Below are 144,179 nucleotides of genomic sequence, written 5' to 3'. Positions count from 1 at the left end.
AACGATACTGACCGAGTGGTAGAAAAGCGGTCCTGCCATAGCCAAGGGGAGCAACTTAACCCAAGTCAACCAAGCATTAGACCTTGCGAAAATGATCGGGCCATAGACAAGAGGGCGGACCCCTCTCAGCAACCAAGCCGTCACGGATCGTAAAGGAAAATGGTGCGCGCGTACACCGAGCATCAACGTCGAGCGACGCGAGCTATAGGAAAGGCGGGGGTCCGGCTGCATGAACCCTTTTCCTGACATACTCGATAACAAGATCTTGTGCAGGTTCAGAAGCGAGCAACGCGTAGCGTGCGCATACCGAACGGACTCGATGAGACTAGGCAGGGGTTGATTGCTAACTCTTTCCGCGTGCCTTCCATGAGGACTTAACGGAGTGCCATATAGGACTTATTACACCGTGACTCCCTGTCGCAAAGCACAAATATAAACACACCAACAAAAATAGAGCCTCTTTCGAGGGCTTGGCCAGATGAATGTCTAGGTCCTACTTCTCATGTTAAAGGATGATGCGAGAAAGCGATAAAGTGCAATAGAAATAAAATGAAACGGGATCAATACCAAACGGATGATGATCCGTAAACTAAAGCGAAGCAGAGTGAAGAAACTAAGAATCCCGCGAGCGAGCTAGCAAAGCAAAAGCAAATGGTCAGCACACCGATTAGCCATGAAATTACACAAAGGTCGACATGCACGCCGGGTACAATCACAATACACCTGCAAGAGGAACAAGCAAACCAAACAAGCAAGTATAAAGTAATAGGAACGTGTCTCCCGGATGAGAACACGATACAAGTGAATAGGGATCGTGTTCCGCGAGTAAAGCGGAACACTCAAGCAATAAGCGTCGGTCGGTGACTATCCAAGAGCCTTGCACACTAGCACACAAGTTAGAGATAACAAACACCGCAATCGGAATTGCGTTATTACTATAAAGCGAAAGGAAACGGACAAGTAATATAAACATGGAATGGATAATGAAACATCAAAGAGAAATCAAACATGGATGATCTACAAATTAATGAAAACAAAGCATCTAGCAAGATAGTACGTCTCATAAGCTTTCCGACGATATAAAGAACGTGCAAATCGTAGTTACGAGCAAAAAGTTGTGCAAGATTGAAGTTAAGGAAAGAAAACACAAAAATAACACACAGGAACCAGTTCCTGCACAGGACAACCCGGTTCCTAGTACTAAAAACCAGCGACAGAAAACTGGGAACCGGTTCCCACCTAGGGACAACCCGGTTCCTGGTACTAAATCACAGAAGCAAGCATATTTCAGATTACTAGGAACCGGTTCCCACCTAGGGACAACCCGGTTCTTGGTACTAAATCACAGAAGCACACACATTTCAGATTACTGGGAACCGGTTCCCACCTAGGGACAACCCGGTTCCTGGCACACAAATCAGAGGACAAAAACAACGCAGGAACCGGTTCCCGCCTGGGACAACCCGGTTCCTGGCATAGCAAAACCAATTTTTAAGCATTTTTAGGACCTCGGAGCCGTTCGCACTCAATCCAAAACCATTCCATTGGCAATCATCACAAGCAAACATCAAATCATGAATTAAGCACGAGTCTACAAGCCAAATGATCCTAATTATGGAAAGTGCGACGAGTCGAGCCAAGCAAATATCAAGCAAAAGTGCACCATGTGCATTTATACAAACACTTTGAGTGCGTCACAAGCAACATACATGCACATCAACAACTATGCATACGAAATCAAAATTGAATCATAGATCCGAACACGAATATCACAATTTATCATCAACACACATCAATTATATGCAATAAACATCACATCTAACCACAATTCACATGAACATTATCGATTCGAGCAAAAACAAAGCAAATTCACCGATCAATCATCATCAACCATCCATAAATCAAGAACGAGACATAGATCTAGATCCTAATTCACATAATGATCAACAATTAAACACTTAATTCAAGATCCGATAGCTTACCGGATGAAGATCTCAACCGAAGCACGAACACGAACACGATACGAACGCGAACACGACACGAACGCGACACGAACGCGAAAGCGAAATCCGAGGTGGGAGAGAGGTAGAGGCGCGCGAGATTTGAGGAGAGAGAGAAGAAAATCGAACTTCGAATCTTAATTCTTCAATCCATGTTCTTGATCTTGATGAAGATTGATGAGTTTTTGATGAAAGTTTTATGTAATTTGTGATTTTGATTCAAGAGAATTGAGAGAGAATTGAGAGAAAGTGTTTTTGATATTTTTTGGTGAATTGAAATTATGAGAGTACTCTCTTGATTTGTGAAGAGCAAAATGTTTATATATTGTCAACGCGAAATGTCCAAATTGCCCTCGGTGCGTCTTATTTTGGCTCGTTTTTAAGGAAACTCGGTTCGGCTCTGAATCCCGGAACGAAACCAATGCCACTGCGAAGATGACCAAATTTGTGACTCGTCGCCGTGAGAATCGTCTACATCCGATAAGCGATGAAGAAATTACACGCATTTGAATGACGAGAAACGTCGATTCATCTGGCGCGACTGTGCAGAATTTTGTGAGTACCGCTCAAAGAACTCGATAAAACCCTATCTTCGGCTTAGAATCTGAACAGGCGTGTGTGAAGAAGAATCGAAGCTAACGAAATTTCCAAGAAAATGCCGCCGGAATGGACTTCATATGATAAAAATCGAAGGAGTTATGAATTTTTAAACTTGGCGCGACATACTCGAAAACACACTTTTTACCGAAACAACACGACGATCCTTAAAATTTTGGGAATTTTCCGTGCATAATTGGCCTTCGATCCGAACATATGAAATCTTGGTAATGATGGTACGGAGCTCCAGTTAAATTTTCAAGCGAATCCGACGAGCGGATTAGGAGATACGAATTTTCAGCACTGTTTTTCACTACGACACCTCAAGTAAATTGCAAATCTTGCGACCTTCCTCAAAGAATTGGCTTCTGAGCCGAACACGAAAGTTGTAGATATCGTCGAAAAAGTCAGGACTACGCGAGAACTTAGCTCATATCACCTTCCAAATATGACTTGCGAATTTTCTCGTATTTCCACTGTTTAAACCACTTTTCACGCCTTTCTTCTTAAACCCATGAAAACTCTTTATTATTTTTCTTCAATTTTTGAATGACGAAATAAACGTCATTAATAACTTATAGCTCAAATAAAGAGGGCAAATTTTGGGGTGCAACAGCTGCCTCTATTCAAACTTCTTGAACCTGACGAGTGAGAAACGAAAGTTTCGAACTGTTGAGGTGGAAGGAGGTTGAATACCAGAATGAACTCGAAAATTTGCGCTCTTGATCAATAGAAGATTCCATCTTGTAAAAAGAAAGAATGTACCACCCCGTAAGTGAGGAGAAAAAACTTCAATTGATCTGGATAATAAATATGCTCCAACTTGCGATAAGAAGGAACGGGCACCCACAGGCGGGGGAAACACTTCAAATGATCTGGGCATCAAGAGAAGGAACATCTTGACTGATTTGAGTATCAGACGTAGCAGATGTCTCCGAACTTGCATCGGGATAGATGTCTTAATTCGACCTGGGAATCGAAGGAGATACATCGGTTGAATCGGACATCAACGAGTAATAGGTATCTCTGATCTGGGAATCATGATCTGGGAATCTGGGCAGACATCTCTTATGATGCAATTAAATCATCAGGTAGATATTCCTACTAATCTGGGAATTAGCGGCTAGCTCCTTCGTAAGACCACGGGGATCCGGAGGCGGCTCCTTCAACTGAACTGGGAATCAGGATAGGAACAATATCTCTTCCGAACTGTGTACACCGGGGAAAGAATGCCTTTAAACTGATCTGGACATGATGCCAGAAAATAAGTAGGACAATCTTCATCTGAAAGACAAAGTCGATCAGGCAGACATCTCCATCTGATCTGATGATATCAGTGGCTTGCTCCTTCGTAAGATCTTGGGAGATCCGGAGGCGGTTCCTTCAACTAATCTGAATCTGAATATTAGGATAGGAACAGATATCTCTTCCGAACTGTGTACGCCGGGTAAAGAAAGCGTCTTCAACTGATGGTTGGGCATCAGGACTGGGCAGACGAGTTTCTTCTTCTGAACGAACTAAATCGTCAGGGAGTAGATATTTCCAACTGATCTGATGTATCAGAGGGCTTGCTCCTTCGGAAGATCTATAGAGATCCGGAGGCGGTTCCTTCAACTGAAAGTCTAATTTATCAGGAATAGGAACAAATATCTTCCACCGATATGGGGGCATCGGGAATAGGAATGTCTTTGAACTGATCTGAGCTGCGCCAGAAAATAAGTAGAACAATCCTCTTCTAATTCAAAACATCAAGATAAGCGCCCGTAATGACTAGGCGAACATTTCTCTCTGGGGAGCATTTAAATCTGGATAACTTTCCTGCAGAAAGAAACAGATATGATATGATTAATGCATGATGCATGTATGAATGTGTATGGAATAACGCTCCCGAGAAGGAAGGCGCTACACGCTTAGAGAATGTAATGAGAATGATGCATGATTCGGGCGTTGCTTAGTGAGGCAACGGAGGAGCACTGAATTGCTGAAGCAGTCCTGGAGAAAATACGGAACTCTGCGGGGAGGACAAGATGAGTGACCAAGGGTCACCAACTACGAGCTGGCAAAGATGGATCAGATATCTGCTGGAGATGATCAAATTTGGATGCGAGCTCTGTTTGGGGACTAAATCCTGCTTGGGGAATATGAACATCCCAATTAACTGCTTGGGGAAGCAAATTCTTGACACCCTGGGGATGTGAAGATAAAGACAAGTTATGGAGACAACTCCGATGGGGAGTGACCTACTTGCTTGTATAGGACGCATTCTGCTGGGGAAATCCTTGACGGACATAGATTCTGCTGAGGATGCAAGTGAATCTCTGCTGAGGAAAGAAACTCAGTGAGGAAGATGAATACTACCGCACAACGATCTGCTAGGGATATGAGAAATCCGCTGGGGATAAGGAACTTAGCATAAGAACCTTTTGTTAAGGCAACTCCACCGGGGAATAAGATGACTCTCCTGGGGAAAACAGGTCAATCTGTTGGGGAGAGAAACGCTCTACTGGGGAGAACAAGGAGTTTCGGGCAAGGAACCACATTAAGAGCTTGCCTGGGGATTAGATACCATCCAACCATGACTCAACTGGGGAGAAGACATTCCGCCGAGGAATAAGGCTTCTGGAGCATAGAGAATGCATCAAGATGTGCTTTGATGAGGATATGAGAATCTTGGAACAAAGAAAGTCTCATCCAGATATACTCAGCTGGGGAATGAGAATCTCTCATTAGGATGCACTCAGCTGGGGAGTGAGAATCTCTCATAGCTATGTCTGCCAATATGATGATGCGAAGCGCTTGCAAGGACGTACCTGCGAGACAAACAAATGAAAAAAATGCCTCCAGGATATAGCATGGCATCTTGACCTGCCATCCTGGTTACACAAGACTTCGAAGTAGATTCAAAGGTTTCATCATTTCTAATAATGTATTGTAAAAGCAATGCAGTTTTCATATGCAAAGTTTAACATAAACTTAGGACGTTTTATGCAGACAAAACAGTAAAAGAAAACAGTTGTTTAAGATAAAGAGATTTTCATTAATTGCGAACAGAATGCTCGTAAAAGAGCGAACACATTTCAGAAGTAGTTCCTAGTAAGAGGTAACCACGCATTTATTGAGTACAAGAGAAATGGCATTGTGAAACGGAAATCCATTGGTTTCGATCCCGCTATCACTTTTGTAACCTTGACGTTCTCATCTCCTTGCTTTGGAAGACCGTACTCATTAGGATTGATCACTGCCCGATCTAACAACGGGTTGGTGTGACATCACCGAACTTGTGGACCCGACGGGGTTTGTGAGAGCCTTTAGGGATTTGAGTTTCCCGGTGCAAACTCAAGAACACGGAGTCTTGCTTATCCCTCGGTCGGGAGCCCTAAACAAAATGATTGGAATTTGTGAATGCTTTAGGGATTTGAGCTGCCAGGTACAAACTCAAGAACACGGAGTCTTGCTTATCCCTCGGTCGGGAGGCCTAAGCATGTATGAAGGGTGATTGCCAAGGTGGCATGCGAGATGTAGTCATTCGCTTTTGTCCCTTTTTTGCCTAAGCCGCCCTTTCGGGTTTTCAACTTAGCGGGTATATTCGTTTCTTTTTCATTCTTTTGCCTGATTCATTTTCTTTTCTTTTTTCTTTTTCTTCTTTTTTTTCTTTATTTTTTTTTATCAGGTCTATGCGAAGTATTTTTTGACTACATCTGTGTTCACAGAGTGCGGAAAGTTCTCGCCATCCATCGTTGCAAGCATCATGGCACCTCCAGAGAACACTTTCTGCACAACAAAGGGACCTTCATACGTCGGAGTCCACTTGCCTCGAGGATCACCTTGAGGAAGAATGATTCTTTTGAGTACCAGATCACCTGGTTTATAGCATTGGGGTCGCACCCGCTTGTCGAAAGCTTTTCTCATCTTCTTTTGGTATACCTGACCATGTCCAATAGCCGCTAAGCGTTTCTCGTCAATGAGGTTCAACTGATCCATCTGATTTTGTACCCATTCTGACTCGTCAAGCTCGACGTCTTTCATAATCCTCAGGGAAGGAATCTCAACTTCAACTGGCAGTACTGCTTCCATGCCATAAACAAGTGAGAAAGGAGTTGCCCCAGTCGATGTACGCACAGAGGTGCGATAACCATGCAAGGCAAAAGGGAGCATCTCGTGCCAGTCTCGGTAGGTCACTACCATCTTCTGTACAATCTTCTTAATGTTCTTGTTGGCCGCTTCAACAACGCCATTCATCTTTGGACGATACGGAGAAGAATTGTGATGCTTGATCTTGAAGGACTCAGAAAGCTCCTTCATCAACTTGTTATTAAGATTCGATCCATTATCAGTAATGATCTTCTCAGGAATCCCATAACGACAGATTATGTCATGCTTAATAAAACGGGTAATCACTTGCTTGGTTACATTCACATAAGATGCGGCTTCAACCCACTTGGTGAAGTAATCGATGGCAACCAAAATGAAACGATGTCCATTAGAAGCAGTAGGCTTAATCTCTCCAATCATGTCAATGCCCCACATTGCAAAAGGCCACGGAGAAGTCAAGACATTCAAAGGCATAGGTGGCACGTGCACTTTGTCAGCATAGATCTGGCATTTGTGACAAATTCTGACATGGTTATGACAATCAGTTTCCATAGTGGACCAATAGTAACCAGCCCTCAAGATCTTCTTAGCCATTGTATGCCCACTAGAATGGGTACCAAACTCACCTTCGTGCATTTCCTCTATAATTTTCGAAGCTTCTTCCTTCACGACACATCGGAGTAACACACCGTCATGATGTCTCTTGTACAAAACCCCACCGTTGAGGTAAAACTTAGTTGCGAACCTTCTCAGAAACTTCTTATCAGTCACCGACGCTTCGGGAGGATACTCTTGAGTTTCGAGGAACTTTTTGACATCATGATACCATGGATTTCCGTCTAATTCAACATCAGCCTCAAAGCAAAATGCTGGCTCATCCAACCTGTTGATGGTAATGTTAGGCGCTTCATTGGCCCATTTCACTTTGAACATGGAAGCCAAAGTAGCGAGAGCATCAGCATGATTGTTCTCTTCTCTAGAAATATGCTCGAATGTGATCTCATCAAAGTACGGAATGAGTCTCATCACATGCTCCCTATATGGAATCAGATTCTGATGGCGAGTTTCCCAATCTCCATTAATCTGACTAATAACAAGATTGGAATCCCCATAAACTTTCAAGTACTTGATTCGCAAATCGATCGCAGCTTCGATACCATAGATGCAAGCTTCATACTCAGCCATGTTATTAGTGCAATCAAAACAGATTCTGGCTGTAAACGGAATATGAAAACCTGATGGAGAAGTAATCACAGCTCCAACACCATTCCCGAGTGCATTAGAGGCACCATCGAACACGAGCGTCCATCGCGATCCTGGTTCGGGTCCTTCCTCTGGTCCGGGAATGTTACAATCTCTGATGTACAGGACATCTTCATCGGGGAATTCAAACTTCATCGGTTCTTAATCTTCGACAGGCTGATGCGCAAGATAATCTGCCAACACACTACCTTTGATGGCTTTCTGGGTAGTATATTGGATATCATATTCGGTCAAAATCATTTGCCACCTGGCTACTCTTCCGGAAAGAGCGGGCTTCTCAAAAACATACTTGATAGGATCCATCTTGGAAATCAATAAGGTGGTGTGAACCAACATATACTGCCTCAGCCGGCGAGCAGCCCACACCAAAGCACAACAGGTTTTCTCGAGCAGTGAGTATCGGGATTCACAGTCGGTAAACTTTTTGCTAAGGTAGTATATTGCATGCTCTTTTCGGCCAGACTCGTCATGTTGACCCAGCACACATCCCATTGAATTTTCAAGAACTGTGAGGTACATAATCAAAGGCCTTCCTGGAACTGGAGGCATTAGTATCGGAGGTTCCTGCAGATACTCTTTCACTTTTTCGTACGCTTTTTGACAATCATTATTCCACCTGGCCGTCTGATCTTTTCTTAGTAATTTGAATATTGGTTCACAAGTGGCCGTAAGATGAGAGATGAATCTAGCAATGTAGTTCAACCTCCCTAAGAAACCACGAACCTCTTTTTCTGTTCTCGGCTCAGGCATCTCTTGTATAGCTTTTATTTTTGCAGGATCGACCTCAATACCTTTCCCGCTAACAACAAAGCCCAACAACTTTCCGGATCGCACTCCGAAAGTGCATTTGTTTGGATTCAACCTCAATCTGAATTCCCGAAGCCTTTCAAACAACTTCTGCAAATGAACCAAGTGCTCTTCTTCAGTGTGAGATTTTGCAATCATGTCATCAACATATACCTCAATCTCTTTGTGAATCATGTCGTGAAAAAGAGTCACCATGGCGCGCTGATACGTTGCCCCTGCATTTTTCAACCAAAAAGGCATGACTTTATAGCAGAAAGTTCCCCACAGTGTGATAAACGTTGTTTTCTCCATGTCTTCTAGTGCCATCTTGATCTGATTGTACCCAGAGAAGCCATCCATGAAGGAAAACACTTTGAAAAGAGCAGTATTACCCACCAACACATCAATATGGGGAAGAGGAAAATCATCCTTCGGACTCGCCCTGCTCAAATCTCTGTAATCAACACACATCCTGACCTTTCCGTCCTTCTTAGGTACAGGGACAATATTCGCAACCCACAGAGGGTAATTCACAACTTGCAGAAAACCAGCATCAAATTGTTTCTCAACCTCTTTCTTAATCTTCTCAGACATGTCTGGGCGAGTCCTTCGAAGCTTCTGCTTGACAGGAGGACTATCTTCCTTGAGAGGTAGACGGTGTACCACAATATCTGTATCAAGACCTGGCATATCCTCATAGGACCAAGCAAAGATATCTGCATACTCTTTCAACATATCAATAAGCCTCTGCTTCACACTACTCTCGAGCGCAGCCCCTATCTTGACTTCTCGGACCTGCTCTTAAGTACCAACATTTACCATCTCGATTTCCTCCTGATGCGGCTGAATCGCTTTCTTTTCCTGTTTCAACAATCTGGCCAACTCGTCGGGAAGATCACAATCTTCATAAGCTTCCTCCTCGGCTTGGTAGATCGGATTGTCAAAATCATAATGAGCAACAGCGGAACTGTTACCAATGGAATCCGTGGTAGTGGAACATCTGCATGATTGATGTTTTTATTTTAGTTTTGATTGTTAAGCTATGTGCAAGTGTGTGCAAAAACATTTCCATTTAAAGGAAAAAGTTAAAAAGAAAGACAAAGAGCAAAACATTTGTATGCAAAAACGTCCTTTTATTTCATGATTAATTTTGAAAATGCAAACTGCATGGCCCTACAAATGATTCACTACGCCTTGGGCAAAGCGTAGGAATTATGTCATGATAAGAAAAGTAAAAACAAGGAATTTACTCCTGAGCTTGTGTAACTTGGATGACATCTTCGATTGTCCAGTTGCTAGGCACCTCTCCAGGAATACTTGGACGAATCCAGCTATCAAAGTCACAATCACTATCCACCTCTTCACCATTGACAATGGCATTCACGCTGGACCCCCATGGGTAGGCATTGGATTATTGACAATATTGGGTGTAGGAGTAAACTGAATTATCTTTTGATCCAACAAGTCCTGGACCTTATTCTTCAACGCAATGCACCTCTCTGTATCATGCCCAGCGGCACCTGAATGGAAAGCACATCGTGCGTTTGCATTGTAGTTCGGAGATTGTGTGTCCGGAGCATTCGGAGCATCTCTCAAAGTAATCTTCTCAATCTTGAGCAAATGTTGCAACACCTGAGCATAGGTCATGGGAATCGGATCAATCTTTCTGTGAGGCTTAGTCCTGGGAGGATAACGATCATTATTGGAACGTTGTCCCTGTTGTTGTTGTTGTTGTGGCACTGGGATCATAACAGCATTAACCGGTGAATTGCTTCTCCCTGAACCCCTTCTTCCATATATGGCATCCGCATTTCCTTCCTTCCTTCTGGCATAACCTTCAGCTTGTTTCTTACCACCAGCAGAATTAGAAGAAGCTCCTAACTGAATTTTCCCCATCTTTAGACCCATCTCGACACGTTCGCCATTTCTCACCATTTCAGAAAAGTTAGCTGAAGCACTGCAAGCCAAATAATAGTGTCCAGACAAGGTACTGGTGAACATGTCAATCATCTCACGTTCAGTCATCGGTGGCTGAACTCTTGCGGCTAACTCACGCCATTTCTGAGCGTACTCTTTGAAAGATTCTTTAGACCCCTGAACCAAACTCTGCAACTGGGTCCTGTTGGGAGCCATATCAACACTGTACTGATAGTGCTTAATAAAAGCCTCCACAAGATCTCTCCAAGAATGGATATGAGTGCGCTCGAGTTGAACATACCACTCCAAGGAAGCTCCAGCCAAGCTATCCTGGAAGAAATCCATTAGAAAACCCTCATCTTCTGAATAAACTGACATCTTGCGATGGTATGCTTTGACATGAGTCATAGGGCAAGTCGCCCCATTGTATTTGTCAAAAGATGGAACTTTGAATTTTGGTGGAATCCTCACACCGGGAACCAACCCCAAGTCATTGATATCCATGCCTAACACCCATTTGCCTTCAACAGCTCTGAGACGTTCTTCAATCAGACGATACCTCTCAACTTCATCATGTGCACCCTCAGCACTATGCCTTGATACCTGGTCAAAGTTCTCAACATTGAAATCCAAATTACCACGGTTCTGACTATCTCTCCTTCCCAATAGACGAGACGGAGGTGGAGGTGGAAACCCGTGATGCTGATTGAAAGGATTATAGTGCCCTCCCACGTGATCAAACTCATTCGGTTCATGGTGATCGTCAATCCTACCAGACACATCGTCAAACAGCCCTGGATGTCCTCCATTCTCAACCCTTCTAGAGTTCTCGACGAGAACACGCAAGTCATCCTGCCCCTTGGTCACATTAGTCAACGCTTCCATAAACTGCGCCATCTGCGTATTCATCTGCTCTGTCAGTTGAGCTCTCATATCTGCCATCTGTTCTTGAATCTGTTCCATCTGCCTTCTCTGATTGCTCCTAGTCGGATACGGGTGATTAGCCGTCTTAGAACTCCTTCTGATAACAAAACAGCGAGACATAAGATATAAGCCCTGTAAAACCTGCAAGTATATGACATGTATGATATATGAATGATATGCATGAAATTTTTGTCAATTTTCAGGTATCCAAGAGTTTATCCCACTTTCAGATAGGACATAGAAACCCTGATACAGAATATATTCGAACAATAATCCACGCACGAGAATAATTCATCAAACTGAGCATATTTCATTCAAACATAACTGGGAATTTGAGTTCATACAAACAAAACACATAACCGTGTCACAAAGTGCTCATAAGGCATACAAAAGAAACCCAGAACATCAAAATGCGACCCCATCCAACAATCCTGGACATGGGCGACAAACATCAAGAATACACAGCAAATCGACCATGGGCCAACCAAATATACTCTACAGCAGCACTAGGACCGTCTGATAAAAGAATGAGCCTCCCCATCTCCTCTTTGTTGGGCTCGGAGGCTTGCGAGCTCTTCTTCAAGTCGAGCCGACTTGGCCTTCTCTTCGATCAATTGCTTTTCCGAATCTGGCACCTTTCTCTTGCTATTGTTTTTGGACCTTCGCAACTTCGCACATTCCTGCTGTTTTCGGTACAAGCTTTCTTCCATCAAGTCATGAGATCGCCTTTGGGCACGTGTCATGTTTGAACCTTCACCTTGCGCATGCTTGACCTTACGAGCTAATTCCGCCTTTTCGTGATCTTGAAAATACCTCTCCAAGCCAACCTCATTGTCCTTTGCTTTTAGTTTGATGTTGTCCGCTTCGGCTTGAATATAGAGTTCAGCCGCAACTGTATCAGATAAAACCACGGGAGGTTGCTCATACAATGGACATGACTTCGCAAATGGCAGCAACAGATTTGCCACTCTTGCCTCAACCCATTTCCTGTAAGGACCCATAACAATAGGAACCTTCTTGCTCAAAGTAGTCTGATCCCTTCTATGGACTTTAGTCCAAGCATACGATATCTTCTCTAGCTCCAGAGGATCTTTACCATCAGCAAAGTACACTAATTCAAACGCTTCTACATCATTCTGAGCCCTTTCCATTGCATATCCCAATTGACGATAGGCGAGCGTGGGATTATAACTAATACAACCTCTGGTTCCCATGAGAGGAACGTTGGGATATTGACCGCAACTAGTGATGATGTTCCAAATCTTCCCCACACAATAGTTCCACCTGATGTCATAAGATGTGAGGTTAACAATCCTATCTGACCACTTAAGAGAACTCTTCTTGAGCACAAAAGGTCCTCTCACCGGCAAATGCAACATGAACCACTGATACAACAATGGAAGACAAGAATCAACAACATATCCTCCCTTCTTACTTCTCGAATGGATCGAAAAATAAGCATCTGCAAGCAACGTTGGCACGGGGTTTTTGTTCATAAAGACACAAATCGCCGCCAAACTCACAAAGTTCTCTCTTGAGGGGAATAAGACAATACCATAGATCATGATAGCAAGCAAACGACTAAAATCAACCTAATGCTCTTTCTTAGCCGCATCCTCAGCCCTACTAATCAGAAAGCAAAGATAGAAACCAGAAACACCGCCCGATGACTTCCAATTTCTTTCCACCTCCTTTATACCCATGTGAAGAGCTTCAACTATTTTTTCAAATCTCACAACCTTGGGAACCCAAACAAAAGGTACATCATTAGTGATTCGGATGTTGAGTATGTAAGAAAACTCCTCGAGTGTTGGCACCAATTGATAGTCCTGAAATGTAAAACACCTCAACTGTGGATCATAGAACTGAAACAGGATGATCAAAGCCATTGGATCGAAAGATGTATTGAGGATGGAGAGCAAATTTCCATAATCATGATTGAAGTCACAGAGAACCTCCCCTTCTAACCGAGAACTCAAACCAATCAACCCCGAAACATCAATATCCGTAATCTTATAAGCTCTGGTATGCCTCGTACGTTCTTTGACAGTATCAGTGGGAATGTCCATCTTCAACTTGGGTGAACTCCTGAATGTCCCTGAAAATATGACATGCAAATGCTTATTATACATATCCTTTTTTTTTTTGCGTTTCTTTTGGAAATAAATATGCTATGATGCAAAGTGGTGGGACTTGTTGCCGCCCACCAGGCATTCTGGACTACCGGTAACACACTGTACATAGCCAAAGATTCGGCCCCAAATAGTATATCACACGGAACGTAGAATGTCAAACCACGGAACCACCACCCATAGTCAACAACACACTGGAATAGAACACAAATCACCAATCGAACAAGAGCCATAGTACCCCACGAACAGGAACCAATAGTACACTCGAACGAGAACAGCGGTAACCCTCGAACAAGAACAGCGGTAACCCACGAACAAGATCCAAAGTCACCATCAATGTACCTGTTAATCAATGATTGTTTCCCGCCCCACTCACGGGTAAATCTAGGCCAAGGTAGGTCAAAAAGCCAACAGAGGATCGAATGTAGGCGTTATCATACGATATTGCCTCATTCCACCAAGCTCTGCCCGTGGATACGTGATCAGATCAATCAGGCATACGCCTTCTGTCCGTCACGGCCACTCTATTCCTAGTTCCTATGGTATCACTCATAGCCTGGGTATTGGGCCTTTTACCTCTTGAAACACCCACCCACAAATAGAAATCCAGACAGTCTAGAATATGATGCAGAAAAGTAAAAGCGCACATAGAATGCAATGCAAACAGGTAAATATGCAAAGCAGTAAAACACCCAAAGATAAACACACAAGCGCTAGGATCGACTCGCCGAGTCCGGACCAGCAACAGGTCGAGACTTCCCCAGCAGAGTCGCCAGCTGTCGCTACCCGCGAAAATTAACAGAGTCGCCACTAACATATTTATCCTGAAAAGGAAGGGAATGCCAGCAAACCACAAAACAAAACAACGGTCTCACGACCAAAGAAAAAGGGTAAGGGAGTCGATTACGCGAGGGGAAGGTGCTAGCACCCCTCGCGCCCATCGTACTTGATGGTATCCACGCCTGTGTCTAAAACTATGGGTGTGTAACAAATCTACGCTAATCTGGACTAAAATGAATGCAGAATGTAGGGAAAATAAAGGATTGTGCTCGCACGGGCCCTACCCCGCTGCCTACGTACCTGTTTTGCAGAATCAGAGCTACCGTAGCTCGGCTAACTAGTTTCTATTTGTTTTGTGTTTTTTAGGTGAACGAGTTACATTCATACTCCGCTGCTCGACCTTTGGAGACTTACGCTTGGGAATGGAGCGGAAATAACAAGTTCTTAAGAAAAGAAAATCAAAGAGTGTGGTTTGTGTTTTAAAGAATGCATGAGGAAAACCTAAGCTAAGGGGGAAAGCTTGCTACCTAATATTATCATACAAAGGGTACAAGTCTAAACTAAACTAGCAACCTACGAAGAAAAGGGGAAGCAAACAAGAGTATCACACAAACGAGCTCCGCTCGTAAAGCAAACAAAACCAACGGTACTGACCGAGTGGTAGAAAAGCGGTCCCGCCATAGCCAAGGGGAGCAACTCAACCCAAGTCAACCAAGCATTAGACCTTGCAAAAATGATCGGGCCACAGACAAGAGGGCGGACCCCTCTCAGCAACCAAGCCGTCACGGATCGTAAAGGAAAATGGTGCGCGCGTACACCGAGCACCAACGTCGAGCGACGCGAGCTATAGGAAAGGCGGGGGTCCGGCTGCATGAACCCTTTTCCTGACATACTCGATAACAAGATCTTGTGTAGGTTCAGAAGCGAGCAACGCGTAGCGTGCGCATACCGAACGGACTCGATGAGACTAGGCGGGGGTTGATTGTTAACCCTTTCCGCGTGCCTTCCATGAGGACTTAACGGAGTGCCATATAGGACTTATTACACCGTGACTCCCTGCCGCAAAGCACAAATATAAACACACCAACAAAAACAGAGCCTCTTTCGAGGGCTTGGCCAGATGAATGTCTAGGTCCTACTTCTCATGTTAAAGGATGATGCGAGAAAGCGATAAAATGCAATAGAAATAAAATGAAACGGGATCAATACCAAACGGATGATGATCCGTAAACTAAAGCGAAGCAACGTGAAGAAACTAAGAATCCCGCGAGCGAGCTAGCAAAGCAAAAGCAAATGGTCAGCACACCGATTAGCCATGAAATTACACAAAGGTCGACATGCACGCCGAGTACAATCACAATACACCTGCAAGAGGAACAAGCAAACCAAACAAGCAAGTATAAAGTAATAGGAACGTGTCTCCCAGATGAGAACACGATACAAGTGAATAGGGATCGTGTTCCGCGAATAAAGCGGAACACTCAAGCAATAAGCGCCGATCGGTGACTATCCAAGAGCCTTGCACACTAGCACACAAGTTAGAGATAACAAACAACGCAATCGGAATTGCGTTATTACTATAAAGCGAAAGGAAACGGACAAGTAATGTAAACATGGAATGGATAATGAAACATCAAAGAGAAATCAAACATGGATGATCTACAAATTAATGAAAACAAAGCATCTAGCAAGATAGTACGTCTCATAAGCTTTCCGACGATATAAAGAACGTGCAAATCGGAGTTACGAGCAAAAAGTTATGCAAGATTGAAGTTAAGGAAAGAAAACACAAAAATAACACACAGGAACCGGTTCCTGCACAGGACAACCCGGTTCCTAGTACTAAAAACCAAAGACAGAAAACTGGGAACCGGTTCCCACCTAGGGACAACCCGGTTCCTGGTACTAAATCACAGAAGCAAGCATATTTCAGATTACTGGGAACCGGTTCCCACCTAAGGACAACCCGGTTCTTGGTACTAAATCATAGAAGCACACACATTTCAGATTACTGGGAACCGGTTCCCACCTAGGGACAACCCGGTTCTTGGCACACAAATTAGAGGACAAAAACAACGCAGGAACCGGTTCCCGCCTGGGACAACCCGGTTCCTGGCGTAGCAAAACCAATTTTTAAGCATTTTTAGGACCTCAGAGCCGTTCGCACTCAATCCAAAACCATTCCATTGGCAATCATCACAAGCAAACATCAAATCATGAATTAAGCACGAGTCTACAAGCCAAATGATCCTAATTATGGAAAGTGCGACGCGTCGAGCCAAGCAAATATCAAGCAAAAGTGCACCATGTGCATTTATACAAACACTTTGAGTGCGTCACAAGCAACATACATGCACATCAACAACTATGCATACGAAATCAAAATCGAATCATAGATCCGAACACGAATATCACAATTTATCATCAATACACATCAATTATATGCAATAAACATCAATCCTAACCACAATTCACATGAACATTATCGATTCGAGCAAAAACAAAGCAAATTCACCGATCAATCATCATCAACCATCCATAAATCAAGAACGAGACATAGATCTAGATCCTAATTCACATAATGATCAACAATTAAGCACTTAATTCAAGATCCGATAGCTTACCGGATGAAGATATCAACCGAAGCACGAACACGAACACGATACGAACGCGAACACGACACGAACGCGACACGAATGCGAAAGCAAAATCCGAGGTGGGAGAGAGGTAGAGGTGCGCGAGATTTGAGGAGAGAGAGAAGAAAATCGAACTTCGAATCTTAATTCTTCAATCCATGTTCTTGATCTTGATGAAGATTGATGAGTTTTTGATGAAAGTTTTATGTAATTTGTGGTTTTGATTCAAGAGAATTGAGAGAGAATTGAGAGAAAGTGTTTTTGATCTTTTTTGGTGAATTGAAATTATGAGAGTCCTCTCTTGATTTGTGAAGAGCAAAATGTTTATATATTGTCAACGCGAAATGTCCAAATTGCCCTCGGTGCGTCTTATTTTGGCTCGTTTTTAAGGAAACTCGGTTCGGCTCTGAATCCCGGAACGAAACCAATGCCACTGCGAAGATGACCAAATTTGTGACTCGTCGCCGCGAGAATCGTCTACATCCGATAAGTGATGAAGAAATTACACGCATTTGAATGACGAGAAACGTCGATTCATCTGGCGCGACTGTGCAGAATTTTGTGAGTACCGCTCAAAGAACTCGATAAAACCCTATCTTCGGCTCAGAATCTGAACAGGCGTGTGTGACGAAGAATCGAAGCTAACGAAATTTCCAAGAAAATGCCGCCGGAATGGACTTCATACGATAAAAATCGAAGGAGTTATGAATTTTCGAACTCGGCGCGACGTACTCGAAAACACACTTTTTACCGAAACAACACGACGATCCTTAAAATTCTTGGAATTTTCCGTGCATAATTGGCCTTCGGTCCGAACATATGAAATCTTGGTAATGATGGTACGGAGCTCCAGTTAAATTTTCAAGCGAATCCGACGAGCGGATTAGGAGATACGAATTTTCCGAGGTCCAAAACCCTACATTCAGCACTGTTTTTCACTGCGACACCTCAAGTAAATTGCAAATCTGGCGACCTTCCTCAAAGAATTGGCTTCCGAGCCGAACACGAAAGTTGTAGATATCGTCGAAACGGTCAGGACTACGCGGGAACTTAGCTCATATCACCTTCCAAATATGACTTGCGAATTTTCTCGTATTTCCACTGTTTAAACCACTTTTCACGCCTTTCTTCTTAAACCCATGAAAACTCTTTATTATTTTTCTTCAATTTTTGAATGACGAAATAAACGTCATTAATAACTTATAGCTCAAATAAAGAGGGCAAATTTTGGGGTGCAACATAAGGGGTCAAAATTTTTACATTACAAGAGGAAATAAAAAAAAATATTTTAGGGGGTAAAGGAAATCTCACTCAGATTACAAGGGAAAATATATTTAACCGATTTTAAATTTATTTCACGTTTAAATAAAATTATATAACTAAGGGTTAAATATACAAAGCATCCCTGTAATATTAGGGAGATTTGTTTTTAGCCTCTTGTAAAGTTTTTTTTTAAAACCCCCTCGCAAATTTTAGATTCCCTCAGATACACCCTTGATTGACACATTACGGTAAAGATTCCCTCTGACTGCCAACGTGGCCGTCCCGTGGTAATTTTTAAAGTTAAGTTAAGAAATTATTTAATCAAAAACTTATGACCTATTTATTCTAGGCCTGCTATCAATTTAGTTAACTGAGTGATTGGTTGTTTTATATAGACTAATTTTATTCTTGTAAAAATCGATGTGCGACTATTTTGCATATAAACAACACAAAACCAGTACTTAACTCACCCACCACTGCTTCTACTACCCCAAAATTAACATTCAATGAACCATCTCTTCATCACTCTGAACCATGGACCAAACAAAAACGTTCAAAGCGTTCACGTGCATGCTTGACAGTGCATACATTTTCATTTCAACGTTAGCTTTAATGTCATCAATCACGTTGAATCTTCTTCTCATTCTGCAGAAGAAAAAGTTGGTGTGTTGCTTCTCAACCTAGGTGGACTGAGACGCTGGGGGGTTTGCTTGTTTGTGTATATGTGGTGAATTATTTGATTTCAAAGTGGTGTAGAACCCACTAGGATGTCATGGAATCTTCGTTGAAAATTGTTAAAAAAATCTGGAAATCTAGAGATTTGTCTTAGCCAAATTTTGTGTGATGTAATACATGGTTGTACAGTTGTACTAGGACACTAACTTTTCATAGTGTGAAAAATATAAGGTTTTATATATATGATAGTAAGCCGCCTTGTTAGAAGAAGTGATGGATTGCATATTTCAATTATCACCAAGGGTAGTAATTCCTTAAAAACAAGTGCCTAGTACACATTTACAATTTCTTCATACAAGTAAATAATGTTATATACAGTTCAATTACTTGAGCATAAATACCATACTGTTTCGTAACAAGAATAAATAATGCATATTGTGTGTACAAAATAGCAGGACAAATGGGCTATATCTAAAACATTTTCAAAGTTGGTGTAGCATATTCAAAACATTTTAGAAATTCTAAACTACATGCAAAATATAATATATAATTAAAAAAGAAAAAAAGATTAAAAATTTAAAAATAATTTAAAAATTTCACATGGATTAAAAAATAATTGAAAATTAAAAAAATACCACGTGGCAAATACCAAAATAATTTGAAAAAGAAAAAAAATTCCAACAAGACTGGCAGCTCCATTAAAAATGGAATCTAAGTTCAACAGGGAACATATTGAGGGAATCTGTACATTGCGAGTGGGGATCTAAAAATATTTTTTTACAGGAGCTAAAACAAAAACTCGCTACCATTACAGAGGGAGTTGTATATTTAACCATATAATTAATTATTAATATATTACGAAATAATTAACTATTACATTAATGAAATTTATTTTTATAATAAACTATAAAACAAATTTATTCATAGCAAAGTTTACTCCTTAAATCAATAGATTTTATCGTGAATGTTTAGGTTTATGATGGAAGCTCTGTAAGTTTAAGTTTATGGTTAAAAATGGATTATCTTGGATTCTTAGTTGAACCTCTGTATATAAAGAAGTAGAACACCATGTTTATCCCCATTATGGATTTGTTGATAGTCCATGATGTCTGATAATTGTTATCGCGACCTTTTACGTTACGTTTTTAATTGTATTTTATAGTTATACTTGATCGAGTGAAATCAAACATATGTTGTTGTATGGACGTGTTTATGTTGGGTTATTAGGCTCTTCACTTGGTGATGAGCCTAGAGATCTTGTAAGGCATGGCTCTGACAGTCTACAATCTCAAAGTAACATGCTTAGGTGCATGTGTTGAGAGCCGTCTCAAATTTTTGGAGATCATGTGTAGGTTAGTCACAATTTAACCATGACAAAAAAGTAGAGGCGTTATTTAATAATGATTTAATATGATACATTTATTTTATGAGATTCTATTTAACTAAATTTTAACTCTGACAAATTTAAGTCTCTGCACGGTAGCCCACCTTACACGGCCTAAAAGATGGTTCTTCATATGCTTAAGTACTTACTTAAAGACCTTTGAGACTTGTGCTATATGACATCCTCCCCAGCATGAGAGCAATATGATCCAAAATATAATAATCTTACATTTTAGAAATACCTCTATTGCCTCGTTTGAGCATCGATTCATACACAAGTTCTCATTGATATCTCATTATAAAATGAAGCGTTTAATGTTGCTTGTCTTTGGAGTGTCTTTCTACCAACACTCTTGCTAATAAGATTCACTTACGCGATTTCTTTAACAATGGTTCACTTTTATTCAAAGTGTTTGAAACCTCTCGCACGTCATTTACTTACTCAAAGGCTAATATATTGTATCGTCTTAGTGATTTTAATGTTGTTCCCTTGCCAAATCTAATATATAACGGTGTTATTTTTCTTGTGGTTCTATGTGTTATGAATTTTATTGTTGTTTGATACGAGACTTTGCTCAACCATTAGGACTGATAAATCCATTATTTATCATATTAACCTTTAATAGGCTCCATTGCCGCATCCGTTGAATGACACAACCAAAGTCAACACCTTGATCACATCCGTTGAGGGATATTATTAACAAAAAGACTATCTAGACAAGCGTCATTAGGTAACCACTTCAAGAAGCTATCCTATATTTTGATATTAGATACATCCATACTAAAGGAGTGTTGAGATGTATTTTCTTTAGAAATATCTCCATTAACATTTTGGGTGAGATAGTCCTTCATTCTATAGTTAGACATCGATTCTCTTAAGTTGACTTCTTGAGTTTCTTCATTTGGACTTTTGACATTTTTCTTTTTCTTGATTGTCCTCTTCCAATGATGTTTTCTACGGGATACCTACAAAAGCAACAACTTCTACTTCTACCTACTAGGGTTTTGTTCACAAAGGTAATATGTATGAAGGAGGATTTTCTTCTTTGCTCTCGTGACTCTTTTTGATAGAATAAGACATGACAATATGGCCATCTTTATTACAATAATTGCATTTTAGGGTTTTGTATTTAGATGTTTGTTTGGCATTTCAAATATTGCTAAAGCTTTTACTATTTTTCTTAGGTTCATAACCGAGACCATCCTTATTATAAGACTCCCTTTGGTTTCCTAACAAAAGTTTCAAGTTGTTTGTTCCTTTAGTGAATTTATCAAGTGTGTTTTAAAGATCATCAATTTTATTTTTCAAAATGTCACATTGCTCACACTTTATAGATTCGTCTAAAGTCTTATGAGATGAGGAAGATTTTTAAATTAGATCATATTGTCTCTCTCTAAGACTTTCTTTTTCTTCCGAAGAGTTTTTATTTTTCAATTCAAGGGAAGAGATAGTTTCTTTGGAGGTAAAGATAATTCTTCTAATTTAGTCATTTCTTTTGTTAGCTTATTACAAAGAAGAAATAAATCTTGATAAGAAAATGAGCGGTTACCTCATCATCTTGATAATTTGCCATAAAACCGAGGTTTGTTTCAAGACCTTGCCCTTTTCACGTCAGTAGTAACTTCATGGAGATTTGAGGGATGTCCCACATTTATTTTGCAGTTTCGTAGTGAAAAATTCGTAGGAATTCATCAAGACCAAGTGTGGAGATGAGGATGTTCTTAGCTTTGAAACCACGTTACACATTCTCTTTATCTTCTTTGGACCAATCCTTTTCAGGTTTGTCTACTACAACACCATAAACTTTGTGTGAAGAAACAAATGGCCCTTCTTTCACAACTTTCCAAATACCATGATGCATTTTCTTTATGAAAAACTTTATTTTCTCTTTCCACAACTCATACTCATCTTTATTGAAGTATGTGGATTTGTTTAATGAATAGATTGAAGTCATCTTTCCTGGGAGGATTTGTCATTAACAAGAGTTAGGCTCTGATGCCACTTGTTGGACAAGTGATCTCAAGCATAAGAGGGGGGTGAATTATGGTATTCAAAATTCATGATTAATTTTAATGTTTTTCGATTAAGATTGTATTAGTAAATTTTAAGTGTGTAATCACAGCGGAAATAAAATATAGAATAGTAAATTGCAGAAAGAAAAAAGATAAAGTTATAGTAATTGAACCAAACATTTATACATGTTTGGCTGAATGTTGGCCTAGTCTTGTCTCCAAGAGGTCTTCTTGAAATTCTCACTATATATTTTGAGCTTTTAACAAATTATGGTCATGAACCTTATTAAAATCTGATATTGAAAAACCTTCTAATCGATTAGAAAACACATTTTTTAAATATTTGCAGGACAAAAAGGAAATATATGATATATAGATGTTTTAGGTTATTTAGATGCTATCCCCATCGCTTGGTTAATCGATAAGAAATTTTCTAATGAGTTAGCATAAAGTTCTAATCCATTAGATAACAGAAAAAGTGTTGTCATTCGATTGGCTTAACTATCCAATTGGTTGGTTAGTTCAAAAAGACTTTGAAAGGAGATTAGACAGCTTCTTAATCACTTGGCTTGACTTAGAAAATAATTTGTATGATAAAAAAAATTGAAAAGGATTTTTAAGTGAGTGTATGAGTTGCCTTAGTACTCTTAAGCTACTATCTTACTTTTACAATACTCTGTTAACTCTGATAGATCGGACAAAAATGAGCTGGCGACATTTCATATCTTTCCCCATATAAGCTTCAAGATTATTGCTAGCCCTACTACAAAATATATTTTCGCAACACAATATTACAACGGCCTTCTACTACCAATCATTAATGGATCCATGCAAATATCATATTTTAAGGATCTTAATTGAGCAACATAAGTGGGATGTAATCATTTGGTACATTCTTGGCTCATCAAATTTGTTTCTGACTATATACTTCAAAACATAAATTTTATGAAAATTAAATAGATGTGTGGAATGATCTTAAAAGAAAGATTTTGCAAAATTTATTGTGTTCATGTTTTTACAGTTATATTCTAATTTAATACCCCTCAAATAGGTATTATTTATGGAATCACTTTCGTCCATAAATAATGTCTATTATTTATTTGCACAAGAAGAAATCAATACTACTACAACACATGTTTTTAATGAATTCTATATCCTAGAAAATGTTTATGATGAAAAGAGGAGTTAAAGTCGAGGCAGAGGTTTCAACAATGAAGGTAACAGCAAGAATACTTCAAGATATTACACTCATTGTAATAGGTATGGCCACACCATTGAGTTTTGTTATTAGAAACATGGTTATCCTTAAGTAAACAAACTTTCATAATCTAAGCATCTAGTAGTACTATACAAGATTCTCAAAATTCAAATACCAAGCCTGAAACAAATCATTAAGATCCAATTATTTTTGTTCTAAATATGAAGAAATATGACCAGGTTGTATGCTTGCCTTAACAAACAGCTTTGGTACCTTCAGCTAATCATAAATGGCTCAAGCTCCAATCGACTCACAACATATACTCCTCATCATTATAGATAGGGGTGGACAAAAGAAAGCCATCCGAGTATAACCGACCAGTCCAAATTAAAATAAATAATTTGGGTCGAATAAAATCAGGTCACGGGTTAAATGGGTGATTCATTTGGTTTATAGTGGTCTATTTCGGTTCAATTCGATTAAAATATTGGATCCCTCGGTGACCGAATCCGACCGATCTCATTTATTACTTTTTATTATTTATTAACATTACTAGGGTTTCAGAAGATAACCCAATTTTCTCACTTCATTTTTCTTTGTTCTTCCAACTAGTGCCCCCCCTCTCTCCTCTCATATGTTCTTCATCTTCAACCTTTTAACCTTATCTCTAGATCTTAGAAAAACCACCACCTTCGATGTTTTCATCACCACCACCTTCAATGTTTTCATTACCTTACTCACATATCAGTTGTGAAACCAAACCATAACGCCAAATCCAGAAAAAGATCATAACAACTTATTATTAGAGAATCCTTTAAAAAAAACTACACTTTATATTTGTTTGTAGTTCCCGATTTGTTTGGATTACACACTCATTCGGAAATAATTCTCATTTTCATCTTTCTTTCATAAGTATTTTATTTTTTCTGGTGCTTGACTAACTTAAAGCTATCAGATGTGGTACTCTGATGAAGTTAATCTTACAAAAGGTAAGTTGTTGTTGATTTTTCTCTATAAGTAATCTAGATATATGGTTAGCATTTGAGTTTTTGGGAACTTTTAAGATTAAGTCAATTTGTTTTGATCTTACTCGTGCTTTAATTTTTAGGTTCAACAAAGTGATGTAATGAAGGTGATTCTTTTTTTAAGGTAATAGTTCTTATGATTTTGACATCAGCCTGTGATTCTTATCATTGATAATATTTTGATCATTCTGATTTTTTCTAATTTGTTTAATCTTGTTGCAGCTTGAAAGATCTAAAGCTTCCTAAAATTATGGATCTTGAAAAGGGAACTCCCTAAACAACAAAGATCTTGGTAAACACCTAAGGCCAAGGAGTATTCTAATTACCTAGTTATTGAAGATTTTTCCTATTTTTCTATCTAATTTATGTTAGGTTCAACAAAGTAATGTAATGATGGTGATTCTTCTTTTAAGGCTATAGTTCTTATGATTTTGACATCAGCTTGTGATTCTTATCATTGATAAGGTTTTGATTATTCTGATTATTTTCTAATTTGTTTAATCTTGTTGCAGCTTGAAAGATCTAAAGCTTCATAAAATTATGGATCTTGAAAAGGGAACTCCCTAAACAACAAAGATCTTGGTAAACACTTAAGGCCAAGGAGTATTCTATTTACCTAGTTGTTGAAGATTTTTCCTATTTGTCAATCTAATTTTAGTTAGGTTCAACAAAGTGATGTAATGAAGGTGATTCTTCTTTTAAGGTAATAGTTCTTAAGATTTTGACATTAGCCTGTGATTCTTATCTTTGATAACGTTTTGCCTATTCTGATTTTTTTTTCTAATTGTTTAATCTTGTTGCAGCTTGAAAGATCTAAAGTTTCCTGGAATTATAGATCTTGAAAAGGGGACTCTCTAAACAACAAAGATCTTGGTAAACACTTAAGGCCAAGGAGTATTCTAATTACCTAGTTGTTGAAGATTTTTCCTATTTTTCTATCTAATTTTTGTTAGGTTCAACAAAGTGATGTAATGAAGGTGATTCTTCTTTTAAGGTAATCGTTCTTATGATTTTGACATCAGCCAGTGATTCTTATCATTGATAAGGTTTTGATCATTCTGATTTTTTCTAATTCGTTTAATCTTGTTGCAGCTTGAAAGATCTAAAGCTTCCTAAAATTATGGATCTTTAAAAGGGAACTCCCTAAACAACAAAGACCGTGGTAAACACTTAAGGCCAAGGAGTATTTTATTTACCTAGTTTTTGAAGATTTTTCCTATTTTTCTATCAAGTTTTTGTTAGGTTCAACAAAGTGATGTAATGAAGGTGATTCTTCTTTTAAGGTAATAGTTTTTGTGATTTTGACATCAGCCTTTGATTCTTATCATTGATAAGGTTTTGGTCATTCTGATTTTTTCTAACTTGTTTAATCTTGTTGCAGCTTGAAAGATCTAAAGCTTCATAAAATTATGGATCTTGAAAAGGGAACTCCCTAAACAACAAAGATATTGGTAAACACTTAAGGCCAAGGAGTATTCTATTTACCTAGTTGTTGGAGATTTTTCCTATTTTTCTATCTAATTTTAGTTAGGTTCAACAAAGTGATGTAATGAAGGTGATTCTTCTTTTAAGGTAATAGTTCTTAAGATTTTGACATCAGCCTGTGATTCTTATCTTTAATAAGGTTTTGATTATTCTGATTTTTTTTCTAATTGTTTAATCTTGTTGCAGCTTGAAAGATCTAAAGCTTCCTAAAATTATAGATCTTGAAAAGGGAACTCTCTAAACAACAAAGATCTTGGTAAACACTTAAGGCCAAGGAGTATTCTAATTACCTTGTTGAAGATTTTTCCTATTTTTCTATCTAATTCTAGTTAGGTTCAACAAAGTGATGTAATGAAGGTGATTCTTCTTTTAAGGTACTAGTTCTTAAGATTTTGACATCAGCCTGTGATTCTTATCTTTGATAAGGTTTTGCTTATTCTGATTTTTTTTCTAATTGTTTAATCTTCTTGCAGCTTGAAAGATCTAAAGTTTCCTGAAATTATAGATCTTGAAAAGGGGACTCTCTAAACAACAAAAATCTTCGTAAACACTTAAGGCTAATGAGTATTCTAATTACCTAGTTGTTGAAGAATTTTCCTTTTTTTCTATCTAATTTTAGTTAGATTCAACAAAGTGATGTAATGAAGGTGATTCTTCTTTTAAGGTAATAGTTCTTAAGAATTTGTCATCAGCCCCTGATTCTTATCTTTGATAAGGTTTTGATTATTCTGATTTTTTTTCTAATTGTTTAATCTTGTTGCAACTTGAAAGATATAAAGTTTCCTGAAATTATAGATCTTAAAAAAGGGTCTCTCTAAACAATAGGGTCTAACATTATTCCACTGTAAGTGTTTTTGTTTCATTATTTAATATGATGTTTATTATCATGTTCATATGATGTATCAATGGTTCCTTATGCTTGTTAGTTCTTATGGTCTTTCTAATACCTTTCCTGCCATTTCAATTGCAGAAAAATATAATAACTTTAAGCATGTCCTCACATTGAACTGAAGAAATCCACTGAAACATTTTCTATGAAGAAATCAATAAAAATGTGTTTTTTCCTGATATTATGAAAATTTATTGAACTTTCATTTTATTGAGTCAAATCAAATATTATCATTTATTCAATACTAAATAATTTTTTTGAATGTTATTGAGTATTAATTAGTTTTAATGTTTGAACATTGATGAGTATTATTACTCTGTTTAAATGTTTGACAAGTACTACATGAATATGAAGGTATCTCAAGGATGATATGGTGGAAGTATGGACATATCACATTTTATGTCACAGAAGGATTGATATTCAATTTAAATTGTAATAATAATATATTTGAAACACTTTATATTTTGTTTTTACTATGTTTTTTAATTTTTAATTAAAATAATTTTTGTTAAGGTAATTTTATTTTTTATGTAAAAATAAAATATAATAATATAATTTTTTTAATATGGTAGTTAAGTGAAGATAATTAATTACAAATTTTAAAATGGAAAAAATGAATTTAGTTGGGCTAGAAATATTAATTGGCCAACAATTGAGTTAAGTTAAACTTAAAAAACTAGAATTTATTGACTTCATTTTGGGTTTAAAAATCAAATTGACCCAATAAAATTAACCGAAAAAAAATCGATGTTGCTAACCGAACTGTTTTAAACCGAACCCAAAAAAAACGAAGGGTTAAACGGTCGAAAGTTGGGCCTGACCATCTCACACGTGGATTGGTTCGGTTCAATGGCTTGGCCCCGAATCCAAACCGAAGTGTTGTCCACCCCTAATTATAGACTTATCATGCTAAATAAAAAATTTAACGGTTACATTTTGATATATGGAATCCAAACCTACTTGATGATTATAGTATATTTTATTTGGATAATTTTATTATTTTGTTATGGTTCTTTATGTATTAAAATTTTAAAAAATTACTTAAATTTAAATATCTTTTGAAGTTTTTTCATAAAAATAGTTTTTAAAATATGTTTATTTTAAAAATTATGTATTATTTTATTATGTTAAAATATTTAATGATAAATATTCAAATTACTAAAATTCAAAATTACTCTTTTAACTTATAAATAAATAAGTTTAAATAATTTTTTACCATTTTTGAAAAATTTGCAAAAAAATTAATTTTAAAAAAATGTATATTTTTAAATTTATAAGACTGCTGCACCATATACCAGAAAAGCAAAACTTGAATATATGCAAGTTCATATTGTTAAAGTCTTTCACAATTAAACAATGAAGTAGAGGTGAATGCTTTGTTTTCATTAGGAAGGTAATTTGAAATCTAAATATAATAGAAGTGCTCAATAAAATAAGAGATTCAGAAAAGAAAAAAAATAGCTAATGTTTCCCAATAACTAAGAGTGTGTTTAAGGAAGAGTGTCTCCATGCTCTTGAGCAACTTTTCAATCCGCCACCGTAAAAACGACCACGAGAAAACGGTTTTGACAAATAACAATATTGATATTGTTACTATTATTATTTTTATTAAAGAATAAATTAAGACTAATTAAAATTGCGACGACCGCAATCAATATCGCGACATACGTACCAGCAACCAAATTTGTAAAAGCCTATATGCGACCGTGACGCGGCAGCGACCGTTTTTTAAACCTTTGCTCTTCATTGGGTTTCTTGGAGGACAAGATACTAAATTTGGGGATAGTATAGGATCCATTAATGATACCATCAGCCATCAATCTATATGCAGCCTCCGTCAAATGAAGACCATCCCACGAAATATATTTAGAAGGATCATCACATGCATTCACACTTGGCATGCCACAAGTTTGATTCACACTTAAATTATATCGACCTCCCTTCCCACAACAGGTTTTGAGACCTATAAAACCTGCATTAATATCAAGTTAAAATTTTGTGAAATTAAGTCCTAGACTGAATCCTTCCCCATAACAATCATCATTTATATAATTGTAAATAGTATTAAACAACATTAGTTAATAACTATAAAAATATAAAAGAAAATGTGTGTTCTAATAAATATTATTAAAGTATAACTTCAAACTAGAAAAATTTATGATGAGTATATGAGACTAAGATGTTAATCTGTGTTATTATATTAACAATTTTTTATAAACTAGAAAAAATTATCATATTAAAAAAAGAAGTTAACAATAAAAATTAAATGATTAAAAAAGGAGAAAAAAATAATAAATTAAACAAGTGGTATATTTATAACTTTAAAAATAATAAATTAAAGAAGTGGTATATTTATAAATTAAAGAAGTTAAAATATTTGTTTTGGTCCTATATATCCTTAAGTCCATATTGGTCCTTTAATTATTTTTCGTGTCATCTTAGTCCCTTAACTTCTAAAACATTTCATTTTAGTCATTTTTATCTAATTAGAGACGGATTTGACGAACGATTTCAAAGTTTTTTTCATCGCTAATTAGATAAAAATGATTAAAATAAAACATTTTGAAAGTTAAGAGATCAAGGTGACATAAAAAGAAATTAAAAAATCAATCTGAACTCAAAAATATAATTAAGAGACCAAAATAAATATTTTATCTAAAATTTACTTTAGAAGAAGAGAGGATTTGCTTACCAAATTTTGATTGATTTTGATATAATGATAATGCTGCTTTGTAATAATCAGCATATATGAGTTTAGCATGAGGATGAATTTTGCCAAGGTTGAATATCTCATATTGGAGCTTCTGGTTATAAGACTCACAAAATTCGTTTAACCATTTCAAGCAACCAAATGAGTCATATTGGTTCATATCTTTGGTTTCATAAATGGATAAATAGACTGAATTGCATCCCTTTGGAAACATCCCAGGGATTAAGAGTGTGCTTGCCCCTAGATCAATCAACTCCTGTAAAAACATAAAATATAAATTTTGTATGTAGAAAAATGATTTAGTATTCTACATTCATCCAAGCAATGGTCCAAATGGTGTAACTATCACACAAACTCTCAATAGAAACAATTATGTAACTTGGAGTAGGTTCATGTGCAGAGCTCTAGGATCCAAGATCAAGTAACCAATCATTGATGGATCCATGCAAATATCATATTTTGAAGATCTTAATTGAGCAGCATGGGAGAGATGTAATTATTTGGTACATTCTTACCTCATAAGTTTTGTTTTTGGCTCTATAGCTCAAACAATAATTTTCATGAAAATTCAATAGACATGTGAAATGATCTTAAAGAAAGATTTTCCAACGTTGATTGTGTTCATGTATCAACACTTAAATTCTAATTTAATACTCTCAAATAAGGATAAAAAATTTATCTTGAGTACTTCATTGAAATGAATACTATTTGGATGAGATAAATGCTTACCGACCAACTCCATCGTGTACTTGCTCTTTGTTGGAACAAGTTTGAATCTACAACTATCTTTGAGTTTTGATGACAACAAAGCATGATATGTATAGAAAACAACTTTGTACTCTAACTAAATTGTTAAGTGCGCAGGTCAACGAAAACAGATTTTGACTCTAAAGAAGTCAAGTATAGACGCATCAGGCTCTGTACAAAGAATATTGGAAGTCTGACCTAAGCAAAATTTGAAGATAGAAGACTATGAACTACAGACGCATTTTGAACCAAAGGAAGAAACAAAGGCACGTTTAAATGAAGTCAAGCATATGGATTATCAAGTCTATACCTCTGCAAGAATCTATTCAGATTGTCTCTGAGAAAGAATTTGGTATTTCAAGCTTGTTAAACCCCTTTGAAGCCTCAAGACTCTGAACTCTTTAGACTTTGAAGTCTCAGTCTCTCCAAGTTTTAAAGACATGCTCTGAACTCTGATTAAGCTTCAAATCTCCTTTTATATGAAGCCAATGATTAGACGAATGACTGAAAGAATATTTCTGAAAATAGTACAACTTTAAAAGTGGCAAAATCAAATGTTCCCTAAAAGGACAAATATGTTTTCAAGGTTTCAAACTCTAGTATGTGGTTTCAAACTCTAGTATCTGGAAGAGGGTGAGCCTCAGAAGAAAGGAAATTCAGTGGCTTTGAAGTCCAAAGGAAAGTCTGAAAAGACTAGAGCTCTTCAAGCTGAAGAAGAAGTAGAATCTAAAGAAGATTATGACAGAGAGGACGAGGTGTCTCTACTGTCCAGAAGAGTTAACCAAATCTAGAAGCAAAGACAAAATAAGTTCTAAGCAGAAGAAATCTGGAGCTGACAAATAAGTTATTTGTTATAAATGCAAAAAGTCTGGCCATTACAAGAATTAGTGTCCTAAACTCGCCAAAGAAGGTTTTGATGACAATGTGGGACGAATCTGACTCTTCAAAAGATGACTCTGAAGAAGAGAAAGCAAATATGGTTCTGATGGCAAGTACAGAAGCATGTAAATCTAAATCAGAATCAGATTTAGACATTGAAGAGGTATTCTCTCATTTAACTCGCTCTGAAATTGAATCATCTTTAATTGAAATTATTGGAAAGAGTCAAAGACTTCAAAAAAGATACAAGAATATAAAAACAAATTCATGTAGCCGACTCTGAAGTCCATAGTGAGAAACTGAAAGAAATATATGATCTGAAATAAAAGGTTTTCATTCTTGAAAAAGAAAACTCTGCCTTAAAAAGAAAGAGTATAGAACTTAAAAAAGAAATTCTTTCAGAAGTTCCTATAAACTTTGAACCTGTCATTTCCAAATATGACTTGTCTTTTCAAAAATTTCTTGCACGAAACATAGATAGAAGCATGATGGATTCCATAATCTACGGAGTAAATAGAAATTGGAGTAAAGGTATTTGTTATATTACACCAAGAAACAAAATGCTTGATCCTAAACCAAACAAAATTTTGATAAAAGCAAAATCTATATACGCTCATTTCACTTATGGGCACACACATAATGATTATGCTGCACAAAAACCATGGATTGAAAAAACCTCTACGAAAACTAACAAAAAATAACCCTACAAGATATGGGTACCTAAAGACAAAATAGTCTAGATTACATACATCCTTAGCAGCCAAGTTAAGATGCTAATCATGGTACCTGGACTCTGGGTGCTCACGTCACATGATGGGAAGAAAGCATTTGTTCCGAGATCTGAAACTTAAACTTGAAGGCTTTGTAGGTTTCAGAGGCAATCAGAAGGGTAAGATAATTGGCTCTGGAAATATTGTTAATGGCTCTATCCCTTCTATTAAAATTGCTCTATTAGTTTAAGGATTAATGCATAATCTTTTGTCAATAAGTCAATTAAGTGATAATGGTTATGATATCATCTTTAATCAAATTTCTTGCAAGGCTGTTAGTGAAAAGGATAACTTTGTACTCTTTAATGGCAAGAGGAAATACAACATTTACAAAATTATACTTTCAGATTTAGAAAATCAAAATGTTAAATGTCTCGTGTCTATAAACAAAGAGCAATGGACTTGGCATAAACGGTTAGGCTATGTTAGCGTGAGAAAAATCTCAAAGCTAAACAAGATGAACATAGTTAGAGGCCTTCCAAATATGAAGTGTGCTTCAAATGCTCTAGGTGAGGCATACTAGAAAGGCAAGTTTTCAAAAACTTCTTTTAGAGCTAAAAATGTTGTTTCAACCTCCAGGCCTCTGGAGCTTTTTCATACTAATTTATTTGGGCCTCTAAAAAAAGCCTATATTCTGAAGTATGGACTAGTTATCATTGATGACTACAGCAGATGGACATGGGCATATTTCTTAAAACACAAGGACGGGTTCATTTTGTGTTTTCTCCCTTCTGCTCCCAAGTGCAAAATGAAAAAGATTTTAAAATTATTAAAATCAGAAGTGATCATGGTGGGGAATTTCAAAACAAGAATTTTGAAAAAAGTTTTAATGAAAATGGCATTTTTATGATTTCTCTTGCCCTATAATTCCTCAACATAATGGAGTTATAGAAGGGAAAAGTCGTACTCTAAAAGAAATAGCCAAAACCATGATCAATGACACTAATATTACAAAGCACTTCTAGGTAGAGGCACTAAATATTGCGCGTTATATTCAGAACATGATCTCCATAAGAACCATTCTGAACAAGACTCTCTATAAATTGTGAAAGAACATAATGCCTAACATTTCATACTTTCATACTTTTTGTTGTGTCTGTTTTATGCTTAATATAAAAGATACCCTTAACAAGTTTGATTCTAAGGCACAAAAGTGTATCATGTTAGGATACTCAAAACGCTAAAAAGAATATAGAGAGTACAACATTGAAGCACAAATTATTAAGGAACCAATTCATGTTAAGTTTCATGATAAGCTTGACCCTGAAAAGTCAAAGCTAGTTCAAAATTTTTTATAGATCTAGCGATTACATACTCAGACTCTAAAGACAAGAATCCTAAAGTTATTGATTATGGACATGATCAACCAAAAGTTGTTGACACCCCAACACCTCTGAAGAAGCATAGGCAAAGATCCTCACATTTAAAGGAATTGATTATGGGTGACAAAGTTGAACCTATCAGAACCATATCATCATTCACACAACATAAAGTAACACTTATGGGTCTAATGTCTATTGTAGAACCATCTTTCACCAATGAAGCGCTTCTAGACTCTGAATGGATATTGACCATGCAAGAAGAATTGAATCAATTTTCCAAAAATGACGTATGGGATCTGGTACCAAGACCAAAAGGAAAACATGTCATTGGAACCAAGTGGGTGTTCAGAAACAAGTTGAATGAGTATAGAGAAGTGGTAAGGAACAAAGCCAAACTGGTTGCTCAGGACTATAGTCAACAAGAAGGAATTGACTATATAGATACCTTTGCACAAGTGGTCAGGTTATAATCTATTCGTTTTTTAATCTCTTTTGTTGTAAATCATAACATCATTTTATAACAAATTGATGTTAAGAGTGCATTTTTGAATGGTTACATTACAGAGGAAGTTTATGTTCATCAACCTCCTGGTTTTAAAAATCACAAAAATCAAGATTTTGTTTATAAATAAAAAAGATCTTTGTATGGTCTGGAAAAAGCTCCTAGAGCATGGTATGAAAGACTAAGAATTTTGTTTTTGAAAATATTTTTATTAGAGGGAAAGTTTACACAAATTTTTTTGTAAGTCATACAAAAAATGATTTTTTTAATTGTCCAGATTTACGTTGATGACATCATTTTTGGTTTTACTAGTGCCATTGTTTACAAGGAATTTTCTAAGTCTATGCAAGAAGAATTTGAAATAAGTCTGATGGGAGAACTGAAGTTCTTTCAGAGGATTCAAATCAACCAAAGTTCAGAAGGAACATACATTCATCAGAGCAAGTATGCTAAAGAACTTCTGAAAAAGTTTGACATGGCAGAATGCAAACTTGCTAAGACTCCCATGCATCCAACATGCATTCTGGAAAAGGATGACGGAGGTAAAAAGGTATAACAAAAATTATATAGAGGTATGGTTGATTTTATCCTATAACTGACTACTTCTAGGCCTGACATTTTGTTTAGTGTATGCTTATGTGCTATATTCCAATCAGATCCCAGAGAATCTCACTTAACAGTTGTTAAGCGAATTTTTAGATATCTAAAATGTACTACTAAGCTTGGCTTGATGTATATAAAATATAAAGAATACAAGTTAATAGAATATTATGACTCTGACTATGCTGGAGATAGACTGTAGTGGAAGAGCACCAGTGGAAGCTGTCAGTTTCTTGGTATATATCAGCATCTGGATGCAACATTTATATCCTCTAGATGAAAATTCTAGAAGAATGTCAAATTAATGAGGGTGACATTCTTATTCTTTGTGATAATACTTCTACTAGTTTCTTAGCCAAGAATCTTATTTTACACTCAAGGGCAAAACATATTGAAATCAAACACCATTTTATAAAGGAACTATGTTGAGAAGGGAATTTTAAATCTAAATTTTATTGGTACATACCATAAATGACCTGGTATCTTCACAAAACCCCTTGCTAAAGATAGATTTGTATTTATTCTAGAAATTTTGAAAATGGAAATGTCCAGAATAAATAATTATTTTGAATATATTTTGCCTGTGAACTATAAAGTGAGACTCTGAGATGTTTAACTTTAGAACAATTAATCCTCTGAAGTTAGAAGGTTCTCCGTTTTAGATTGTCCTAAGTCAGAATCCCTCTAGAACTTTCTTCCTTCTAGACTCTAAGACAAATCAAAGGTCATGCAAAAGTTTTGTTACTCTTAAGTAAGACATATGTCCTACGTGTAATAGTCAAAATGTTAGAGCGATCTCTTAGGATTTCACATTTTCCTGGATAAAGATTCACAATCATTCTTTTCACCCCCAATTTCATTAATGATTGCGTATTTTCATATACTAAAATGATTTTCTCTTAAACCCTTCACATTTCATTTTTTTTATTTGTTATGTTTTAATATTTCATTTGTCAATTCTCTCTCTCTCTCTCTCTCTCTCTCTCTCTCTCTCGCCTAAAACCCTTTGAACTTCCTCTTTTCTCTGTTCAAACCTCGTGTTCTCTCTTTTATGTCCACAACATCATTTAAGTCTTTAACACTTCTCTGAAAGAAAAACTCCATCTTTATTTCTTTTACTTCTTCTCAAATGGCTTTTTCTTCTCCTCTCAAAACCTCTAAAAGCGATGATAGCAAACTGTTCAACATCAATGATGAAAAGGTTGTTAACTTTGAAGAGTTAATAGAACTAAGCAATGATTTCTAGAGAACTCTTACCGGTCAAAAAATGGGAAAACTATTTTGACATACTTTATGGACCAGTATTCCATAATCTGGTTAAAGATTTCTAGCTAATGCTTTTGTTCACTTCTTGGACGATGATAATCATGAGATAAGATATGTTGTCATGGGAACTCTTATTATCATCACTCCTTCACTTGTTGCTCAAGCTATTAATTATGAAGAAGATAGTGCTAATATTAAGATATACAAGATCGAAAATCCTTTTTTCACCCTTTTTCTTGGACAAATATTTGGAATCAGCGGAAATATTTCTAGTGCATCAAGTCTCAAACCTCTGCCCAAGCTATGTCACCAGCTGGTTGTCACGAACTTTCTACCAATGGAACTAGACTCTGACTAGCTGTCTTTGGATGACAAACAATTTTTGTACCTATGTGTATCAAAGGTGAAAGTTAATCTTCCTCTTACTATTTTTAACTATATGTATTCTTAAATCATGACCTCTTGCAAGGGCAAGTTTTTCTTCATTCCTTTTGGAAAAGTTCTCTCTGAATTGTCTCAACAAGAAGAGATAGTTAAAAAGGTTCAGAAGGCGGGTCTAACTATAGCTCTTGAAACTTTATAGGGCATGAAGTTTGTAGGTCTTGAGAGCATGGAGCGGAAAAGGAAGAGGAAGTTTGCTTTTGAAGTAGGACCTCTGGGATCTAGTTTTTCCCTTCTTGTCTCTAGTGTCTCCTCTCTAGGATTTGTTTTTTTTTTACATCTCTTGTACTACTTTTTCTTAATCAATGAAATTTTACTAGTTTTTCTACTTTAACTTTACTCTTTTTGATGGATGACAAATGGGGAGAAACAAATACAAGTTCTGAAGTTCTGAACTCCATAGACTTTGAAGTCTCACTCTCTTCAAATTTTGAAGATAAACTCCGAACTTTGATTTAGCTTCAAATATCCTTTTATATGAAGCCAGTGACTAGAAGAATGATTGCAAAAATATTCCTGAAAATTGAACAACTTTAAAAGCGGAAAAATCAAATGTTCCATAAAAGGACATATATGCTGATATCTTTTCCATCACCCTGAAATTCAAGAAATGATTTGTACTATCATACCGACGATATTTCCACTCATCCCATCCTCACACCTTGTTGCAAACGTGTTCATAACAGCTATGATTATTGAGGACATTCCTATTCCACCCTCCAACAGATCTATTCACCATCTATATAAAGAGGTCTTGGAAATTTGTAAATAAGAATGTGAAGTTTGAAAAGAAAGAAAATCATAAGCGTGAAAACAAGAGAAAATTAAAGAGGAAAAGCAAGAAATATCTTTGAGAGAGAAAACCTTCTTCACTAAACTTTGAACTTTTCATTGTATATTTTACAAAGTGTAAAGGTTTGTGTTTCATTATGTGTATAAGCTTTTTAAGAAGCAAATTTGTAAACACAAATCCTTGTTGTAATTCTGATTTAATTCCTTGAGAAACTAGGGTATAATCAGGATTCTCAAGAAGTCTTTGACAGGTTGTCATTGAGGTTTTAATCAAGTTTTTATTATTGGATTAAGTCCTTATCAAGAAGGAAAAATTACCTTGGCGGGTGGAATGGAGGTAACTTCGTTTACATCGAACCAGGATAAAATTTCTTGTGTCTTTATTCTTATCATAAGTTTTGTTGTTTATGATCTTAGGTGGAAAATAGTTTTAATCTTGAAACCCAATTCAAACCCTCCCCCTCCTTTATTGTGTTTCTTTGAACCTTCACTCTCAACTTTCCACGTGTTAAGCAATGATATCTATAAAAAACTAAATTTTTTAGGACCAAGTAATTCAGTTTCTAACTAGTATGAATGAGCAATTTTCGGTTGTAAAGAGTTGGATATTTTTTATGGAATCATTATCGTTCATAAATAAAGTTTATTATTTAGTTGCACAAGAAGAAAGCAATACTTCTCCTACACATGTACTTTATGGATTCAATATTCTAGAAATTTATTATGATGAAAATATGAGTTATGGTCTAGGTAGCGCTTTCAATAAAAAAAGGTGATGGCAAGAATAATTCAAGATATTGCACTCATTGTAATAGATATAGCCACACGATTGAGTTTTATATTAAAAACATGGTCATCCTTAAGTAAACAAATCTAAATAATATTCTAATGCATCTAGTAGTACTATACAAGATTCTCAAGTTAACTACAATGCTTGAAACAAGTAATCAAGATCCTATTGTTCTTGTTCTAACTCGGGATAAATGTGACTATTTTGTATGCATGTTTTAACAAGTATATTTGGTACCTTAAGCTAATCATAAATTAGTTCAAGCTCTAATCAACTCACCACACATACCTCTCATCATTTTGGTCTTTCAAAAATGGGAAAACTTCATGAGATATTCATTCTATCATTTTTAGCTTTGTAAGTGTTATGGATTTGTCAAAGGCCTAATCGACCAAAGCCCAATCTATCAAAAGTCCAATCTACTGAACCTAACATATAAAAACAATTTACACAATGAGAAGGTATAAAATCTTTGATCGCCAACTTCACTATACTCTTCTTGAATCTCGATTTGACTTGGGCATTGGATTTTTAACCATGTAGGTCCATTCTGCGTCGTTGTAAAGGAGATTAGAGCCACCATTTAAGACCAACATCATCATCATCTCTTCATTTCTACTTCCTTCGTGAAGTTGAAACAATAATTGATAATTCCTGAACGGAACAATGACACCGTCTGTGGGAAACAACTTTTGATTCCTACAATTTCCACGATTTCATATCTAGTTTCTAATTTTCCAGTTTGCGACCACCATAGATCATCGATTCAAAAGACAATCGGATCATAATTCCTCCATTTTCAACAAATCGATTATCATCTTTCAGTTAACTTTCGTCTTCACCATTCATAGCCTCTATAGATCTCAGAATAAAGGAACACTTAAAAGTGGACACTGAGATCCACCTTGGTCGATTTAGTTAATCACCATTTTCTATTATGGTTTATCGAATCTCAGATATCCGTTCTAACAAGAACTCCACCAAGGAGCAGAAGAAAGGATATTGGATCCAGGTTTGGGTTTGAGTTAACACATTTATGCGCTTCCGCTATGACTTAAACACACTTCGGGTCGAACTACGTATCTAATATAGACTTAACACATTTCTACAATTCTGATATGACTCAAATCATACCTCGTATTTGAGGCCTATTAAACGCACTTTTGCATAAATGACTCACCCCCTATAAACCTATCCAGTTCAAGGGCGTAGACAGTGGAGCCTGGAGACGCCCACCTCAACCCGAGCCAAGCCTCAAGGACGGGGATCCTACCCTTGGCTAGGGAATAGTCCATTGTGGCCTAGAGCTCAATTCAAAATACGATTACATGATCTCAACTTCAATTATCACAAGCATCGCCCAGAAAGCGCAAAAAAAAATCGCCAAGTGCGATATATATATATATACTCAAAGCAATACACTGTTACGAGTAAAACTAGATAAAGCGGGAAAATATAACAACTAAAAATGGTAGCCGACATCATTCAATGAATTGAGTTGCAAAAGAATAAATAAATTCCCAAGGGAATATATGTCGCTTCATCCATATCAAATGCAATGTTTTCTTTATAAAGCAAAGTTGTAAAGGCGTTCACGCCTATTACAAATATTCCACCACCGAGGATGAACACTAGTTGTCTGGCCTAAATTTTAAAGTGAATAAAGATTTTAAAGGATAAGCCTCGTAGTTACAATAATTCCTAAACGGCGGTAATATTGATAAAGAAAAGGTCAGCACAAGGCCTAAAAATCAAACCATGCTCATGACATTAAGGTTAATTATTCCATTAAATATTAAAATTATTATGCTCAAGGCACAAAAACTAGGAAAAAATTGCAAGAAATAAACAATACAAAGAAAAGGGAAAATCAAGCCAAAGCATTTGAAGTTGAGGCATCGGGACCACCTCCCTGATTCACCCCAGAAGCGGACTTGAATGGATCCAACACCTCAGTAGAAGTTATTGCATCTGGAAAAACTTTCTTGCATGCTCAAGAACTCGCACTCGGACCCTAAGAACGGCCAGCATAGTCTTCTGAAGGGAATCATGGAGCGCTTGCCTCATACCACTCACTTTCTTTAGGAGTAATTACACTCAAGATAGAGAGAGTATCGATTCGCCTCTTCTTCGCCTCAGTAGGGGACACCTCATCAGGGCTGAAACCTTCCTCATAGTCAAGCCCCTAAAACCATATTGCATTTCCTCCTTCGAGAAAGAGAACCCGGTAGGGTACAATAGGAGTAAGTAGACCTGCTAAAGTGAAATTTGGACTAATATTTAAATTTTAAAACCGGAAGAAGTGAGGAGACTCAATGAGGAGATAGAATAAAATTGAGTGAGCCATAGAGGAGATGGATTTCACCAATAAAAACCATCCCATTAAATCACCCCGATTGAGAGTGAATGGGTCAAACCACTAGTAACTGAAACTTGAAAGCTAAAATATTGTGAAAAACTTCCAAATATATAACTCATTATATTTATAAGCAGCATGAGCTAAAAGATCGAGACCAACCATAAACAGAGACTACAAGATCAACAACTATGTTTCCACTCATGGAAATGCGCTAAACTCAATGCGCTCAAGCACCCTATGAGTTCCACCACACCCTAGCTGGTCACGTCACCACATGTTCTAGGAATGGATGACGAACCGTTTAATCGATGGGACCGCATTAAATGTGCTTGTTCCTTATTAATTTTCAAAACTGATCCCAATTGTTTCAGTTCTATTTCACACCAGAGTACCACACAAAGGCCAATCAATGATACTTAACGCTTACCCCGACTCTTTCAGTGCCCCACTAAGCCTTGGGGGAAATTATCTTGGACCGACCAAAGGCCTAATCGACCAAAACCCAAACCATCAAACTCCTACTCTACTTGATCCAACATATAAAAGTAGTGCACACACTATGAGAACGTACAAAATCTCTTATATCCAATTTCACTATACTCATCTTAAATCTTGAACTAAGTTGGACGTAGGAGTGCTAACCATACAAGTACACCTCACTCCACCGTAAAGGGGATCGGAGCCACCTTTCAAGATCACCACTATCATCATCTCATTATTTGTGGTTCCTTCATGAAACTGAAAGCATCGTTTCTAACTCTCAATCCTTGGGGGAAATTAAAAAAAAATGATAGGTTGGCTAGGAATTATCTACACATCTTAAATATATGTATGGACCTCTTATATCAGTATAAACTACTAAAACATTATTGTCGTATGCTCTAAATCATGTTGTTTTTCTAATAAATAGAATTACATCACAAATACTTCAAAAAAATCTCCTTATACCCTCTTAATTAAAAAATAACCTAACCTAAATGATTTAAGAATTGTGGATCCTTGGTTTATGCATCTACCCTTCAATCACACCAAACAAAATTAGAAGGCGGAGCTAGAAAAGTTGTTTTCTTGAGCTACAAGGTAGTTTTCAAAGGATGTTTCCTATTTTACCTTCACTCTAAGGAGGTTTTCATATCTAGACGCGCATATATTCATAAGCATATAACCACATACTTAGGACATATTCAACCAGAAATTAAAACATATACCTAACACATAACTCATCTTATCCAATCACACATAACTCATATCAACCAATTACACAAATTCCTGGACATATACCACAAAATATCATACATGAACAACACTTTAATACTTATCAATCCTTATAAACACAAAATTCCAACATTTATCCTGAACCTACCATTATTGAACATGGTGATCATACACTTATCATTATTGATCTACCTGCTACAATTAAATAGTCCAACCATGACACAACTGGAAAATTAAATCCAATCCCTACCATTAAAAAATCAACAAGTAACAAACATCTTCCACCATATCTCAAAGACCACATCTCCAATTCATTTACGGATATACTATATCTACCATCCTCGAGTACTAATTATTCTCTTTCAAATTATACGTCTTATTCAAATTTGTCTCCTTCATACAATCAATTTGTCATGTCCATCAACCCACTTCATGAACCAATGAAATATGTTAAGGCAAACAAGTTTAAGTGTTGTAACCAAGCAATGTAAGCTAAGTTATCGGCTCTTAAAAGAACATGTACATGGGGATTTTTTGACTCACCACCCAACATTAAACCAATTGGTTGCACATTGATATACAAATCAAAGTTTATGTTGATGACTCAATAGAAATATTTGAATCATAATTAGTGGAAAAGAGCTAAAACCCTATTTAGGAGCTAGACTACTTTTACACATACTCACCAGTGGAAAAAATGACCAAAGTCAGACTTGTCATTGCTCTAACAGCCATCGATCATTTGTTCATCCATCTATTGGGTGTAAAAAAGTGTCTTTTTACATAGAGGATATGCAAGAAGATTTTTGCATGACCGTTCAACCAAGCATTGTTCCCTTTAAACTTAATAAAGAGTGTAATATCAACAAATCATTATATGGCCTTTAGCATGCTAGAAAAAATGTTATTAAAAGCTCACATCACTATTCCTTGTACTTAAATTTTGTCAAGCTAACTCTGACAATTCCTTGTCTTTTTACATAGAGGATTTTTGCATGACCATTCAACTAAGCATTGTTCCCTTTCATTTTTATTTTAGTTTATATTATAATATTATATTTGCATGAAATTCCTTGGGTGAGTTTGAAAACATCAAACTAGTTCTCCATCACATTTTCCAAATCAAGAATCTAGGCCAGTTGAAATATTTCTTAGGTCTCGAAGTGGCTCATTCTAAACAGGGAATCACTCCATGTTAAAGAAAACATTACCTATATTTGATATCAGGTGCAATATTACTTGGATCAAAACCAATAAAAACTCTTTCATAACCAACCAAAAAATTACTGAATAAAACAAGCCATGCATTTACATACATTTTTGCATATAGGTGCCTCATTGAAAGACTACTCTGACTAACAACCACAAGACCCAAACTCACATTCATAACACAATAGTTATGCTAATTACTTACAAATACCACCATAAAACATTACAAAGTTGACACTAGAACACTAAGATACCTATGATGATGTCCTTCTCGAGGCTTCTTTTTTCCAAGAGATTCACCACTACAAATGATTGGATTCCTAGGTTGTGCAGAAACAAGAAGGTCCATATTAGGACAATGTTTCTTCCTTTGCAAAGTCACTAATTTCATGGAACACAAATAAATAAATAATTGTTTCTAGATCATCATTTGAGGCTAATTATTGAGCTATTTCTGCATCAACTTGTGAAATACAATGGCTACTTTATCTCTTTTAAAATATCCAACTTTCTTGCTCCAAACCATAAATCCTTTATTGTTACAAACTCAACATCATTTGCATTACATCCAATCCCGTTTTAATGAAACAACAAAATTTTAGAGGTTGATTGCCATATTGTCTGAGAGAAATTGAAGGTTGGTGTGTTTAAACTTTTTATGTCCCTTCAAACGACCATCTAGCATATTTCTTCACAAAACCACTTCTAGTGCAACCATTCCATATTCTATTATCTAAGTTGGAGATGATCAACACTCATCCTCCAACTTGTGGGGGATATTTCATAATTTCAATAATAATTTGTACTTAGCCTCTGTTCATGTATTCATGAGTTATTTATAAGTATAATCACTAACTTGTTAGTTAAGTAGTTTGGAAGTTAAAGTTAGTTATGGTTATTGAGAGGCTATTCTTGTTTACTTAGGTTGCAACATAGTTAACATAAACACTATAACTTGTTACATAAGCTGCAATGTACATTCGTTTTAAATTAATGAAGAACTTAACTTTTCTCATATCCTTAATCATACAAGACAATAATAGCATTTGAAAAAGAAATATCTTACTTTGATTGATGAAACTATTGATTTTATTATATGTGGTATGTATTCTTTAACCTCTTCTATGCTCCTTCGTTTAAATAAGGGATAATTGAAGTCGTTGCCTCCAATCTCTCCCACAAGAAATAACGAGTTTTTAAGAACTTCATGGCAACCTACAAAATTGGAGTTCAATACAACAATTTAACTAAAGTAACTTAATTATTGAGTTGATTCATATTTTTCTGTTGATTGTTAAGATGATTTTGAACGCGTAAGCTAGCATAATTTTATTTTGATTCAAATAAATTTAGGCTTAGGTTTGTATATAATATCAAAGTTAAGAAGTTTAATAACATGGATGTAAAGTTTGACATTACCATAAGACAAAAATGTGTTTGGTTGTTTACTAGCAGCACATGCTCAAGATTTTCTCCTTGTTATTCCTATTGATGTACTAGGACAATATATTCCTCAATAGAGTATTGTAATATCATAGCCTTATGGTTCCCTTACTTCCTATTGATGAGGTTTTCCATGGTTTTTGCTAGGCTTGCTTAGATACATATGGGGAACACATGGTTTATTGTAGGGAGCTTCCAAGCTTCAAATACTAACATGACTTTGTTAGGGGTGTATTTTTTTATATATTTCAGCGGGTTGGAGTATCTCTGAAGAAAGAGGTGCATATGAATTTTTTGACTAACCAATAATAGTTGAGATCACCACTTGAGCCAACATGAGAAAGTATGTTTCAACAATAAACATGCTTTCATATCATTTTCCTTTGACACTTTTGATTTTCTAAAACTAAAGGAAATGGATATTTTATAGAGAGTTTGAAATCTCACGCATAACAATGTTGGGTCTCCTAGGCCAATGAATGTAGTTTTAAGAGTGTACTTGTTAAAAACTACAATTATAAACAATCCCTTATTGTGTAGGGTTATTTGAGGGTTTAGAATATATGGTTGTGTTTAAGGGTAGCTCTTGTACACTTGTGAGAAGCTTTGTATCTAGTTTTATCGTAAAAGATTAGAGTCCACTTTTCCTTCCCCCTATGGGGTATATATAGGGGATTCCTTCGGAGGGGATCAAAGGCTTAGAGGAGCAGTTCCTCTTCTTTTGGATGAAGGAAGTGGAATGGGAAGATTGAACTCTTGTTTTCCAATTAAGGAGAGGTAGTTATTACCCATCCATTGATGAATCTATGCACTCCACATATCCCTTTAGTTGAATTAGTACGGAGAGCGACTAGATTGGGGAGATTAAGCCTAAGCCCAATACGATGACTAGGTGTGGGTGCCTAGAGTAAGTATTTGTTTAGGAAGCCTACATCATACTCGTATGCTGATTCCCCAATATTGATGTAATTGCCTTGCCTTGTGTCCCTTGAAATAGTCCTCCTATAGGCTAATAAAATTACCATAGTCTACAATCCTTTAAGAACAAGGTCTTGAAAAGGGCAAAGTGATTAAAGAATACGGCTACAACCTCTACCATGGGGCCTTAAAAAGTTCTTCCACTAGGCGTCTGGTATGATTTTCTCAAATAGAATTTGGGTGACTCCCTCAAGCTAATCTTGGGGTGAGTCCCTCAATATTGAGGGGTCCCTTAAGCTAAGTTTGGATGAGTTCTTGAAGCCAATATTGGAGTGAGTCTTTCAAGCTAAGCTTAGAGCAAGTCTTTCAAGCATCACCGATAGTGGCAAGTGCATCATTAAATGATCTCAGTTATGGGGTTGGCTTTGGAAGGCAAAACAACTTAGGACCCTGCACACTTCAGAGACTTAGTGAGACTCAAGCAACTGTTGGTGTGCCTAAGGGAATTCATCATTACCTATTTGACCTAGCCTTTTGGATCTATAAAAGGACAATTTCTGTCATTTTCAAAACATATTATCACTCATTCTCTTCTTAGAGAAGAGCGACCATCTTCTCCAAACTTAAATTCTCATATCTGCTCGTCAAAATTTGGTGGATCAACTTCTTTACAAGGTCTATATAGATAGTGATTGATAATCGTGGAAGATTCATATACCACCTCATTGCAGTGTCCTTGAATGTGTTGAAGAATAGTTTTCACTCTAAAGAGTTTGAGGCTCTGATTATCCGTATCTGCATGTTAATGGATGAGGCATGCTCCTAGGGATCGCTTTTAACGTCGAATTTTACGAGTGAAGGCGGCTTGAAGCTTTCTACAGGGGGGCGAGAATCTCGTCAGAAAGAGGTTAGGGATCTAAAAAAATTATCTCCTCAGTGGGATTTGTCTCTTGTTGGTGCTGGTGGAAATTAAGGAAATTATCCTCCGAAGTCTAGTTGTGGGGATGTAAGTGGTCCATAGTGGCACAAATCTTTTCTATGGCCTCATGGTCACTGTTGGAGCTTTTGTTGGCTAACATCGTTGCTTGCCTATTCACCATATTGGAGTGGATTGAGGAGGCAGGCAATGAGTTGATCATCGATTACAAAGGTGGGCCATATCATTTTTACAAAGGACCCACAGTGGATGCAAATTGTATTTGCTAAAATGTACAATGATGGACAACCCCTTGTTGTATAAGGATGTCTGAAGGTTTAAGGTATTTGCCTATGTTTAGGAATAAATCATGTAGGGTTGTAAGATACTCTGTATTTGGTTTTGTAATGAGAGATTGGAGACCCTTTTTCACTTCCCTCTCTTGGGGTATATTTAGGGGATACCTTAGATCTGGATTAGAGGCCAAGAGAATTGATCCCTCTTTTTTCGGATGAAGGCATGTGGTATGAAGACATAACTCTTTCCTATTATCGTTAAGCGGCAGTTATTATCCCTTCCTTGACTGAATCTATGCACGCCATGCAGCCCCTCAATTGAATTTATAGGTAATGCGACTAGGATGAAGCACATGCCCAATACGACGACGAAGTTACACCTAGGGTAAGTATTTGCTTTGACAGCCTGCAACACACTCATTGGGCACTCGTCCAATTTTGATGTAATTATCTTGGGTTGGATTATGTCCATAGAAATATTCCTCTCAAAACCTAGTAGAATATTCAAAGAGGATTGGTTTTGCTATCAAAAAGAAATAATGATTCAACTTGTTATGTGTTTGCCTTTCATATAATAATCTTTATATCAGGTGGGAAATAAATCTTTAGATCGATTTAAGGAGCATTTCAAATACACTTATTTTAAATTAATTTTATCTTGTTTTAGAAATATCCCTAAGATGAATTAGAAAACAACTTTGTATAGCTCATATCCATAGGATCATATGTGTATTGAGAAATGATGAAAAATACAATGGAAAACTTACTTTCTGAAGAATTGCAAAGAGTAGAGAGAAGTTCCTTGAACCAATTCAACTGAATCGATAATGAATAACTGTGAGGATGATCATAAGCACCTCTCTCTTTAAAGAAACTATCGTCTAACGCTGTCGCTCCCACAACCGCAAAATTCGCTCCTTCCTTTGCTGAATTATTTTTCAATACACCATTCTTAATTTCCAAATACGGTTTCACCATTGGAATCCCCAATGACTCCGCTGCAAATGGAAACAATGGTTAACTATGCAACAGAAAGTGACACACACGTAAACAAGCATGCATGCATGCATGGATGCATACCTATGAAATCAATGATGAGGCGTCCATCGGAACAACGACCAGTTGGATGATGAAAGTAGGTTTGGCCGTAGGGAGGTGGGGAGCATATATTGGTAGAGGAGATCAGTTTCCTGTTGCCGGTGTCGGTGACGGAATCACCGAAGCTGAAGATGGAAGAATAAGAGGGACATGTCGCCATGACTAACGCTGTTGAAGCCATGATCATAAGAAATAGAAATAATAACTTCATTGTGCTTCTTCGTTGTTTAGAACCAGTTCCTATGAGAAATGTGAAAGAACGTTACCGTATACTTCATCTCTTCATTTCATTTGTATTATAATAAGCAAATGATTCATGGACATCCCTATTTTGTGCATAAACTAAACTCTCTATTAATACCCACTCATTCTCTCTCCTAAAGTAAAAACACACAGAATTAAAATAAAACAATGGCTCTCTCATTTTAAGGCTTGTAGGATGTTAAAGAGTATACTATTAAAAAAAGAGGTATGCTATGTCTACACTAGTTTCTTACACCACAACACTTTACACCGTATACACATGCACTTGTTCATGTGCTGCACACATATCAAAGTGGGAAAAAATGATTAAAAAAATGTTGAACATATATTTACCGTATAAATTACGGTGTAAGTGTACAAATAAGTGTACAAGTAGCATTTTTCTTAAAAAAAGGATGTTAAAGAGTATGGAAATAAAGAGTGTCTATGCATAAGAGTAATGTTATTCTTACACCATATTTATACACCAATACTTACACAAAACACTGTTCACCGTATATATACGGTGAACAGTGTTTTTTAAAATAAAATAATAATATTTATAAATTTTTTTAAAATTACGAGCAACATTGTTCATGTACGGACGTGCATTAACCAACTTCATTACAACATTAACCAAGTTTTTACACTACATTAACCAAGTTTAATGACTGCTAAAAAGTATTTTTAATACTTGAATGTTGGATTAGCCAACTTCATTACTGCATTACCCAAGTTTTTACACTGCATTAACCAAGTTTGTTGACTGTTAAAAATTATTTTTAATACCTGGATGTTGCATTAGCCAACTTCATTACTGCATTAACCAAGTTTTTACATTGCATTAACCAAATTTGAGTAATGCTATTCTTACACCCATGAACAGTACTTTACAGTAGTCACCAAATTAGGTTAATGCAGTGTAAAAACCTGATCAATGCAGTAATGAAGTTGGTTAATGCAATATCCAGGTATTAAAAATAAGGCTTAAACGCACTTTTGGTCCTTGTAAGTTAGCGAGTTTTTTATTTTCGTCCCTGTAAATTATTATTTTTTGTTAAAGTCCCTATATTTCACTTTCGCGTCTTTTGTATTTAATTCGGGTCTTTTGTATTTAATTATCTTTCGCCATTGATACCACGGAGACTGAAGTCTCTCAGGCTATCTGGCTTGAGATAATTAAATAGGGGCATCTGTCGCACCCTAATTGTTGCCACATATTTCGTCTGTATATAAGTCAGGTTCGACTTTATAACTCAAGCATGGCTCATTTTCATTATCTTTTATGTTAGTTTGTTTTTAATTATTAACCTTTTTCCTTCTATTTATTGTTACTATTTTTTTAAGAATATAAAAATTGTGTCTTTTTTCTCAATTTAATTTATATTTTATTTTGTTCATTTTTGTTTAGTGTTATTTTATTTCTTAGTATTATTCTAACCATTTTTATTATTTCTTCAAAAAAAAATTGTTTAATAATATAGAAATAGAGCTTAGATTTTTTTTGTTTGATACAAGGCCTAAATTACATGGTTGAATTGGGCCCAGTTTACATTTTTCTTTACAATAGAACAAAAAAAATTAAAAAAAAAATTGTCTTTCCTCTTTCTTTTCACGTTTTCTTTTTAAAAGCTTCATGCACCATCACCATCAACCTGCACAAATACAGCCACAATGGTCCAAGAATTTCACCTAGGTTCACACAAATACCTGCACCAAGAAGGTATAAAAAATAGTTCATGTTCAAATTTGATTCCATTTTTCCCCCAAACTCTTTCAATTCCTCTATAAAAGAAGAACAAAAACACAGCAAGGAAAAACGGAAAGAAAATCTCACAAAAAAAAAACAATACTCAAACTTTCTGCAGTGAGTTTTCTTTCAACTCATTCACTGCTGACACTCCCTCCTTCATACCCACAACCGTTGAACCCTCAAACATAACAACCTGCAAATTAACAACCGAAACACAGCATCCGAAACACAGCATCCGAAACTCATTATTTCCTTTCAACCTTATTCTGTCCTTCAACTAACACCCTCAAAACACTCAACTACAACAATAAACTCAGAACATCAACGACACACTTCCTACACAAACTAAAAATTCTTCATTCAACTCAGGAACTCATCTTCATCAAGACCTACAAAAATAAAACAAGTTCAGAGCACAATACTTCAACAAAATAGTAGCAACGCTCCAACAAAATCTCTGACGCAATACGCACAATAATGATTCCTCCATCAGCCTCGGCGGCGTTACAATCGCTTCCGACGAGAAAGAGCAAAAGCAATTTGTACTAGTGTGGACCTTCACCTCGTTAACGTACGAGTAGGTAATTCCTTATGATTTTTGTGATTCGTTTGCTATTGTGATTCTTCCTCGTGCTTGTTATACTCGAATCGATTTTCTATGCTTGAGCTTTAGATTGGTGTTGTTGTTGTTATGTTGTATGTTCAAGACTGAGTTTATTGGTTTGTGTTGAAAGAAGCAGAGGGTTAGAACCAAGAGATAAGAGCTTTGTCGTTGGAATACAAAGAAAGAAACCGAGAAATCGCGAGAGATGTAGAGGAGAGATTTGAGAAATCGTGAAAATTGTTTTGTTGTTGTTAATTGCGTGAGCAAGAAAAGCAGAGAGAGTGAGGTACGTTGAGAGATAAAGATTAGATGAGCGGCCATCTCATAGTTTTAGGCTATGTTTGGGAGTTTGGAGGGGAAGGGAGGGGAGGGTTTTGAAAAATAAGAAGAATTGGGTGAAAAGGATAAAAAGATTTTGGGTAGGAGGGTTTTGGAGGGTTTGAGTTTATTCATAACACCAAAAATCCCATAAAATGGGGGAACTCAAAAATTGTATTGAAGGAGGGTTTTGGAGGGTTTTGAAGGGCTTACATAAATTTTCCAAATATCTTTTAGGTTGTTATAGTATCCTAAAAATTGAAAATTTAGTAATGATAATGACTCTTTTATCATTCTAAACAAAATTATTTTTTTAAAAAATGTCATATATTTTTCTATATTTTTTTAAAATTTCATTTTTGGAAGCCTTCCCCTCCCCTCCCCTCCAAACTCCCAAACATAGCCTTAGGGTTTGTTGTTTTACATTAGTTCATTTTGGGCCTAACCAATCCTAGCCTACCCGTATTCCTCTTGTGCACCCTAATTCAATCCGCTGCACACCCCCCACCTGTGTTGTTTTAATTCTGTTTTGGGCCTGCTTATTTTGGCCCACCGTTTTTGTTTGGTACACCCTTTTAATGTTTTTTATCCCATTTATTTCTTTATTATCTCTTTTTTTTATGGTGTTTACTACTAGTTTAGGTTCTCTTTATTAATTCATTTAAAAATACAAAAATATTTTGCTCATATTAATAATTATATTTTAATTAGATCTTTATTTTCTCTTTAAATATTAAAGGGTTAAATGGCTTTCACCCCCCTACAATAGTAGCGAGATTCGGTTTACCCCCCTTTTAAAAAAAAATTGGATTACCCCCTGTAATATTTGGGCATCCCCCTAAACGTGTAAAAACCAGGGGGGAAAATAAAAAAAAAAAATATTTTACAGGGGGGTAATTTTCCCTCTTAGGGGGCAAAAGACTTACAATTTTAATATTATAGGGGGTAATATAATTTTTTTTAAAAGGGGGGTAAACCGAATCTCGCTACTATTGCAGAGGGTGAAAGCCATTTAACCCAATATTAAATAATACCAACAAAATTTATATTAGTCTTTCAATCTGAAATCAATAAATCTTGATTCAACGCCAAGTCGTCTCAATAAATTCCTCGATCCAACGTCGAGTTTCTACTTTCACAAAAATCTTTTTTTAACCATGCCGAAAGATCAAATTACAAGAGGTGAACACCTCTTGAATACCTCGATTCTTTTGGATCAAAACATTAAATCAACTTCTTTCTTAATCAAATCAAAGAGACTAAGTGACAAGAGGTGCACACTTCTTAAATATCTTTGGTCCTTTGAATCAAAACAAGAGGTCAAGTGACAAGAGGTGAACACCTCTTGAATACCTTGATCTTTTGAATTAAAACACATTAATCAAATCAAGAGATCTAGTGACAAGAGGTGAACACCTCTTGAATACCTTGATCTTTTGAATTAAAACATATTAATCAAATTAAGAGATCTAGTGACAAGAGGTGAACACCTCTTGAATACCTTGATCTTTTGAATTAAAACACATTAATCACATCAAGAGATCTAGTGACAATTGGTGAACACCTTTTGAATACCTTGATCTTTTGAATCAAAACACGTTAATTTAACAAGGACAACAAGTGACAATGGAACTCGCTCCTGTTGAATACTTTGCGTAAAGACGCGCTAGGTGAACACCTATGCTCAATCCTTTGCTAAACGTCCGCAAATATCATTTTCGTCGATTAGGACAACAAGTGACAATGAGACTCGCTCCTGTTGAATACCTTGGGTAAAGACGCGCTAGGTGCACACCTATGCTTAATCCTTTACTAAACGTCCTCAAATATCATTTTCGTCGATTAGGACAACAAGTGACAATGGGACTCGCTCCTGTTGAATACCTTGGGTAAAGACGCGCTATTTGAACACCTATGCTCAATCCTTTACTAAAAGTCCGTCCATATCCTCATTTACCAACTTGGATAACAAGTGACGATTGGACTCGCATCCTTTTGAATATCTTGGGTGAACAACGCGCTAGGTGTACACCTATGCTCATGTTCACTAAACATCCCTTTAAAAAACAATCTCAATTTCATTCAACCCTTTTTGCCTTATGGCCCTTTTCATATCAAAACCTCTTTTCATAAATGAGACACTTAGTCAATTTCATATGCGAACATACTTTCACATGTGAAGATCTAATATCTTCCACTCGAATGCGATGATGGCCAAAATCTCGTCTTACTCTTGATTTAGTCATCCATTCCTGTAGTGATCTCTTATCCATGTGCGCGTAGTATTGACTCTATTTGAAAGCGATCGAGTACCTCTCGCTAAAATCAACCAACAAACTTTTCGTGGTTCTTCGTCCGAACTACGATTGCTCTGACTTTCCCATTGCATGAGGGAATACGTAGGCACAAGATACAAACGTCTTGGCGAGTATAATAATAAAAAAAATCTTTTCTTTTCCTTCACAATAATAAAAAACCTAAAAATCCTTTCTTTTATCTTTTATCGATTACTAAGCTAAAGAACGCAGACATCACGCTAACACTCAAACACGAAATTAACTAAATGGGTCCCATCGAGTACGATGGAGGTGAGGGGTGCTAATACCTTCCCCTTGCTTAACCGACTCCCGAACCCTAGTTTGGTTACGATGACCATCTTATCCATTCCTTTTTCATTTGTGGGTTTTATCGATATTTTCCCTTTCCTTCTTGGAATAAATAAAGTTCGGTGGCGACTCTGTTTGTATTTCGAGCGCGCGATTACGTTCGAGTATTTTTTACCGTTACAATAGGGACTCAAACCAAAAAAAATAACTTACAAGGACGAAAATCAAAAACTCGCTAACTTACAGGGACCAAACGTGCATTTAAGCCTAAAAGTAATTTTTAGCAATCATCAAACTTGGTTAATGTTGTGTAAAAACTTGGTTAATGCATTAATGAAGTTGGTTAATGCACGTCCGTACATGAACAGTGTTTTTCCGTAATTTTAAAAATAAAAAATATTTTTTATAAATATTATTATTTTATTTTAAAAAACATTGTTTGCCGTATAAATACGGTGAACAGTGTTTGGTGTAAGTATTGGTGTATAAATATAGTGTAAGAATAGCATTACTCCATAAATAAAGAGTGACATTACAGAGCATTGGCAAACATATAATTATCATAAAGCGAAAATAACATTGAAATTTTTTACAACAAAATTAATAATAATAAATATATTTTATAACTAAATAAAATAATGATAAAAAGGTATCAAAATAAAAAGTATATTGTAATTACTAGGAGGAGTACAATAGTGTAGACCGTGCCGACGATGTATCTTACGAGAATTTTTTTGTTTATTGATAGGTGAAAATCGTGATCCTTTTTCTCCATTGTTGAATTGTGTACAAGTTTGACCACGTGTAACTTGATTTGATCCCAAAGAGAAAGTAGTGGGTGAGTCATCCCTTCAATGTAATATATGTGGTTATTCATTCAACTTTGACTAAGAAAGTTCTCTTAATTGTTGGAGCATGTCTAGTGAGTCATGTTTAACATGTCAATGGTCATGCCCCACCTTTGACATGTTACCAACCCCATCTTTTTTTTGTACTTTTAGTCTCACTTACGATATATTGGAATAATGGACCGAATTCGTTGATAATTGTTAAGTTTGGGTTATAACATAACGGTCCACAATCTCTCAAACATGAGGTTTGTATAAGGGGGAATATTTTAAGTAAGAATATAACGGTCTAAAGTCCCTCAAATACAACACCTCCAAAGGCAAAATGGTAAAGCAAGAGACAAGACGCTTCATAGTCTCTTAGGCGTAAGGCTTGATTGTGGGCGAAGTGTGTATGGGGGCGGGGATGATAGTCTAGAGTCCCTCAAGCGGAAGACCTGCAAGGAATGAAGTGTTTGAGGGAAGGAATAAGATAGTCTAGAATCCTCAAACAAGAGGCCTACAAATGGCGAAGTGTCTTAGAGCAGGGATATGATACTCCATAAACACAAGGCCTGCAAAGGGAGAATTGGTAGAAATATAGAGAAAAATGCTTAATAATTCGTCTCTAACCTAGTCTTTAAGTCATGTATATATATATATAGTCCATTAACCTAGTTAATTGCTCGTGATATCAGGGTTATAATCTCTGAGTGGTGTGTATGACCACTTTTGATTTTCGCATGATGTAGTTTAAAGAAACGCATCATTCTTTGAGGTAAACATCTCAACCACTCTCACCTGACCTCGTTCAACTAAGCAATATGGTGGACAACTTACCACCAAAGATGTAGCATGGAGAATTTTCCTTTAGGACTCGACGCCTATGTTCCACGTTTATATCTACCAGACTATGTTAATGAATTTTGGTTAGTTCTAATTTCTTTCCTTTATCAAACTTTATCAAAATATTTTTTTTGGAAAGCCAAAAGATAATATATTGCTGCTAGGCATAAGAGATGCCAGAAATTACAAGAACCTTATTACAGCAAATTGGGAACAAATCCGTACAAGAACATTCAGTACAACACCAACTATGTAGACAATCCCACACTCCTATTCACCATTCAAACTATGAGAAAAAGAAAATAACTTATATCTCATACAAAAAGAATGAGAACTCCTTAACTATATTATACCTACCCCATTACAAATAAAAACCAGTATTAGGCCCAGCAAAACTGAATTCTACCCGCGAGAGAATGATACGGCTATGCTGGCAACAAGCTGCAACTCAAATTCTACGCACTCCTCCAGCCCAAACATTCTTTCGGATTCGAAATCCATTGATTTACCGCGTAGCTAAAACCTCTGACCTTCAACTTTATCCAGCTCCAAGACAGTATCTGAATTGCTTCCACACCATTTCTGTTGCTTTGCTCCGAGGTTTTGAAAACCTTATCATTCCTCTGTTTCCAAATTGTCCATATGCATGCAAACCAAATGACCATTAATCTTTCTTTATTGACTCTCCCTCCACAACTCATTCCTGCAAACTGCATAAAATTCTGCACAGCGGAATTGTGAGAAACATACCAAAATCCTAGCCATCGGTACACCTCATTCCATACAACTATCGCTGCCGGACACTCGAAAAAAATGTGCGCAATGTTTTCCTCGCACGAGCAGCCATACGGACATAATACTTGAGATTGTGGTAAGATTCCCCTTTTAACTAAATTCTCTCTACTTGGAATTTTGTTTTGCCATATTCTCCAAATCAGCACCGACACTTTATGCGGAACAAGTTTGTTCCAAACATCCATCAGTTCCTTGTTTACTACCATTTGAATCACTCTCCTTTCCATGATCAGAGAATAAGCTTTTTTAACCGAGTCTTCATTCTTGTACCACCTCCACTTATCTTTAATACCATCCCTCAAAGAAATGCTATAAACCTTATTTCGAATTTCTTCCTCTTACCTAATGTTTTCACCTTCTAACAAACTCTCCCAACTCCCATTCCAAACCGATCCACCGCTTTCGCTCTTAATCGCCTCACTAATCGAAATCTCCTTCTCCGTAGATAACCTATATAAATCATGATATTCATCCTTAAGACTCTTCCCTTCCATCCACGGATCCTTCCAAAATGCAATTTTCGTTCCGTCCCCAATTTCTATAGACAAATTATTATCAAACCAATGTTTCCTAAAGCTACCAGCCTCCTTATCTAGCATCTGCAGGTCTCTCCACCATAATGAGATGAATTTATCCACCTTTGTCACCCCAAACTCACTCTCACCGTACTTACTCTTCAAGATTCTAGCCCACAACATGTCTTTCTCCGTATGTAACCTCCACTTCCACTTTCCTAATAGCGCTAAATTAAATGCCTTTATATTTTTAATCCCCAAACCTCCTTCCTCCTTCTCCCGACAAATTTTATCCCACTGAACCCAATTCACTTTCCTTCGCACCAATCCCCCACCCCAAAGGAATTTTTTAAACATAGATTCTAGCTTTGAAATAATACCTGTTGGAGCCTTAAAGAATGAGAGAAAATAGACGGGAAGCGCGCACAGAACAGACTTTAGAAGGATAATACGACCTCCAATTGAAAGGTGTTTGGTATTCCACGACGCCAATCTACCTCTAACTATGTCAATCACTGATTTCCAGGCACCCATCCTCCGATGATTTCCCCCAATGGGAATTCCTAAATATTTGAATGGAATTCCTCCAACCTGACAATTAAGAACCTCTGCCGCCTCTTCCAGCCACTCTGTTGATGTGTAGATGCCTATTAGAGAACTCTTAAGAAAATTTACTTTTAGGCCTAATACCAATTCGAACAGTTGCAGTGTCGCTTTAATTGCCCATACATTCTTCCAACTTCTTTTACCCATCACGATAGCATCGTCAGCATACTGAACATGAGATACCTTCACCCCACCATTTTCGAACTCATAACCATCAAAGAGGTTCCTTTGGACACTTTTCTCCATCATAATATTAAACCCTTCTGCTACAATGAGGAATAAAAAAGGGGATAAAGGATCCTCTTGTCTTAATCCTCTCCGCATCGGAACTTCTTCTGTTGGGCTTCCATTGAGCAGAACCGAGACAGACGCTGTACGAAGACATTCATAAATCCAGCTTCTCCATTTCACATTAAACCCCACTTTTTCCATCATAAACTCAAGAAATTTCCAATCCACCAAATCATTGGCCTTTTCGAAATCTGCCTTGAACATTATAGCTTCACGTTTTCTCCTCTTGGCGTCGTCAACAAGCTCATTTGCTATAAGAATACAATCACCAATTTGTTTCCCTTCCAAAAACGCAAACTGAGTTTCTGCTATCACTTTGTACACTACTTTCTTCAATCTATTCGCGAGAATTTTGGATAAAATCTTGTACATACATCCAATAAACAAAATAGGCCGAAACTCTGACACTCTTACCGGATTCGCCACCTTCGGTATTAAAGAAATGAATGAACTATTAACCCCCTTAACCAATATCCCATTTCAGAGAAATATTCGTAAAATTCTTGTTTAATCTCATGTACTCCATACAACTTCGAACTTGTTGTCTCTAAATACGAAATCTCATTGTGTTTTCTTCTGTTCGTCACACATCGATGGAAGAACTTAGAGTTTGCGTCACCCTCTCGTAGCCACCTCAATCGTGATTTCTGCCACAATATACTTGCCTTCATTCTTGGCATCGAGAACAATTTTGCATAAGCCTCCCTCTTATACTTGATTTCATCCGTGGATAACACTGTGACTTCTTCTTTTTGCCCCATCTCGTTCATAACTTTTTTTGCTTCTTTTATTTTATCATCTAAATTCTCAGTATGTTTCTTGCTCCATTCTTTAAGTTGATTCTTAATCTGCTTCAATTTTTCTTTCAAAACAAACCCTCCCCATCCTTGAACCTCCAACGAATTCCACGACTCTTCTACAAACTTATGATACCCTTCTAATTCTCTCCAGCACTCGAACATTCGAACCGGTTTTAGACCCCAATTCATCTCTTTATCACAGATCATGATCGGGCAATGATCCGATAAACCTTTATCCAAGCACCATTGATTACAGTCTGGCCAATGATATATACAACCCTCTGAGAACAAGAACTTGTCGATACGACTCATAGATGACCCATCCAAATTCGACCATGTGAATTGTCTCCCTTTTAATGGTAGATCCACCAAATCTGAATCTGAAATGAATTCCTCAAATTCCTCCATCTCTTCTCTACGAAGAAATGGTCCTACACCCTTCCGTTCCGCTTCTGACCTAATTGAATTGAAATCCCCCATTAAACACCAATTTGTGCCTAGGTTTGATTTCATAATCTCTGCAAGGTCAAACCACAGCCTTCTCTTTCCACCAGCATCACAAGGAGCATATACGTTTACGATTGTCACCTGAATCTTCTTTATCCCCCATAAACCTTGCACACCGATGAAATGTTCACCCTTAATTTCCGTTTGCTTTTTGAAAGTTTTAGGGTTCCACAACATGAGCAATCCCCCTGACCTCCCATTAGAAGCTTTAAAATTTACACCACAATTTTTGTCGCCCCACACTAGTTGGATCGTCTTCTCTTCAACCTCCTTTAGTTTAGTTTCTTGAATGCCAATTAAATCAGGACTATTTTTTCGAATAACCTGAAAAACCTATTTATTTTTTACTACCCCACCCAAACCTCTGATATTATAACTCAAGATCATCATCACTTCACTAGAGCTCCTACCTCCACTTCAAACCAGAACATCACCCTCTACTTCTACCCTCCCTTCTTAGCTTCTTAGAGGCCTTCTTGTCTCTGACTTCGTTAATGACTAATTTTTCCACCACGGCTTCAACCTCCCCACTGTACTGAACCCCGATTTCCGACCCATATTCCCAAACTCCTTTTAAAATATCCTTCACCTCTCCATGTGCCGCGATCCAAACCTTCAATTCTGGCCCCCTAAGGATAGGACGGGAGCCTACAAAATTTACCTTATTTATCAAAATATTATTTTGGATGTTGATTAAAAAGTACTTTGCAACCTAATATTAGCTTAGTGAGCCTTAAATATAAATCTCATCTCGATGGTTACTCCAATAACCATATGTTAACAAAATTCCCCTTTTCTAGCATTTGGTAAGTACATCACAACTCGGCGAGTCGATGTAGATGGTCTCACATATGAGTCTAAATGAACAAATATCTCATTATTCTCGATGTTTTCATCTAAAACTAAGTGAGTTTTATGTCTTCATTTGTATTAAAGTTTGGGCGACTTTATCATGCCTTTCATATTGGAGTCGGAAAGGATATTTATAATGAAAGGCCATGATAGACTTAGTTAGGACTTTTCTTGTCAATTATGGTCTGGAACTTATTAAGGTTAGCTTCAATTCCTCTTATTTTGAGCATGAAACCTAGAATTTTTCTGGCCTAAACTCCAAAAAACATTTGGTTGAGTTCAGGCGCATATTATATCTTCTCACTGATGCTAGTATATTATCAAGGTATTTATAATGGTTCTTCTCTTCAAGGGTGTTGGCCACCATATCATCTATATATGTTAAACTCAGAAACTGTTATAGCAATTGGAAAGGAGATATATTAAATGATAGCAAACTGAGGCTATATATGTATCCAATACAACGTGACCGAGAGTAAATAGCAACTGCATCTAACAACCCTAATATGCAGTGGAAAGAATCAAAACACTAACTAAACTCCTAAAGAATAGGTCCTCCTAAATACTAGGACTTTATTAAACAAACTGACAACAATTAACTACTAACTCTATCATTCCCTCCCTTAAACTAATGCATCTAAGCTGCAGACATTATAACTTCAGTCACTCCAAGCATGCCGCGAAGCTTTTCAAACTGCTCTAATTTCAGTGGCTTTGTCATAATGTCGGCATTTTGTTCTTGAGTGTTGCACTAGCTCAGCTTAATGACTCCATCATTCACCAAGTCTCTAAAGAAGTGAAATCTTACATCAATGTGCTTACTCTTGCCATGAAACACTGGATTCTTCGATAACTGTATGGTAGAGTTGTTATCACACATGATCACCGTACTAGTCTTCTCTTCAATTCCAAGTTTTTCCAATATCCTCCTGAGCCAAACACACTAACAGCCGAACATCGTGGCAGCTATATATTCTGCCTCCGTAGTAGACAGAGCAACCACCGGTTGTTTCTTTGATAACCAGGAAACAGCTCCAGCTCCCAACATAAATACGAATCCAGATGTACTTTTTCGATCATCCAAGTCACTGGCATAATCACTATCCGTAAATGCCAAAAGTTTCAAGCTGTTATCCCCCTTTTGTAGAAAATTCCATGATCTGCTGTACCTTTTAAGTACCGCAGAATTCTCTTTGTCGCGAGCCAATGTGACATAGTAGGACTGGTCATGAACCTGCTTATTAAGCTAACACCATACATTAAGTCAGGCCTAGTCGCAGTCAAATACATGAGACTTCCAACCAACTGCTTGTATAGAGTTTCATCAACTCCAACTCCATCCTCATCTTTGTACAGCTTTGTACCTGGAACTATTGGGTTCTTGACTGCATTGCTATTTTCCATGCCAAACCTTGCTAATACTTTCCATGCATACCTTCTCTGACATATGAATATTCCATTCGAACACTGTTTGACTTCTATCCCCAAAAAATATTTCATTTTTCCAAAATCAGACATATCAAATTCTGACATCATTGAAGCTTTAAACTCGTCACACATACTTCTATCATTCCCGGTAAAAATCAAATCATCAACGTAAAGGCTAACTATCAAAATTTTACCTCCTTTTGTCTTGGTGAACAAGGTGTGCTCATTGGGACATCTTTCAAAACCTTCATGCACAAAGTAGACTTCAATTCTGCTATACCACGCTCGCGGTGCCTGTTTTAGTCCGTAAAGTGCTCTCTTCAACTTGTAGACTTTCTCTACTTCTCCCTTTTTAATGAATCCCTCTGACTGCTGCACAAACACTTCTTCCTTAAGTTCACCATTAAGAAAAGCACTCTTTACATCGAGTTGAAAGACCTCCCAACTGAACTGAGCAGCCATGGAAAGTATCACACGAATGGTGTCAAGCCTCGCCACCGGAGCAAATACTTCAGTGTAATCTATTCCATGACGATGTGCATACCCTTTTGCAACCAATCTTGCTTTGAATTTCTCTATTTCTCCAACTTCGTTCCGCTTAGTCTTGAACACCCACTTAACTCCGATAGGCTTTACTCCTTTAGGCAATATTGTAAGCTCCCAGGTATGATTCTTTTCTATGGCCTCAATTTCTGCTGACATTGCTTCCCTCCACTTCTTGCTTTTATTTGCTTCTCCAAATGTAACAGGGTCAGTGACTGCCAACATTACATTGAGATTCTCTTCCTCTGAAAGTCCTTCCCCTGTTTCATAAGCTTCCATCCAACCTGGTGCTCTTCTTTCTCGTGCTCCCCTCCCTTCAACTAATTCTCCAATTGTGTCAAGCACTTTAGGTGCCCTTGGATTTTCCTCATTTGAGTTGCTGTTTGAATTTCTTATTTCACCACTTTCTTCTTCAATATGATCATCACTTTCATCTTCAATGATACCATCACCATATTCTAATATATCCCCCTTGATCTCCTTGTGTGTTCTGCCCCAATCCCAACTTTCTTCTTCTTCAAAAATTACATCTCTACTGATGATAATTTTCTTCGAAACCGGATCACATAATCTCTAAGCTTTCGATTCTTCACTGACTCCTAAAAAAAATACATTTTTTACTCTTATCATCCAACTTGCTCCTTTTTTGATCCAGCACATGGACATGTGCTACACAACCGAAGATTTGAAAATACTCCACCACTGGTTTCTTACCACTCCATGCCTCTTCCGGTGTTGTATTTTGAACTGCTGCTGTTGGACATCGATTTTGAATATGTACACACCATCGCACAGCATCCGGCCAGAAAGTTTTGGTAACTTGTTTCTCACTTAGCATGGATCGCACAGCATTCATAATTGTCATGTTCTTCCTCTCGGCAACACCGTTCTGCTGGGGGTATAGGCTGCTGTCAATTGCCTACTGATGCCTTGTGATCGACAAAATTCTTTGAACTCATTTGAGTTGAACTCACCACCCCTGTCTGTCCTCAAACATGTTATGTATGCCCCTATCTCCTTTTCAACACCAGCCTTGAAGTTTTTGAATGTGACAAAAGCTTCTGATTTTTCATGCAAGAAATAGACCCAAGTTTTACGAGTAAAGTCATCGATAAAACTTAAAATGTACCTCTTGTTGCTGCTGGAAGTTGGCGTGATAGGACCACATATGTCTGAATGGATTAGCTGAAGCGGTTTCGATGCCCTCCATAAGCTTTTCTTGGGTATGGGTTCTCTATGTTGCTTGCCAGACAAACACGTGGTGCATATCTTCTCTGAATTTTTCAGCAAAGGTAAACCAATTACCATCTTGTTGTTAGACAACATTCTCAATCCCTTGTTAATCAAGTGCCCGAACCGGCAGTGCCACATGTGAGCTTCTTTTTCAGCCACTCCTTCAATCTTTAAGCACATAGAGCTCTTTGTTTCCATGGAGGCTAACACAAAGAACATTCTGTTCCCACTCATATCACTTTGCATAATCAAACCTCTCTTAGGATGAAACACTTTGCAAGTCCCATTTTGAATCAAGATTGATAATCCCTTCTCTTGAAGTTGTCCCAAGCTTAATAAATTGTTTTTAAGCTCAGGAATATAGTAAACATCAGAAATCACCTGGGTTATGCCACTCACTTCCACTCTTATGCTTCCTTTTGCAACCACGACCGTTGTTGTGTCATTCCCGAGTTTTACTGTTCGGCTAAACTCTTCTTCCAGATCAAGGAACCATTCTTTATTCCCGGTCATGTGATTACTGCATCCTGAGTCGAGGAACCACACCTTGTCCCTCTTTATTTCATGATGCTCTACATATGACATCAACAAAAGCTCCTCCTCTTCTTCTAACTCAGCATAATTTGCTTTCTTTTCCCAGTCGGGACATTCATATTGAAAGTGTCCCAACTTATGACATTTGAAACACTCAATGGTTGCTTTGCTTAGAGGTTGTCTTCCTCTACCTCGACCACGTCCTCCTCTGAATGCACCTCGACCTCTTCCCCTTCATGCTCTGTCTTCATGAGCCACTTTCAACAAATGTTCCTCCTCATGGTAGCCCTGCATCCTCTGTTCTTGAACCAACAAACTCCTATGCAATTCATCGATACTTAGCGCACTTAAATCATTTGACTCCTCTATTGAACAAACAACATAATTGAATTTGGGAGTCAAAGATCTAAGTACCTTACTGACCATTGTACTCTGCTCTATTGTCTCGCCATTCGACTTCATTTTGTTTACTATACACAAGGTTCGACCCCGGTAACTGTCTACCTTTTCTCCTTCTTTCATGCCGAGAAGTTCAAACTCTCTTCTCAGTGCCTGAAGTTGAGCCCTTTTCACCTTAGTGGATCCTTGATACTTCTGCTTCATTGAATTCCAGATTGCATTCGACGTCCCTTTGCCGAGAATTGTCTCTAGAATTTGTCTATCTATTGCCTGGAATAGATAGTTGTTGACCTTCGAATCTTTGAGTTTGGCTTCCTCCACCATCTTCCTCTGTGCCTCATTTGCTGATGACGTCCCAATTGCCGGTGTCGGTATTCCTTCATCCACCAGACTCCACATCTCCTTACTTCTCAGAAAGTTCTCCATCGTCATCGCCCAAAAATCGTAATGGCCGTCGAATTTTGGGATGGAGGGTTGCAAAAATCTATCTGATGTTGACATTCCGCTCTCTCTCTCTCTCTCTCTCTCTCTCTCTCTCTCTCTTTCTGTTTCACTCACACTCTTTCACACAGCCAGGCCCTTTACAGAGCTCTGATGCCAATTGTTAAACTCATAAACTGTTATAGCAATTGGAAAGGAGATATATTAAATGATAGCAAATTGAGGCTATATATGTATCCAATACAATGTGACTGAGAGTAAATAGCAACGACATCTAACAGCCCTATTATGCAGTGGAAAGAATCAAAACACTAACTAAACTCCTAAAGAATAGGTCCTCCTAAATACTAGGACTTTATTAAACAAACTGACAACAATTAACTACTAATTCTATCAATATACACCTCTAAATTGTGTCTGATCTAATTTTCAAACACGGTATCCATCAGCATAAACATAAGTCCTCTCCCCTATGTTTTTGAAGCCAAAAGACATTACTTCATAATAATAATTTCAGTTATTGGCCATGAACATTATCTTAAGGGCTTCATATAGGCTCATTTTAAACTGATTATAACTTGAGTATGCATTCATAAATTTGAGCACTTTGTAGCCTAAAGATCCATAGATCATCCTATCAATGTTAGGCAATGAATATGGATCTTTTGGACTGGCTTGGTTGAGATCGGTGAATTCCACATACGTTCACCATTTTCCTTGTGGATTTATTTTACTTTAACCCAAACCACGTTTCAACCTTTAAGACCTAAAAAATGTTTGCAATTAATTTTAATTTGATAGACTATTTAGAAAATACTCAAACTTATAATAAAATGAAATTTTCATTTTCTTATCAATTGAGTGAAGCGGTGAGGCAGAGAGAAAAGTTAAGTGGACATGAGCAGGATTTATATATCTTTTAATCTTTCTTAAGGATGATCATGATAATAGAAGTATTCTGGTAAGCAGCGTTGAACTTATATATTATTATCAAGGAAAAATTACCCCAGTGGTCCTTTAAGTTATTTAATTGTAACACCTTGGTCCCTTATGTTGGTTTCATTTTGGATTTTGTTAGACTTTTCTCGGATGACAGACAATAAATTTGATAGCAACAATTTTAGCTTTTTTTTTACAATAGCCATATGGATAAATAAATTTTTCAATTTAGATGCACATGCATATACTACGATTCATTTGTATATCTTCATAATAATTCAAAGTGTTACATACAACAAAATGTCATCAATGCTATGAGTAAAGCTACACCAGTTCATAATTTCAACAAAGCTCAACAAACGAGCTTTTATTCCAACTTATTTTCACTTTTGTCGCATTTATCCTCAACAGCAAATCTAGTACACCAAAGTACACAGATTATAATCTTTGTTTACAACAATACAATATTATGAATTGATTTTCTACTGAGGATTAGGAGGACGACCGTTGGCAGCAGCAACGCGAGAACCCCATTCTAGCAACTCTTTGCTGGTATCATCCTTATGTGCAAAAACTTCTATAAAACATAGTGAATCTTTCTCTGCTCCAGTAGCTGTTGCAATTGCTTCTGTCAAATCTTCCTCGGTGCGTACCTTCGCAGTCCAGCATTTCCCTTGTCCGTTATGGATGGCATTCACAAAGGCGGTATAGTCCCAATTCTTGATCACGTTATACGGGCCATCGTGAATCTCAACTTCAATTGTATAACCTCCGTTGTTTATCAGGAAGACGATGCTACGTTGACCACAACGGATCATTGTTGAAATATCTTGCGCTGTCACCTAAATTAGGCCGAAACAAATTAATGAACAGGTTTACTTGCTGTTGAAACCTAACATTAATGTTATGAATAGGAAGTTTTATTTTCTTATAATGTTTCTAACCTGAAAACTTCCATCACCGATGCAAGCGATGACACGCTTATCTTTTGCAGCCTGTGCATATCCAAGAGTAGCACCAACTGACCAACCGATTGATCCATACTGCATCTGGAATTCATAACTGAAAGATGGAATCCAAACTCGACAATGTTAGTTTAAAATTGTGATTATCATATTACTCATGTGGAAATTGGGAAAGACTTACCCGCAATTCTCTGGAAGGCGAAGCTTCTGACAGTTAAACCATGAATCTCCGGTTTCAGCTATTACGGCGGTATCTCCACTAATTAGCGCCTGTTTGACAAATTTAATTGCTGAGCAAAATGGAAATATTATCCGAAGAATAAATCGATCTAGAAATAGAAATTACCTGAATGTGCTTGAATAGAACATTAACTCGAAGAGGTTCGTCCTTCTCTCGCTTAAGAGGAATGCCTGACGGAACATAGATACGGCGGTAATTCTCCATAGCTGTGGTGTTATTCTTCACCTTTTTTGCCAATGCAGTTAAGAAATCAGCCATGAAAACCCATCCCAACGAAAGACCATTGCCAATGGTCACGCGATTAGGCTGTACTATTAAGGATTTCTCCTTCTTGATCAACAATGAGTATCCAACGGAGCTATAGTCGTTGAAGATGGGACCGACGAAAACGTATGCATCAGCAGACTCGACTATCTCCCCGCAATAGCTAGTACTGACAGCACCCCAGTATGTTCCGATGAAATGCGGATGATTTTCAGGTACGAGTCCTTTACCAGAGGGCATAACAGCTATTGGATATCCACTTGCTTCTGCAAACTCCATGAAAGCCTTTTGTGCTTTTGCAACCCTTAGTTTTGGTCCACCTACAATAACTGGCTTCACAGCTTTGTTCAGAAAAGCAGCGGCTTCTTCCACGGCCGCTTCTAACCCTGCTTGATTGCTTACCCTGCACAGAATTTTAAAAATTTGTAAATATCTTTATCTTAATACTAATGCCAAATATGAATACAAGAACAAACATGTTCCACAAATACTATAGGAGAAAATTATCATCAATTAAAGTTGCACTAATTGCGTTTAACAAATCTAACATGTATCTTCGAGGGAATTTGAATTCTGTCCCTTGATGCTATAAGAACAAGCTCATACCACTGAGTTGACACCTTATGGACAAATACTAAAATAAGTAACTCAACTTGACCACACAAATAAAAAATGAGCTTAACTATAATTAAAAAGCTTCATTGGATTTTTCCTATCACTAGCAATAATCATGCTTTCTAAAAGGATCATACTCATTAGCAAAACAAATAACAGAAACTTCGAAAATATAAAAAGGAGTGATTGATTAGTAATCAAAATCTCCGTAGACACCTCTAAAAAAAGTGTTTATGTCAAGGTCGGACACTGAAGCAACACCAACCCTTATGATTACATTCAATTTATTAAGTTTTCTCAAATTACAATCGGTGTCGACATGTTAGTGTCAGTGTTGTGTCCGGTGTCCGTGACTATGCTTGGTAGATCAAAATACATACCTTGGTGCAAGGAAAAATGGAACAGGGTCCCTAGCAAAAGTTGGATGAGGAATTCCAGGAAGATTACAACCTATACTTATATAAACAGGCTTGCTTTCTTTCAAAGCAGTAGAAATTGCAGTATCAATAAGTTCATGCGCATCATCCAAATTATTCACCACAGCCTGAAAAATTCAAATCACAACATCATCATCATCATCAACAAAACCACTCTCAAAAATCAAAAACAAAAATAACCTATAAAGCACATACACCGACACTACCACTATCAAGTGTCCGTGTCAGTGTCTGTGTCGTGTTTCTCATATCAGTGCGCTACATTGATCACTCACCTGAAAACATGTGATCGTCTGAAAGCACCGAAGCTCCTGAGAGAAATCCGGCAATCCAATAGTATGATGAAGAATTCGGTTAGTACCATAGTCATTAGAATTAGGTCCTCCAACAATACAAATCACCGGAAGATTCTCACTGTAAGCTCCGGCAATGGCGTTGAGGATACTAAGTCCACCAACCGTAAAAGTAACAACACACGCGCCAACTCCTTTAGCACGCGCGTAACCGTCAGCAGCATAACCAGCGTTAAGCTCGTTACAGCAGCCAACTAGATTAAGCTCCGGCTCGGCGATCAGGTGATCGAGTAGAGTTAAATTGAAGTCCCCGGGAACAGAGAAGACGTCGCGGACGCCGATCTCAACTAGCCGCCGAGCTAAGTGGCGGCCCATCGTGCCGTCGCATGAGGAAGGACGGAGAGGGATAGCCGGAGCCGAGGTTGGACAAGGCGCTGAGCCGTTTTGAGTTTCAGTTTCCATTGAGTTTGATAGTTTTTGTGATTATGAGTTTGTGTAATTTTGTTGATTGAATTAATAGCAATTGTGAGTGTGTGAAGAGAAGAGGTTTATGAAGGGGTTTAAATATGGTTACTTTGGATGGTTTTGGAAAGTGGAAAAAACTATGTGCTGTGGCTTGGTGTTAAAGAAAACAATTATGCAGCAACATGTGTTTTGTTTTTATGTTAACAAAAAAATTTAATACAGTGGCAACAATAGTGTAGTTTAATATATTATTCCATTCGGTGTCCTTGAATTGAATATTATTGGAACTTTGGAACAGTGGTGGTTTTGCTTTTCTTTGATGGTTTAGTTAGTTTTTCTAATAGTAGTAACAGTAGTTGGTTTTTTTATTAGTATATTTTGGGATGGCCCGGTTTTTGACGATTTGATTGAAAAATTGTGTTATGTAGGAATGATTTTTTGAATTTTCAATTTTTTTTTTGTGTGTGGAGAAAACAGAGGTTTTTTATAGCTGGTTTTGAAATCTAGACACGGCTAGTGATTAGTTGCCACCGCCTTAAGTTGTGCTGATTTTAATATAGGCTATTTTTGATCTAGGATGTGTTGATGTCCATAAGGTATATCCTTATGCATGCACGGTGCATAACTACTCAAATATTGTTTATATTACTCAAAGTATTATATTTATTACTCAAAATAATATACAGATTACTCAAAATAGTATAAATATTACTCAGAATAATGAATATATTGCTCAAAATAGTTAAAATTCAATATTACTCAGAATGGTGTGAATATTATTCAGAATAATGTATTCATTACTCATAATTAATAATTACTCATAATAAATAGATGTGTACAAATAATGCATATATTATTCATGGATTATGATATTATTACTCGTTCCTAACTAAAATATTACTCGGAACAATTTAAATATTACTCGTACGAGACTTATGCACCGTGTATAAGGATATACCTTATGCACATCAACCTGACCCTTTTGATTTGTTGTTCTACTAATTTCTAGATTTTGGTTTTTTTTAATTTATAATTTTGATTGCCAATTGTGTTATTAATTTCTGGATTTTGGACCCTACTTTTTATTCATTTTTAGATTTTGGGTCATCTATTTAAATCCACAATTTTGATCAGTTTATTTTATAAATTTTAAAATTAATTTAATAAATTATTTTTTATATTAGATTATATGTAATATGTATAATAATTTAATAAAAATAAGTAATATTATAATTGTTTGCAAAACAAAAAATATATAAAAAAAATTAAGCAATTGGGCTCGAGTGGTAAACGAGCTCCTGCAAAGGACGAAGTTTGGGAAATATCGAGTTCGATTTCTGGTGGGAACAATACTTGGTCAGTGTCATGACCTCTCGACACGAACTCTGAATTACTAGAGTCCTTTCTCCTAGGAACCAGAGTGCATAAAGCAAAAAAATATAAAAAAAAATATCATTTTTATTTATAAAAAAAAGATAAATGTAATAAACATCAAAAAAAAGTCAAGGAAACAACATAAGATCCACATTCTTAGATTTTGACCAATAAAACAAAATCATATAAATAGTGTAGGTTTTAATGTTGGAAATTGGTTAAATATTATTGTATTGATATGTGTATATTAACTTTAATATGTCCGATCTGTTTGAGTTAAATATTATTGTAAGTATATTGATTTTAATATTTTTGGGTTTTCTTTTGGCTAAAGCAGTTCATTCTTACAGGCTTTATGCTTAGGGTGTTGTGTATTGGTATGCTTATACCAACTTCTATTAAATCATTTGTGATGGCCGAGCTCTGAAATACATACACAAAGGTCGAAAAAGGGATGGCAGAGAAAAGAACTAGAGGGATAGGAAGTTGGAGTTGTGTGAGTTTGAGCGATCTCATGATCGGTACGAGGACATGTCGGGGTATAAGCCTGGTATCGATAGCTTATCCATAGCCACGGTTAGCACTTACAATAAGTATAGGAAGAGTTTATTAGTTAAATAACCTTGATGAAGCACATGTAAGGAAGAACAATGAATAGTCATCAGAATTGTAATAGGGGTTATGATCATATGAAAAGCAATGAAATTGATTAACATCGAGGCAATATAAATGGTAGTTATTTCTATGGAGCTATAAAAGGGGGAGGACGCGAGGAAGAAAGGGACAAACAATTTTAGACAGTTACATAAACTAATGCTTGGTTGGTATTACTATCAAATAAGTTACAAAGTGTACTTTTTATCAATATATTTAGCATCCATCGTGTGGCCCCGGTAAAACTGACTTGGTCCACAATGTCCATCTCATAACAAGAGCTTTGTAATCCAACGATGAGAAACACCAAAAATAGTAACAACGATGATTAACGTATCATAACAAAAAATGTGGTCGTTATGGAGGAATTGAGGCAACATAATGAAGCTTTGTAGAGAGACATACAACAAAGGCATCAATAGCCCATTGTGGGGGAGGAGGAAAAGAATTTCTTAATCTTCAACCTCTATATTTTAATATCTAGGTGACGTCTATCCTTGAAGGATTCAAACCACCTTCACTAATACCCTTTGAAGGAAAAATTGATCCTCAAGAATAGGTCACAACCCTAAATACCCAAATGACCATAGTCAGAACAACGTATTCTCTAAAATTCAAACTCTTGGCGCGCACACTCAAAGAGGCTACCCTGAGGTGGTACATGAACTTGTCTAGATTATCTGTAATCAGCTACTAGGATCTCACAAGGAGGTTAATTCATTAATTCTCAATGAGCAAGCATAAAAGAGTATGGACCACTAGTTTACTTAATGTTCGTCTGGGAAATGGTGAATCATTGAGAGAATATTTTTCTAGTTTTAATGAAACAACTATTAACGTGATTCACCCTAGTCAAGACATGTTTCTGTGGGGCTTTCCAAAATGGCCTCAAGAAGGGATAATTCAATGAGTCACTCACATACCAACAGACTCAATGGATGAGAACATGACAAAGGCAAAAGTCTACGTGAAAGGAAAGGAGAGTAATATTGAAAAAGAGCGAGAGATGCAAAATAATAGAATATCAGGAAACCTGAATCATCGAATGCTCGGAGGAATCCATACATTTCAGCCCATCTGAGATAGGAACACATTCAAACTAACAAGGAGACCAGTGGATAGATTCACACCTTTAAATACTCGGAAAAGGTCAAATACTAGAATAAGTATATCACACCATAGCCATTCTTCTCTCATGTACCAATAAAGGAAGTGATTGGTGTTGGACTTAATGTTAGAACAAGATTTGTTCTGATCAATATTCTTAGTTTTGATGATAACAATGTATATGAATTTTGTATGAGATAATGTGGTACTCTAATACTATGCAATTTCCATTTCACGAATTATATAAAGAGTATGCACAAAATCAGCGCAAGAAGCACTGACTCAGAAGGTTCAGCATGCAACATCAGAACATGGTCTGGCAAGACATCAGAAGATGGTCAAGCAGAATCAGAACATGGTCTATGGAAGCATCAGAAGGACTTGAGATCAGAAGCAGAAGCACTGAAGTTCTCATGGTATCACGCTCAGAAGCACTTCAAGGTCAGAAGACAAGAAGATGCTCTGCACCAAGCTGTTTGACTCTGATGATATTCAAACGTTGTTCACACAAACATCAGATCAGAAACAAGTACTAGCTGGCAGGCTACGCTGACTGACAAAAGGAACATTGAAAGCTATTAAAGGCAACGTCAGTAGACACAACGAAAGCAAGGCTCGAGGTAGTTGACAAAAGAGTGAAACATTAAATGCAATGTTGTACGGAATACGCAAAGCATTAAATGCTCCCAACGGTCATCTTCTCAAACGCCTATAAATATGAAGTTCTGATGAGAAGCTACGTTACGAATTCATAATACAACACTTGCGCAAATATACAGAAACGCTGTCAAATTCAAAAAGCTCTCAAACTTCACCATCAACCTTACTACATTGCTGTTGTAATACTTTAGTGAGATTAAGCTTAAACTTAAGAGAAAATCACAGTTGTGATAATAGCTTTATAAGAAGCATTGTAACTCTTAAAAGAATTTGTTTACATTAAGTTGTAAGAACTAGAGTGATCAGGTTGTTGATCAGTATACTCTAGAAAGTCTTAGAGGGTATCTAAGCAGTGTGTTCCTAGAGTGATCAGGTTGTGATCAGTATACTCTAGAAGACTTAGAAGTTGTCTAAGTGGAAAACCATTGTAATCTTGTGTGATTAGTGGATTAAATCCTCAGGTGAGGTAAATCAATCCAAGGGGGTGGACTGGAGTAGTTTAGTTAACAACGAACCAGGATAAAAATCATTGTGCAAATATTTTTTATCGTACAAGTTTTAAAGCTACACTTATTCAAACTCCCCCCTTTCTAAGTGTTTTTCTATCCTTCAATTGACATCAGAGCGCCGGTTCTAAGGTGCAAGCACTTAACCGTGTTTAGAAAAGATTCAGGAAGAGAAAAACGCTTCAGTACAAGATGGCTGGTGAAGATCCATCAAATACATCCACATCTGACTCTGCTGAGCAATACAATGGAAATGGTAACAATGGTTATACTAGACCACCAGTATTTGATGGTGAAAACTTTGAATACTGGAAAGATAAACTTGAAAGTTACTTCCTTGGTCTAGATGGTGACTTATGGGATCTGCTGATGGATGGTTACTAACATCCAGTGAAAGCTACTGGCGTAAGGCTTACAAGACAAGAAATGAATGATGATCAAAAGAAGCTATTTAAAAATATCATAAATGTAGGACTGTTTTGCTGAATGCTATCTCTCATGCTGAGTATGAGAAGATATCTAACAGGGAAAATGCCTATGATATATATGAATCATTGAAGATGACCCATGAAGGAAATGCTCAAGTCAAGGAGACCAAAGCTCTTGCTCTAATCCAGAAATATGAAGCCTTCAAGATGGAGGACGATGAAAACATTGAGAAGATGTTCTCAAGATTTCAAACGCTAACTGCTGGATTAAGAGTTCTGGACAAAGGCTACACCAAGGCTGATCATGTAAAGAAGATTATCAGAAGCTTTCCCAGAAGATGGGGTCCAATGGTGACTGCATTCAAGATTGCAAAGAATCTGAATGAGGTTTCTTTGGAAGAGCTAATCAGTGCCTTGAGAAGCCATGAGATAGAGCTGGATGCAAATGAGCCTCAGAAGAAAGGTAAGTCTATTGCATTAAAATCTAATTTTAAAAAACGCACTAACGCTTTTCAGGCTGAAGAAGTAGATTCTGAAGAATCAGAATCAGAAGAAGAAGATGAGTTGTCCATGATCTCCAGAAGGGTAAACCATCTCTGGAAGAGCAAGCAAAGGAAGTTCAAGAGCTTCAGAAGTTCAAAGAAGCCGGAAAGAGGAGAATCTTTTGGAGGCAGAAGATCTGACAAGAAGAAGGTCATCTGCTATGAGTGCAATGAGCCTGGACACTTCAAGAATGAACGTCCAAAACTTCAGAAGGAGAATCCCAAGAAGAAGTTTCATAAGAAGAAAGGTCTTATGGCAACATGGGATGATTCTGAATCAGAATCAGACTCTGAAGGAGAGCAAGCAAATCTTGCACTGATGGCCACAGTGGATGATGGATCAGAATCTACATCAGAATCAGATTCTGAAGAGGTATTTTCTGAACTATCTAGAGAAGAGTTAGTTTCCAGTTTAACTGAACTTCTGGAACTCAAGGCTCATCTTAGTATCAAATACAAAAAGCTGAAAAAGCAATTTGAATTTGAAACTAAGAAGCTGGAAGTGGAAAACTCTGAACTGAAGGAAAAAGTTTTAAAATTATCCAAAGATATTGGATCTCCTTCTGAATCAGAAAAATCCATTCCTACTCAATCATATTCTGAAAGAATATGACTCGAGCTTCAGAAAGTTCCTATCTAGAAGTATTGGCAGAAGTCATCTTGCTTCTATGATATATGGTGTTTCTGGAAACATAAGGTTTGGTTTTGGCTATGAGGGTGATACCTCACATAAATTTGAACCTGTTGATGATTTGAAAATCACATACAAGCCATTGTATGATCAGTTCAAATATGGCCACTCACATGATATTAGGCTCACTTCACATGCCAAAAGCTTTAACACTACACACACCAAGAAGCAAGTGACACAACCTAAAAAATATCATGCTGCCAAACCTAAAGAATATCATGTTGTTCCTCCTGTTACTTATCATGCTAAACCCAAGTTCAATCAGAACTTGAGGAAAACTAACAAGAAAGGACCCAAGAAATTGTGGGTACCTAAGGAGAAGATAATTTCTGTTGCAGATATCCTTAGCAGCAAAGTAGACAAAGCACAAAATGTCATGGTACTTGGACTCTGGGTGCTCGCGACACATGACGGGAAGAAGGTCTATGTTCCAAGACCTGGTGTTTAAGTCTGGTGGAGAAGTCAAGTTTGGAGGAGATCAGAAGGGCAAGATTATTGGCTCTGGAACCATAAGTATTGGTAACTCTCCTTCCATAACTAATGTACTTCTTGTAGAAGGATTAGCGCATAACTTATTGTCCATAAGTCAAATAAGTGACAATGGTTATGACATAATCTTCAATCAAAAGTCTTGCAAGGCTGTAAGTCAGAAGGATGGCTCAATCCTATTTACAGACAAGAGAAAGAACAACATTTACAAGATTGATCTTTCAGATCTTGATAAGTAGAAGGTGGCTTGCCTTATGTCTGTTTCTGAAGAGCAATGGGTCTGGCACAGAAGATTAGGACATGCTAGTTTGAGAAAGATTTCTCAGATTAACAAACTAAATCTGGTCAGAGGTCTCCCAAATCTGAAATACAAATCAGATGCTCTTTGTGAAGCATGTCAGAAGGGCAAGTTCTCCATACCTGCATTCAAATCTAAGAATGTTGTCTCTTCCTCAAGGTCGTTAGAACTTTTGCACATTGATCTGTTTGGACCAGTCAAAACAACATCTGTCAGAGGGAAGAAATATGGATTAGTCATCATAGATGATTATAGCCGCTGGACATGGGTAAAGTTCTTAAAACACAAGGATGAGTCTCATTCAGTGTTCTTTGAATTCTGCACTCAGATTCAATCTGAGAAGGAGTGCAAAATCATAAAGGTCAGAAGTGATCATGGTGGTGAATTTGAGAACAGATTCTTTGAGGAGTTCTTCAAAGAAAATGGTATTGCCCATGATTTCTCTTGCCCTAGAACTCCACAGCAAAATGGAGTTGTAGAGCGAAAGAATAGGACTCTTCAAGAAATGGCCAGAACCATGATCAATGAAACCAATATGGCTAAGCACTTTTGGGCAGAAGCAATAAACATTGCATGTTATATTCAGAATAGAATCTCTATAAGACCTGTTCTAAATAAGACTCCTTATGAATTGTGGAAGAACAGAAAGCCCAACATTTCATATTTTCATCCTTTTGGATGTGTCTGTTTTTTCTAAATACTAAAGATCATCTTGGTAAGTTTGATTCTAAGGCACAAAAATGTTTCCTTCTTGGATATTCTGAACGCTCTAAAGGCTACAGAGTATACAATACTGAAACATTGGTTGTATAAGAATCAATCAATATCAGGTTTGATGATAAGCTTGGTCTTGAAAAGCCAAAGCAGTTTGAGAATTTTGCAGATATAGATATTGATATATCAGAAGCTGTAGAACCAAGAAGCAAAGTTTCAGAAGCTGAAAATCTCAGAAGCAAAGAATCAGAAGATCAAGTTGCTGCATCTTTAGAGAATCTCAGATTTCTGAAGAGCCAACAGTCAGAAGATCTTCTAGACTCACCTCAGCTCACTCAAAAGATGTGATCCTTGGAAAGAAAGATGATCCTATCAAAACCAGAGCATTCCTTAAGAACAATGCAGAATGTCAATTAGGTCTTGTTTCTTTGATCGAGCCAACTTCTGTTGATCAAGCTCTAGAAGATCCATACTGGATAATTGCCATGCAAGAAGAACTTAATCAGTTTACAAGGAATGATGTATGGGATTTGGTTCCTAGACCAAAATGATTCAACATCATTGGTACAAAGTGGGTCTTCAGAAACAAGCTTAGTGAGAAGGGAGAGGTGGTAAGAAACAAAGCCAGACTGGTGGCTCAGGGATATAGTCAGCAAGAAGGGATTGACTATACAGAAACCTTTGCACCAGTGGCCAGATTAGAATCTATTCGCTTATTGATTTCCTTTGCCACTCAGCATAACATCACTCTGTATTAGATGGATGTTAAGAGTGCCTTCTTAAATGGTTATATAGATAAGGAAGTCTATGTTCACCAACCTCCTGGTTTTGAAGACTCTAAGTCTCCAGAACATGTTTTCAAACTTAAGAAATCATTGTATGGATTGAAGCAAGCTCCTAGAGATTGGTACGAAAGATTAAGCTCTTTCCTTCTGGACAATGGTTTCACTAGAGGACAAGTGGATACGACTCTCTTCTGTAAAACATCTAAGAAGGAAATTTTAATTTGTCAAATTTATGTTGATGATATTATTTTTGGAACATCTAATGCTTCACTTGGAAAGGAGTTTGCTAAGTCTATGCAGGTTGAATTTGAAATGAGTATGATGGGTGAACTCAAGTACTTTCTTGGGATTCAAATCAATCAAACTTCTGATAGAACTTATGTTCATCAAACGAAGTATGTGAAAGATTTTCTGAAGAAGTTTAATCTTTCTGAAAGCAAAGAAGCCAAAACTCCTATGCATCCAACGTGTGTTCTAGGTAAGGATGAGGTAAGTAAGAAGGTAGATCAGAAGTTGTACAGAGGTATGATTGGATCTCTTCTATATCTTACTGCTTCTAGACCTGATATTCTATTCAGTGTTTGTCTGTGTGCTAGATTCCAATCAGATCCTAGAGAATCTCACTTAACTGCTGTTAAGAGAATTCTGAGGTATCTAAAAGGTACTACTAATGTTGGTTTAGTCTACAGAAGATCTAAAGAATACAACTTAGTAGGATTTTGTGATGCTGACTATGCTGGAGATAGAATTGAAAGGAAGAGTACTTCTGGAAGTTGTCAATTTCTAGGAAGTCATCTAAACTCCTGGTACAGCAAGAAGCAAGCTACCATTGCCCTCTCAACAACAGAAGCAGAATATGTTGCTGCTGCTGGTTGTAGCACACAAATGCTCTGGATGAAGAGTCAGCTAGAAGATTATCAAATATATGAGAGTAACATTCCTATCTTCTGTGATAATACTTCTGTCATATGTTTATCTAAGAATCCTATCTTACATTCCAAAGCTAAACATATTGAGATTAAACATCATTTCATTAGGGACTATGTTCAGAAGGGTGTTCTCTCTTTAAACTTTGTTGATACAGACCATCAATGGGAAGATATCTTTACAAAACCCCTTGCTAAAGATAGGTTTAAGTTCATTCTGAAGAATATCAGTATGGATTTATGCCCAGAATGAGAAGATGAGAAGATCTTATGTATGGTTAAATTCTGAAATGTGTTGGGATTATGTGTATATAAGAAGTTCTGATAATGATCAGCTAGAAGTTCTGATTCTGTTATTACTAACGTTTCATTATCTAAGTTGATTCAGAATCTCTTTTAAAGTAAAACAGCTGTCACCAGTTTTCCAGAAAACGAACACGTGTTTACTATTTCTGGACAAGCATGCGTGTAGTTGAGGAGACGCCGCCCTAGGTAACTGTGCAAATCATTTCATTTTGTCACTTTATCTCTCCTAACGTCATTTCTCATTAAATGCAAATTGATGTCATGTTTTTCTGTAATCATTTCACTTAAACCATATTGCATTTATTATTTTCTTTTATTCATCTTTTAAATACCCCGCTTCATCTTTATTTCATCTTTTTCGCTCTCTCTTCATTCGTCCCTCTCCTTCTGCATTCATCGCATAAACCCTAGCTTGTGTCTGTAACTAAGCATTTCACCATGAATCCTACATCAAGTTATTCAAGCCCAACAGAAGTGTCATCCACTCAACTGGTTCTGAGCAAGCGTGGTTTTGCTCCGTTGAAGACCTGTTCCATTCCTACTGAAGAGATGGAAGTTCTTTGTGAGTTGTATGTTGACTTTGAAAATTTGAAAGCAAATGGTTTCCATCCTGATGCAAGGATCTTGGCACAAGGCTGGTCAAACTATCTTGGTAGATTGGTTGGACCAATTTATCTGACTCTTGTGAAAGACTTCTGGGCTCATGCAACCGTTACTTCAACTGCTATCATCTCCTTCGTGTTAGGGCATGAAGTTGTGATAACTGAGAAACTGATCAGGAAACTGTACAACTTGGATGATGAAGAAGGATGCACTGGTCCTCTTCATGGTAGAGTTAATTGGCAACAGGTTGAAAAACAAATCTCGTTTGCTACTGGTATTGAATCCCATAAAACCGGTACATTGAGGGCGTTTTATCAAGTTTGGGCTGAAATTATTCTGGGTTCTCTCCATCACAGAAGGCAGTCGTTCTCCTCCTCTTACATCAGTCCTGATCACAAATACACTCTCTTCTGCATTGGAAGAAGAATTGAATTGAATATCTCAAACATTCTGTTTCAGAATCTGAAGTTGGCTATTGAAAAGTCAAGAGATGAAGAACGTGAGAAGTACCCTCACCTTCCCAGATATACTATTCCTTTCGCCAGAATGATCTCAGATATTCTGATAGAAAGTGATTTGATGGACTCTCTAAGGACTATTGGAACGTCCAGGTTTTTTGGAATGATTCATGGCCCTGTCTTCAATGGTGTTGATTTGTTAAGATTGCAACTTATCAGGGAGACAACTTCTGCTCCTGTGATCCCCACAGATATTCTGTCTAGAAGAACTCCTGTGGAAGGCTTTGCTACATTGTTCCAAGCAGAACTTCACAAGGCTGTTAAGCATTACTTGGAAGCTTCTGTCAGAACTCAATCTTCTGTTGATCCTGCGTGGATTCATGGAAGAGTGCTTCCTTCTCAAGCTGATCTTCAGAAGAAGGCTCAGAAGAAGCAAGAAGCAAGGCTGGAGAGAAAGGCTGCAGAAGAAGCTGCTAAAGAAGCTAAGAGGCAGAAGGTTACTTATGATCCTCTTAAAGTAGATTCTTTTCAAGCAATAAGAACGGGTAACTTCTCCAGGCAAGTATATCAACCACCTCCTTCAGAATCTCAATCTTCTATCCAACCTCCTCCCTCTGAACCTCAAAACACCCTCACCATTCAAAATCCTTCTCAACCATCTCTTGCTACACCTGTTTTGAACCCCACTCCACTAAATGTATGTCCTCCCACACCTTCTGATATCCCATCATCATCAACCCTCCCCACTGATATACCATCCTCATCAACCATCTCCACAGATATTCCATCCTCTTCAACCACAACACCTCCACCTTCTATATCCCATCCCTTTCCTACCAGAAAATCCAACCCATACTGCCTTCTCTACCCTGACTACAAATTCACCTTCAACCCTCCTGAACCTGAACCTCATATTTACCTGGAGTTGTTCAAAAATGAAGTTATCAGTAGGCTGGATCTCTTGAAGGATGCCTTCTTCAATGATCTTGATTATGTTTCAACTAGAAACCTTTGGAGAAGCTTTCGCCAGGATTTTCAAGTTGGAGCTATGGCTGTTCAAAAGAGACTAGTGGCTGCTGCTCCTGGTTATGCTGGCTATCTTCTTGAAGTTGATAATGGTGTCTATTATCATCATATCAGAAACAGGAGAGTTCTTGAGGAGAAGATGATTGTTGATGAGCTGCTGGACAATCCTTGTAGGGATATTGTGGTATGGAGACCTAAGTATCCAGTTCTGACTGGAGACTTCAAGTCCTTGTTCGACTTTCTGAGGAAAAATCCTTCTGAGGAAGACCCCAACTTGGTCATTCCAGAAGTTGTTGACCCGCCAGAAGTTGAAGGTCCTTCTGCCCCAAGGAATCTTGCTGCCATTCTTCAAGCTCTTAAGAATGGAGATTCTGATATTCCTGCTGCAGAATATGAAGGAGATGCTTATATGGAAGAAGCTGATGCTGAAGATCATCCTGCTGGAACTATTCCTGTTGAGGAAAATCAAGGTGATGATCTGACTATGGAAGCTGCGGTTCAGAATGTTGTTCCTCTGAACAGAAGTTGTGAAGCCTCTTCTGGTGAAGACTCTAGAGGTTATTCAGAAGAACCAAGCTGAGTTATCTTCTCGCATGGATGCGCAAGATACTACCAATGATGAGTTCCGCACTTTCATGGAGAGGCAGACTGAGAGCAATGCTGGGATTCATGACATGCTGGCCAAGATTATGTCTAAGCTAGGTTCATCTTAGTATTTGAGTCTTAGTTGTTTCTCGTTGTTTTTTGCATCTGCTTTCTATGCATCCTCCTTGTACTTCTGACAATTCTCCTTTTGCAATCAATGAAAATTATCCTTTCTTCTCTCATATTGTTTGTTTTTTTCATCTGAATCTTTTATGTTTTTTGATGTTATGACAAAAAGGGGGAGAAAATGTGATAAATGATATGATTTATTTTATCAGTTGCTGGGAGAAAGTCTCCACATTTCTAACAAGAATTTGCAAGTTCTATGTCTTTGAGTGTTTTGCAGGAATTGAAGATATTCTTAAAAGCTCAACATGAGAAGCAAAGACATGAGGAAAAGCAATTCTGTATGGAATCAAGCTCATGGAAATTGAAGCAAGCTGAGTGCTGTAAAGCTTCAAGATCAGAAGCAAGAAGGAAGAATGTTCTGATATTCTGATGATAGAATATGCTCTAACATATTCTTATTCCTTATATGTTCTGATGCATGTTTAAGTTCTAAATATGCTCTGAAACATTATTGTTTTTGCTCTGATACATATTATATGTCCTGATACATATTTTATGCTCTGATTCATTCATGCTCTGACAGTTGTCGTTTAGTTTGTTCAGTAACATTTGAGGATGTAAAGATGCTCTGATGAAGCTCTGGTACATTCAACAATGTTCTGATACAATCTAGCATGCAATGATTCAAGAAGAAATTCAAGCTCTGAAGCTGTCCTATGGAAGAAAGAATCAGAAGCTATGAATGTTCTGAAGATCTAAGCATATGTGATCGTCTCAACTAAAATGGAAAATACTCAGGGAAGTCCTTTATTTATAAATTTCTTCCAGTATTTATTTCAGGGGAGATTATTTATCTCAGGGGGAGATTGCTAATCTCAGGGGGAGACATATTCACACATTATGTTTATATGCTTATGTTATAGCTGTGTAATTGTCTATAGCCGTCTGATATTCTGATTGCAAATTCATATCATTTATGTATGTTTTTGTCATCATCGAAAAGGGGGAGATTGTTAGAATAAGATTTGTTCTGATCAATATTCTTAGTTTTGATGATAACAATGTATATGAATTTTGTATGATATAATGTGGTACTCTAATACTATGCAATTTCCATTTCAAGAATTATATAGAGAGTATGCACAAAATCAGCGCAAGAAGCACTGACTCAGAAGGTTCAGCATGCAACATCAGAACATGGTCTGGAAAGACATCAGAAGATGTTCAAGCAGAATCAGAACATGGTCTATGGAAGCATCAGAAGGACTTGAGATCAGAAGCAGAAGCACTGAAGTTCTCATGGTATCACGCTCAGAAGCACTTCAAGGTCAGAAGACAAGAAGATGCTCTGCACCAAGCTGTTTGACTCTGATGATATTCAAACGTTGTTCACACAAACATCAGATCAGAAGCAAGTACTAGCTGGCAGGCTACGCTGACTGACAAAAGGAACGTTGAAAGCTATTAAAGGGAACGTCAGTAGACACAGCAAAAGCAAGGCTCGAGGTAGTTCACAAAAGAGTGAAACATTAAATGCAATGCTGTACGGAATACGCAAAGCATTAAATGCTCCCAACGGTCATCTTCTCAAACGCCTATAAATATGAAGTTCTGATGAGAAGCTACATTACGAATTCATAATATAACACTTGCGCAAATATACAGAAACGCTGTCAAATTCAAAATGCTCTCAAACTTCATCATCAACCTCACTACATTGTTGTTGTAATACTTTAGTGAGATTAAGCTTAAACTTAAGAGAAAATCACAGTTGTGATAATAGCTTTATAAGAAGCATTGTAACTCTTAAAAGAATTTGTTTACATTAAGTTGTAAGAACTAGAGTGATCATGTTGTTGATCAGTATACTCTAGAAAGTCTTAGAGGGTATCTAAGCAGTGTGTTCCTAGAGTGATCAGGTTGTGATCAGTATACTCTAGAAGACTTAGAAGTTGTCTAAGTGGAAAACCATTGTAATCTTGTGTGATTAGTGGATTAAATCCTCAGGTGAGGTAAATCACTCCAAGGGGGTGGACTGGAGTAGTTTAGTTAACAACGAACCAGGATAAAAATCATTGTACAAATATTTTTTATCGTACAAGTTTTAAAGCTACACTTATTCAACCCCCCCCCCCTTCTAAGTGTTTTTATATCCTTCACTTAAGACTTCACATATAAAAGGGGGTGAATTGTGTGGTTCAGAAAAAAAAATGATTTTGGAAAACTTTTCTATAAGGGGTTCCCTACTTTCCACCCCTGCAGCCAGTTGTCCTAATCGTCTGTGCCAGTTACGAATTCGGGATACGCTTGGGCCGTTACAGGCGATACGCTTCTTAAAAGGAGGACGACGGAAGTTACGATAGTTGCCCATTATTGAGGGACTCCAATGGTCGCTTCGTTAATGCGACGGTTCATCTTTCTGGAGGTATAAATAGAGCTCCCAATCGAGGGATAAGCAAGACATGCTTTCATCTTGAGCTCACACATACAGTTATTGTGTGACTCGAATCCCGAGAGAAACCAGTCTAACATATTCAGTTGCGACCTCACTAGATTTGCTTCCAGGAGGTATTCCAAACTTATTTTACAAGAACGGGACCATTACTATTGTTTCCCATAATTCAGGATTTAAACTTTGAAGAAAAATTCTAAACCGAGCTTGCCAAATATCAAATCTACTATTATTGAAAAGGTGTGGTTTGTTTAGAAAAGATCTTTTGTCTGAAGTCATCTTCCTCTTTAGACGATTAGCCTTTAAACAGTAGTTAGGCTCATATGACACTTGTTGGACTTGAGACTTCACATATAAGAGGGGGTGAGTTGTGTGGTTCAGAAAAAAGTGATTTTGAAAAACTTGCGAAGTAAAATAAGATTTTAAAAACATTTTAAATAATTAGCAGAGAAAAAATAATTTCGTGAAAATAAAAAGCGAAAAAAGTAAAGAGTTAAGGGAAAGAGAAAACACTGAGAGTTATAGAGGCTCGGTTAAAAATAAAAGGACCTACTCCTCTCCCAAAAAATTGGTCTAAAGAGTTTCCACTAAACTTGAGAGTTTTTAATAGGTTGTACTCACGAAATCCTTTATAAGAGAAAATATGGTTGACCTCCAACAAAACAATACTTCGGAATAAGGTAAGTTCTTAAACCTTGGTTTTATATGAGCTAACCAATAACCTGTGAGATTTTAATACTGAACTAATCTTGAACCTTATCCAAGCTTTTACCACGGGCTAAACTTTAACCTAATCTTGGTTTTACCACAGGTTGACCAAGAACCTAAAGAGATTTAACCACTAGGTAATCTCAAACTCAAACACGGGTTTGATCATATAATCCCCAAAATAAAGCTTTTAGGGGTTTAGCTTCTAACCCAAACAAAAAATACCTAAATGGATATTATATTCAACCAAGGTATAAACGAAGGTTCCTTGGTGAACTTTACAATTCTACCGTTCCAGGATTATGCTTTAATTCTCACACAAAATGACTTTTCTCACAAAGGCACTAAGAATAGAGTATTAGTGAGAGAAAGTAAAAAAGAATTGTAGATAGAAAGAGAGAGGGAGAGAGTGAGTTCTGTCAAAACACGATTATAGATGAAATGAAATGAGGAAAGAGACCTCTTTTTATAGGCTAGAGGTTGGCTCAAAAAGAAATTTCAAATGAATGGATTTTATGACAACCTAATCGATTGGTAGATGTTTCTAATATATTAGACGTTTGAAGTATAATCGATTGTAAGTTCAAAAAAGGAAGGAAAATATATATAGTTGTTGCACATTATTAAGGCACTATCCTAATCGCTTGTGACTCAATTTTGAACTGAGCTAATTGCACTACTATAAAAAGCGCGTCTAACGTCGAACGCGAAATTCATTTTACCTCAGCAAAAGAGTCGAGGTAACGAAGGGTGTCATGAAAATTAATGACTTAACACCTCGATTTTTAAAACACCGAGGTAAAGGTTTATTATGGCATAGGTTCGAACCCCTGTTTCTGCACTTTTATTATTTACAAAAACTAAAAACTGAGGGGTCATTAGTTTTTTTAATAAATCTCGTTATGGTGTTTACCATAATATTACATTTTTTAATAAAACTCGTTACAGTGTTTACAAAAAATATTACATTAATTGTCCATGAAGATCATATGTTGGATCTTGAATTCCTTGATTTTCTAGAAAACTCTTTCATGTACGGATCTTGCATGTATTTGATTATGGTGAAAAAAAGGGTAAGATAATTAAAATAAAAAATATTTTTGGTACAAATAAAAATTTAATAGATCAAACCTTGAACCCGGATGATTTTATGCTCTTGCAATCCACTGAAGAGAACTTTTCCAAGTCTCCTTAGGTTTCATATGTTTCATTTAGATTTCTAAAATCGTAAGAAAACTTCTATAATGGACGTCCCTTAGGTTTCACGCAGATCACTAATGGTGGATTCTTGAGCGTTGAAAACCTTTAAATGGACGGCAAATATTTGTTTAAGGCCGTTATTTGAAAATAGTGAAAAAAACACTTATCTATCATCTCGGTTTTAAAAAAAATCGAGGGGCTAGAGTAAAATAATTTATTTTTTTTACAAAAATGGTTACATTATTTACCCTGAATATTAAAAATACATTGTATGAAACAAATTTTTTCAGAATATCAGATTGTTTACCCAAAATATTAAAATTACAATATGAGCAGGTCTCATACAATATTTGCTGCATACAATGTATTTTTAATATTCTGGATAAACAATGCAACCATTTTTGTAAAATAAAAATTATTTTACTCTAACCCCTCGGTTTTAAGACAAAACCGAGGGTTTAGAGTATTTTTTCATGGTTACAATGTTTACCCATAATATCAAAAATACATTGTATGCAAGAGATCTTCACAGAATATCAAGATTGTTTACCTAGAATATAAAAAATACAGCATGTCCAGGTCCCATAGAAGACGCTAGAGATCTGCACTTGAATGGCAGACCTGCATTCACCAAGATTGATTATTGATGCTATCATAATTACTGTTTTCATTAGCGTATACAATTTACATGCTTGGAATGCATCTAACTTCTAATTAGGTGTTTGTTTCAAAAATTGGAAAATATTTTTTCAGCACTTGTAATCCATCAGTAAAGACTTTTAGGAATAAATCATAGTTATTCAAAACCTTCAACAACAACAACAAAAACATCAACACCATTGTTTGAGATGGATTGCAAAAGTTGAAAAAATATTTTGTTCAAGGTAGAAGAACATTTTTTTTAGTTTTGCAATCCATCCTAAAAAAAAAAGATGCAATCGACGGTGGGGCGGCTACAAATAAGATATCATTAGGGTAAAATCTGTTCAGCGAGTGATTTATAGTAAAATATGATTATTTTATCCCTCGAGTTACCAAAGAAACGGAAGGGTTGTATCATTTAATTTACAGTTGTTAACAAATAAAAACATAAAGTGCATTAGCTGGGATTCGAAGCATGTCTTGAATGGTATATTTCCTCAGTTTTTATAAAAACTGAGGCAACAAGTCGTTTTATATATATATATATATATATATATATATATATATATATATATATATATATATATATATATATATATATATATATATACACACACACACACACACACACACGCATATGACGCGCCTTGGAATAAAACCTGTTTATTTTCTGGATGACATGAAAGCATCGTCATGATAAGCGTTATTTGTTGTAACGTCGATTAGACAAAAGTGATAGTCAGTGAGATAAGTCAAAAAAATTCATATAGCTATTATGGAAGTTCCTTATTCATGTGGCATAACTTCAAGATGTTTTTGAAGATATTTTCTTTGGTAAAAACCGTTTGAAAATATATTTGTGTGTATGTGTGCACGCGCGTTTTAGCCATGCGCTTTTATAATAAAGCCCTTATGTTTTACAATTGTTTCACTCACTACTAATTTAGAATGGTCCTTAACATTTCAAGATTTTTTCAGATGCTTCATCTTTTGTAGACACTTACTTGAGTAGCTTGAGATGGGGCTTAGTTACATTCTATTTGAATGCCATCATCGGATAGTTAAGTCCATCAAACTTTAATACTTAGGTTTGCATATTTATTCGCTTAACCGTTTATGCTTGACTTTTCATAAGTAATTTGTTGTCATCATTCAAATTTGATGTCCTTGTTAAAAGCATATCATTTACAAAACAAGGTTCCACAATGGGCAATGACCCTGATAGATAGTGCAAATATCATAAGGTGAAATGACATCATGCAAATGATTTTCACTAGTTCAAGAGAGAGATTATGCGTTTAATATATGATTGTCACCTATGGAGATATGTGTAAGGAGCTTTAAGTAACACAGATGAATGACCACCATAACTCAAGAGAACTTAATCGAGAAACCCCCCCCCCCCCATACACAAAGAAATAGACCCAGAAGATGTTGAGCAAGTGCGCCACACACTTAATAATATTTCTAGATGTTTTGTAGAGGGGAGAGTCAAGATGTTATTGGGGGGGTGTATGCATCTCAAGTCATGCACATTTCTGAGTCATTATCAAAGTTGAAGGTACCATCTCTGCCCGAAGTTGCCTTTTTACATTGGGATGCAATAGGAATATTACATTACAAGGATGACCATGTGGTTATTAGTGTGCAGATACTCAGCAGGGATATCAAAAGAGTGCTCATTGACCTAGAGAGCCCAGTCGATATTTTGTACTTAATAGCATTTGAAAGACTACAACTTGACCCAAAACTCTTTCAACCCTTTATAGGCTTGCAAGTGGGATTTTCGAGCGAGCATTTACATGCACGAGGTCACGTTTCCATCAAAACCACATTCGAGAAAGGAGAAACACCAACACATTATTGACAGGCGTGCTTACAATGTGCACTTGAGTTGTCTCATCCACTCTCTATTTAACCATGAAATTCCCTTTAAATAATTGTCGGATATATAGGAGTAATAAAGGGAGAAGAAGTCACTACAAAAATGCTATATAAGGATAGTGTGAATGTCAAGAAAAAGACACGACTGATCTCTCAAAACCGAACTCTCCCAATATATACTTTGTGGATTTGAATCCGAGAGAAGAATTAATAGAGGATCGACTAATACCCCTCAAGAGTTTAAGACAAGATTATCCAAAATTCCATACTACAAATATTATATAAACCAAGAGAAATTATTTGAATTAAATACTATAGGTTGAAGTAAGAGTTTCTTATTAAAATTTGAGCCCATTAAAGTTCAATGCTTCAATTATTATATAAACAAAGAAAGAAAAACAAAGGAATAAAAGAAATTAATTGAATTCAGAATTCATTATAGGACAAGGAGAGTAGTTACAAATGACAACGCCTACTATTTTCTTTTGGACATGACAAAACTAATACATAAATGGAGTTAAAAGGTAAAATCAACCCTAGAATAGTACTAAATTAGCACCACAAATTCAAACTCTTAAAAATACAAATATCTCTAACATGGAATCTTGGAGATGAACCACTCCATAACCAAAATTGGAGCCTCGATGAGCACCAGAGCAAACTCAACTAGGAGAGTCACGCAAAGGCAGCATGGACATATGCATGTCAAAGCCAACCTATCATAGCAACATATACATACATTAGTCCTCAAAAAACCAACAAAAAAAAATACTATAAATATCCAATACTAGATGTTAGAGAGGACTTACCCAACAATCCAAACAATCAAACTAACAAGGGAGATTATGAGAGACAAGAAAGCGAAAGGCAGACCTAAGAGAAACCCAAGTGGCCTGTATTTGCAATCTTCATCACAGCAGCAACACATGGCTGATTAGTTAATGGCTTGAATTTTGGGTGGTTAACATAAAACACATAGTAAAACTCAACTTCCACTTCCTTTTTCCAATTCCACTTCTTTGTCTTTTACGGTTATTCAAAACTCAAAAGCAACCCACCATCTATTTATTTTCTTTTTTTCTTTACATCTCTTCTTCAATATTATATATAACTACTAAAAACCATCTTATAATTATGATTATCTTCTACAAATTTATTTTTGTTGGGAAAAGTAACCATTCATCGATTTTCTTAACCACAACTCTTAAAATTCATCTATTTCACTTTTATATATTTTAACAACTCAATTTTAAAAGCCAAGAATCACATGAGCAATTCTTACCGGAAAGAATCCACTCGCATATTTTAGTGTAGGATGCTTTTTGTTTAATTCTATAATTCTTTATAAATTTTAATTTTTTTTCTTGATTTTTTCTTTGATATTCAACGAATAGGATAAGGGTTCATTTAATTCTCTTTTAGAAACTGAGACATAAAGGTTAAACTTATCTTGAACACATATCATTATCACAAAGGTTAATTCTTTATATTTAATTTTTATCTTAATTTAAATTATTTATGTATCTTAAATTGTATAATATGTATTTGTGTTTATTAATTAATTATTGCTTCTTTTTTTTTAAACAAAAGAAGATATCATTAAAAAAAAAAAAGAGAGATTACAAAGCACAAGGGGGACCAAGCCAAAAACCCCTTAATTACAAATTCTATGTCTAGGAGAGCCTTCCTTGTCCAATAAGTAATCTCTCTTGATATCCTCATGAACAAAATGAAACAACTTAAAATTCTTGTTTTTTAATCCAAGAGTAGCCAAAGAATCCGCACAAAAATTGGCCTCTCTATAGTGGTGAGAGATCATAAAATCCATACCAAGCGTGTAGTTTCAGCACGAGAGCCAACGAGATCAGAATTTCCAAGGCACCAAGTCATGATTCTTAAAAGCGTTAACAACAAAGGTACAATCGGTTTCTATCCATAATTTCGAGAAATTATGTTGCTTAGCTAACTCAATGGCTTTTAATGCACCCAAAAACTCAGCATTCTTAGAAGACTCAATGCCAACAAAATCACAAAAACTCAAGACATGCTCCGCCAAATGGTTCCGGAAGATGCCACCATACGCATCTACACTCGGGTTGCCAATAGCAACACCATCGGTGTTGCATTTGATCCACCCATCAAGAGGAGGGGACCAATATATTTCCAAAGTAGCTAACTGCCTTCTAGGATTCAAATTGATGTCAAACTTTTTCAGGAAGTTGAAATTGTTTATGTCAGAATTGGAAGCCTTTTTGGAGTTGTTTCCAACTAACTTAGCATGGGCAGAGACAGCAGAGGTACAGGTTTTCCAGCTCCAAATCTTGTCTTCAAACCGGGCTTTATTCCTAGCAGTCCAAATTTAAAAAAGGATGCAAACAATGCTGGACTGGATAACAGACTTAGCTTGGGCAGACCAGTTTTGGTTGATGATCCAAAAGCAATCCTCAATGTTAGTAACTACCAAGTTTAGATTAGTAGTAGCAGCGAACCAATTCCAAATTTTCTTCGCAAACACGCAGTCAAAGAATAAGTGCTTGGAGGTTTCACTGCCACACAGACAAAGACTGCACATGGAAGGGAATAAGAAGCCACGCATAATTATTGCTTAAATATGTGATACATGAAATGTATTTTTAATTTAATTTTTATCTTAATTTAAATTATTTATGTATCTTAAATTTTATAACATTTGTGTTTATTAACTTAATTATTGTTTAAATATGTGATAAATGTAACACAATTAATATATAATTATATAAAATAAACATCAATGAAATGGATTTTTTCCAAACACAATAGACAAAAGACAAAAAATTCAATTTTAGAGACATTGAACAAATAAGACATTGAGTCAAGGTTGGATAATCTAATAGCATGTGTGTGGCTTGAAAGATTCCCACAAAAAAAGATGGACAAAAATTTACATTTACAGAAAATCCTGCACAGTAACAAAACCTTTTATCCAAATCATTTCAATTTTTTGGTTATTGACATTCAATAATTGTTTTTTATTTCATTTCAACATACAGAGATAATTAATTGAATCTATAGTACATCAAATAGATGCATGATAAGACAATAAACTAACTATATATTGAATGATTTTTTAGAAAACATGTACGTTTGACAATTTGAGAAAGAAAGAATTATTTCGTATATAAATTGACAAAGTGAGAGTCAGTTTGTAAAATGATTGAATAAGTAGATATACATTTTGAAAGAGAGGTAGCTTACCTTAATTTTTGATTACCTCTCACATGCATTATGCTTTGGAAGATTTATAATCAACTACTATAATAAGAAAATTAAAGCCCCATTTAATTACATTCAAAACCTTAATTAATCCATGTTGTTTTTCGAAATTAGAAAATATTGGCTCAAAGAAAATTATCGGGACGAGTCGCGTACTAGGTCGCTTTCTTTAAGACGTTTCACCGTACTGCCAGTAATAATGCAAAGCAGTTCGAAATACGATGACGTCTCCAGGATGAAACAGCCCGTTCAGAAAAATCGACAATCACTTGCACTTTGATGTGTCGTTCGAATTACACCTTCAGATGGTTTAAAAACCAGTCGTAGTATCTGGAATAAATTCCAGTCGAAAAGAAAGAAAGAAAATATAGATGAAGCAGAGTAGAGAGAGGAGAGAAAGAACTCAGTTGCGAATTCTGGAGTGATTAGCAAGTGAACGAAAGGAATGTATTTATAGCCAAAAAGATCCAACCGAGTGGACCAAAACGTGGGCGAAAATTTAGCGGAGAGTTGAACCGGCCCAGTCAATATAGCCGTTAATTACTTGGTCAGCAAGCTTGGAGGACAAGTAACCTAGTCAAAATCTAGGTTAAGACTTGGTCTAAGGACACGTCACCAATTCGTATTAATTGATATTAAATATTAATTAATTTCTTATTTAATAGTATTTAATTTTTACCGAATTAATTAATTATTCAATGATAATTAATTTCTATTAATTCGGGTTCCAAAAAATTAATTCATGTAGACCGAACCGAACCGAGCCGAGCCGAGCCGGTCGGACGGACGGCAGCGGCGGCGCGCGCGCGTGTGTGTGTCTTCTTGGCACATTGGTGTGTCCTCACTCCTTTATAAAATTGTAGGTGCCCTTGGGCCCAACAACCATTGTTAAAGTTGGAATATATATACACTACTAATATTTGTGTTCCCTCCAATGTGGGACTTAAAATGAACCTTTTCAAATTCATCTCCATATTAGCTCTTACTTGTGTTCATTTATTGCTCATTTAATGTCAATAAATCTTTCCAACTCTTCTTCCAAGTTATCATCATTCCAAGTATTCCAACAATCCCCCACTTGAATTTAAAAGGTGATTTTAGAAGTACGTTAAACGTTTCTAAGATTGTGCATAAGCAAAGGTGTCTACGACTTGAACCTTTGCGTAGCAAGTAAGATTCTGATTCAACAAGAGTGACACTATTGTCTTGAACTCTATCTCAGACATCAGACCCGCACACAACCTTTTCTTAAGGTGTATTCTTAATAGCCCGTGCTTTTAATGGCCCTGCACGTGTATCCCGGTTTAGTGAAGGCTCTAGGAATTCTGCCTCGAAATTCCATAGGAACCGGCCTCAGTTCCACAATCACATAGGTGAGTCTACCAAGAGTACTCCTGTAGCCTAGGTACTCCCTCATAAAGAGTGTAGATATCATTAAGAGTTTCTATTATCTCAACCTCTTATTACTTCAGGATTCATGCTTCTCATATTTACTCTAGCATGATCTCTACATATTGCTCACAACTTGTTATTACCCATTGAACCTATTTCTTGGGATCTCCAGTCATTTAGGTCGGGTTACCATCATGAGCAACTCAGTTATGTATAGGCATTAGTCCCATCTTCTTGGATGTATTGTAGACTTTCTCTCTAGCTAATCCTTTCGTCAAAGGATCTGCTAAGTTTTCATCAGTGCGTACATAATCCACTCTTACAGCTCCTTTAGAGATACAGTCTCTAACAGTGCTGTGCTTTCTTCTAATTTGACGTCTTTTACCATTATAATAACGGTTCTCGATTTTTGCAATAGCCGCGGTACTATCGCAGTGGATCAACACAGCTGGCATAGGTTTTTCCCATAAGGGAATCTCAGATAGCAAGCATCTTAACCAACTTGCTGCTTCACTAGCTGTGGCTAGTGCTATCATCTCAGACTCCATGGTAGACTGAGCCAGGATGGTCTATTTCTTTGATTTCCAAGATACAGTTCCCCCAGCTATACTAAATATATAGCCACTGGTAGCTTTAGAATCATCCGATAGGGTGTTCCAATCTGCATCACTGTATCCTTCTAGTACAGTAGGAAATTTCTTATAATGTAGGCCGAGATCCAAGGTCCTTTTAAGGTACCTCATGACTCGCTCAATAGCTTTCCAGTGCTCATTGCTCGGCCTACTCATAAACCTGCATAACAATCCAACGACATATGCAATGTCAGGTCTAGTACAATCAGTGGCATATCTAAGACTGTCAATGATGCTTGCATATTCAGATTGTCTGACACTTTCTCCAGTGTTCTTAAACAGTTTCACACTTGGATCATATGGAGTGCATGCTGGCTTACAATCAAAGTATTTATATTTCTTTAAGATCTTCTCCACATAGTGAGATTGATCCAAAGAAATTCCTTGTTCGGATTTTGTGATCTTGATACCAAGAATCACACTCGCTTCTCCGAGATCTTTCATATCAAAATTGTTGCACAATAATGATTTCATAGCATTAACGGCATGAATGTTTGATCCAAATATGAGCAAATCGTCTACATATAGACATATGATAGTGCATATGCGACTCTCAGACTTATAATAAACGCATTTGTCACTTTCATTCACTTTGTATCCATTCGATATCATTAAGTTATCAAACTTTTCATGCCATTGCTTAGGAGCTTGTTTTAGTCCATACAGAGACTTATCTAACTTACAGACCTTGTTTTCTTGTCCATGGATCACAAAACCTTCAGGTTGTTCCATATAGATTTCTTCTTCTAAGTGACCGTTTAGAAAAGCTGTTTTTACATCCATTTGGTGTACTATCAGATTATAAATAGCAGCAATTGATATAAGTACCCTAATGGATGTAATTCTAGTGACTGGAGAATAAGTATCAAAGAAATCTACATTTTCTCTTTGTCTAAAACCCTTGGCTACAAGACGAGCCTTGTATTTATCAATTGTTCCATCAGGTTTTAGTTTCTTTTTCAAAACCCATTTACAACCAATTGGTTTGCATCCAGGAGGCAAGTCTACTAGGTACCAGGTCTTGTTAGACTCAAGAGAATCTATCTCATCATTAATGGCTTCCTGCCATAAGTCTGCATCTAGCGATGACAGAGCTTCTTTAAGATTTATTGGATCTTCTTCTACATTATAGGCCGCATAGTCAGGCCCATAATCTTTAGAGACTCTTACTCATTTACTTCGTCGAAGTTCTGTTTCTACCTTGTCGTTGCTTTCTGTGCTTCTTATCACAGGAATGTGACTCGATTGAGTGCCCCCACTATTTCTTAATTTGAAGGGAAATTTGTCTTCAAAGAAATCAACATCATTCGATTCTATGATCACTTTTGCATTTAGGTCATAAAACCTATATGCCTTACTGTTTGCTGCATAACCAATGAATACACATTCGTATGCTCTACTAGCAAGTTTAACTCGTTTCGGATCCGGAATTCTGACATAAGCCAGACAGCCCCAAGTTCTCAAATAAGACAAGTTTGGTTGTCTTTTCTTTAATATCTCATAAGGTGAGATCTTAATTTTTGACTTGGGTATTCTATTCAGGACATAGCAAACAGTCAATAAAATTTCCCCCCACCAGTGAGGTGCAGCACCAGAATTCATCATAATTGCAACAACAAGTTCAGTAAAAGTTCTATTCTTTCTCTCTGCTTTACCATTCATTTCAGGAGAGTATGGAGCAGTCGTTTCATGTATAATTCCATGCTTAATATAAAATTCATTAAATAACCCAGAATCGTATTCAGTTCCCCTATCACTACGAAGTCTCTTAATCTTCTTACTAAATTGATTCTCAATTTTAGTCACATACATCTTAAACATGTCAAGTGCTTCACTTTTATTTTTCATTAAGTAAACATAAGTATAATCAGAACAATCGTCAATAAAGGTGATAAAATAACGTTTACTATTTCTAGTTAAGGTTCCATCTAATTCACATATATCAGAATGTATAAGATCTAGGGGATTAGATTCTTTAATTATTGATTTATGTGAGGTCTTAGTTATTTTAGCTTGACTACAATATTCACATTTATTAGTATCATTCACATTTAATTTAGGAATTAAGCCTAAGTCGCTTGCATGAGAAATAACTCGCTTATTAACGTGACAAACTCTAGCATGCCAAATATTAAAATCACACAAAGAGTAAACGGAAGGAGAAACTTTATTAAAATCAACATTCAACTTAAACATGCCATCAGCGGCGTACCCTTTCCCAACAAAAATACTATTCTTAGTGATGGTGTACAAATATGCCCCTATAGTTTGACTAAACCCTGCCTTATTTAAAAGAAAACCAGAAACAAGATTCTTCCTAATTTCAGGAACGTGCATGACGTCCTTCAAGATCAAAGTCTTTCCTGAGGTGAATTTCAGCTCAACATCTCCAATTCCAGCAACATTAGTGGTGTGAGCATCTCCCAACAGCACTTTCTTATCTTCAGCAATAGTGTATGTCTTGAACATAGCACGGTCATAGCAGACATGGCGAGACGCACCAGTGTCTATCCACCAGCCATCACTTCCACCAACCATGTTGATTTCAGTGATCATAGCAACAAATGGCTCATCAGTCATGTTAATTTGAGCATTTGATCCAGCAACAGGTTTAGGCCTGCTCTTACATTTCCTTGCCATATGACCCGGTTTTCCACAATTGTAGCAAGTGAAAACCGGAGCGTCATTTCTCTGTGGTGGTGGTTGTTGCCTAGCAAATGGAGCAGATGGGGCCCTAGAGGGATTCCCATTCTTAATTCGGTTCACAGCATTGCGGTTCTGATTCTTTAATGGTTTGCCAGTAGGCTTCAGAACCGCACTGAATCTCTTTTTGTTGTTTGAAACAACTAAGACTTCATCTTTCTGATCTTGTCTCCGAGCTTCCTCTTCAATTCGGAGGCGAGTAATCAGACTCTCAATTGAAAATTCTTTTGTTTTGTGTCGAAGGACATTTTTGAAATCTTTCCAACTGGGGGGCAGCTTGTCAATTATTACAGCAATTTGAAATTGTTCATCGAGGGGCATACCTTCAGTAATGATTTCATGAGCAATTTTCTGAAGCTCGTGGCTTTGAGCTTCCACAGATTTTTCATCCACCATCTTGTAGTTCAAGTAGCGGATGACAGCATATTTCTTCGCACCAGCTTCTTCAGTGTCATACTTCTTTTGGAGAGCTTCACAAACCTGTTTAGCAGTGTTGTGATTACTGTAGTAGTCATACAGGTCATCAGCAAGACTGTTCAGAATATGGTGTTTGCATAAGTAATCATTTTCTTGCCATAGGGAAATTTCTTTTCGGAGCTGTAAGTTATCTGCTGCGGCTTTTTCTTTTGCAGCAGAGTCTCCATCAGATGTTTTGGAAGCTCCGTCCTTTTTGGAGGTTCCGTCTGATTCAGCAGTTGACTTACCATTAGTTATTTCGATTGATCCAGAAGGAACAATAGGGATATCCTCAGTCAGAACATGGGCAACCTTTTTCAGAGTTAAGAAAAACTTCATCTTTGATTACCAACGTTTGAAATTAGATCCCTCAAACTTGAATGGTTTGTCATTCACAGAAGCGGACGCATTAGTTCCGATAATTTCTTCAATAGCCATGGCAGTTACAAAACGTCTTAAAATTGTTGTTTTTCGAAATTAGAAAATATTGGCTCAAAGAAAATTATCGGGACGAGTCGCGTACTAGGTCGCTTTCTTTAAGACGTTTCACCGTACTGCCAGTAATAATGCAAAGCAGTTCGAAATACGATGACGTCTCCAGGATAAAACAGCCCGTTCAGAAAAATCGACAATCACTTGCACTATGATGTGTCGTTCGAATTACACCTTCAGATGGTTTAAAAACCAGTCGTAGTATCTGGAATAAATTCAAGTCGAAAAGCAAGAAAGAAAATATAGATGAAGCAGAGTAGAGAGAGGAGAGAAAGAACTCAGTTGCGAATTCTGGAGTGATTAGCAAGTGAACGAAAGGAATGTATTTATAGCCAAAAAGATCCAACCGAGTGGACCAAAACGTGGGCGAAACTTTAGCGGAGAGTTGAACCGGCCCAGTCAATATAGCCGTTAATTACTTGGTCAGCAAGCTTGGAGGACAAGTAACCTAGTCAAAATCTAGGTTAAGACTTGGTCTAAGGACACGTCACCAATTCGTATTAATTAATATTAAATATTAATTAATTTCTTATTTAATAGTATTTAATTTTTACCGAATTAATTATTCAATGATAATTAATTTCTATTAATTCGGGTTCCAAAAAATTAATTCATGTAGACCGAACCGAACCGAACCGAACCGAACCGAACCGAGCCGGCCGGACGGACGGCGGCGGCTGCGCGCGTGTGTGTGTCTTCTTGGCACATTGGTGTGTCCTCACTCCTTTATAAAATTGTAGGTGCCCTTGGGCCCAACAACCATTGTTAAAGTTGGAATATATATACACTACTAATATTTGTGTTCCCTCCAATGTGGGACTTAAAATGAACCTTTTCAAATTCATCTCCATATTAGCTCTTACTTGTGTTCATTTATTGCTCATTTAATGTCAATCAATCTTTCCAACTCTTCCTCCAAGTTATCATCATTCCAAGTATTCCAACAATCCATTAGTTACTCATTTTTTAGGGATAGAAACGTCATTAGGGGATGTTTTAAATCTAATTCTATTTCATTTATTTAATTACTCAGCATTAATGATTTTGGGCCACCTGCATCATTACGACTCTATGTATCTGCCTTGAGAAACCCTTCCCTATTTAATAATTGGGGTTTTCCAAAACAACAAACATAATTCTTACATATTTGCACATCAAGTGAGGCTGTTTTACCCAATTCTCCATGTAATCTGTCGCCCCTTCAACTTCTTCTTCTTTTATATTAAATCATTCATTCCTAAATGTTGCATCTTCCATCTGCCTCAGGTACAAATTTTTTTCAATTTATAATCGATTTATTTTTCCAATGGTTTTTTTTATGGCGTTCTTTCTAATCGAGTTTGCAACCGGTCCGTATTTTCCGTTTCGATTACACTTTGTCAATATCAACAAATCCTCTACATAAACCATTAACCCTAATTTCTGGCAGATTCACTGCAACTTAGCCACTCTTATTTTTCCCAATCAATCCAAACCTGGGTGAGTAACACTGGTCAATAAATTTCAATAAACTCTTTTTTTCTTTTCCATTATCTCTGCTATATTTCGTGGCTCTTTTCATTGAAGTTTTTAATTTTGCTTTCTGTTTCTTTTGCGATGTTACAAGTAATTTCATAGGCCAATTCACCATATTAGACGATGAGAGAAATGAGAAGGCGTTGGATCTCACTTCTTCTGATGTTGTTACCAAGTACAAAACGTGGCAGAGAGAATACTAACGATATGTTTTTACTTAATTTAATTTGTTTTAAATGAAATACAGGCTCTACAATTTTTTCTACTTAATTTAATTTGTTTTAAACTGAACAGAGGCTCTACATTTAGTTATTTTATAATGTAAATCTAAGATCAGGGTTGTAGACATTGTTGGGTTAATTTTTACGGATACGAAGACTTGGTTAGAGATATGGGGAAAAACATAATTACCAGAGAAGAAAAAAAATAGAGATAAGTAATTTCATGTGTTCTACAATACTGTTGAACAAGTAGTTGTTAATTGAAAGAAAATAACATTACCTTTATTGTTGGAATTAATAGTTGATTTTCTAAACAAAGTTGGTAACATAGCTTGCTTCTATCATTTTTTTTTCCAGGTTGGTAATAAGAAATTAGATTAATGGTGCGCTGAAGCAAACTGAAATTGTGAAAATTGAAATAGAGGATAATGTAGAGGTTTTTTCTAACTTTTGTAGAATGTATTTTTTTTTATATTCATGAAGTCGAATTTTTTTTCCCTTAAGTTTTTTTCTTCGATATGCATTGATGAAACTGATTTCAGTTCTAAATTGATTCATATACAACTTTGTAAAAATTTATTGATAGCTTTAAAAGGTAAAATATTGATGGCAGAATTGGAGATTTTATATACATGTGAACTTGGAGATTTTAAATGGTCTTAAGGAGAATTGAACTTTTCCCCTAAAGTTATTGCAGCATTAATTTTCTTAATTCAAATTGATTTGAATCTTTTGAATATTTAAATTTTTTCTTTAACTATCATTAATTACAGTTCCAAATGTTTCTTTTGACGAATAAAATAACGAATAAAATATGTAGTATAAGTCATTTTATTCAAATTACTTTTTAATATTTAATTTTATATTTTGATTTGGTCTTAACAATAAGCAAATCATATTTACACTTATTAATATATATAAAATAGCCCATGATTTAAAATATTTTGACTGTTTTAAATGTATTATATAACCTCTATAAAAACTTCTATAAAACCTATTTAGAGAGCCTAATTAAAATTAGGCGTGATTTTAAATGAACTATAACCTCTATATAAACTGAAAACGTATATTAAGTTATTTTTTATTTTTTATTAATCAAGTTTAATAATAATATATTAAACCTTATTATATCTATTTTTTATTACTATTAATCCTTATTATTCAAGGATAATAATATATTATTATTCAATTTTTGGAATTTTTAAAATTGAAAATTTAATATTTATAATATATTTTATTTTAAACCCAAAACCCTACAAATATTTTTATAAACTGGAAAAAGTGAATTGTTCGTACAATTATTTTTATTTTTTTTTAATCAAAGGTTGAACTTTCATTAATTCAAAAACAATTACATAGCAAGCGATCACATGGATCCAGCAAAGCAAAAAAGACTAACTAGACTCCTATTATATACATCATAATAGTAGATCAGCTATATGGTTTCTAATGTTTTTATCTATCCAACTCCTATGGACTATGCAATCTTTGATAGTCTGGAGACTGGCAGTAGTATTTGTACCAAAAATAATGTTGTTGCGATGGGACCATATCCCATAAACCACTTCAGCAAAAGCTAACTTTAGGATCTTGGCACGCCAACCCTTCTTACTAGAATTAGCAATAACCCACCTCAGTTCATATATCCAGATCAAAGGGGTGTGCTGAATGCCAATCCACTCCAAAATAGAACACCAAATGCTTCTGGGGAAACTGCATTCAAAGAAAACATGCTCCTTTGTTTCAACATCCTGTCTACACATGCTGCACACATTATCCTGAATAAAACCAAACCGGAGCATTCTATCTTTTGTGGGTAGCCTTCCATGGCATTGCATCCATAGACATACATTTGCACGAGGTCTAGCTGGGTTAGAACATATTAGAGTACTCCAGTTAATTCTTTCTGCATTCAACAGATGAGCATAGACTCTTTTCATGGGAACTTTCAGCTCCTGAGTCATAGTATTCCATAGGTTATGATGAACAGAGCCACACTGATTCATGATACTAGCAAACATCCATGACCAGGTAGTATTAGGAATTAGCTCCATTAAGTCGTGGCCTTTCAGATAATATGCATGGATCCAGTGTACCCAAAGATTCTCAGCCTTCCTCTGGATATTCCAAAGACACTTCAAAAGGGTCACTTGATTCCAAACACTAAGATTCAAAATATTGAGGCCTCCACACTGCTTGGGCTGGCACACAGTTTTCCAGGCTATCGGGCTTTTCTTACTTTGCACATCCTTCCCTGTCCAAAGAAAGCTTCTACAAATAGATTCAATTTTATGCAAGACAGACTTTGGGATCGGAAAGCATTGTAACCAATAAAGAGCTATGGCATTAGAGACACTTTGTATGAGTTGAGATCTCCCTGCATAGCTAAGGAGTCTAGTGGACCAGTGCCTCACCCTATCCAGGATCGTTTCTATTAGTGGCAAGTAATGGCTGATACTAAGTTTCTTTGAGGTCAGTGGCACTCCCAAGTATCTCACAGGCAACTGTCCAAGCTCAAAACCTGTGATATTCCTAATGGCAGCAATAGCATTGTCTTGGAGACCCCCATAGAATAACTTGCATTTTTGAGGGTTTACAACAAGGCCAGTTGTGTTGGAAAAAATACTAATAGTGTGCATCATCAAGCTAACTGATTCTATGTCTCCCCTACAGAACAACAATATATCATCAGCAAAGATTAGATTACTCAGGCCAATTTTCTTACATTTTGAGTGAAAGTGGAAGGTAGGGTTTCTCGGCATTTTTACAAGAAGTCTATTGAGGTACTCCATCATTATAACAAACAAGAATGGTGATAGGGGATCCCCTTGTCTGATCCCTCTACTAGCCTTCATATAATTAGTCACTTGTCCATTTACATTGAACACATAAGAAACTGTAGTAGCTGTTGGCATGATCCAGCCTATAAATCTGTTTGGAAAGCCCATCTCCATCATTATACAATTGAGTGCCCTCCAGTCTACCATATCATAGGCTTTCTGGAGGTCCAACTGCATCATACATCTTGGTGTTCCATGCTTCCTTCCATAGCCTTTAATAACTTCATAAGCAAGCATGATGTGGTTATGGATCTGCTGCCCAGGGATAAAAGCAGCCTGGCACAAATTAACATTGCTTTGAAGTACCTTACCAAGTCTAGCAGTGAGAATTCTTGCTATGATTTTGTAGAATGTGGTACAACCTGCTATAGGTCTGTACTCCTTGATAGTGCTAGCAGAGGCATGTTTAGGAATCAAGGTCACCACTGTTTGGTTGAATTTACTATGCGTGATCCCAGTTTCAAAGAACTCAAGGATTGCTGCCACCACATCAGCTTTTATAGTAGACCAACTAGTTTTGTAGAACTTTGCACCATAGCCATCATGTCCAGGACTTTTAAGGTCTCCTATACCTTTAAGAGCATTTTTTATTTCCTTCATGGTAATGTCCCCTTGCAAGTATGTCCTCTGATCCCAAATGAGTTGTTTGCCAGCCCTCATTGCCTGGATATCTATGGATGTATGTACCTGGCTATCAGATCCCATTAATCCCCCATAAAACTCCATAACTTCTTTTATTATGTCTGCCTGGCTAGTAGCTACAGAACCATCAACCCTCTTGAGCATAGATATTGTTTTCCTCTTCTTCCTGGCCTTCAATTGAGCATAGAAAAAAGCAGTATTGTCATCACCTTTCCTCAGCCAATCCACTTTAGTTAATTGTCTTAGTTTGGAATCCTCCATAGTATTCCACTTAAGCAAATCATCAGTAATTCTCTTGATACTATCAATTAAAGCACCATCCAGCCTATTATTCCTCAAGTTATTCTGGGCTGTCAACAAATCCATCCTGAGCTTCTCAATGTTCCTCTTAATGTCATTCTTTGGTGTATGCAAAGTCCTAAGGTCTCTTTGTAGTCTCTGCAATTTATACCACAAGATACCCATAGGCCTACCTCTGGCAGGCTTAAGCCAGCTATGTTGCACAGTAGAAGCATAATCATCAAGCTCAGTCAAATAGTTGTTGAATCTAAAAATTCGGGACTTAGATCTGACCTTTGGGATGGATATATGTAGAAGGGCATGGTCAGATATGCTAGGAGGATGGATGTGCAAAACAGCATCAACATTCTCTTGGAACCATTGGACATTTGCAAGAACCCTATCAATTCTTGAATAGATGGGATTCCTACTCTGTTTGTTGGACCATGTGAAGAAGTCCCCAGTGCTATCCATTTCACCTAGTCCTGTGTCATTCATCATGCCTTGAAGATCCTCATACTCTTTTTCAGTCACAAGATTACCACCTTCTCTATCTCTGGCAGTTAGAACATTGTTAAAATCCCCTACCACACACCAGGGACCCTGCTGAGATTTGAATAAGTCATCCAGATTCTTCCACAAAATTCTCCTTAAATCCAGTTGGTTATGAGCATATATTGCTGTCAACCAATGTTTAAACGTGCCATCATTACCATATATGCCACAATGAATATATTGACTAGAGGTTTTGACAACTCTGAGGTCAATATTGTTATCATTCCAATGTATCCAGATACGACCATTGGTGTGAGCATTGTAATTATCAGTGTAGCTACCAGTCAGATTAAGTTGACCCCTAACCTTATCAGCATTATTTTTCTTTACTCTTGTTTCAATTAAAATACTAATATCAGGCCTAAGCTCATGGAGATGGGAGCTAATCTCCTTTAGCTTGCCTATATTATTCAACCCCCTTGTGTTCCAAGATACAATCATGAGGTGCTACTTATCCCTAGTGGATCATTCAAAATCCCTAGGACATCAAATCCATTATCACATGCTATTTCATTGGGAGGATCAGTGTAAACAATCTTTTTCTTACCTCTGTCACCATTAGATTTTGCCACAGTTGTCCATTGTTGTTCCTCTACTTGAGTAGTCTCCACAATAGTAGCAGTAACTGATGCCAGCTCCTTAGGCTCAGGTGGTTTTGGCCGCCAAATTTTCCTCTGCTTCTCTAATCCACAAGTATGCCCCACTTATTGGCATTTATCACAAAATCTTGGCCTCCACTCATATTCAATTTGTTGCTTCCATTTTCTCCCTTCAAGGTCTTTAATGGTGATTTCATCAGGCAACTTTCTTGTGATATCAACTTCCACTAAGATCTGGGCATAAGATACCCGTAATTTGTGAGCTGTGCACTCATCTGTAACCAAAGGAACTCCCAAAATACTTCCAATCTTATTCAGACTTCGAGCACCCCACAGATGAAGAGGCAACTTCGGTAGCTTGATCCAAATGGGAAGTGTTCGTAGTAGATCTTCTTTCACATTGTAATCTGGTCTCCATTCTTTGATAATCAGGGGAATGTTGCGAAGCGTATACGGCCCCTTCATCATCACAGCATCCATATCATCGTGGTTCTTGAATTGCAACAGAAAATAACCATCCTCATGATAGTACATATCTGGCAACGAGACAAAGTTCCAGGTCTTCGTCATGAAGTTCTTAATCACATTCATACTGAGATCTTCACCCAATCCGTATAGCACAAGAGTATTTTCCCAAAATCTCAGCTCTGATGATACATCTTCATCTTCGATTTCAACATCAAATTCCCCTTCAATACGGTGTGGAGTGATGTACGCCATGGCCATACCTTTTGTAGGGTTTCGATTTTCATTCAGAATATCCACCCAAAGCTTTGGGGATTCCTTCTTCTCAGCTAGGGCTTCCATCGCCGGTTGTTTCACGATGTTCTCATTATGCGTATGCTCATCTGGTCGTGGTGGAGTAACTACCACCGGCTGGCTCTCCGGTGTGGCAGGGATTCGAGGTGACGGCGGTACCGCAGCTTTCGGACGCCCCCGCAGCTTTCGTACAATTATTTTTATTATTTCAAAATGAAATATATTTTGTTTCAACTTAAAATTTCTAAATCAGTTTTTTATTTTTATTTTTATATTAAAAGTTTTATAAATATGGTGAAATAATTTAGTCACAAATTATTTAAATCTTTATTTTTTTAAAGTTGAAGTTAGTTTTTAAATATTAAATTAAAAATAAAAATCTTGGAATAAAAAAAAAAAGAACGATGAATCCAATACCTCTCCAGGATAAAAATAATTGAATTACATTATTTTATTTTTGGTTTAATTACAACTAATAATTAAATTACAATTTATTATAATTAATAATCAAAACCATTTAATTTGTTGGAAAGAAAAAGAGAATAAGTGGTACTCGTATAAGTTATTTTATTCAAATTAATTTATTAAAATTTAACCATAATTAATTACAGTCCCAAATACTTCTTCTGACAAATAAAATAACGAATAAATATGTAGTATAAGTTATTTTATTCAAATTAGTTTATTCCAATTCTTTTATTCAAATAATTTTATTCAAATTACTTTTTAATATTTAATTTTATATTTTGATTTGGTCTTAAGTCTTAACAATATGCCAATCATGTTTACACTTATTAATATATAAACTAGCCTATGATTTAAAATATCTTGACTTTAATAATTATAAGTATAATATATTTATTTTGGGATGGATAGTATATTTAATTTTAACGATGACAATTTGTTTTTATATTTAAAAAATTAAATCATTTAGTACCTGTTACCAAATAAAATAAATATAATCACATACATTATATTTATTTATTATTTATAACATTGCGCAATTTGTGTGTATGCACTGGTAGATGATTACTCATGGTAAATTTATAACGACACTGTATGATTCATGCGTACAAACAGGTAAATGACTGCTTAATTATTTCATTTATATATTTCTACCTAGATTAAATTAATATTTATATGTAAATTATAATTTCAAATTTTTTTTTTTAATTTGCGTATCTTTTATATATATTTATTTATTATTTATAAATTAAATTCATTCTCACATTCATTATGATTATTTTTAAAACATATCATTAAATATTTAATTAATATATGATCATAAAATCATATAATATCAATAGAATCCATAATTTTACAATTTAAAAATTATAGGCATGTCCGACGGGCCGAACCTATTTTTTTTAACGGGTCGACAAAATATTTACTTAAATTGAGCAGATATTATATATCATATGTTGTAACGGGCCGACAAAATATAAGTTTTTTAATCCATATATTAATTTTTTTGAATTTTTTAAAACATTTAACTCAATTTGTTTATAATTAAAAATTAAAAATTTTTAAACAACTAACTTATAAAATAAAATACAAGAATATGAAATCAAAGTGAAATTTTTTTAAACACTTTAAAATTAATGCTATGTTTATCAGAATTTTAAATATTATATTTTTTTAACCATCAAAGTACTATATTTATTTAATATTTCTGACGATATTGTACGACCTGTACCAACACACGGGTTGATGACTAATTAATTATTTTATTTATTTTTGAACTAAACTATATATTTTTTACGGGTCGAGATTACTTAATTTATATATCTTTTATATACTTTCTTAACCATCACTATACTATATTTATTTATTATTTATAATGATATTGTGCGATCCGTATAAATGCACGGGTAGATAACTATTTAATTATATATCTTTTATATACTTCTATTAATTATAATTATATTATATTACATTTATTATTTATAATTACATTTGTGTGACCCGTGCGAACGCACGGGTCTCCAACTCTACCGCAGTTTCAGACGTCTATTGGTGGTTACCATAGTCTTTAAAAAAAAACTGCATGTTTATTAACATTTTATTTTTAAATAAATAAATTACCTTTTAAAGGGTACAATAGGTGTGAAAAAAGAGTCATCCCAAAATTCCCTATCCTCTTTATATATAGTTATAGATATAGGTATAGATGGGCTAACTTTGAATGTAAATATAAAATATGTATCTATAATATAAGAAAATTAATAGTTGTGGAAATGTAAAAAATACCCTTATTTGATTTTTTGTCACCACATTAAAATTGTGGTTTTTTGGTCTTTGAACCATAAAGTTCTTAATTTTATTATTAAAATAATACAACTCTTATTAAAATTATCAAATTTCTCTTTATTCTCTATTTTTTTCTCTTTCATCACTTTCTCACTTCTTTTTTTTTTTTGAATCAATAAATTTTGATTAATTCAAAAAACAATATGTACACGGCGATCGCTAACGATCCAGCCAAGCCCAAAACCCATAAACAAACAGAAAACTATAAACCTGCACCACCCTACATCATAAGGCCTGCAATATGACTTCTATATTTCCTGACATTCCAAATTCTATACACAATTCTATCTATGATTTTCTTATCTATATCATCTCTAATTGTAGTATGCCCAAACACTCTATCATTCCGTAAGTTCCATATCGCATAAATTGCTTCAGTGATGGCACATTTAATGATACTAGCACGCCAACTCTTCCTTTTACAGTTTCTAATGAGCCACTCTAATTCACCATCCCAAGGCAACGGGGAGTGATTCACTTGGATCCACCTAAGCACCTTACTCCAAATCATCTTCAAACCTGGACAGCAGAAAAACAAATGATTCAAGGTTTCTTTATCCTGACAGAAGCAACATTTATCCTCACTAATCATGCCAAATTTCTTCAGTCTATCCTTCGTAGCCAATCTCCCATTGCACATAAGCCAAAAGATGAACACAGCACGAGGCCTAGCATAGTTCGCAAACATCAAGTGACGCCAGGCAGGTCTGGATTCAGCACCTAATACAGCATAATAAACTCGTTTTGTCTGGAAAGCTCCACCACTGTAAACATTCAGATCCTGATAAAGCTGCCTGGACTGGAGCAAATGCTTCATCACCCAAGACTGACTTTCTTTAATCTGGACCTGCAAGAAATCAGAGTTCTTTAGATAATATTCATGAATCCATTTTATCCACAACGAGTCCGCTTTCCTGTGAACATTCCACATGAGCTTCAGCATACAAACTTTATTCCAACTCTCAAGGTCAATGATACTCATACCCCCTTGAGCCTTTGGCCTGCAAACATTCTTCCACGAAATAGGAGATTTTCTTGAAATATCTCCACCACCTGTCCACAAAAAGCTACGGCAGACACCATTGATTTGACTCAGCACAGCTTTAGGCAAAGGCAAGACTTGCATCCAGAAATTAACGACAGAAAAGAGCACACTTTTTATAAGCTGAACACGGCCAGCATATGTCAACAGCTTAGAACTCCAATGAGTAATTCTCTGAACTATATTATCAATCAGAACCAAGTAGTATTTCACAGCTAGCTTCTTACTAATTAGGGGTAAACCAAGATATTTAAAAGGTAGATTACCTTCTCTAAATCCTGTGAGGCCCCGAAGAACTACTTTATCTTCATCTATCAAACCACCACAATAAAGGAAGCATTTGCTAGGATTCATAATTAAACCTGTGGATCTGGAAAATTTGCCCATCTGATTCAGAATCAGAGTAATTGAATCTTTATCACCTCTAGAAAACAACAACAAATCGTCCGCGAAAGTAAGACTGATGAGCTTCAGCTTTTGACATTTAGCGTGGTACCTGAACTTGGGATCAATATCCAGCTGCATGAGAGTACGAGTGAGGTATTCCATCATTAGAACAAAAAGAAGGGGGGAGATTGGATCTCCTTGTCGAATCCCTCTTCTTGCTTTCATACTTCTAGTAAGCCTACCATTTATCCGGAATTTATACGTAACAGTAGTAACTGTTAGCATGATCCACTTAGTGAACATTGTGAAGGATAGAAAAACACTTAGAAAGGGGGGGTTTGAATAAGTGTAGCTTTAAAAACTTGACAGATAAAAATAAATTGCACAGTTATTTTTATCCTGGTTCGTTGTTAACTAAACTACTCCAGTCCACCCCCGCAGAGATGATTTACCTCAACTGAGGATTTAATCCACTAATCGCACGGATTACAATGGTTTTCCACTTAGTCAGCAACTAAGTCTTCCAGAGTCTTCTGATCACACACTGATCACTCCAGGAACAACTGCTTAGATACCCTCTAAGACTTTTCTAGAGTCTACTGATCAACACGATCACTCTAGTTACAATCTGCTTAGTTCACTCCTAAGACTTCCTAGAGTATTCTGATCAACACGATCACTCTAGTTCCTTACAACTTAATGTAATCAATTCTAAGAGTTTACAAATGCTTCTTAAAAGCGATAATCACAACTGTGATATTTCTCTTAATCGTTTAAGCTTAATCTCACTAAAATATTACAGCAGCAATGTAGTGAGCTTTGATGAAGATGAAGATTCTGAGTTTAGATTTGAACAGCGTTTCAGCAAGTTTGATATAAGTTGTTTTGGTGCAGAATCGTTAACCTTGCTTCTCATCAGAACTTCATATTTATAGGCGTTGGAGAAGATGACCGTTGAATGCATTTAATGCTTTGCGTGTTCCGTACAGCATCGCATTTAATGTTATACGCTTTTGTCAACTACCTCGAGCCTTGTTCACACTGTGTCTACTGACGTAGCCTTTAATAGCTTTTAACGTTCCTTTTGTCAGTCAGCGTAGCTTGCCACTTGTACTTCCTTCTGATCTGATGTTTGTGAATACAATGTTTGAATATCATCAGAGTCAAACAGCTTGGTGCATAGCATCTTCTGATCTTCTGACCGTGAAGTGCTTCTGTTGCGTGATACCATCTTCTGAGCTTCAGTGCTTCTGATCTCTTGTTCTTCTGATGCTTCCATAGACCCATGTTCTGATTCTGCTTCGACCATCTTCTGATGTCTTGCCAGACCATGTTCTGATGTTGCATGCTGAACCCTTTGAGACAAAGCTTCTGAGCGCTGAATTATGCGTACTCTTTATATATATTTCCTGAAAGGGAAATTGCATTGGATTAGAGTACCATATTATCTTAAGCAAAATTCATATTATTTGTTATCATCAAAACTAAGATAATTGATCAGAACAAATCTTGTTCTAACAATCTCCCCCTTTTTGATGATGACAAAAACATATATAAATGATATGAATTTGCGATCAGAAAGAATAGACGGCAAAAGTCAAATTACACAGCTATAGCATAAGCATATGAATATGTCTCCCCCTGAGATTAACAATCTCCCCCTGAGATAAATAATCTCCCCCTGAAATAAATACTCGAAGAATTTTAATAAAAGACTTCCCTGATTATTTCGGTAGAGACGATCATATAAGCTTTTGTCTTCAGAGAATTCATAGCTTCTGACTTCTGCTTCCATTGGACAGCTTCAGAACTAGAATTTCTTTAGATCCTTAGAACACTCACAGCTTCTGATTCCTGCTTCCATCTAGGACAGCTTCAGAACTTGAGTTTCTTTGATCTTCTGAACATTCACAGCTTCTGATTTCTGCTTCCATTCAGGACAGCTTCAGAGCTTGAATTTCTTTGATCTTCTGAACATTCACAGCTACTGATTTCTGCTTCCATTCAGGACAGCTTCAGAACTTGAGTTTTCTGGATCTTTAGAACATTCGCAGCTTCTGATTTCTGCTTCCCTCGGATAGCTTCAGAGCTTTGAATTTCTACCAACATCACTTCATGCTAGATTTGTATCAGAACATTGTTGAATGTACTAGAGCATCATCTGAGCATCTCTACATCCTGAAATGTTACAGAACAAAAACTAAACGACAAAAGTCAGCATGAACGAGTTAGAACATAAGATGTATGTTTGAACACATTGTATGAATCAGAGCCATATAGGCTGAAATAATGTATCAGAGCAGATAATGTATCAGAGCCATAACATTATATGTATCAGAGCAAATAGAATTTTGTCAGAACAAATAGACAAATATAGATCAAATTCTATTATCAGTGCTTCTGATTCATTCTTCTTTTTTGCTTCTGATTTCTGAAGCTTGACAGCACTCAGCTTGCTTCAGTTTCCATGGTTTTGCTTCTTGTGTTTGCTTTGAAGATTCTCTTCACTTCTTTATACCTGCAAAACACTTAAACCATATAGAACTTGCAGTTCTTGTTAGTGAATGTGTGGGAGCTTTACCCAGCAACTGATAGATTTAATCAAATCATTCATCATTTATCTTTCTCCCCCTTTTTGTCATAACATCAAAAAGCAATATTTCAAAAGAATTAGATGCATGAAACGACAAATAAAATGAAACACACGGAGAAAGAAGATGAATTCATTGAAGGTTCAAACAGCAGGTACAGAAGTACATGAAGATAAGAAAGATCAGATGCACAAAGACAGATGCAACGAAAGGAAAGAAACAACACAGACTCAATCTAAGATGGCCCTAGTCTTGACAAGATCTTGGTCAGCATCTCTTGAACCATATTGTTGTGTCCTTCTTGCCTCACCATGAAAGCACTATACTGATCATTGAGTGAGCTTTGCTCATCCTGTCTCTTTTGAATTTCTTCTAGAGTCCTTGCAAGACGAGAAGATTCACCAGAAGAAGCTTCACCGCTTTCAACCACAGGAATGGCATGTTGATCTGCAGCTTCCATAGATAGATCATTTGCAGGGATTTCCTCAACAGGAACAGTTTTGGCAACATGATCTTCAGCATCTGCTTCTTGCATAGAAGCATCTCCATATTCTGCAGCAGGAATTTCCGAGTCTCCATTCTCAAGTGCCTGAAGAATGGCAGCTAGATTCCTGGGAGCAGAAGGACCTTCAACTACTGGTGGGTCAACAGCTTCTGGAATGACCAAGTTTGGATCTTTCTCAGACGGATTTTCCCTCAGATAGTCAAAGAGAGTCTTGAAATCTCCGAGCAGAACAGGATATTGAGGTATCCAAACCACAATCTCCCTGCAAGGATTTGCTTCCAATGCAGCAGCGAGTCTTAATTGTTCCATCTCATCCAAGAAGGGCTTCTCTTCCAAAAGATATCTTCCTTTGAGACGAGCAAACCAGAAGTCTTCATAATTCCTCAGAATTCCACGAGGCCGTGGGGCAGCAGCTACATAGGCTTCCTGAAGTTCTAAAAACAGAGCATCTGATTCTCTGCGAAAGATCCTCCAGAAGTTCCGCATAGCAACATCATTCAATCCAGAACTTTCAGCGAGTCTGAGAGTATCAAAGGTACTTCTGAGATTCCTCTTTATGTTTTCAAAAACTACACCAATAGGATATACGGGGCGGGATTTTATTTGGGTTTTTGAAAAGGCAGGTTTGGAAGTGAAGTACGGATGGGGTTCTCTATCCAACCTATAAGAAGATTCTGCTTCAGTATCAGAATCTAACACTACCACTTCAGCTTCAGGACGAGGCTTGGGAGTGTAGTTGCAATCACGGAGCAGCTGCTCATGTGATGCAGAGGTTGGAAAAGGAGAATCACAAGGATTGTTTTGAGAGGTGGAGGGAGTATGTTCAAGAGTGGCGTTGAGAGAAGGTTGAGATGGAAGGAGAGTTTGAAGGGGTGGTATATCCAGAACAGGATTTATGGTAGGTGGAGAGGAAGGAATAGTTAAAGGAGAAGATGGAGGTGTAAGAACATGGACAAAAACAGGTGATTCTGATGTGGCTTTTTCTGGTTCAGGTGTAGGGACAATCTCTATTGGTGCAGCTTCTGAACAAACAGCAGGAACAGAATTAGGTTCAGAAATGCATATACCTTTGGAACCTCTCAGAAAAGCTTTGGCCACATCCTCAGTCTTTTTCTGCTTCTTACTCTTCGGCTCTTCAATAACCTTTGCTTTGCCGCTAGCGATTTCTTTCCTTCTGACATAAGCCAGAACTTCTGGTTGATTCTCAGCCTCTTGAGCAGCATTTTCTTCATCTGAGCTTTGAATAATCATCTTCCTTTTTCTGATTTTCTTCTTCTCAACAACTTCAACAATCTCAGCATCGTTATTTGACTTCTTCTTCTTTTTCTCAGCTTCCTTCTTTTTCTTCTCAAAATCAGCAGAGACAGCCTTAGCAACCTTTGCAATGACTTCTTCTGGGATCACTTCTTTATTGGTGGTAGCAGCAGGATGATCAAACTTTCTTTTGGTCCTTTCCTCCTTCTTACGATTCACTTTAATAGGAGCACCTTTGTCTTGATCTTTAAGACTCTTATCCTCTTTTTGTGATTTCAGATACTTAGTTCTGACTTGTGGTACCTCACTATTGAAGAAGGTTTTGAATTCAGCTAGAACTGGCTCTCTTCTGATTGTTGTTCCAGCAAGAGGTTGAGGAGTCTTAATGATAGCCTTAATCACGTTCATCCTCTTTAAAGTGAATGCGTTCAGACAAGCCCCAGATGTGACAGCAAGGTCTTTCACAATACCTTCAGATTCCAGACTCTCAACAATCTTGGAATGCACCAGAAGGTTTGTAATGATTCTACCAAAAGGAATGATTGTTCCACCATTTTCTTTTCTGAAAGCGTTTCTGGAATCCTTTACTGCTTTCCACATATGGTTGAAGATAATGTAAACCACATCAACCTTCTTCTGAGTGGCAATGCAATAAAGAATATATTTTTGCTCATTGTTTATGAAGTCAGCGGCATGTGTCGCTTTCCTATGGTAGAAGCACCCAAGAATGATCTTTTTCCAGATTTTGTAGATATCTCTCAACTCCTTGACGTGTTTTGTTTTCTTGACATTTGAATAGAGAGTGGATAGAACCTCTTCCCAATCTTCCCTTTTATCGATTTCAAAAGCTCCTTCCGCGTTCTTCAAATCAAACATCACTCTAAGGATGTTTTCAGTAATAACAACAAACTTTCCATGGACGAAAGAAAGTATTGATTTTGGAGCAACCACAGCATGTGCCCAGAACTCCTTGACAAGATCTGGATAAACTGGGCCAACGAACTCAGCAAACAACGAGGTCCATCCTTGAAAGATGATGTCTTCTTTAAGATTAAATCCATGTTCTTCAAGGTTGTCAAAGTCAACAATAAGTTCACATAGAACTTCTAATTTGTTCTTGGGAATAGAGCATGCAACAATAGGAGTAAGTTGCAACGTTTCTTCTTGGAGATGATGAGGAACAGATGACTCAGCATTTTGGGATGAGAATGCAGCCATTGATGCAGAATGACCAAAAAACGAGCAAGAGAAGCGAACTGGGTTTTCGATTAGGGTTTTTAGAAAACGGCTAAGAACTTTTCAAACGAGAGAGTGCAAGGAGAGAGAGAGAGACAAAGGAGCGAAAAAGATGTACGATATGATTTGAAAAGAATATATAGAGACGGATTTGAAAAGAAAAAAATAAGAAATATAAATTGAACAGTTCCAGAATCAAAGGAAATCAATTTTATTAAATGATGAGTGACGTGAGGAGAGAGAACGTGGTAAATGAAATGATTTGAAACAGTTACCTAGGTCGGCGTCTTTTCAACTGCACGCTTTGTACTAACCGTACAGACACGTGTTCACCATCAGATAATAGATGACAGCTGTACATTTCAGAATAGACTTTACGCCTTTAGATTCTGATTACTGCTTCTGATCTGATTAAGTTTCTCTTTTGGAAACACTCCTTCTGAAGTGTGCTGATATAAATCTGAATGATCTTCTGATCCATTACTTCTGATGTACAAAGCTTCTGGAGGTTCACTTCTTTGTTCTGCAGCTTCTGATAAGACAAAACTGTATCTGCAGAAATTCTTAAGCTCTTTGTTTCATCAGAAACAAGTTTATCATCAAAACAAATGTTTATTGATTCGTCCACAATCAATGTTTCAATGTTGTATATTCTGTAGCATTTAGAGCATTCAGAATAATCAAGAATGAAACATCAATGCTTTAGAGACAAACAAAACAGATGGTTTCAAGACTAATAAACTTCCTTTTCTGAAATCCTACAAACATGGTTTCTTCGACAGATTTAAGAACCAGAACTCGGAAGACAATCTTTCTTCCCTTCAAGTGTTGAGATCAACTTGAGTCCAGGAGACATGTCATGTTGACTTTTATCTTCTTTGTCACCAAGAGAATCTGCAAAAGAAATAGTCTTTTTCTTTGGTACCCACATTTTCTTGGGTCCTTTCTTGTTAGTCTTCCTCAAGTTCTGATTGAACTTAGGTTTAACATTGTAAGCAGAAGGAGGAACAGCATGATAATTCTTAATGTGAGTTTCATGATATTTCCTAGGTTGTGTCACATGCTTTTTGGTGTGTGTTATGTGAAAACTTTGAGCATGTGAAGTGTGCCTAATATCATGGGAGTGGCCATACTTGAACTGATCATACAATGGCTTGTATGTGATTTTCATTTCATCAACCGGTTCAAGTTTGTATGGGGTTTCACCCTCAAAACCAATGCCTACTCTTTTGTTTCCAGACACAGCATATATCATAGAAGCTAGCTGACTTCTGCCAATACTTCTAGACAAGAACTTCCTGAAACTTAAATCATATTCTTTCAGAATATGGTTTAGACTGGGAATGGATTTTTCTGAATCAGAAGGAGATCCAACATTATTGGATAATTTTAAAAGTTTTTCTTTTAATTCAGAATTCTCCAACTCAAGCTTCTTTGTTTCAAATTCAAATTGCTTTTTCAGCTTTTTGTATTTGAGACTAATCTGAGACTTGAGTTCCAGAAGTTCAGTTAGACCGGAAACTAACTCATCTCTAGTAAGTTCAGAAAATACCTCTTCAGAATCTGATTCTGATGTAGATTCTGATCCGTCATCTTCTGTCGCCATCAGCGCACAGTTGGCCTGCTCATCTTCAGAGTCTGAATCATCTTCTGACTCATCCCAGGTTGCCATAAGACTTTTCTTCTTATGAAACTTCTTCTTGGGATTTTCCTTCTGAAGATTTGGACATTCATTCTTGTAGTGTCCAGGCTCATTGCATTCATAGCACATGACTTTCTTCTTGTCAAATCTTCTGTCATCAGAAGATTCTCCACGTTCAAATTTCTTTGAACTTCTGAAGCCTCTGAACTTCCTTTGCTTGGTCTTCCAGAGTTGATTTAGCCTTCTGGAGATCAGGGACAGTTCATCTTCTTCTTCAGATTCTGATTCTTCAGGATCTTCTTCTCTAGCCTGAAAAGCGTTAGTGCATTTCTTGATATTGGATTTTAATGCAATAGACTTACCTTTCTTTTGAGGCTCATTTGCGTCCAGCTCTATTTCATGACTTCTCAAGGCACTTATGAGCTCTTCCAGAGAAACTTCATTCAGATTCTTTGCAATCTTGAATGCAGTCACCATAGGACCCCATCTTCTGGGTAAGCTTCTGATGATCTTCTTTACGTGATCAGCCTTGGTGTATCCCTTGTCAAGAACTCTCAATCCAGCAGTAAGAGTTTGAAATCTTGAAAACATATTTTCAATGTCTTCATCATCCTCCATCTTGAAGGCTTCATACTTCTGGATTAAAGCTAGAGCTTTGGTCTCCTTGACTTGAGCGTTTCCTTCATGAGTCATTTTCAAGGACTCATATATGTCATAGGCCGTTTCCCTGTTAGATATCTTCTCATACTCAGCATGAGAGATAGCATTCAGCAAAACAGTTCTGCATTTATGATGATTCCTGAAAAGCTTCTTCTGATCATCATTCATTTCTTGCCTAGACAGCTTTACGCCACTGGCATTTACTGGATGTTTGTAACCATCCATCAGAAGATCCCATAGATCACCATCTAGACCAAGAAAGTAACTTTCCAGTTTATCTTTCCAGTATTCAAAGTTTTCACCATCAAATACCGGCGGTCTAGTATAACCATTGTTACCGTTGTATTGCTCAGCAGAGCCAGATGTAGATGCAGGTGTAGGTGTAGACTTTTCACTTTCATCAACCATCTTTTACTGAAGCGTTTTTCTCTTCCTGAATCTTTTCTAAACACGGTTAAGTGCTTGCACCTTAGAACCGGCGCTCTGATGCCAATTGAAGGATAGAAAAACACTTAGAAAGGGGGGGTTTGAATAAGTGTAGCTTTAAAAACTTGACAGATAAAAATAAATTGCACAGTTATTTTTATCCTGGTTCGTTGTTAACTAAACTACTCCAGTCCACCCCCGCAGAGATGATTTACCTCAACTGAGGATTTAATCCACTAATCGCACGGATTACAATGGTTTTCCACTTAGTCAGCAACTAAGTCTTCCAGAGTCTTCTGATCACACACTGATCACTCCAGGAACAACTGCTTAGATACCCTCTAAGACTTTTCTAGAGTCTACTGATCAACACGATCACTCTAGTTACAATCTGCTTAGTTCACTCCTAAGACTTCCTAGAGTATTCTGATCAACACGATCACTCTAGTTCCTTACAACTTAATGTAATCAATTCTAAGAGTTTACAAATGCTTCTTAAAAGCGATAATCACAACTGTGATATTTCTCTTAATCGTTTAAGCTTAATCTCACTAAAATATTACAGCAGCAATGTAGTGAGCTTTGATGAAGATGAAGATTCTGAGTTTAGATTTGAACAGCGTTTCAGCAAGTTTGATATAAGTTGTTTTGGTGCAGAATCGTTAACCTTGCTTCTCATCAGAACTTCATATTTATAGGCGTTGGAGAAGATGACCGTTGAATGCATTTAAAGCTTTGCGTGTTCCGTACAGCATCGCATTTAATGTTATACGCTTTTGTCAACTACCTCGAGCCTTGTTCACACTGTGTCTACTGACGTAGCCTTTAATAGCTTTTAACGTTCCTTTTGTCAGTCAGCGTAGCTTGCCACTTGTACTTCCTTCTGATCTGATGTTTGTGAATACAATGTTTGAATATCATCAGAGTCAAACAGCTTGGTGCATAGCATCTTCTGATCTTCTGACCGTGAAGTGCTTCTGTTGCGTGATACCATCTTCTGAGCTTCAGTGCTTCTGATCTCTTGTTCTTCTGATGCTTCCATAGACCCATGTTCTGATTCTGCTTCGACCATCTTCTGATGTCTTGCCAGACCATGTTCTGATGTTGCATGCTGAACCCTTTGAGACAAAGCTTCTGAGCGCTGAATTATGCGTACTCTTTATATATATTTCCTGAAAGGGAAATTGCATTAGATTAGAGTACCATATCATCTTAAGCAAAATTCATATTATTTGTTATCATCAAAACTAAGATAATTGATCAGAACAAATCTTGTTCTAACACATTGCAGGAAAGCCAAACTCCTTAAGGACTCTCTCTAATGCCCTCCAATCTACCATGTCGTACGCTTTCTGCAGATCAATCTGCATCATACACTTCGGGGTAGATTGTTTCCTCTCATACCCTCTTATTAGCTCATAAGCCAAAAGAATATGATCTTTCAAATTCTGCCCCTTGACAAACGCTGCTTGATTCTTAGTTATAAGAGAGGGCAGCACAGCTCCAAGTCTACTAGTTAAAACCTTTGAGATAACCTTATACAAGGTAGTACAGCAGGAAATAGGTCTATAGTCCTTAGGAGCTTTAGCAGTATTAGATTTAGGAATGAGAGAGATCACAGATGTGTTCATTCCCTTATGCAGTCTTCCTTGAGTGAAAAAAGAATTCACAGCCTTCACCACATGTCCTCCAACAATATTCCAGGCACTCTTAAAGAATCCAGCTCCAAATCCATCAATTCCAGGTGACTTGTTGTCATTGATGCCCTTAAGAGCTATATAGATCTCATCTTGGGAAATAGGTTTGGTAAGGAACTGCCTTTGGTCATAAGAAACCTGGGCCCCTTGCCTCAAGACTGCACAATTAATCTCTTCTAAATTCTCTGCAGCTGTGCCCATGAGAGTAGTGTAAAATCTCAGGATCTCTTCTTCAATAGCATGCTGTTCAGCCACAGTGGTACCATCTTCTCTTTCTAAGCTACTAATAGTGTTTTGCTTAGTCCTTTGCTTGATAGAGGCATAGAAATATTTATTATTCCCATCACCAGCACGAATACCTTCAATTTTAGCTCTCTGAGCAATGTCCACCTGTTCTAACTCTGCAAGGTGAAGAACTCTCTCTGTGCACTCCCTCACATTAAGAATGATAGCAGGATTATGCATATCAGCTGCTAGTCTCTGCTGTGCCACCAGGAGGTTGTCTCTAGCTTCACTAAGTTGTCTTTTCAGCCCATTCAAAGGTTTGCCAAACTTCCTTATGACTGGGATTAATCTCTTTAACTTATGCCAGACTATATGCATAGGGCTACCTGACACCCTTTGGGCCCAACTTTGGGAGACAGTATGGAGGTAGCCTTCTAAGTGAGTCACATTATTCCGGAATTTGAAGTCCATGTTCCTTCTTCTATCATAAACCAGACTGTTCAAACATAATAAAGCATGGTCAGAGACATGAGGTTCCTTGATTGATAAATTCCAGTCCTGAAAATTAGAAAACCAATCTACATTCCCCAGAACATGATCAATCCTAGAGTAAATCACTCCATCAGTGTGCTTATTGGACCATGTGTAATATTCACCCATGCTATCCATCTCTGCCAGACCACTTCTATCCATCATCTCTCTCAAATCCCTAAATTCATATTCCAACACCAGTCTTCCACCAACTCTATCCTGAGCCTTGATAACATTATTAAAATTACCTAATAAGCACCAAGGACCCTGCAGATTATGGCTGATTCTCTCGATGTCTTTCCAAAGGAGTTTCCTCTTATCATTTTGGTTCAATGCATATATTGCAGTGATCCAAAACAAGAACTTCCCCCTACAATCATACACGCCACAGTGGAGTAACTGGTCAGTAGAGCACACCCTCTTAATGACATACTTGCTTTCATTCCAGCTGAGCCAAATACGTCCGTTGTAATGGTTGTCGTAATTATCCAGATATGCCTCATGAACTCGCAGTTTATTTCTAACACAAATAGCATTATTCCTTTTAACTCTAGTTTCTATAAGAACTAAGATGTCAGGCCTAAGATTGTTGAGACGGGAGCTAATCTCAGAAATCTTACCTGATTTATTCAGCCCCCGGATGTTCCAAGAGACTATCATCAACCTCCATTGCTCCCTAACCCCTCATTCTCCGGAGTTAGTGGATCAAACGAATTATCTTGTCTAATCTGAGGTATTCCTTCATTCACTATTGTCTTTCCTTTACTGTGCCTTTCTATGGTAGTCCATACCTCTGCTTCAGTTGTGGTCTGTTGAGGAATTTGCACTGAGGATGTTACCTTCTCCATTTCAGGATCATTTGGTATGATCTTTTGCTTCCATTGCTTAGCAGGCTTTTTCTGATTGTTGTCAAGGCAGTTATGGCCAACCCGTTGGCATCTTTCACAAAATTTCGGTCTCCAGTCATACTCAACCACCTGCTTCCTCTTGTTCCCCTCAGCATCCCTAATGTTAATCTCTGTTACCGGTGCCTTTGTGATATCCATCTCAACAAGTATACGCGCGTATGAGACTCGTAGTTTATTCGCTGTGCACTCATCTGTTACAATTGGGGTGCCTAAAGCACTACCAATCTTACTCAGACTCTTCTAACCCCATAGATGAAGCGGTAGATGAGGAAGAGTGACCCAAATTGGTATCGTACGAAGCATGTCCTTCTTAAGGTCAAAGTTTGGTTTCCAATCCGTCAGAAGCATAGGCATGTTGTGAATGGTGTAGGGGCCCTTCGTTAGCACTAGATCTTTATCATCCATAGTGTGAAATCTCAGAATGAAATAACCCTCGTCGTTGAAATACATTTCCGGCAACTTCACAAAATTCCAGTTCCTTATCATAAATTGTTTCACATTGTTCATGCTCAAATCTCCTCCTAGCACATACATGATGAGAGCGGAGTCCCAGTGTCTAAGTTCAGACGCAATATCCTCCTCCTCGATCTCCACTTCCAGTTCACCATTGACGACCTTGGGCGCTACAAATTCCATCTGCAATCCATTTGTTGGATTCCGATTGCCACTAATCACATCCACCCAGAGCTTCTTCGGACTCGTTGGTTGTTCATTAACACTCTTGCTTCCTTCATCTCTTGACATTTCTCCCTGATTCGAATTCACTTGCGTAATCTTCTTCACACTGATGCTCTGCTCCATAGTTCCTGATTTGTTGCTTCCTTTCTCTGGTTCTGCCGAAGATGCTGTCGTACCATGGTGAACCGGAGGAATTGAGGCCTTCTTCGGCCGTCCCCTCCCCTTTCCACTCATGAGCGAAACCCTAGCAGAGCGAAACGAAATTCAATCTATTATTGATTTTTTTTTATATACGAAAAATAGTATTTATGATCGAAATATTTTTTAGTCAAAAATGATATACGGGAAAAATTTATTCAAAAAATCTATTATTGATCTAAATGTTTTTATATACAAAAATTTAATATTTATCCAAATATTTTTGTAAATGATATCTAAATAAAAATAATATTTGTATACGGAAAAATCTATTATTTACGAAAAAATGATATTTATTATCAAATATTTTTTTCAAAAAAAATATACGGGAAAAAATCTACTATTGATCTAAATATTTTTATATATGGAATTTACTATTGATCTAAATATTTTTATAAATGATACTTAAACAAAAATGAAGTTTGTATACCGGAAAAAAAATCTATTATTGATCTAAATATTTTTATACACGAAAAAAGTTATTTATGATCCAGATATTTTTTATTCAAATATGGAATAGGCCAAAAAAATCTATTATTGATCTAAATATTTGTATATATGAAAATTTGATATTGATGCAAATATTTTTATAAATATTGATCTAAATATTTTTATAAATATTGATCTAAATATTTTTATCTACAAGAAATTAAATGGTATTTATGATCAAATATTTTGTATCCAAAAATGGTATACGGTAAAAAATCTATTATTGATCTAAATATATTTTTATACAAAAATTTAATATTGATCTAAATATTTTTGTAAATGATACCCAAATAAAAATAATATTTGTATTATTATTTAAAAAAAAATGTTATTTATGATCCAAATATTTTTTATTCAAAAATGGTATATGGAAAAACACTACAACTGATGTAAATATTTTTATATACGAATTTCCTATTGATCCAAATATTTTTGTAAATAATACCTAAACAAAAATGAAGTCTGTATACGGGGAAAAAAATATATTATTGATCTAAATATTTTTATATACGAGAAATGGTATTTATGATCAAATATTTTTTATCCAAAAATGGTATACGGGAAAAAATCTATTATTGATCTAAATATTTTTTATACGAAAATTTAATATTGATCCAAATATTTTTGTAAATGATACATAAATAAAAATAATATTTTTATTATTATTTACGAAAAATGTTATTTATGATCCAAATATATTTTTTTTCAAAAATGGTATACGGAAAAAAAAATATATTATTGATGTAAATAGTTTTATATACGGAATTTACTATTGATCCAAATATTTTTGTAAATGATACCTAAACAAAAATGAACTCTGTATACCGAAAAAAATTTATTATTGAACTAAATATTTTTATATACGAGAAATGGTATTTATGATCAAATATTTTTGATCCAAAAATGGTATATGTGAAAAATATATTATTGATCTAAATATTTTTTTATATGAAAATTTAATATTGATCCAAATATTTTTGTAAATGATACATAAATAAAAATAATATTTGTATTATTATTTACGAAAAATGTTATTTATGATACAAATATTTTTTATTCAAAAAAGGTATACGGGAAAAAATCTACTATTGATGTAAATATTTTTATATACGGAATTTACCATTGATCCAAATATTTTTGTAAATGATACATAAATAAAAATGAAGTATGTATACGGAAAAAAAATCTATTATTGATCTAAATATTTTTATATACGAGAAATGGTATTTATGATCAAATATTTATCTAATTTTTTTTTTTTAACATTTTTATTTAAAATAAATGATGTTTCCAAATTTGCGTAACCGAACAAAACCCGTGCGTATGCACGTGTTTGTTACTGGTTTTATTTAAAAAAAAGTAGTTTCAAGAGCTTTTTTACACACCTAAAAAATTGTACATAATTTTGTCATTTACATTACCACCCCTATAAATTTAATTTAACATATTTAAATGATAGAGCTTTTTCCCTGTTTCTTTACTTAACTGAAACAATTTTTTAGTAACTAAACTGAGTAATAATTAAATTGAGAGAACCTACAATCAAGCATACAAAAGAGATGATAACTTAAAAGATATGTGAAAACCCCCACATCTATCTTAATATATGGTAACTATTATTTTTTCGTAATTAAAATTACTAAAAATTGGTTGGTTGCTTTTAAACCAAATAATCAAACCTTTATATTGCATTAAATTCTTTGACCAAATTATTTAATTTCTCATAAAGGACAATAAAAAAGACAATTAATTGTTAAATAAGTTTTATAATATAATTGTACGGTGAATGAATGAACTCCATTAAAAATGGAAGAAGAATGAGATATGAGCAAGTAAATATTTTCACATATCATTGAATCAAAAAAGCTACTTCACATTTCCATAACAGAATAAATTACAAAATATTAGAAAACAACTTAAATTCAATTTAGGCAGACACCACGATTCTAATTCAATTTAAACAGACACCACACATGCCCGCAACAACATTGTAAACTGTAAGTAACACACCAGTGAAAACAATAACACACCATTTTTTCTAAAGTGAATGAACAATTAAAATAAACTGATAAAAGAGAATGAACAATAAAAATAAAAACATTAACACACCAAAGTATTAATAAAAACAATTTTAATCCTTCATTATTTACCTTACTTGCCAACTAAATTTCTAATTTCAATCATTAATCATTGTTCACAATCCTTGTTAACTGGTTGTCATTAATACTTTTCATTTGAAACCACCCCCATTAAATCCTGAATAAAGCAATAATTAAAAATAATTAACATCCGTATCCTTATGACACAAAAATAGATTGGTTTTTAAAGAATGATATAAAATGGAATAAGTGAGTTCACTAGCATGCTATTTTAATGTTTTTATGTGTTGTCTCTCTACTGAAACATGGATGTATCATGCACACAACAATTATTCACTTATTATGTTTTAAAGTTAAAACCAAGACATGCATCGAAACTATTTATTATATTCACTTAGTTGTTTGTTATTTTACATACTTCAAAGGATTTTAGGAGAGCAAACATTAACAACTAATCAAGACAATGTGCAGTAGCATATATATAGAAAGAGAGGGGGAGATTAAAATGAGAGGTTTCAAAATCATATTAAAACCTTGCAAACAATATTACCTTCAAACCACTGTACTCCAAAGTTGTGCTATATAACATGTTATATAAGAATGCATTAACACTGAGAAGAGGATTACTTCTGCAAAAAAGAGAGAAAGAAGTTACATTGACAAACATAAAAGAATATAAATCATTCAGAGGATGAGTAATCTTGCAAAAGCTATAGGAAGAAGTTACATAAACAAATGCAAAAGAAATAATGGCTTTCTCGGTGAGAAACTGAATCAATGAGAGGAGTAATAGTTTCCAGACTTCATGGTCATGAGTTCCATTTTAAAATTTGACAAATATGACTTTTCCATGTTCACACTTTCAAGGAACTCATGACCATGAAGCCGGCCCAAATAGAATTACACATGTTATGTTAGAACAAGATTTGTTCTGATCACAACAAAGTCTTGAAAAAAATACAACACAAGAGAGGTATTGGAAACTATAAAGTGAAACTAATCTTATTTCTTCAAAAGACTAAATAAAGTCATACTATTCATAAAGTCTGGAAACTATATAGTCGAATCCACACCCTTCTTGTTGAGTATTTAAGTGCAATTAGTCATGGATTTAGTTATTTATATCTCTTAGTCATTGGATAAAAAAACAAAGACAACTACTTGACGCATGTCTGCCTGAGGAATATGATGAACAAGTTTAAACTTTTAGTCTCCTCGTATTCTAATCAGTTCGAAAGGGATTATCTAATTTGACAAAACAAAAATGATGCTGTGCATTTTCGAACTCATCATAAAATCTAACAAGCACTATTAGCTCCAACCCAACTGGAGGCAGTATCCTTGGCTATTCCTCTCTGCTTCATCACTTCTCTAAGCTCACTTACACTCTCCCATTTCCCAGCATCAGCCAAAGTATTAGATAGTGCAACATAAGCTCCCGGTCTTCCACTAGCATTCAGCTTGAAAAGCTCATTTGCCGCTAACTTTGCCATTTCTATATTTTCATGGAGTCGGCACGAACTAAGTAAAGCAGCCCACACGTCCGAATTGGGTCTCTCAGGCATCCTCGTGATAAACTCCCAAGCCTGATTCAGCTTCCCTGCTCGCCCTAACAGATCAACCATGCAAGCATAATGCTCCATCCCTGGCTTCAGTCTATATTCATTCTCCATACTCTGAAAAATCTCCCAACCTTTGTCCACAAGTCCGGCATGTGCACAAGCTGAGAGAGCACTGAGGAACGTGACAAAATTGGGCGCAACGCAGTATTCTATCTGCATCTTACTAAATAGATCAAGTGCTTCATCTGGAAACCCGTTCTTCCCGTATCCATCAATCATAGATGTCCATGAAAATACATTCCTCTCAAGCATATGATCAAAAACTCTTCGAGCGTCTTCAACTCTACCACACTTCGAATACATATCTATAAGAGCACTTCCTAATTTTACGTCTTCAAAAAAAGGCGTCTTCATAAGCTGAGTTTGAACTTGTTGCCCAATTTCAAATGCTGCAAGCACAGAACAAGCACCAATCACACTAGCAAACGTAGAAAGATTCGGCCTAAAGTTAAAGCGTTGCATGTCAATGTAAACCTCAAGCGATCTCATAGCACACTCACATGTTTTACTGTATCCTTCAATCATAGCATTAAACACCACAACATCTTTATCCAATGTTTTCTCAAATATAAGTTCCGCATCGCTGAAACAACCTTTATTCATGTAACCAGAGATCAGCGACGTTGAAGATATCACATTCTTCTCCGACATCACATCAAACACAATCCTTCCATAACCAACCCTCCCATTCTTAACATACGAATCAATCAACGCTGTACAAAGAACATCATCTTTCTCAACATCACATTTAAGAATCTGCGTATGTACCATTCTTCCAAGATCACCAACCATCGCAAAATCAACATCAACAACCCCCGAGGTAGACGTAGACACTTTTAAAATCATTGAAAGCGTAAACCCGTCAGGCTTTTCTCCGGACAGTAAAAGCCTATGAAACAACTCAAGTGAGTCATGAACTTGTCCTTTTTTGAGATAGCCACCAATCATGTAATTATAAGCGGATAAAGTTCTGTCATGCAAATCATCAAACACCTTGCGTGCGTATCTTAAAGAATTGGATTTAAGGTATAGTATAAGGAGTTTGATGGAAATGTTTGTGTTAGGAATGAACCCGGTTTTGAGAATGTGGGAGTGGATCTTTTGGCCGTGGGAAGGGGTTTGGGAATTGATGTAATGCTGGAGAGTATTGGATAGAAGGGTAGAGGGAGGAATGGAATCATGGTTTTGAGGAAATGGTTGAGAAGTATGGAATCTACGACATGATTGGAAAAGTTTGTATACGACATTGTTCATTTTTTTCTCAATGACATTGCCACCGAGCAAACAGGGACATTGATAGGTTGTTCGGAAATAAATGGTACGAGGATACGCGATCTTGTCTGACTTGTTTGGTTCAGTGCTGTTTATTTGTAGAGTTGTGGCTTATCAAAAAAAAATAAAAAAATCTAGAGTTGTGCTTTGTAACTTCAACTTGTAAGTAAGTTCAGTCAATTTTTACTCCTCCTTCCCAAAATAAAAATAAATCTCACATTTTTAAATATTACATTAATGATAATTTAAATATATCAATAATAAAAAAAATTGATGAATCTGTTATTCTCTCATTTATTTATCCTATTTTTTAAGAGAAAAGAAGTGATGAATTAAAAGTTTAAATTAATTTGTTGACTTTCTATTAAATAACAATGTAAAATTATTTATTATTTATTTTATTTATTAAAAAATTTTTAATAAATAAAAATATTTTTTATCATGTCAACATGTCTGATGTTAATCACAAAACAAAAAACAAAATGTTTCAAAATTAAAACTCGTTATTGCAAACAAAAAATAAGAAAATTATTGTGTGATTTTCAAAAATAGGAGAGAAATCAGAATCAATTCATTAATATCAAAAAGGGTGCATATTTTGTAAGTAAAAATATACTCTCTTTATTCTTTTTATAAATAAATTTTAATATTTTAAATTCATCGGATAACTACTATATATATTTTATAATTAATATATCTATGTTATAAATAGATCAGATATATCAATTATTTAATAAATTTAAAAATAAAATTGTTTATGATAAATAATAGAGAGAGTATTTTTAATTGATAGAAACTAATACTTGATTTTGGATCATCCCCAATAAATACTGATACTTTCCTCTCCACCCAGAAACTGAAACCATCAAATTATTTTGCTTTTAAAATTCTTACTAGTCAGAGACCCGTGTTGTCGCCCGGGTGCATTATTTATAGTGAAGTATTTTTTGAACGATACGAAAAATGTGAAGTAAAGAAGTATAACCAAATTGTATATATAAAATGAAAATTAACCCTTTAAAAAATGTTTTACTAATAAAATATTAGTATAAAAATTAGATTCTAAGTTAAAATAATATTGAATTAAATAATTGACGGTCCAACAACAATTAAAAGAAATGGATATGGGTCACTATAAGTTAAAGAGTAAATAAATTTGAGAAAAATCATTAAAGGTATAGTCACATATGAACATTGAAAGACATGAGATAATGATTAATTAAAATAATATTTAAAAATAAAAATTTTGTCTCTTAAATTAAGATAATAATTAATTAAACTAAAATAAATATTTCATTGATAGTGACCCGTAAGATAAATAAATTAATAAATTTATTAAAATTTATTTTTATAAACATATGAAAAACGTATTCATGAAAAACGTATTCACAGTCTGTCGGAGTTAGAGTAAAAAAGAGAGATAATTCTCCAATAAAATGTTATTGGGTTTTTCTTTCTAAGTCTTGCGTTGTTTAGTCATTCTATAATATCATACATGCTAGATAATTCTCTAAAGAAATGTAATTTGTTTTTTCTTTATTAGTTTTATGTTCTAAAATAGATTCTTTGTTTAGATTCTACAACATCATATATAAGTATTTATCACAGTAAATTCATAAGTCTATCATACACAATGAAATTTGTTTACCTAAACAGTATAGATAAAACAGGCTTTAAAAATATGTTATAGCTTCAAAAGAAAGAAAAAAAAATAGAAAAGTTCTCGCTGACAGTCATATATACAATATCACAACAAATATTTATTTTTCCTGTTTTTGTAATCAAAATGACATGCCAGTTAATTTTCTTTACATAATATCATATAGTGATATTTCAAGACATTGATGAAAGAACTCAAAATAAACTTTCACAATTTGAACTCTATTATTTCACTCCTAATTTCTTGTTTATAATTTTTCATTTAACTGTGCTTTCTTCATGCTCCAAGAACTCCAACCTGTCATCTTTGATATCAGTAATTTCAATATTGAAAACATAAATTAACACTTTATAATTGATAACTGATATGGGATAAAGTCTAGGTGTAATGCATGCATTTATTTCTCCACCAAAACTCTATGCCACAGAATGATAAATATGTAAAAAAAAGAGTAGAAACTAAACTTACTTATTAGACAAAGTTTCAAATCTCAAAGGTTCCAAAAGTTATATACCAAGGACAAAGTTTCAAGTCTATAAAGGTTCTAGAAGGAGCTAACTGGCCTCAACCAAAGACATCACCAGATGCTAAGTTAAACTTCATGATGAAACTTCTCGACAAATAAATAGTTTCTTAAAGTAATTAGATACTTCCTAGATAGGATTTTTTGTTGTTGTATAACGTAATGTAAATGAAGACACACATAAGTAAATGATGAATTTAAGTTAGAAATTGCTGAGCTATTCTAATTCGCAAAGTACTTTATTTCTACTTGTGAAGTTTTATAAAGGAGACACACTACTCTACCAAGATCATGAGTTATGCTGATTTTGTATTGAACTTCCTTACAAAATGGGTTGATCAAAGTTTTCTTTTCTGTTTTGTGAGAAGTTGAAATCAATACATACTCGTTCCACAATTAAAAAGCTACATCTTATCAATTGAGATTGAGTCCACAATAAAATTACAGGAGATATTGATAACATTACTCTCAGAAACAGAATGATACCATGACTGAACAATTCAATAACAGATATCAATTAGTATAAGAAACATTCAAAAACTATCATCATACATCACATACTCCCTTAAAAGATAGAAAGAACTATCATGTTACCTTTGTTTAATTCATGGACCAAATCTTCAATACCGTCAAGGGGAAGGTTCACTATGTATATGATCATCTAATGGCACCGCTACAGGATTCGAATCATATAATTCTTGACATGGCCAGAAATCTGAAGGAAAAATAACATGATCATAAACATTTAGTTAAAACAGTTCACATCAACATATATAAAATTATGGATTAGAAAATAAAGACGTGGCTCTACAACATTCTTAAAAGTGTCAGCGAGAGCCTTGTTAGAGTGCATTTGTTTAATCTGTCCATCATATTGAGGTAACCAGCTTGATTCAGCATTGGCGGCATGCGGTACGGCATGAGCCCATAATTTGCTGGAGCCTATCAAGTGAAAATTATTGTCATCGCATATCTCGTCAAGAAATTAGTAATGGAAAATAACACACAATAGATAAAGCCCAAAGATCCAACTTCAAATAACCATTAACAAATCAAATCAAGTATTTCCCGTATATTTAATATCTTCATGAATCACGAATCACAGTCAAAAACTCGGATACCATAATCGTCATGGAAAAAGGTAGAATTGTAGAGACGGACTCCCACTCAACTCTAATAGCAGTGGATGAGGACTTTATTCAAGATTATTCAGACTACAAAGCTTCGACGAAACCTCATAGGTTGATGATTCTAAAAGAATTGGTATCTGAAACAATGAAGATGACTTGTATGATTTTACAAAACTAAGTCTTTTTCTTAAATTTCTTCTTTGATGTAATTAAATTATAGTCAGAGTGTACCTTGATGTAACAAAGTGATTTACATGTTTGCCTATAATTCAAAGAAGACACTATCAATTGTCTTAAGCTTTTCCATCTTCTCCTCTCTAGTAATTACAGGAACAACGTAACACAACTGAAATAGAAACACGACCATCATGCTTACTCATTTGTGGATCAAATGCAACTGTAATTTTTTGTTAAGAGAGACAAGTGAGGTGAGACATAGAATAAAGTTAGTCAAAATTACAAAGAAATGTCAATTAATATACTTTATAGCACCACTAAAGTTCAATAACCACTTAAAAGAAGGATATTATCCTCTAATAACTTTGCAATATCAACAGATCTCCTTGGAAAAACAGAAATTCCATTTCCAAACCAGTAGTTTGTAACAAAGAAAAAAACACTTGAAAACCATGGAGTATAGAAGATCTTTCAAGTTAGTGTATTAATTGTTTCTCCAATGTCGATAGTAGATCTTTCAAGTTTTTCAGACACTTTTCCAATCAGATTTGTGAAGAAAAAAATTAAAATCATAAATAAAAAGAAACAAACACTTACCATGGATAATGAAACCCTAACCATCATATCTGTGCAGTCTGGTATAAAAACGTGAACCTGAGAAGATGAACGGTGAACTGGATGTACACGGTGGTGGAGATATGGCGATAGCGGCAGCGGTAATTTAGGGTTTTGAAAGAGAGAACATAGAGGGGGAAATGGCTAGACGATAAAGAGGGAGAAAGAGAGATTGAATCAGAAATGTTTCGGGTAATAGATTGTTCCAAGGATTTGAATTTTAAATTGGACCAATGAAAAATGAACAGGTGTAACATTCTTTGAGGAGAGTTGAAAAAAGTAGTGCTTAATTTGTTAATTACTTTCATGTCCAAATTGCAGCTTAATTTGTTAATTACTTTCATGTCCAAATTGCAGTGCAAATTTATTTTTATGAAAGGGTATTTTTGTCTCTTTGGTCAATTGTTTAGTATATGGTAGATTATTTATTATTTATTATTTATTATTTATATTTATATGGTAGATTATTTATTATTTATTTTTATGAAAGGGTATTTTTTGTCTCTTTGGTCAATTGTTTAGTATATGGTAGATAGTAGATATCTCACTCCTGAATGGTTTTGTTTTTTATATACACGCAATCAAAAACTAGATCCTTTTGGGCGAAAAATGATCAAAAGAAAGAAAAAAAAGAAGTGAAAAAGACACAACAATGTTGAATATATTGTACTACAAAATTTCATAAAAAACTCCAATCAAAATGCAAATGTTACAAAGTTCTAAGGACTATCACAATAACATTGACATTTCATTTACATATGGTTCCTAACCACAGGTAGAAAAACACCAAGAATTCAATGAAGTGTGAGTAAGAGATGCTACAACAGTGAGACTTTCTATTTAGTTAATGATCAACTGCCATTGCTTCCGACCCGCCACTTGTGTCCTCTATCCCATTCTTAAGCTCCTCGGTTGCTATTCTCATCTCCTCCATTAGACTCTTTTGGTCTTCCTCTATAGTATTCTGCAACTCGTCCACCTGCAAGAATATCAAGGAGATTAAATATTGACATCAATGTTTACATTGACAAAAATATTAGAATATGGGACGCCGCCGGTTAAGAATTTGGCATCGTGATATTCCCAGTTCATAACATAGCAAATGAAAAAACAGAAAACAAAGGAAGACTAAGTTTATGAGACACGAAAAGTAAAAGATACATAGAAAATATATAACATATTGTGAAATTCTTGAAGAAAAGGAACTCAATAAATTCAAAATTTTCAATTTGTTCTTCCAAGTTCCAACAAAGGTATGCATGCTATAATAAACAAATAAATAAAACGGAAACCGGAAATTACTGAATATTGATTAAGAATGACTGAATTACACATATGGTTATTACCATTGGAGAAAAACACATGTCCACGATTTATCATCAAGCAAAATTAGGGAGCTAAGACATCAATATCATTCACCCTCATGTCCTAAGTAAAAAAGACTTCAAAGCGAAATAACTAAAGGATGCATTTTACGGTCAGCATATATTATAGAATTTGACAAGAACCTTGTAAGTTGCTTAACCATTTCAGACAATATACTAAAAGGTCACAAGTCATAACTTCTCTATTCCAGTATTCCAGACCTATGAATGTTATTCATATGATTACTTGGTTTGACAATTTTCAGCCCAATCACCAGTTTTAATAATCTAAAAAAATTTTAAGATGATTCAGAAAGGTAAATGCAGATCACAATCAAATAACCAAAATACTGCTTTGTAAGTTAAAATTACCCCCTCTTCCAAATTGCATTTCAAATCTTTCAGTCTACAACAACTGTCCAAAATCCCTTCTCAACTGGTATTCATAACTAAGGCAGCACTCTGCCATTCTCAACTTGATTTAACAGGGCATTCATAGTGCAGGCTGCATTCTGCTATATATTGTATTTACAATTCTTTGTTACTTCATCCTTGCTTCTTTGATTCAGAGAATTCATATGCAAATTGAGTCAAATAAAAAAACGCAGACGCGCGCAGTTTCTAACTTAGTTTTTAAGTATTTGATGTTTTCTTTTATGGTTGATTTCAGTTGAACTTGGAAGGCTGTTGAGTTTCTTTAGACCGAGTTATGTTTTAGATGAAAACAAAAGAGAAATAAGAAAATATTTTCCAGAACCAGACAGACTCTTAGCTTTTCATATACATTAGAAGTTTCATTGACATACTGTTACAATTTCAATACAACAACAACCAAGTCTTATCCCACTAAGTGAGGTCGGCTACATGGATCAACTTTTGTCATAATGTTCTATCCAGGAAAATGTTTCTATCCAAATCGTTAATCTCGAAACCTTTCTTAATAGCTTCTCTAATCTCTTATAGTCTTTCTAGGTCTTCCTCTACTTCTAGTTGTTTGACTTCTCTTCATCTGATCTACTCTCCTTACCATAGACTCTACAAATCTTCTCTCTACATGCCCAAACTACCAAGTTTATTTTCCACCATCTTTTTTACAATAGGTGCTAACACTCTCTAATATTGTCATTTCTAATTGTATCATGCTCAATCTTACCACACATCCATACTCTTACAATTTCAATCATAACCTAAATAAGATATATCTAATATAATGCTCTCTACTTTAAAATAGTGTACGATTTTGCAATAATATTCTCTATTCTCAAGTGGTATTCCTAACTAAGTATCTACATTAGCACATTATTTCGAAAGAGAAATAGCTAAACAATTACGCATAACAAATAGACACAGAGCTGACAATAAAGCAGCGATAAACAGCCGATTAAATTCCTGCATTGCAAATTTCAAATAAGCAAATAACCCAAAAATCACACAAGCAATAGCAACAGCAATTAAGCAAACTAAAAGTCTACCACATACCACATGCAACAAAAGTGAAAACTGCTTCTTCCGAAGCTCCAACAATCTCGAACCAGCAGTATTCTCCGCATCCAACGCCGCTATTTCCTTCTCCAACTCAGTTATAACCTTCTGCGTCTCACATCTCGGCGGCTGCAAAGCAATCAACTTCCTAATCGCCTCACACTCCTCTTTATGCCGTCTCTCCACCTTACTCTCCTCCAATTTCTTCTTATGATCCTCAATATCAACCTGCGCCTGCAAGATCTGGCGATTCATCTCATCTTTTAACTCATTGAAATTATCCTTCTCCCTAACATTAGCCTCGACAATAGCTTTACTCTTCAAAAGAGGAATCTCAAATGTAGTAAGCTCCTGCAAAAAAGCTCGAGCAAGCTTCTCACAGTCGTTGTAGTTATCTTCGTCTTTATCTACCTCGGAGACGAACGAGGTGAACTTCTTTTGAAGCTTCTTCAACGGAGGTTCACCTCGAGTGGTTGTTGTACGGGTAAGAAGCCTGTGTTTGATAATTACATCGTCTTCGGAAGGACCGAATGCGTAGTTTGCTGCAACTGGTTCACCACGACCTGAAACCTTCCTCACTCTTCCCAGCATCTCAATTTCTTGATCAATATTCAATCACATACAAAATTAGGATAATAAAATTGTGTAATTATTGAATTGAAGTAAAATTAGGGTTAGGGTTACATTTATATGAATTGTTCAGTTATCGTTGTTAATGGAATTAGGGTGAAATTGAGTGGTGAAATTGGAAGATAGTGGAAGATGAAATGTTGTTTTTGGGTGGCGAAAATTAGAGAGTGAAGGAGATTAGAATGAACCTGTTTTGGGGCGGCGTGTGCGGTGGTGTACTCCGTGTCTGTGCCTGAGTTCCGGTGAGAGCGGTTTTGGTTCAAATGAAAGAGCGAAGACGCTGCAAAAAGAACGGGCCGAATGGGTTCGTAAATTTAGAGAATTTTATCTGCACCCATAAAATCGAGTTACTTGCCACCCCACATACTACACCTCTCTATATTTCTTATTTCAAAAACTAAAAACTACTAACAAACACGTGCATACATACCAATTCTAGTTTGATACACACATTTATTTATATAATGTATTTATTTTAAATAAAAAATAAAAAAATATTTAAATTAATCATAAATTTTTTTATATAAATATTATTTAGATCAATAATGGTTATTTTTGCGTATATTTTTTTAAATAAATTTTTTTTATCATAAATATCATTTTTCTTATATAAAAATATTTTATATCATTAATAAATTTTCCTATATATAAATATTATTTTTTCTTATATACAAATATTATTTATGTTTATGTATCATTTACAAAAATATCTGAAACAATTGGAAATTTTTGTATATAAAAATATTTATATCAATAATAGATTCTTTTTCCGTATACTTTTTTGGATCATAAATACCATTTTTCGTATATAAAAATATTTAAATCAATAATAGATTTTTTCTTGTATACAAATATTATTTAGATCAATAGTAGTATGTTACAATTGAATAAGTAATACACTTTTTCCCGTACGTGTATACTTAAAAGTTCTCATTTTTATAATAACCAAAGTTCTCATTTGATACGTCCCTATATATATATATATATATATATATATATATATATATATATATATATATATATATATATATATATATATATATATATATATATATATATCTTATTTTTATTGATAATATATATTTGTGAAATGACATCAATAACAAATAATTTTTTTAATATTTAATTGTACAAACATTATTTTAATTGTATAAACTTCATAAATGACATATATTAATATAATAATATTTTGAATCATATAAATTAAAGTTAATGATAAGTAACACATATTTGTATTTTATCCAATAACACACCTTTTCAAGTATATTTTTAAATTCATTTTAATTGAATTTTTTTAAACTAAAATTATTATCATTTTCTTAAAAAATATTGTAACTTAAAATAAAAATTATTTCCAACTATATTTTTTCGTTATTAATATTCAATTACTAAATTTAATTTTTAAAAATTAAATACCATTTTAAATGTAAATTAACAGTCATTTAAAATGATCATAATAATCTTTTTATTAAAAAATAATTTATTAAAATATTTTGATTTATAATTTATTATTATTATTATTATTATTATTATTATTATTATTATTAATAATAATAATAATTAAGTAATTAAAAGTGAAAAGTGAGTTGGAAAGTGAAAAGTGAAAAGTGAGGTGAAAAAAACCAATAAAAAACATATTTTGTCCTCAAATTATTAATTTAGACTAAGCTAACAAAATGGTATTTTTGTGATTTACAAAACAACAACTTTTCTTATATTATAGATAATCTTTTTATTAAAAAATAATTTATTAAAATATTTTGATTTATAATTTATTATAAAAAATAATAATAATAATAATAATAATAATAATAATAAAGTAATAAAAAGTGAAAAAGTGAAAAGTTGGAAAGTGAAAAGTGAGCTGAAAAAAACCAATAAAAAATATATTTTGTCCTCAAATTATTAATTTAAACTAAGCTAACAAAAGGGTATTTTTGTGATTTCCAAAACAACAACTTTTCTTATATTATAGATTATTAATTTAGACTAAGCTAACAAAAGGATATTTTTGTGATTTTCAAAACAACAACTTTTCTTATATTGTAGATGAAAAAAATTTAAACTTAAATTATTATTATTTTCTTAAAAAATATTGTATCTTAAAATAAAAATCATTTCAAATTATATTTTTTTCGTTATTAATATTCTATTACTAAAGTTAATTTTTAAAAATTAAATACTATTTTAAATGTAAATTAACAATCATTTAATATGGTCATAATAATCTTTTTATTAAAAAATAATTTATTGAAATATTTTGATTAATAATTTATTAGAAATAATAGTAATAAAGTAATAAAAAGTGAAAAGTGAAAGTTAAAAAGTGAAAAGTGAAAAGTTAGTTGGAAAGAGAAAAGTGAGTTGGAAAAAACAACAAAAGATATTTTTTGCCCTCAAATTATTAATTTAGACTAAGATAAGAAAATGGTATTTTTGTGATTTCCACAACAACAACTTCTCCTATATTTTAGATGTCTTTGACACTATTTTTTTTAAAAAAATTATACTAGTTAAAAAAAATTTATTATTAGTGTTGGGTAAAAATCCAAATTTTCGGTGAGCAAAGCAAAATTTTCGGTACAAATATTAGGGCATATCATAAATTGTTTGAGTTTGGGAAATTTTCTATTGTATTTTATTAGAAATTCCAAAACTTCCAGGGCGATTATAAAATATTTAGAAAAGTTACAAAATTTTCGGGACAATACATACTTAACCGGAAATATCAAATTTTCGTAATACCGGAAATTTCCCAATAACTTGAAATTCTTGGTATGTCTGCAAATGAAATTTTGTATCTGTGTGGTCCAGAGCCGACAGCTTCTTCTATAGACCCATGTACAGATTATACGAAGTTCTTCACCACAAATACGGTATATTTCATATTAAAATAATACAGTTATAATTGTTTTCCGTCATTTATGAAATTGATAACGTTTAATAATTATACGTTGCAATTGACAGATTGTTAACTCCCGAAAAGAAGTTTTAGCATGGGCACAATCTACTGGCAAACAACACAGTATTGTTGTTGTTACTGTTCGTTCGTATTCTGCTAATGGAATCTGATGGAGGAAGGATAAATTCATGATGGGTTGCGAAAGAGGAGGAAATTATAAAAGAAGAAATGCATATGAAACCACTAATTTCTCTAATCGCATTTTAGTATGAAGGTTAAATGTCTGTTTAGGCTGAGATTTGTTCCAAGTGGTATCGGTTGGAAGGTCATGGTTAGAAGTGGGATGCACAATCATAGACTAGATAATGATTTGGAAGGTTATAATATATTGGGTCGTCTAAAAGATCATGAAAGAAAGTTTGTGAATGATAAGACGAAGTACAATATGGCTTCAAGGTACATAATTGCTGCTTTGAAAGACAAAGATCCATGAAATTTCACGAGTATTACTCAGGTGTATGAGGCTAGATCAACATACTGAATAGGCAGGAGAGGTACATTGAGAGAAACGCAAATGTTATTGAGCCTATTTAATCTTAAGGAAAGATGTGAGTGAACGATAAAAGTTTCACTAAATTTCTTGAATTGTTGAAAGAAATGCTTCTCGAAGGTAACACGTTGTTGAATCGTACTTATGAGGCCAAGAAGATATTGTGCCCAATGGGCTTGGATTATGTTAAAATACATGCATGTCGTAATGATTGCATCTTATATGGAAAAGAGTTTGAAAACTTGAAGAAAGGCCCGAGGTGTGGGGAGTCACGCTACAAGTAGAAGAACAATGGTGTTGATGACGATGATAGTGTAACTAGCCAGAGTGTTCCTGCCAAGGTGATGTGGCATCTACCAATAATTCTAAGGTTCAAGAGATTGTTTGCTAATGTTAGTGACACAAACAATATTAAATGGCATGCAGATGAAAGAGTTTGTGATGGAAAATTTTGCCTAATGATTGTTACGTATGCCTAAGTTTAATGTAATTTACTTGGAGTGCGTACGACATTGGTAAATATTCATTATATACAATATCAAAGGATGATTGTAACACCATGCAAAATAGTGGGGTTATGGTTGAGGTTGAATCCATCTAGAGCGTACTTTGGGATCATTTAGGAGATTTTGAATATTGACTATATTTCTTTTAAAGTGCCTTTATTTAAGTGAAAGTGGATTGACAACAACACCAATGTAGAAACCGATGAATTACGTAATTGTTGAATTGAAGTAAAATTAGGGTTAGGGTTAAATTTACATGAATTGTTCAGTTATTGTTGTTTATGTGATTAAATGTGATTAAGTGGTGAAATTGGAAGATAGTGGAAGTTTGTGTGGCGAAAAAATTATAGAGTAAAGGAGATTAGAATGAACCTGTTTTTGGGCAGCGTGTGCAGTGGTGTGCGCCATGTTTGTGCCTGAGTTCTGATGAGTATGGTTCTGGTTCAAATGAAAGAGTGAAGTCGATGGAGAAAGAACGGCCCTAATGGGTTCGTAAATTCGTTCCTTAAAGTTATAAAAATTGGCTTACTCTTCGTAAAGTTAATCTTCCACTACGTTGAAAACTCAAAAATATTTTTAAAATTCAAAGATACATGATGCATCTATATATATATATATATATATATATATATATATATATATATATATATATATATATATATATATATATATATATTGAAAATGTATCTCTAGAAATGAATTTATGTAATAAAAAAAAACTCCATCCTTAAAATCTGTAACAATATTCTGCAATGTTTTATCCTTGTCCATGACAACCAGGCAAACAAAGCCAGTTAAGTGAGTTTTGTTAAAAAGGATAAAGAGAATGATTGAAGCAGCTAATGAAACTAAGTTGATGAATTGTCACATGTTTTTTTTGGGAAATAAGACCATGCCTCAATCGACAACAGGAAAAACCTCCTTCAGACTTACTTATGGGACTGAAGTTGCCATTCCAGTCAAGATGAAGAATTTTGTTGGAGAATGACACACCCCTTGGAGGAAGGAGATAACATGCAAACCATCCGGAAATAGGTGGAATTTTTGGAAAATAAGAGATCTTCTGCCGCCCTCAATCCCTCATGAACATCGCTTTGAAGCAAGCGATTGCAACCAGGTACAATCGGTGGGTAAGGCTTCAAGACTTCCAGGTTGATGACCTTGTGTTGAGACGGGACAGTGTAGGAATAAAGAATGTTAGGGACGGTAATCTTGCTACTGATTAAGAACGATCATACATGGTCAAGACTAGCACATGGAATGAAGTATACACCATGTAGACCTTATCTAGGAGATCAATCCTAATAACATGGAAGGCTACTAAGCTTAAATAACATTTTAGCTAAAGTATTATTCTGAATTGCACCAATGCAAATCGGGAAAAAAACTCTCTGATGTAATACCTTTGAAATGAAGAATGCATTATTATTCCTTGTTGAATTGTATGATCATTTTTCCTAATATAGAATAGGACACATGACTAATGCGACAAAACCCAAAACGGGGAAAACTAAGCCACCCTTGGCACACCCACTCCTCTTGGCATCGAACCACTCTATAGCACAGGTGGTAAAGCCTCGATAGGTCAGTATTAAATAGGTTTTCACCTGGAGGAAGGTAAGAGGAACTGACCTTTGACAGAGCACGACCTCTAAATACGCCAAAGAAAAGCGCTCAACTTGTCCGTGCCACAAATATGATAGAAAAAATAAAATCATAGAGAACTATGTGTGAAAATAAAATCATGAAGATTATATGATGAAATAAAATCATGAAAAACTATACAACCACTTTTATCATGAAGATTTCCTAAAGGAAGTAAGCATGGGCATTCTGATTGCCGCATATAATACCTTTCTTAGAGGAAATCTTTGCCTCTGCTTTGGTCTAGTAGAAACATGTGTTATATTAAGAATGTTAAAGAATAACTTTAAAGTCGGCACTTCATCCCAGTACTCGTACCAATGTTGGAACAACTTTACAAAATCCCAAGCTATCTGGTGCTCCTAAAAGGGAGTGATTATCAAGGGATTCAATACCCCCACTTCAAAATCGTTGAAGGGAAATCTAAGTCTTATTATGGAAAACATACACATCTCTTACCCAGCTTATCATGAGAGACATTTCAATTAGAGGATGAACCGACATCCTGATGGGCTCCCTCTTAATGCTTTGAGCATTATAGGAAAAAGAAGTTGTACCCACCAAAACCATGTTCCCCTAAAGCATTGAGTGACATCAGCGGGAAAATCAAGGCCTTGTTGGTTCTTTTCAACCATCTCCACCCTGAAGTCAACAAAATGAAAATGGATTCCATAAGCTCTTGAATGACCCCCGAAATCAAGATGCTCCCTAACTTCCTTGTAGCTAGGTTCCTGCACATTCAAAGACCTGAAAGCTTTAATGTAGGAGCGAGCCTTTAGATCATCCTAATACACCTCGAAAGACTCAGAATCTGCCACAAGAAACGCAAAAGAGGAAGGACCAGAGTCGATTTCTTCATTAAGGGGGCGATCCTAAATCACCCCTCCAACTCCTCCTACGCGATTATCTGCATTTCCGCCAAATTGGGGATTCACGAGTTCATTACCACTTTTGATAGAACCTTCCTTGAACTCAGAATTGTCATTAAGGATTACGATGATAGAAAAGGGCGAATATCTACCAAAGGAGTAATACCCAATATTTCAGGGTTTACCACCTTGTGTGAGATAAAGTGTCACTAATATCAGCGCAACTGATTATGTCTATAATGTTTGTTGGTTCATCTCCTAAATTGGCCATTGCTAAAAATAAAAAGCAAGAAGCGATAATAGTAAACAAGAGGAAAATAAATGGTATCTGGAAAGAACTGGAGATGCGAAGGTAAAGTTTTAATGAAAAGTCATAAAAAAATGTGAGAGACAAAATGAGATTGCAAAATATGAATAGAAAAAAAACAGATGTAGTAAGATGTCACTAGAGCTCGAAGAGCGATAATCATAATTGAGAGGTAGAGAGAAAATACAGTTTGCACAAAGGGTGAATCGTAACCTGTAAGGAGAAACTACCTTTATGTAATAGAACAAAGTAGACAAATCAACGACCCAAAACGGATGAAGAGGTAGAGGAAAATTAACGGACAAGTTTATCTCAAGATCACAATGACACTCGAGTGCTCTTAAGCACTTTAAAGCACAATGTCACACCCTACCTTAGGAATCAAAGGGCACATGTCAGAATGATCCTACCGAACATTTCAATGTCGATTTACTTTTAATGTGTCTGTTTACAAGGTCAACCACTCTCACTCTCCAAACATTTCTATTATGTAAAGTAAGAGCATGTCACGAATACCACATTAAAAAAGGAAAGCAACTCAAAATCTAAAAGGTCTCCATTTTTGCATAATGACAAACCTTAGGACAACTATTATGTGTCGCTCACAAGACTAAGGATAGAAAAACTCAATCACGATGAAGTCTAGCTCAAGAGCATGCTCACTACAAAAAATGTTCTCTGCAGCGACGTGGATTACACGTCGCAACGTGCAAAATCACGTGGCAACCAAAAAGTAGCGACGTGAACATATATGTCGCAGGAGCATGCATGGCAACATTGTAGCGACGTGGAGACCACGTCAGAAAGTAGCGACGTGACTCCCACGTCGCAACAGGATTACATAGGAAACAGCTCCCTGCACACACAGCAGGTAGGGGTGGCAAAACGGGCCGGGGCCCGCCGGGCCGCCCGCGCACCCGCCAAAAATTGGCGGGTTGGGTTGGAATTTTAGGCTCGCCGCTCACCAAAGCCCGTCCCGCCAAAACCCGCCGCCCGCCATACCCGCCCCGCCAAAGCCCGCCGCTCGCCAAAACCCGCTCCTCCTCCAAAACTCACTCTTTTTTTAGTTAATTCTAGTAATTGGAATTATTGATGGTTTATTTTATATATTTATTTATAAATATATGTAATATTTTTTAGAGTAAATTTGTTAAAAAATTACTTTTATAAAAAATTGTTTTAAAAAATAAGTGAAATGTTTAATTAAAAGGTAAAAAAAAACATATTAATCTATTAAAAAAATATAAATAAAAATAGGCGGGTAAGCCCGCCGCCCGCCAACCCGCCATCTTGGCGGGGCGGGCATGATTTTGATGCCCATTTTACTTGGCGGGCATGCCCGCCCCGCTCGTTTTTTGGCGGGCATAAGGCGGGACGGGCGGCGGGCGGGGCGGGCGGCCCGTTTTGCCACCCCTAACAGCAGGTGTGGCAGGTGTGGGAAAGTGTGTTTGTTGACCAATGTAGCGACGTGTTTCCCACATCGCTACATTAAATGCTTTTTTTTTTTAAAAAAAATTTATTCACGCTAGATTTGTTTTGTTTTATATATTTTATATAATTAATATATAATAAAATATATATAATAAAATATATATAATAAAATTTATATATAATAAAATTTATATAATAAAATTTATATAATAAAATCTATAAAATAAAATTTATATAATAAAATTTATAAAAACTAATTTATATAATAAATTTGTATAAAATAAATTCATATAATAAACATTATATAATAAATTCAATTAAATAAAACTAAAAATTTAAAACTAATATTTTAATGAATTAAAATGTAGAATATTTTACATAAAAATAAATTTAAAACAAATAAAATACAAAATGTTTTTAAGAGGCATCATCCGGAAAATAATTATCCGGATTAAAATCATCAGCCACCCCGTCATCCTCCGGCTTTTGAGGAGGAGCATTACTGTAATTTCCACCTCCTTGCATAAACCGTCTCATCTGCTCCTCCATCTCAGCTTGCTTCTTCATAATGCCCTCCATCTGTCGCGCATGCTGCTCCTCAATATCAGACTGCTTCTTCCGCATCATCTCGATCTGGGCCTCACTTTCGCGTCTCGTCAATTGCCTTACTATAATTCAGTTTGTTCCTGTGTCAGATTTGGTTGACGCGATCCACCCTCTCCATCCTGAACTCTTTGAAACAGATTGCGGTCACCACGTCTATAGCTGGCCGTCAAATTTCCAGCACCAAAAAAGCAACCATTAGGTCCTTTTTCTTTAATAACCTCACACCAAATATAGTGATCAACATTCGCGTTAAGCGGCTCCCCCTCTGCTGGCATGTATTGAGGATTATTTTCCAGAAAAATGGCAAGTCGGCTATCATAATCTTCCTGCACACATATTCAATAAAAAAAATTAAGTTAAATATTTAAATACATATTTAATTATACTAATTAAATATGTATATACTATAAATTAAAATATATTAAAAAGTTGCCACGTGATTTTCACGCCACAGCTTATGATTTGCCACATGATTTTAACGTGGCAATTTATCAATTGCCACATGAAATTCACGTCACAAATTTTGTATTAATTTAAAAAAAATAAACAACGTAAATTTCACTTACAAGATACAACTTCGTGCGCTCGTCGACAAAACCTCCCGATCTCCTTGTCCGGGTCCTCGAAATCAGCTCAAGCATCAATGGTTTTCTCCCCAACTCCTTAGCCTAAATAATATAATTAAAAATAATTAGTAAAATATATTATGAATAAAGATGTAACTTAAAAATTTTAAAATTTTTACCAATCGTCGGGCATGCTCAGCGGTGCTAATACTTCCAACTGTGTTGACACAACCGCCCTTTTCAGATGCCCTCATCTTCTTAAAAGTTTCTGATTTAGCCCGGAATTCTGGACTCCTCCAATATGTAACAAGCTCATGAAAAACCTCCTCGCCTATCCAGTTAGGACGGATGCCATGAAGCTCATAATTCTCCCTTACTCGCCGCAGCATATCAGACATTCTTTTAGAGCATCTGGTATTGAAAACTTTCTGAACACTTTTTTCACTCAAAGGATCCCACACACATTTCTCCTGCAATAATGTTGTATGACATTAAAATAAAATGTTAAGTAATTATAATGAGAATTTTATTTAAATAACTATAACTAAAACAATAAAGTAAATGCGTAACCTATATAAATAACAATACCCTAAACATTCTAAACCATTCATCTTTATTTTTGACGTCCCCATAGCTCTTAAAAGCTGATTTATACATCTGCTGAATTATATAGTTAACAACCCTAGCAGCAGTCCGACTCGGCGTAAAACTGAAACAAAAAATGAAAATGTTAGATATAAATTTATAAAAAAATGAAAATGTATACATACTATAAAAGTTTTTAAATAGGAAACTTACTTGCTTCCTTCGGGCTGAATCCAAAATCTGCCGTCAATGACATGAATCTCATCGGGATCATCCCTCCCACGAAGGTGTGGTGGAGTGAAGTGAATTGCTTTCATTAATACACAATGTAGCGACGTGAATTAAACCTCACTATTTGCCACGTGCTAAACACGTCGCAACAAGCAAACGGTAATATTTAATGTCTCTGCCATAAATGCTGTCACCTAGTCATTTCAGTGGAACGTTGTAATTTCGTTTTAAATGTTGCGACGTGATTACAACGTCACAACTGAATTTTTTAAAATTTGAATCTCCCCCCAATCTCCCCCATGTGAACGTTATAGCTTTTTAAATTTTAATTTATACATTTAATGTAGCGACGTGTAACCCACGTCGCAACAATATTCACGTAACCCAACACCTGACACCTCATTACTTTATGTTTATAAAGTTATTTTAAATTTAAAAGCATGTTGCGACGTGATTGTCACGTCGCTACAGGCAATAATTACCTACGTGACTTCCATGTCGCTAATTTATGTAGCTGGGGAGGACTTTTTTTGTAGTGGCTTACCAAGACGTTGAGGACTTAAGGTACTCACAACCAGGGGATATGCACTTGGTTCTCACGCTCGAACGATCTCCCACCGTCAGATACAATCAAATGATCCTCGTGTAAGACGTCAAATCACACAAAAATAATTTTTTCTGCTCACACTATAAAAAAACCCAACTAGTGCTATTTCAAATATTCTCTCATTCATACACGGATTCTTTAGAGTTACATTGTTAACTTTCCAATTCCACTCATCTCCAACAACTCACTCTATTCAATCTTTATAAATTTGTAACGATATAAACAATGTAAAAAAAAAAAAGAGAGAGAGAATATTCCAAATGTTTTATTCATTTGGAGATCGAGAATGAAGCTCTTTATGTCACTATCCCTCGCCCATCTTGGTTGCGTCTCTGTCAGCATGCGTCTTTTTTAGTGCACTGCAATATATTGTGAGCATTTTTTAAAATTGCAGCCTTTTTTTCCACCGAAAAGCAATTGATTACAAGAAAGTTCTATTATTTATCTATTCTTCAACAAAAGTACCAGGAGATAGATACACGCTACTGAATCTTCCTTTTGTTTTTCTCTTCAATTTCTGCATTCACCAACCACGCGCTTCTCCGAAACAACACTTCGATGAGGCCAAAGATATATCTTTTTGGTGATTCCATCACTGAAGATTCCTTCGAACTTGGAGGATGGGGTGCTTCTCTTGCCCACCATTTCTCTCGCACGGTAAAACCTATTTTTGTGTTTTTTTCGTGATGGGTTTTGTGAATTGGGTTTAAAGTTTGAAGCTTTGTGTTTTGTGTATCAGGTGGATGTGGTTCTTAGAGGGTACAGTGGGTATAATACGAGATGGGCGTTGAAGGTGTTGGAAAGGGTTTTTTCTGAGTCACAGGAAA

General features: G+C 35.8%; 10 protein-coding genes and 1 long non-coding RNA gene across 14 annotated transcripts in view; 1 reads left to right on the top strand and 10 right to left on the bottom strand.

Moving 5' to 3' along the window:
* Nucleotides 1–12,085: 12,085 nt before the first annotated feature.
* On the bottom strand, nucleotides 12,086–13,144 carry LOC131635276 (uncharacterized). The gene has a single exon (XM_058905890.1). It carries the CDS (start codon nucleotides 13,142–13,144, stop codon nucleotides 12,086–12,088), a length of 1,059 nt encoding a protein of 352 aa, XP_058761873.1.
* A 15,608-nt stretch (nucleotides 13,145–28,752) lies between these two features.
* Nucleotides 28,753–30,510, bottom strand: LOC131635275 (GDSL esterase/lipase At1g28610-like). Its single transcript, XM_058905889.1, has 3 exons — nucleotides 30,457–30,510; nucleotides 29,751–30,024; nucleotides 28,753–29,030 (listed from the first exon to the last, which is right to left on the bottom strand). The coding sequence occupies exons 1-3, from the start codon at nucleotides 30,508–30,510 to the stop codon at nucleotides 28,753–28,755; spliced, it is 606 nt and encodes a 201-aa protein (XP_058761872.1).
* Nucleotides 30,511–43,633: 13,123 nt separating this feature from the next.
* On the bottom strand, nucleotides 43,634–47,576 carry LOC131635280 (GDSL esterase/lipase At1g28600-like). Its single transcript, XM_058905892.1, has 3 exons — nucleotides 47,314–47,576; nucleotides 47,001–47,231; nucleotides 43,634–43,875 (listed from the first exon to the last, which is right to left on the bottom strand). Exons 1-3 carry the CDS (start codon nucleotides 47,540–47,542, stop codon nucleotides 43,685–43,687), a joined length of 651 nt encoding a protein of 216 aa, XP_058761875.1. The 5' UTR covers nucleotides 47,543–47,576; the 3' UTR covers nucleotides 43,634–43,684.
* A 1,632-nt stretch (nucleotides 47,577–49,208) lies between these two features.
* On the bottom strand, nucleotides 49,209–55,550 carry LOC131635274 (uncharacterized). Its single transcript, XM_058905888.1, has 3 exons — nucleotides 55,059–55,550; nucleotides 49,434–49,520; nucleotides 49,209–49,229 (listed from the first exon to the last, which is right to left on the bottom strand). The coding sequence occupies exons 1-3, from the start codon at nucleotides 55,548–55,550 to the stop codon at nucleotides 49,209–49,211; spliced, it is 600 nt and encodes a 199-aa protein (XP_058761871.1).
* Nucleotides 55,551–64,656: 9,106 nt separating this feature from the next.
* On the bottom strand, nucleotides 64,657–67,831 carry LOC131635281 (pyruvate decarboxylase 1). The gene is made up of 6 exons (XM_058905894.1): nucleotides 67,209–67,831; nucleotides 66,877–67,040; nucleotides 65,723–66,284; nucleotides 65,558–65,646; nucleotides 65,356–65,473; nucleotides 64,657–65,253 (listed from the first exon to the last, which is right to left on the bottom strand). The coding sequence occupies exons 1-6, from the start codon at nucleotides 67,686–67,688 to the stop codon at nucleotides 64,894–64,896; spliced, it is 1,773 nt and encodes a 590-aa protein (XP_058761877.1). The 5' UTR covers nucleotides 67,689–67,831; the 3' UTR covers nucleotides 64,657–64,893.
* Nucleotides 67,832–87,353: 19,522 nt separating this feature from the next.
* On the bottom strand, nucleotides 87,354–87,786 carry LOC131635284 (signaling peptide TAXIMIN 1-like). Its single transcript, XM_058905897.1, has 2 exons — nucleotides 87,668–87,786; nucleotides 87,354–87,574 (listed from the first exon to the last, which is right to left on the bottom strand). The coding sequence occupies exons 1-2, from the start codon at nucleotides 87,784–87,786 to the stop codon at nucleotides 87,451–87,453; spliced, it is 243 nt and encodes an 80-aa protein (XP_058761880.1). The 3' UTR covers nucleotides 87,354–87,450.
* Nucleotides 87,787–88,722: 936 nt separating this feature from the next.
* LOC131635273 (uncharacterized) lies at nucleotides 88,723–91,890 on the bottom strand. Its single transcript, XM_058905887.1, has 2 exons — nucleotides 91,826–91,890; nucleotides 88,723–89,203 (listed from the first exon to the last, which is right to left on the bottom strand). Exons 1-2 carry the CDS (start codon nucleotides 91,888–91,890, stop codon nucleotides 88,723–88,725), a joined length of 546 nt encoding a protein of 181 aa, XP_058761870.1.
* Nucleotides 91,891–121,360: 29,470 nt separating this feature from the next.
* On the bottom strand, nucleotides 121,361–125,072 carry LOC131635269 (pentatricopeptide repeat-containing protein At1g28690, mitochondrial-like). The gene is made up of 2 exons (XM_058905882.1): nucleotides 122,624–125,072; nucleotides 121,361–122,230 (listed from the first exon to the last, which is right to left on the bottom strand). The coding sequence occupies exon 1, from the start codon at nucleotides 124,947–124,949 to the stop codon at nucleotides 123,372–123,374; it is 1,578 nt and encodes a 525-aa protein (XP_058761865.1). The 5' UTR covers nucleotides 124,950–125,072; the 3' UTR covers nucleotides 121,361–122,230; nucleotides 122,624–123,371.
* Nucleotides 125,073–126,668: 1,596 nt separating this feature from the next.
* LOC131635279 (uncharacterized) lies at nucleotides 126,669–129,274 on the bottom strand. 4 transcript variants are annotated; one of them, XR_009293787.1, is made up of 5 exons: nucleotides 129,055–129,273; nucleotides 128,512–128,626; nucleotides 127,962–128,417; nucleotides 127,745–127,865; nucleotides 126,669–126,924 (listed from the first exon to the last, which is right to left on the bottom strand). It is a non-coding gene; the product is annotated as an uncharacterized LOC131635279 (long non-coding RNA). The 4 variants fall into 4 exon arrangements; XR_009293788.1 differs by having other exon boundaries at nucleotides 127,965–128,417; XR_009293789.1 differs by having other exon boundaries at nucleotides 127,745–128,417; nucleotides 128,512–128,677; nucleotides 129,055–129,274.
* Nucleotides 129,275–129,708: 434 nt separating this feature from the next.
* LOC131635285 (THO complex subunit 7A-like) lies at nucleotides 129,709–132,902 on the bottom strand. The gene is made up of 3 exons (XM_058905898.1): nucleotides 132,737–132,902; nucleotides 131,916–132,517; nucleotides 129,709–130,051 (listed from the first exon to the last, which is right to left on the bottom strand). Exons 2-3 carry the CDS (start codon nucleotides 132,507–132,509, stop codon nucleotides 129,917–129,919), a joined length of 729 nt encoding a protein of 242 aa, XP_058761881.1. The 5' UTR covers nucleotides 132,510–132,517; nucleotides 132,737–132,902; the 3' UTR covers nucleotides 129,709–129,916.
* A 10,704-nt stretch (nucleotides 132,903–143,606) lies between these two features.
* Nucleotides 143,607–144,179, top strand: part of LOC131635270 (GDSL esterase/lipase At5g45920-like) — a 3,088-nt gene continuing 2,515 nt past the window's right edge. Inside the window, exons 1-2 of the mRNA XM_058905883.1 lie at nucleotides 143,607–144,009; nucleotides 144,092–144,179. The exon at nucleotides 144,092–144,179 is cut by the window's right edge and continues 131 nt beyond it. Of these exons, the coding sequence (XP_058761866.1) occupies nucleotides 143,911–144,009; nucleotides 144,092–144,179 (187 nt within the window). The 5' untranslated portion in view covers nucleotides 143,607–143,910. The remainder of the gene's footprint in view (nucleotides 144,010–144,091) is intronic.

Source organism: Vicia villosa, unplaced genomic scaffold, assembly GCF_029867415.1.
Source record: "Vicia villosa cultivar HV-30 ecotype Madison, WI unplaced genomic scaffold, Vvil1.0 ctg.001462F_1_1, whole genome shotgun sequence".
NCBI lineage: Eukaryota > Viridiplantae > Streptophyta > Magnoliopsida > Fabales > Fabaceae > Vicia > Vicia villosa.
Note: the sequence above shows the minus strand (reverse complement) of the source record. Positions and strands in the feature narration are given on the sequence as shown.

Coding starts and splice junctions, on each gene's coding strand:
- LOC131635276 (XM_058905890.1), bottom strand. CDS start 13,144: ATGATCTATGGTATTGTCTTATTCCCCTCAAGAGAGAACTTTGTGAGT.
- LOC131635275 (XM_058905889.1), bottom strand. CDS start 30,510: ATGGAGTTGGTCGGTAAGCATTTATCTCATCCAAATAGTATTCATTTC. Junction 30,025..30,456: donor ATAGTATTCATTTCAATGAA/GTACTCAAGATA, acceptor ATGTTTTTACAG/GAGTTGATTGATCTAGGGGC. Junction 29,031..29,750: donor TCAAAATCAATCAAAATTTG/GTAAGCAAATCC, acceptor ATATTAATGCAG/GTTTTATAGGTCTCAAAACC.
- LOC131635280 (XM_058905892.1), bottom strand. CDS start 47,542: ATGAAGTTATTATTTCTATTTCTTATGATCATGGCTTCAACAGCGTTA. Junction 47,232..47,313: donor CCTCATCATTGATTTCATAG/GTATGCATCCAT, acceptor TTCCATTTGCAG/CGGAGTCATTGGGGATTCCA. Junction 43,876..47,000: donor TCTTTGCAATTCTTCAGAAA/GTAAGTTTTCCA, acceptor CCAATTTTGTAG/GTTGCCATGAAGTTCTTAAA.
- LOC131635274 (XM_058905888.1), bottom strand. CDS start 55,550: ATGGAAAGGAGAGTGATTCAAATGGTAGTAAACAAGGAACTGATGGAT. Junction 49,521..55,058: donor GGAGCTGGATAAAGTTGAAG/GTCAGAGGTTTT, acceptor GTTAATTTGCAG/GTTGTTATGTTTGAGGGTTC. Junction 49,230..49,433: donor AAGAAAACTCACTGCAGAAA/GTTTGAGTATTG, acceptor GTATTTGTGCAG/GTTGATGGTGATGGTGCATG.
- LOC131635281 (XM_058905894.1), bottom strand. CDS start 67,688: ATGGAAACTGAAACTCAAAACGGCTCAGCGCCTTGTCCAACCTCGGCT. Junction 66,285..66,876: donor CCATTTTTCCTTGCACCAAG/GTATGTATTTTG, acceptor AATTCTGTGCAG/GGTAAGCAATCAAGCAGGGT. Junction 65,647..65,722: donor TTCTATTCAAGCACATTCAG/GTAATTTCTATT, acceptor TTTGTCAAACAG/GCGCTAATTAGTGGAGATAC.
- LOC131635284 (XM_058905897.1), bottom strand. CDS start 87,786: ATGTGTTGCTGCTGTGATGAAGATTGCAAATACAGGCCACTTGGGTTT. Junction 87,575..87,667: donor TTGATTGTTTGGATTGTTGG/GTAAGTCCTCTC, acceptor TTGCTATGATAG/GTTGGCTTTGACATGCATAT.
- LOC131635273 (XM_058905887.1), bottom strand. CDS start 91,890: ATGGTAAAAGACGTCAAATTAGAAGAAAGCACAGCACTGTTAGAGACT. Junction 89,204..91,825: donor ACTGTATCTCTAAAGGAGCT/GTAAGAGTGGAT, acceptor TTGGACTGCTAG/GAATAAAGCCCGGTTTGAAG.
- LOC131635269 (XM_058905882.1), bottom strand. CDS start 124,949: ATGAACAATGTCGTATACAAACTTTTCCAATCATGTCGTAGATTCCAT.
- LOC131635285 (XM_058905898.1), bottom strand. CDS start 132,509: ATGCTGGGAAGAGTGAGGAAGGTTTCAGGTCGTGGTGAACCAGTTGCA. Junction 130,052..131,915: donor TTTCACTTTTGTTGCATGTG/GTATGTGGTAGA, acceptor ATATTCTTGCAG/GTGGACGAGTTGCAGAATAC.